The sequence below is a fragment of the Zingiber officinale genome, chromosome 2B (genome assembly GCF_018446385.1).
Source record: "Zingiber officinale cultivar Zhangliang chromosome 2B, Zo_v1.1, whole genome shotgun sequence".
In the NCBI taxonomy this organism is placed as follows: domain Eukaryota; kingdom Viridiplantae; phylum Streptophyta; class Magnoliopsida; order Zingiberales; family Zingiberaceae; genus Zingiber; species Zingiber officinale.
Window position 1 is genome coordinate 123,300,287 of NC_055989.1, and position 107,914 is coordinate 123,408,200.

Here is a 107,914-nt window from a genome sequence, read left to right on the forward strand (position 1 = left end):
TTTACATAATGATTTTTTTTTCCTGAAATTGTCCTTCATCCTGCATTATTTAGGAGTTAAGAGACCTAAGGAGCTAGGGCACCCAGGAAGTCGAGAGGTTGTGGAGTCGGGAGGCCTGAGGAGTCGGGAGGCCTGAGGAGTCGAGGGTGGTGGAGCCGAGAGGCTCGAGAAGCCAAGAGACCCAAGGGATAGGAGATTATGGAGCCAGGAGCCTTGAGAAGTTGTGCTGGTGAAGCCGGGAGGTCCGCGGAGCCGGGAGACCCAAGGTGTCAGGAGGCTATGGAGTCAGGAGGCCCAAGTAGCCGAGAGACCTAAGGGGCAGGGAGACCATGCGGCCGGGAGACCCGAGGGGTTGAGAGGCTGTGGAGTTGGGAGCCTGAGGAGTCGGGGTGGGTGGGGGGGGGGGGGGGAGGTGAAGCTGGGAGGCCTAGGGAGTCAGAAGGCTATATGGAGCCAAGAGGTCCAAGACTTTCCTGTTCGGAACCACTTCAATAGTCTTCACCAATCCTCTCTTATCTACATGGCGTCTACTGATCACTCCCCGGATCAACTATCATCTAGGCTCACAGAATAACATCATCTTTATTGTCATCCACCGATTGAAGACTAAGTGTAAGTACCCTGAGTGAGTTTTGATGTGATTAACTTAGTTAAGTTAGACTCTGTGGTTTGATGCCTTGTGTCTAAGTGTGCAAGGACTTAGGAACATAAGAAGTCGAGCGGAAGATGCAGCTAGCGAGAAGGATGATACGAGAAGCTAGTCAATGGACTCGATGCATCCAAGGGACGAGGTGCTGTGGAAGAGTACATTGGCAACTGAAAAAGACGCGCACGATGCTTTCGAGGGATGAGAAGCCAGGGAGGAAGATTATTCTAGACAGCCGGAGAATCACCCAAGCGACCAGACAAGAAAATGGTCAACTTTGAAGTTGACTGTATCTAGGTGCTTAGACTAGGTCGAGGCGCTCGGACCAGCTCTAGGTGCCCAAACTAGGTCCAGGTGCCCAGAGTAGTACTAGCCAACTATTTGAGTCGTTATTGCAAGGATCAGATTGGTGTCCACGTTGGCAAGACTCTAGGGGCCCGAACCAAGTCCAAGCGCCCGGGAACCAATAAATAGTCGACGTAGAGCCATTGCGGAGTGAATTAAGATGACCATGTCTAGGGACCTGGACCAAGTCCAGGCACCCGGGAGCTGCCACATCAGCCAATGACTACACTTGACCAGTGGGCTATAAATAGAACCCTAGTTCTTAAAGTTCAAATAACACACTTGTTTTAACGTCTGTAATATTTGGCTTAGTTGCTAGCGCTTTCAACTCTTGAAAGAGGTCACTCTGCCTTCATCAAAGGAATCATTTTAGTGAGCTTACATTAGCCTTGTATTAACAACCACCCAGATTATAACCAAGTAACTTTCTGCCTTTTACTTTACTTTATACAAGTTATTTTTATTATGAATTAATTGTGTGTCCTTACTAAGTTCAATAGCAAGAGAAAGTTCTAATTCCTTGTATAAGATATTCACCCCTCCCCCCTCTCAAGCCGGTTCACCTGGACTTTAATTGGTATCAGAGCTAGATAACTCTAAAAGGACTAACCACTTACTAAGCAATAAGACGATAGCCAGATCAAGTATTCACCATCCAAAGTTTGAGAGGGAGTTTACACTATGGAAGCAAAATATGGAGGTATACTTTAAAACTGATTTTGATATTTTACTAACTATGAAATATGATTTTGAAGTGTTTATAGATGAGAATGGAGAAGAAAATGAAGAGCATCTTTAGAACAAAAGGCAACAGACCGAGTTCATGGCAAACGGTAAGGCTGAATTCCATATTTTGAGTGTACTACTACCTCAAGATGTCAATCGAATTAGCGCTTACAATTCAATGAAAGAACTCTGGGAAAAATTCCTAGAGTTGTACGAAGGAATCTCGGAATCCAAGTTGGCAAAAAGAGATGTGCTTTGTAACAAGCTCAACAATCTTTGACTAGAAAATGAAGAGTCAGTCACTCAACTGCATTCAAAGCTTAAGGAGTTGATCATCGACTCACAATCTTGAAGAAACGACAACAAATCGGTATTCTCTAAGATATGCTCTAAACGCATTTCCAAGGACCTTGGACTGGATATCGATAGTAGATTCCTACTACATTTCCAAGGATCTCTAGGTAAATACCTTAGAAAGTTTATTTTCTACATTAAAACTTCATGAATCTTGATGTGTAGGACTGAGAAAGGAGCCAAGTCAGAATCTAGCGTTGAAAGCTAAGAAAAACGAATCAAAGTATGACACATCCCTTGACGAAGATGAAAGAGCATACATAGTAAGAAAATTTTTAAAGTTTTTTTAAGTCTAACAAGTTTAACAAGTCACAGATTAAGAAGCTTCTTCAAGGAAAAAGGAAAATAAAGTGCTACAATTGCGATGAAGAAGGACACGTAAAAAATAACTGCTCAAAACTAAAGAACAATGGAAAGGATAAAAACAAAGGGCCAAGATGATCGAAGTACAAGAACCTGAAAGCAACTTAGGATGAAACGTCATCATCTGAATCTGAGACAAAGTAATACGTCAGACTTATGCTAATGGCAAATCATCAAGATGAAGAAAATGACGAAACCTCATTTGAGATGAGCATCGAGAGTATCGATAAAGGGGGAGCTTTGAACAATGAATCAGACACGGTAAGTGATGTACAACTCTTACTTCCTGACCACTTGATGATGTAATTCAAATGTTATCTAGAAATCTATGTAAAAATAGGATAAAGTATATAAATGTAAAAAAAATAACTATGTATGTTTAAAAGAAGAATTTGAAAATTCGAAGGGTGAGAATGCAAAATTAAAATGTAAAATAAAACTATTAGAAAATTCTACATGCTCAAATCCCAACATTTTTTGTAATTCAAATTTTATAAATGATAAAGGACTAAATTGATATTTAAAAAATTATAGGGGTCAAATGATAAAAATAGCTAGAAAATATATTCCTAAAAACTACTAAATCCAATATGTAGGAACTTATTTTAGGTTTTTAAATTAGTATAATTAAAATTAAATTTTTATGCTTGTTTTAAATTGAATTTGCTTTAATTTTTAACATTATTTCAAAAATTAATTATTTGCATACTTCCTTTTCATGTTTTGTATTTTTTTTTTGAAAATTAAAGGTGTTATCTATAACATAAAATTTTTCAAAATTTTCTAACAGTTAAATTATGTTTAAAAAAATTTCTTTCAAAAAAAAATTTTAATGATTAAAAATGTTATAAAATTGATTTTTTAAAAAAATAATTTTTTCTGTGATAATGAAGTTTGTTTTCTATTAGATTAAATTTTTTCAATATTTTTTGAGGATTATATAATTTTTGATAAAAATTGTATTTTAAAATTAAATTTTTTTAGAGATTAATCTTTAAAAAAACTGATTTTTTTGAAAACTTACCATTGTATTAGAAATATGTAGAAAAATCATCCAAATTATTATCATTGAAAACTATTTTTAAATAAATTTAGCTTAAAAATAACTCTATCTATTTAAAAATATTTATTATGATTAAAATAAAAACTACTTGAAATTTTTATTATGTTTTCAAATGATTATCATTATCATTGAAAAAATTTTCAAGATTTTTTTACACTTTAAAATAATTTTAAATTATTTTTTAAAAAACTTTGGATTAATTAATTTAAAAATATTCATTTTGAAATTTGATTCGGTAAAATGACATTTAACTTATAATTCTATTTAAACCCCCATAGAAAAAATTTCAATATATATTTTTTTTTTCATATTTTCCCTAATATTTTTTTTATGTGATAGAGGAGGAGAAAATTAAGGATGGGAGATTATTGAATTGTACTTTTTTTTTTGTTTAAATGTCAATAAATGTTTTATTATTTTGGTTGAACCTTAATTTAATTTGGATTGATGTACATCGGAGAGATTGTAAGCGCCCCGAGTGAGTTTTGATTTGATCAACCTAGTTAAGTTAGACTCTGCGGTTTAATACCTTTTATCTAAGTATGCAGGGACTTAGAAACACAAGAAGTCAAGCGGAAAATGCAGTTAGCGAGAAGGATAACATGAAAAGCGAGTCGACGAGCTCGGTGCATCTAAAAGACGAGGTGCTGCGGAAGAGTACACCAGTGGACAAGAAGGATGCGCACGGTGCTTCCGAAGGATAAGAAGCCGGGGAGGAAGATTGTTCGAGGAGAAGGCCGGAGTTGGGTTCGGGTGAGCTCAACTCTGGACAGTTAGAGAATCGCCCAAGAGACCTAACGAGAAAATGGTCAACTTTAAAGTTGACTGTGTCTAGGCGCTTGAACCAAGTCCAAGCGCCCGAACCAGGTGTAAGCGCTCGGACTATGTCTAGGTGTTTGGAGCAGTACCGACCAACTATTCGAGTTGTTGTAGTGATGATCAGATTGGAGTCCATGTCAACAAGACTCCAGGAGTCCGGATCAGGTCCAAGTGCTCGGAGCAGGTCCAGGCGCCCGGTCTAGATCCAAGCGCCCGGTCCAGGTCTAGGTGCTCGGGAATCGATAAATAGTTGACAAAGATTCGTTGCAGAGTGGATTGAGGCGACAAAGTCTAGGTGCCCGAACCAAGTCCAGGCACCCCGAAGCTACCACGTCAGCCAATGATTACACTCGACAAGTGTGCTATAAATAGAGCTCCGGTTCTCAAAGTTCAAATAACACACTCATTTTAACGTCTGTAATCTTTGGTTTAGTTGCTAGTGCTTTCAACACTTGTAAGAAGCTACTCCACCTTCAACAAAGGAATTATTTTAGTAAGTTTACATTAGCCTTGGATTATCAACTATCCAAATTATAACTAAGTAACTTTCTATCTTTTACTTTACTTTATATAAGTTATTTTTATTTCGAATTAATTATGTGTCTTTACTAATTTCAATAGCAAGAGAAAATTTTAATTTCTTATATAAGTTATCATCATCCTTCTGACTCACCTAGACCTTCATGAAGTTAAGTTGATAATAAAATCAACTCATGATGATTCTCTTGTAAACGTTTAAAAACACATCAATTAACAAAATCCAAAACCTCCAATAATTTTATACATCTTTATAAAATATTTATTAAAAGACACAAATAATAAAATAATTCTTAATGGAAAGTGTTTAGGTCAACTCTCTCTAAAAATGCTAGAATCTAAGGAAGAATATATGCTATTTAATTTGTACGCGTGATCGCTTTCCTTGTTTGACTACATATATGCCATATACTTTTTATGCGGTACTCTCCGGACGACCCTCACAAACAATAAAATCATATTATTATTTTTTTCCTTTTATTTATTTATTTATTTTTCTAAGTTCCAATATATCAGTAAAATTTTGCCTGTTTAGAGGTTCGGTTACGTTATTAAGTATAAAAAAAGTTCAAATCGATTTTGTTTTTAAGTTCCACTATATATATATATATATAATATCAAATTTAATTTGATATATTTTATGCGTTATTATATGATGTTATTATGCATTTAAATAGACATATTTTCTTAATTTGATAATCCAATAATATTTTGGATTAGATGGCAAATTTACAGAACTATAAATCGATAAATTATTTTGGATAAAATATTCATCAATGAATTTAATATTTGACATTTTTTTTAATGTACCGAGTATTTAAATTAGGAGTCAAAAATAAATTTAATATAATGACTCAACCTGAGTCGATCTAAAAAAAATCAAGTTTGGATTAAGAATTTTCATATTTGGATTGGCTTCGGAATAAAGGGTTTCTGGTTGAAAACATTTTGATCGGATTTAGATTGGGTTCGAGTGCAATTCGAATTGATCCGAATTAAGATTTAGTATATTTTTATCATTAAATTAAATTTTATTTTAAAAATTAAAATATTTTTATGTATATTAATATCTTAGTATGATAATGATAGAGTATTGAGATAAAAATAAAGATTATTGAGAAAATAATAAAAAAAATATTTTGAATTGGATTTTTTGGGATATTTAGATTAGGTATGGATTGATCGGATTGGTCAAATTCAGACTTAAGGTTTCAAGTTAAATTTAGATATGAATCAAATTTGGATTGAGGTTAAAAAAAAATTCTATCTATGATCTAACTCGAATATAATCCAATTGAATTGATACCTCTAATTTAAACAAACTCCCTGAAAGACCGAACAAAGTTGGCTTATTAATGTTTCAACAAAGCTTTTATAAATAATTTAAATATTAAATAGTAATTTTTTTAAAAAAATATTCTGTATAAATAAATTATCTTCTAACAACTAAAGAAAATCCTTATAAGTTATAAGTATGAGAGCATATTTCTTTTCATATTTTTTATTTGATTTTCTTAGTAAATAAGATTAAGACAATATATCAAATTACGTATAATATATGTTAAAGTGAATTATATTGCATTCGACTAATCGTGTGAGGTTAATCCTATGATGTATTTTATGAGTGACTAGTTGCTAAATAAATATATGTCATAATAATTTTAAGTCATTTCTTACTTTATCTATAGAAAATTAGTAGTATACATCAGAAGGATTTAGTAAATTTGTCAAAATATTATAAAGTATTTAGCCATGAATGTTTAATACATTTCACGTGTTAATTTAATAGTTTTATAGGCTAAAATCAACTAAAATATTTTGGAATCAACCATTTTTATTTAAAATATAAAATAAGTATTTTAATCTTATTATTATTATTTATTACAATTAGATATACTATTCTTATTTATGGGCTCACTTAACATAGAGGTTTAGTTTTTATAACTTAATCTAATCTAACATGTGATTACTGTAAATAAATTTTGAGCATTCCAAAATTATAATATGATGAAGATGATAAATCAAAAAAAAGTTCGAATACTATTCGATCATAATTAAAAATGGACCATCTCCGATTTATTTATTTTTTATTTTTTTCTACCAAGAGATCTGGTCTCTTCTTATCCCGCATAAAAAGTGATGATAAATTTATAATATAGAATCATTTTTTCTATCAAAAGATTTGGTCTCTTCTTATCCTGCATAAAAAGTGATGATAAATTATCATCATAATGATAAAATAGAAAATGAATACGTCTTTGGGAAATATGAAAATTAGGTTCAGTTTTTAAGAATTCCATAATTTTTAATGTACTTTTGGTCCATTGTCAATAAATATACTATTTAGTTTAATAAAAACTCATTTATATAATAAAATTAATAAACTCGGACACCTCATTTATTTATTTTTATATATATAATACCTCAAATTTGAATGGTTCATATTTGAGTGGTTTTCAACACCCAACCATGGCGGTTCACTTTCTTCGCTTTCCTCCACCGCCGTTCGATGTCTCCCGTGCAATCATCACGTCCTCTCCTTTTCGCGCCATCATTGTTCTTTCCGCCTATCCCCAGTTGGGCCTCCAACTCCAACTCTGCGTGCCTGCCTATAAAGGCTCTCGCTCTCCAACGGTGCGACAAAGATCCGATTTTTTTTTTTTTTATTCGCGCGAGGAGGAGACGACGGCGGTGGGTGGGTCGAAAAGGAAGGAAAATGGCGCCGCTTTTTCTCTCCGAGGCCTGCCGCAACTCGATTCGCGAGGTGTGGAACAGGGTGTGGACGAGGCAGGCTCTCATGGGATTGTTGCTGGGGCAATTCGTCTCGCTTCTCATCACCTCCACCGGATTCTCCTCGTCCGAGCTCGCCAGACGAGGTTTGCTCTCTTTTCTTGCTTCTTTTAAGTTGGTGCTACGGCGATTAACGTTGAATAGATGAAAAAGGTGCGATTTTTATTTGGGTGAGGGGGTGGAGGGTGGTGTCTTACCCTGGTGGATAATCTGGTTTTTGAATGATTTTCTTGGAATGATTGTAGGAGTGAACGCTCCCACGTCGCAGTCGTTCTTGAATTATCTTCTCCTTGCTATAGTTTACGGTTCTATTGTCATCTACAAGAGGAGACCGCTCCAGGTGCTGTGATAGCTCCTTGCCCTTGCATTTTTTTTTTCTGGTTTATTTGATATGTCCAGAACACAGTTTAGTTTTCCTTTCAGATTGTTAGGGATTTGTCTTCTCTATATGGACTGAATTGAAGTTAGGTCAAAATTTGTCTGCCACTCTATTACTTAACCAGCGTTGAAAAGAAAAAAAAAATGGAATTTGCAGCAGTCCAAATCTCGACAGAGACGGAGCACATTGACTGGCTTTCTCAATACATAACTAACTTTTTCAGAATTATTCTCCTCTCAATTATATATGTGTATTATCCAATCATCTTAGAGCAATAAAGAATGACTTTATACTGTGTCTTTATAGCAAGAATATTTCCTCAGAACAGTTTTTTTTTTCTTCCTCAGAAAAAGTTGTTGCTAGTTAATACTTTACTATTTTTTGACACTTGCTGTAATTATGATAGATTGTTCGATTAATCTTTCTTCTATTTATAGATAAGGATTGATTCAAACTTGCTTTTCTTTTGCACAGATAAGTTGGTACTATTATCTGATGCTTGCTATTGTCGATGTGGAAGCCAATTTCATTGGTCAGTACTTCTTTGTGATATTTACACTATGCAACCATAGGATGTCTAAATAACGTGTCCTTTTGAAGATGATAGTGCTTGAACACAATTTATGAATTCATTAGTTATATTTCTATAACAATCAAGAATCGATATATGTGCTGCAATAAGGTGGAAAATTAGTTTCTACTTCTTGTAATATTATTGAATCAATGATAAATCATGCTTGCAAGCTCCCACCAACTAATACCCAAACTGAATTTAGTAGAATATCCATCAATGAATTTGATCATTGAGTTCTGCATCTCCGAGTTCCAGTATAGCCAAAGATGCATTAGGCTTATCATTATACTCGAAAATTTGAACTTGATGAGACAAACTAGTTAATGTTTACAAGTACTTATATGGTTTGATATATCATCAGAACAATGAAGTAGATGAACAGAGAATAAATAAATGAGTAGAAGAATTAAAATCAATGACCTGGATTCAAAGTTTTTAATTATATCCTTCTCAATGACCTTGGCATTTCTGGATTTCATTATCTCCATATTGTAATGATCTATATGTTTGCTCTTAATCATCAAGAATATGCTGCTATCATTTAACTAGCACACTTCTGTTATGCCAATGAAACACCTATTATTATCCAATCATATTCCTTTCTAACGGCAATATTAACAATTTTCTTTAGCTAGTAAGGAAATTGAGAGAATTTTACTGGATTATTGTGGTTGAACTTTTCTTTTTCTAATTTTACATGTGAGTCTAGGTTGTGTAGTTGCACATACCTCAATCTATATTGATACGGCGAATACGGTAGGACCCCTGAAATTGGGGTCAAAATCAAGAAGACCGGATGATGTCGCTATCAAAGTCAAGGAGAGTCAACACATGGGGCAGGCACGGTCGCACGGTTCCTCCGAGTAGTCCAGCTGACCGGGCATTTGGTTTGGTCGGATACCGAGTCCCCCAACCCAATGAAGTCCCAGGCCGGTTCGACCGGGCCCCATGCCCGAGCGGACCTCTAGTCGGCCGAACTCCTTGTCAAGTCAGAGCGGATACCAAGTTTTCAAGAGGCCAAGTCCTCGAGATGTTCAACGCTCTTTAGCCAACAAGACTCCCTGTCCAAGCGGACCTTAGGTCGACCAAAGTCCCTGTCCGAGTGGATGTCTAGCCTTTAAGAGGCCAAGTCTTCAAACGGGTCAGTGGTGTTTAGTGGACCAAACTCCTCGTCCGGGCGGATTAGGCTCGATCGGACATTATAAGAGACTCGACTAGCCTATCACCAAAAGCGTATTAATGACCCATCAGCCCAACAACCCAACATTTTTTTTGACGTTTTGTGTAACTGTTGTCAAATAATAAAGGAATATCCCTTGTGCACGCTATACGGAGGAAGCTTCTACCCTGCAATACACAGAAATGATGGGTTTATTTTAGGAAAGTTGTCAGAATATCAAAATAGTCAGTTCTTTTTTGGAAATGCAATGATATCCGTGCATAGAGGAAAATTAGCAATATAAGAGGTCTCCTCCTAAAGGCGTAGGTACTCACTCACACACACGCATCCATATTACTGTTCTGCTATTCATCTTCTTCTCCATTTCGCTCGACTATTGTTCTGACTTGAGCATATGAGTGCCTGCATCGGGACCCCTCCCTGGCCCGGTGACTAACACTTTTTTTTCTCGGTTCCTGTTTTGCTACGCAGGTTCGTCCACATCATCAAGGTCTTCGCCTCCTCGCGGAGCCACCTAACTGGCGCGTCATCTTCCCCGCTTTCAAATATGAACAAATTTGGCGTCGTCTGTGGAACTTCGCCTGAATCTAAAACTTGAAGATGGAAGAAGCTGGACAGTTCGCACTCGTTACTTTGTTGTAGAAGACCTGGAGTTACGCGTGGTTGTCCAAGCTCAAAAATTGGTGCAATAGCAACAGGCAGTCGTCGGGTTTCCCCTATCGAACGACCCAGTATTCTCGGGGACAGGACCTCACACTGAGCAGAGGGCTAGGGCGGAAGGACCAATGTTGTTTCCCCTAGCCCCTCATCTAACCAGTTATGACCAGGTTCTTGTACAGTCGACTGCCTTCCCTCCCGTGCCTCCATCACCGATCACATACCACTGAGCGCTGTTCCGCATGCCCTTCGAAGATTTGGGCTGAGCGGAGAGGCCCCAACGGTCATCCTCTGGAAATGCCCCTGCTCGAGACATTCATACGGGGAAAGCTCCGACGGCCAATAGCTCCCTTGAGCGGATTAGTATGTCGTTCTCTTTGGAAGTATTGGAGGATAAGCTGCCGAGCTACTTCTGACCCTTAGCAATCGGAGAATACGGAGGGAAGACTGACCCAGAAGACCACTTGCTTAAGTTCGAGAATTCAACCATTCTACACTAATACACGGATGGTGTTAAGTGTCGAGTGTTCCTGACCACACTCTCTGGTCTGGCACAGAGATGATTTAACCAATTGTCAATCAGTTCCATCTACTACGTCAGGGATTTCTGCAAGGCGTTTCTCCACCACTTCGCCAGTAGTAAGAGATATTAGATATTACCAGGCCCCGCTCAATCTGTTTGCCCTTCGGCAAAAGTCAAAGGAAATGTTGAAGGAATATATCCGGCGTTTTAATCAAGTTGCCTTAGTTGTCCCCTTTACAACTATAGAAATATCGGTGAGCGCTTTCTCGCATGGCCTATCTAATGGAGATTTATTCTGATCTAATTTTGATAATTTGTTGAGCCGATCGATCAGTTATGTTCGTGTGGAGAAAGCTCAATCCGCTAGAAAAGAATGCAATACACCAACTCCTGCCCTCACTCAGACAGAGCGCAAGGATCTCCCTCTTCTCTCGCAAGGTGCATGTTGGCATCTGAGCTGCCCACTTGAGCCAAGAAGGGGGGAGAGAGTAGTGTAGAAGGTGGAAGACGTCCCAGAAGTGACTATCGCGCCAGATCGGTCACTTCCTGAAAAGTATCGACGTTTTTGTGATTACCATCAATCCCATCATCATGCTACTAGTGAATGTCATCAGTATGGCAAGAAGCTCCGTCGAATGGCGGAGTCAGGAGAAGCGAATAAAGAATCATCCTCGCTCCTCCCTCAAGGATATGCTTCAAGAACATAGTGTTGGGACCTTGATCACCAGCTAGATTGGGTGAATAGCTTATCACCCACTTTGTTCGCTTCTAAGTATTCATTAGTGCACAGCGGAAATACAAAACTAATACAAATACAAAAGCCAAGAACAAGAAAGAAAACAAACAAACCCTAACACATTTCGTTTAACGTGATTCGGAGATTATGTTCCTACTCCACAATGTGTCTGTAAGGTGGACGATCCCTGTGATCCTTAGTGAACAACTCATTCTTGGTGGAGAAACCACGCCACAAACTCGATCACGCACACTTGGATCATGAGAGATTGGAGACTCTAATTAGGGGTTAACCATCTCTAATTTCGTCACCCAAGTCAGCTATCCCGAGCTCCATTATATAGAGCTTCAGGGAAAACATCCAAACTGCTTCCCTCTACCAATCGACTGGCCTATGTGGAAAGTCGACTGATGAAGACACCAGTCGATTGGTCCACATCGGTTGAGAGAACAAAAATATTCTGTTCTCTTCCAGTCAGCTAGTAAACTGGGATCAGTTGACTAATAAACATACTAATCGACTAGTCACCCTAGGCTAAGCAAACAAAAGCTCATACTTGCTGTTTCTCAACCACCATTTGACTGGGATATATACCAGTCGACTGGTAAATCCTAACACTAGGGTTTTTACCCCGAGTATAATTACTCAGCAATCGTCCTCGCCCCCACAACTTGACCTTGCCTTTTAGTCTCCTCTATCACCCTTATGTCCCTCATATACTTTCCCATCCTTCACGCTTTGCCTTCAAGAACTTGAACTTCCTTCGGCCTTGTCTTTGTTGTTGGATCTTCCATTGCCAAGAAGCTCCTCACCTCCGAGACTTCAACCTTGCCAAGAGTTCCTCACTCCGGGACTTCATCCTTGCCAATAGCTCCTCGCTTCTAGACTTCATCCTTGCCAAATCACACTTGGGCTTATGTTGTCAAGATTACACTTGGACTTACCTTTACCAAGATCACACTTGGACTTTTCCTTTGCTAAGATCACATTTGAACTTTTCTTGTTGTACCTTCCACCTGAACACTTAACAACGTATATCAAATACAACAAATAACCTAACTTAAACCTTTGCAAAAATATCAAAACCTAGGGTCACATTGATTGCTCCAACAATCTCCCCTTTTTGATGTTTGACAACCCGTTTAAGTTAGGGAGACATATAATGCAATAACATGCAAATAAATATGAATCTACTCATGCATATATCATGGAACCTAATCTTAGGCCCCCCTTCACCTAAGCTCCCCCTTGAGCTAGGATTTCTTGCAAAGGTATTTAGGTTTCCCACTTAAACCTAAACTGCTCCCCCTTTGCTATACATTAAAAAGAGCTCAAATAATATCCTAATTATTGGACTCTTTTACCTCTAATGATCACAATTATCATGTATTAATTCCTCATAAGATTATATACACGTATACCATTCTTTTGGCAATTTCCTATTGCTGAAAAACAGTTTTAGACTGTGTTAGTTTACTACCATAGTCCCCAGTCGACCACCCTCATCGAAACAAACTCACAGAGCTATTTTGTGTTCGATGAACAGTGTCACCAATCGACTGGTCATAGCAGTCGATTGGTACAAATTTCAACCCAAAACACATTTCTGAACCAATTTCAGAAATGCACCAAAAATTTCACATACCTCCAAAAATTCTCAAATTTTGTAGAGATGTATGTTTTACCCTTGTCTACTTGGAAAAAATATATTTAAAAATACATCTATCATGGATTGACACAAAACCCAAAACTATCTAAATGGTTCAACTAAACATTGACCTAAAGTCCTAGTTTTGGCTTCCTCTTGATATATCGGCCCATACTAAACCATAATGCATCCCTAATATTAGTTTATATGACATCTATATATCCAAAATTAATTTTCATACAATAAGAATCTCATTTCATATTTCTTATATGACAACTCATCTCAATTGTGCCAATTCCTTGGATTTGAGACTCAAGTCCGTCTCCAAACCCTTTGGCACATTTCATAACCCATCTAGAATCCCAAGCAATGTCCACTTGAGATCCATTGGTCATGGTTCCCAATTTGAATCTTTGAGCTCCCCTTAGAGTTCTTAACCTTAGCTACCTTCTTAGGTAACTCATCCACTATGATTAAACCACTATGATGCACTTCAGGTGACATTTGGCCTAACCATTTAACTTTCTTAACCTTAGACATCTTGCCTTTGGTTAACTTCCCTTTGTCCTTAACCTTGGATGATCTATCCTTGGTTAACTTCTCGTTGCCATAGTTATAGACAACCCTTGCATATTTCTTTTCATTGGCCTTGGAGGGACTAGATCGGTATCCCAAGTCTGATCTAACATTTTTGGGTCTTTGACTACCCAACACCCTATCCAATCCTTTAGATCCAATAATGCATCCATATAGGACTTTCTCCATTTCTTCAAGCCTTAACTTTATGGCTTGATTTTCCAATTCTAGGTTCCTAACCCTAGAATTAACATGTCCACATTGGACATTCCTAGACCTACCCTTCTTTCTAGGCATATGTCTCCTTTTCTTAGGATTAATGCCTAGATCCTTCATTACCTTCCTCTCCTTAGGCATGGTAGTTTGGTTTTTGTTAGGTCTAACCTTTAGGTTTGACGTTCTAGGGTTATCAACTATATTAACCCTATTCATATCATTATACCTAAATCCATAATTATGTATGGGTAAATAACTAACATTATTTTTAGCATGCATTGAGGAATTTAAATTTGAATTCAAATTTAAACAAGGGTTTACCTTACCCTTTACCTTTGGAGCTCCCCCTTGACATGAGCCTCCATTCTTCCTCCACTTCTTTAGTTGCTCCATCTTCTTGAGCTCTCCCTTCTTGGGGCATTTTGTGTGGTAGTGTCCTCGCTCACCACACGTAAAGCATCTAATATGTTTCTTCTCATTCGCTCCATTCCTACAACTCACATTAGTTTCTAAATCAACCTTATTGAGTTTAGGAATTACCTCCTTTACCTTTTTAAGCACGGGGCACCTACTCTTGTAGTGTCCCATCTCTCCACACTCAAAGCACTTGATGTGGGCTTTCATGCTCCTCTCGATAGAAGTGGTTGAGTGTTGAACTTCCAAGACCTCTTCTTCACTTGTCTTGAATTACTCGTCTTCTTCTTCCTTCAAAGATGTGGACGATTCCACTTCTTCCTCCTCTTTGGATGTTGAACATGTATCCACATCCGATTAGTCCTTCTCCTCGGGCTCTTTCACTTCTTGTGTTTGTGAGGTGTTCCCATGATAAGCAATTACCTTCTTCCAAAGGTCACTTGCATCCTTGTATTCACCTACACTAGACAACACATTAGAAGGCAATAAATTTAATAAAATTTTAGTTACCTCCTTGTTCGCCTACCATTGTTGCTTTTTTTCCTTGGTCTAATATTATGGACGGAGACGCTTTCCGTGCTTGTACGTTGGAGCTTCGAAAGGATCTTCCAATTCAATCCAATGGTTCCAATCCATTTGGAACCATGTCTCCAATCACAACCTCCAATATTTGAAATCTCCTTGCATGTATGGAAGAGGGATTCAGATATCGCATCTTAGTGCTCCCTCCGACTTCATTTCTTTCTCTAGCACTTGCTCCTTCTGGCGGTTAGTCCTTCAAGAGCGCTCCTTGCTTTGATACCATTTGTTAGGACCTTGATCACCGACTAGAGAGGGGTGAATAGTCGATCACCCATTTCGTTCGCTTCCTATGTATTCGTTAGTGCATAGCGGAAATACAAAACTAATATGAATGCAAAAGCCAAAAACAAGAAAGGAAACAAACAAACCCTAACACGTTTCGTTTAACGTTCGGAGATAATGCTCCTACTTCACGACGTGTTCCTAAGGTGGACGATCTCTTCGGTGGATCAATCCCTGGCAAACTCTGGTTAGTGAACGACTCCTCAGTAGAGAAACCTCGCCACAAACTCGATCACGCGTACTTGGATCACGAGAGCTTAGAGACTCTAATTAGTGGTTGACCACCTCTAATTTCGTCGCCCAAACCAGCTATCCCGAGCTCCATTATATAGAGCTTGGGGAAAAACATCCAAGCTGTTTTCCTGCTACCAGTCGACTGGTAAAGTCACTAGTCGACTGGCCTATATGGAAAATCGACGGTTACATTCTAACGGCTCGATACCAGTCAACTGATGAAGAGACTAGTCGACTGGTCCACTTCGATTGAGAGAATAGAAATATTATGTTCTCTCCCAGTCGACTAACCAGTCGACTGATGAACATACTAGTTGACTGGTCACCCTAGGCTGAGCAAATAGAAGCTCACACTTGTTGTTTCTCAACTACCAATTGATTGGGGCATATACCAGTCTACTGGTAAACCCTAACACTAGGGTTTTTACTCTGAGTACAATCACTCAACACTCGTCCTTGCCCGCACAACTTAACCTTGCCTTCTAGCCTCCTTCATTAGCCTTGTGTTCCTCAGATACTTTCTCATCCTTCACGTTTTGTCTTCAAGAGTTTCCTTCAGCCTTGTCCTTGTTGTCTGGTCTTTCATTGACAAGAGGCTCCTCACCTTCGGGATTTCAACCTTGCCAAGAGTTCCTCGCTCCGGGATTTTATCCTTGCCAAGAGCTCCTCGCTCTGGGATTTCATCCTTGTCAAGTCACACTTGGATTTACGTTGCCAAGATCACACTTGTACTTGTGTTGCCAAGATCACACTTGTACTTGTGTTGCCAAGATCACACTTGATTTACTTTTGCCAAGATCACACTTGAACTTTTCCTTTGCCAAGATCGCACTTGGACTTTTCATATTGTACCTGTCACCTGCACATTTAACAACGCATATCAAATACAATAAATAACCTAACTTAACCTTTGCTCAAACATCAAAACCTAGGGTCACACTGATTGCTTCAACACATAGTGGGAAGAGTCTCGCTGACGCTTCGATCGGCAAAAGTCAAAATGAGCATCCGATTGAAAATCCTAAAGGACCAAACTTTCAATCCGATCAACGACCCCCAAAGAATTTTAAATTGTGGCAATTTCATTCAGCAAATCCTTTTGGCATTTTCATTCAGAATAAATTTCAATCTCCACTCGGTAGCTCCGACAGGCAACTCAACTATACCAAGTGGCCCATTCGGGTTGTACACCATGCCTCCGCCCTACAAAGCATTCGAGTCATACACTGTGCCTCCACCCTCCAAGGCATTCGAGTCATACACCGTGCCTTAAAGCTTTAAAGAATTCAGGTCATATACCGTGCCTCCACCCTCCAAAGCATTCGAGTAATACACCATGCCTCAACCCTCCAAAGCATTAGGGTCATACTGTGCCTTAAAGCTCTAAGGTATTCGGGCCATACACCGTGCCTTCACCCTCCAAAGCATTTGAGTTATATACCGTGCCTCAACCCTCCAAGGCATTAGGGTCATACATTGTGCCTCCAACACCGTGCCTCCACCCTCCAAGGCATTCGAGTCATACACTATGCCTCCAACACCGTGCTTTCAAGCTCTAAGGCATTCCGGTCATACACCGTGCCTCCACCCTCTAAAGCATTCCAGTCATATACCATGCCTCCAACACCATGCCTTCAAGGTCTAAGGCATTCGGGTTATACACCGTGCCTCCAACACCGTACCTCCAAGCTCCAAGGCATTTGGGTTATAGACCATGCTTCTAACACCGTGCTTCCATCCTCCAAGGCATTCAGGTCATACACAGTGACTCTAATATCGGGCCTCCACTCTTCGAGGCATTCGAGTTCAACACCATGCCTCTAACGTCGTGCCTTCAATCTTAGAGGTTAAAATCCATACTCTCGTGCCGATTGACCGAGTTATAAGCGAATTTGCTCTTGTGTCCAAGTTATAGACTCTTGTATGGCTCGGTTGAGTTATAAGCAAATTTTCTCTTGCGCCTAAGTCTCAAACTCTTGTGCTGATCGGTCGAGTTATAAGCGAACCTACTCTTGCGCCCAAGTCCCAAACTCTCGTGTCGATCGGCCGAGTTATAAGCAAACTTACTCTCGCGCCCAAGTTCCAGATTCCCGTGTCGCTTGACTAAGTTATAAGTGAGCTTGCTCTCAGCCCAAGTTTTAGACTCTCGTGCCGCTCGGCTAAGTTATAAGCGACCTTGCTCTCGTGACCAAGTTCCAGACTCTCGTGCTGCTTGGCCGAGTTATAAGCGAGCTTGCTCTGACGTCCAAGTTCCAGACTCTCTTGCCGCTCGGCCGAATTATAAACGAGCTTGCACTCGTGCATGCTGATCGACCGAGTTATAAGCGAACTTACTCTCGTGCCCAAGTTCCAGACTCTCGTGCCGCTCGGCCGAGTTATAAGCGAGCTTACTCTCGCGCCCAAGTTTTAGACTCTCGTGCTGCTCGGTTGAATTATAAGTGAGCTTGCTCTCGCGCCTAAATTCCAGACTCTCGTGCCGCTCGATCGAGTTATAAGTGAGCTTGCTCTCGTGCCCAAGTTCTAAACTTTAGTATCGCTCGACCGAGTTATAAACGAGCTTGCTCTTGCTCTTGTGCCCAAGCTCCTGTCTCTCTTCTTGCTCATATAAATTATAAGCGAGCTTGCTCTCATGCCTAAGTCCTAAACTTTAGTGTCGATTGGCCGAGTTATAAGCGAGATTGCTCTCACGCCCAAGTTCTAGACTCTCGTATCGTTCGATTGAGTTATAAGCGAGCTTGCTTTCCCGCCCAAGTTCCAGACTCTCATGTCGCTCTGCCGAAGCTTGCTCTCGTGCCCAAGTTCCAATTTCTAGTGCCACTCAGTTGAGTTATAAGTGAGCTTGCTCTCGAGTCCATGTTCATGACTATCTTGTCGCTCGGACTAATTATAAGCGAGTTTGCTCTCGTGTCTAATCCCAAACTCTCGTGCCGATAAACCGAGTTATAAGCGAGTTTGCTCTTGTGCCCAAGTTCCAGACTCTTGTGCCAATCGACCGAGTTATAAGCGAGCTTGCTGTCACGCTCAAGTCCCCGACTCTCGCGCTGCTCAACCGAGTTATAAGCGAGCTTGCTCTCGCACCCAAGTTCCAGACTCTCGTGCCGCTTGGCCGAGTTATAAGCGAACTTGCTCTCGTGCCTAAGTCCCAGCCTCTTATGTCGATCGGCCGAGTTATAAGTGAGCATGCTCTCGCGCCCAAGTTCCAGACTTTAGTACTACTCGATCGAGTTATAAGCGAGCTTGCTCTCGCGCCCAAGTTCTTGACTCTCTTGCCGCTCGGACGAGTTATAAGCGAGTTTGTTGTCGCGCTTAAGTCTCAGACTCTCGTGTCGATCAACCGAGTTATAAGCGAGCTTGCTCTCGCGCCCAATTTCTAGACTCTTAGGTTGATCGGTCGAGTTATAAGCAATTTTCCCCGTGCATATCGTCCATTCGGTCGTACGGTCACTTGACTAATATTACCTAAACAGGTTGTCGCAAACTAGTGCCGAACGGAAGATAATCAAGTCAAGCATTGTGCTAATACACCAAGGCGAAAACCTTTCGATTGGTTGAGGTAATGCTTGCTCGAGTCAGCAGTCGTTTAAGCACTACTCACATGAATTGGTGTACACACATTAACATAACGTCTAGGAAAAATTTGAAGGCTGAGAAACACAAAAAGACATGAGTGTCTAGTTAGTCGAGTTTGCAACCTCCTTCGACTAGACTTGAAGGGGAGGCTTATGATACGGTCAATAAGGTAAGGCCCCCGAAATTGGGGTCGAAGTCAAGAAGACCGAATGATATGACTGTCAAAGTCAAAGGGGTCAGTATTGTTGCACGGTTTCGTCGAGTAGTCCAGTCGATCGGACATTTGGTCTGGTCGGATACCGAGCCCCCCCTAGCCGGATGAAATCCCGTGCCGATTCAATCGGGCCCCATATCCGAGCAGACCTCTAGTCGGCCGAACTCCTTGTTCGGTCCGAGCAGATACCGAGTTTTCAAGAGGCCAAGTCCTCGAGATGTTCAACGCTCTTTAGCCTATTGCAGACCTTAGGCCGACCGAACTCCCTGTCCGAGTGGATATCCAATTTTTAAGAGGTTGAGTCCTCAAACTAGTCAGTGCTCTTTAGCCGACCGGACTCCTCGTCCAGGCAAATTAGACTCGACCGGTTTATCATCAAAAGCGTATTAATGACCCATCAACCCAGCAACCTAATATTCCTTTTGACGTTTTGTGTAACCGTTGCCAAAGAATAAAGAAGTATCCCTTGTGCACACTATACGGAGGAAGCTTCTACCCTGCAATACACAGAAATGATGAGTTTATTTCGGAAAAGTTGTCAGAATGTCAGAATAGCCGGTTCTTTTTCAGAAATGCATTGATATCCATGCACAGAGGAAAATTAGCAATATATAAGGGGTTTCCTCCTACAGGTGCAGGTATGTGCGCACGCACACACATCCACATTATTGTTCTACTATTCATCTTCTTCTCCATTTCGCTCGGCTATTGTTCTGACTTGAGCGTCGGAGTGCTTGCGCCGGGACTTCTCCCTTGTCTGGTGACTAACACTTTCTTCTCCCAATTCTTGTTTTTGCTGCGCAGGTTCGTCCACATTATCAACGTCTTCAGAACCACCTAACTAGCGCACCATCTTCCCCACTTTCAAACAGGAACATATACCATTGGACCTCACTAATAAAAAACTATAATTGATGTATCTCATGCCATTTAGCTGAATTAAATTTCCAATTTCATCTAGTCTTATATTAGTGTTTGCTAGTTGTACTTATATATCTATGCAATTTACAATATTTTTTTCTTCTTAAAGTTTGGGTTACTACTGCTCCTTAACTGTTAAACTTGATTCATTGACTTCGTTTTTTTTTGTAGTTGTCTTGTCTTACCAGTACACGTCTTTGACAAGTGTCATGCTCCTGGATTGTTGGTCAATTCCATGTGTTATACTTTTCACTTGGCTGTTTCTGGGTACAAAGTATGGATTCAGGAAGTTTGCTGGTGTTGCTATTTGTGTTGCTGGCCTTGTTATGGTAGTATTTTCCGATGTTCACGCTAGTGACCGTGCACAGGGTCAGTTGATATTTATTGAAGTGGTACAATTCTGTTTTTTAATTTCTCTGTTACTACCAATGTCTTTGACAAATACTTTTATATTGTTATGGTGATTGTACTATAGTTCCAATAAATGCACCATCCAGGATTGTTTAAGTTTGGATTTGACTTAATTGACACACACTATAACCCATTTGAATAGGTACATGAAGCAATTTTGTTCCAAAATAAAATTACCGAAGTGGCCAAATCCAATCAATCCATCAAATTAATTTGATGAAGGCAGAAGAAAGATGAATGATATACCCATTCAGCATTATTGTTTTAAGTCAATTTTTAATTCATTTACTAGTTTTGCAACCAAACTTGTGCTATTAGAAAATAGTCTCAAGTTTAATAACAAGTTAATGAACTGAGGGGAATTTGTTTGATCCATTACATGTCTGTCGGCACTGATAATGCCAAAGAAATTATATTAGTAATCACATTCAATTGGAGCATGGGCACTTATAATGTCAATGAAATTAGATCAGTGTTCATTCATTCTATTTCCTTCGGAAATAACAAAAATAAGAGAATTTAATTTCTGATGCCTTTTCAAATCTTTATAGTTCACGCAATGTGAACATCTGATCAATCTTTATAGGCACCTTTTATCTTGGAGGATAATCCAGCAACTATGTGGAATTTGTGCAGCATTTTGATTAATTGACTTACCCTTTCTCCTTTTCCTATTTCATTGTTATAGGAGGACCAAATCCTGTGAAAGGTGATTTGTTAGTCTTTGCTGGCTCTACACTCTATGCAGTTAGCAACGTTAGTGAGGTGTGCTTCACTTCCTCATACCCGCCACTATATTTTTATCTAATAATTTTATAGTTTTTACTTTATTTTGTTTCTATTTGTACTCTCAAGGAAATAATGGCATATTAAATGATTGTTTTTCCCTCTTTCATAAAACATGTCTAGTGAAGTCAATAATCTGATAATTCAACTACTTTCTGTTTAATGTAAGTCTTTAGGTATTGATTTTCTAAGGCAGGGACTTCTTCTATCCTGTTGATATGTTGAGTAGTGTGTAAGAAGAAAAGACGTATAAAAGTATGATTAATTGGAAGAAAAAAAAATAGAGATCTTTGGTTCGTAGTCTCTAGTAGGATCTCATTGATACTAATGCACGAGCATCTGTGTTTGTGCAACCATGTGGTTTTGTGGAGAAAGATTGCAAGGAATCTCCTTGTTTTACCACTTTCTCTTTTTGTCAAGGATTTAAGACCATGGATTGGGCCTTTCCTGATAGCTTAAGCATTTAGGTATTTATTTATCCACTTGACTAAACATGATATTGGAGCTAAGATTATGAGCTCAAAACCTCTCATCTTCTATTTCCCTATGTATTTTATTATGCTTTGCTTCCGGTGAAGCTTGGTTTGAGAGGCATGGCATTTGAATTTGATACTTCGATTATTGTTCTTACATCTAAAAGGGCAATTTAGTGCACAAAGTTTCCACCAATGCGGGGTCCTAGGAAGTGTCGGACCACATTGTGTCTATTCTACGCAGTCTTACCTTGCATTTTGCAAGAAGTTATTTCGTGACTCAAACCCGTGACCTCAAGGTCACATGGCAGTAGCTTTACCATTGCTCCAAGGCTCTCATTCATTATTGTTCTTACATCTGAGACCAGAAAAATAAAATCATTTCTGATAGCTTAGTTTTTTGGTCATAGTAAATCTAATTGAACTTAATATGGTATTAGACCAGAATCGAAGTTGTGATAAAATCAGGGTCATATGTTCAAAATTCAAACGATGCAAGACAGTTTTGGTTATTACTTCAATCGGTTCAGTTTGTTTGTCCAAAACTCAAGGGCAATATGAACAATACAATACTGGGTCGAGCCATTTCCTGACATCTTAAACTTTTGGGATAGTTGTTTGCTTCTTTTTATTTTTTTATATTATTTGTAAGAACACTGGGAGATGCATTTACATTTTTCAGCCATTAATAACCTTGACATATGATCAGATTAGATAAAACTCCATATCGTTGTTTATTAAGTAATTGTAAATTGTTCTTCCCAGGAGCTGCACATCTCTTTATTGTTGTTCAGTAATCTGAGGAATCTCATGAATCATGACAGCATAACCTTGAGTGAGAAATACCGAGATCATCAAAGGACATAGCCTATTCACTGAAGAAGATTGTTTTTTCATTTTCCCTTCTAGTCTTTTCTGTCTATAGCATCTTTTATGTTTTCTTCCTGTTTTATAAACTCTGTCTAGCCTTGCATATCTTTCTCGCTTCAACACAAACTTTAACAAAAGTGATTCATTCTCAACTAAGGAAATTCTTTTCATCTTGTTTTTTGCAAATGATCAGGAATTCATCATCAAGAGGTCAACTAGAATCGAATTGATGGCAATGCTTGGAGCATTTGGAGCTGTTGTCAGTGCTATTCAAATGTATCCTTGTTCATTTTGCGATGGACATATATTGCAAACTTTAAATAGCAAGCTTCCTCCTTACTTTGATGAAGCCTGATAAAATAATAGATAACTATTTACCACAAGGAATGTTTAAATAGCAAAAGATAGTAAATGAATTTCTCAAGTAATGAAGTGCAAAAACATATTAGACCTTTGATTAAACCAATCTTGTTCTCTTATTGGTTTGGAACATCGATTGTTTGTTTAATTTTTTTCCTCAATTATTCATAGAGCCATTCTCGAGCGGAATGAGCTTCAAAATGTCAATTGGACGGCAGGAGCAGTAAGTCTATTCTTTATGTTTGTGCAACCATACATGCATGCACTTAAAGCTTAATACACAACAAGAACTGCAGTTGTGAGCTAAAACAAAAAGATTATGCAATGACCATCAAGATAGACATGTCATAGTCCCTAAATTAATTTTCTGAATATGTAATTTCAGGTACTACCATTTCTTGGGTTTGCATTGGCAATGTTCTTATTTTATTCTACTGTCCCTATAATTCTCAAGGTAGGCTCGATATGCTAATGGATTTATGATTTGTTACTTATTGTTGAATAGATAGTTCAAGATGCAAAACTAAAAAGGTGTCTGTTTATCGAGCTCGTATTTGGATATAAAAACATCTGTTTGTTTCATCATCATTCAGATATGCGGAGCCACAATGCTCAACCTTTCACTACTGACCTCAGACATGTGGGCTGTTCTAATCCGAATCTGTGCCTACCACCAGAAGGTTAGTCACTTTGCCGCGGCAAAAGATTGAATCGTAAAAGCTAAAGGCTAGAGATAAATCTCTTTTGGTTCCTTGCAGGTGGACTGGATGTACTTCATAGCTTTTGCAGGTGTCACGATTGGACTCATGGTTTATTCGTGGTATTTCTTAGTCGTCATTGAGTTCTTCATCGCTCTGTCGTAGAAGATTGAATGAGCAACCTTTCTTGTCTATTTGTCCAGGAGCAGGGAGGATAAGAGTTCTGAGGTTGCAAAGGACAATGAGGCTGCTGGGGACTGTAATGTGAATCTGAACAACTGTTGAGGCTCTGCCAATCCACAAGCTTAATCTATCACGAGTTTGCTACCATAGATATCGAAGCAAATCCGCGGTGAATTGCTTATTCGATTAAACGATGCGCGGTTGTTTGAATGATTTTTTGATGGAACATACAAAAGCACAGCATGATCAGAACGCAAATCGTGATCAGTTGACTGTTTGTCTATTTTAAGTACCATCTTGTTCTTGTTCTTCTTGGTTGTCAAGCATAAATAATTCATTTAACTGAAAGTAAAAAAAAAAAGGATAGATATTGATCTTATGAATCTGATCATATTTTAATTTCTCATGATAAAGTTTTGCAAAGCCAACAAAAAAAAAAAAATCAGTCATTCAAAGCTTTAAATAAAAAATAACATCGACTACGGGTTCTATAAGTGTCCAATTTTAAATAAATTTTAGATGCTACTAATTTTTATTTATAATAAATTTTATTTTTTTTATCTATAGTATTGCTCCGTTGCATCGACTTTAAACAAGTTAAAATGCATATTTTACGAGATTTATTCAATATCGTTACAAATTAATATCATATTAATTAATTATATTATTTATATAATTGTTCATTTTTTATTCTCCCATGAAAGACGATATCCTAAGATGTTACCTCTAAGAATCAATTGAGTAAAATTTAGTCTAGATTATTAAGAAAAATTAATTTGTCACTAAAAATCAGTATTTTGAAAATCAACTTCTTAGTATTCATAAGTTGTATTTGGAGGCCGACGTGCTGACCCATATAATTAATGTACGTATATTTTGATTGATAAGTTTGGGATTGAAATGCTGCCTCATCTTTTTACATGTAATATTATTATCGGATAAAATCTTCATGATTTATCTCTTTGAAGAGAAGTGCTATTAAAGTGACGATTTTATCTTTTTATCACTATTTTAGAGTTATCTAATAGATAAATAATAATTAAATTATCATTGCTCTATCAAATATTTGTTTTATTTTTTAATAATCTAAATATTCTATTCTTCAAACTATTAATTTTGAAGGTGATGATCAATGAAAATTCAGAATAAATTAAGAAGTACTAGTAAAGATTTATCTAACGGGTGAAAAATCTTTAAGTGTATCCTAAGTTATATTTTCGAGTTATCAGATATATAAATCAGAGAGAAATTAAAGATTATTTATCTATAATAATTAAATTAACATTGATTTATCAAGAAAATCATTATTCTTTTAGTAATCTAGATATTTAATTTTTCAAATCGATTAATTTTTCATCCACCCTCAGGATAAATTAAAAAACGCTCATAAATACCTATTTAAGTTAAGAAAAATCTCTATAGTACGTTATAAATGAAATTTAACCTTTAAATACGTGATTAAGAACCTAAACCGTGAGGTAAAATGACCCTTTGACCTTAATTTTTTATGTTAGAGTCATCCAGACAATTAATTTGGAAAGGTTGATAGAGGGGAGAACGTAGAATTTTAATAATATATTCAGATAATAACTAGTAACGTATTTCTTTAGATTTTTGATAAATAACTATTTTTTAAAAATAAACTATAGAAAAAATGATATTAAATATGCAAATATAAAGCTATATTTATAGCTTATTTACTTAGAAAGACAGATTAAGAAGAGAGTCGAGAAAAATTTCACCTCTTACAAACTTTGGACCAGGCCGGGTTCCCATTTTGGCCCGGTCCATTCATCGGCCCTTTCGCTGACCCACTACGACATTGGTATTAGACGAAGCGGCCGGCGAAGAACCGAAACCATCGACCGGCTTTTGAGCTGCTTCTCATCCCGAGCCTCGTGGGATTCAGTTTCAATCAGGAGGGTCTGCGATCGGCGAGGGGAAGAGCACGGCGATGGAGTCGGTTGAGGTGCTGGTGGCGCACATCCAGGGCTTGTCCAGGAGTCCCGACGAGGTCTCGCACCTCCACTCCCTGCTCAAGCAGTCCGAGGACGCTCTCCGCTCCCATGCATCTCGACTCGCCCCCTTCCTCTCCCAGCTCGACCCATCCATCCACACCCTAGGCTACCTTTTCCTTCTGTGAGTGAACGCTGACCCTTTTTTGTCCTTCGCTTTATTTCCTCCGCTGAAACCTACGCTCTTGTTCTTCCGTCTCTAGCTTCTTTTTTTGTATGTTTTTTATTGATTTATTTTTTGTTTTTAATGCGTATGTTTAATCACTTGGTGATCAGGCAGAAAGTGCTCTTTTGATCACGCGCTGACAACCATTGTTGAGAAATTTATCCTCCTCCCATCATATTTTTACATAAGACTGTACCAAAAAAAGAGAGTCTGAGTGGCTTCAGAAAGTCCCGGAGTTGTGAGAATATGCTAAAAAAATGAAAGAACTGTGAGATCAAAATAGAGGTAGTGTGTTATGTTTAGAATCAGTTGTGTTACTTAAGTTCGTGAATTTAGAAACTGCTGTCACATTGTGGCTTTAAATTGATTAGTGCAAAGAGGATTGAAATTATTCTAATCTTCAGACATTATAGTTATCCAGTTTGACAACTATTTATGCAGTTCTGCCTACTGCCAATCAAATAAATTATATATGCGTAGGACATAAAATTCTAGCAAATATGTACCAATCAACCATTATTTAGTTCAGTTCATGTACCTCCACATGCATCTGAAGGGTTCTTCCTGAATCAACTGAATAAGTTATAAATAGAGTCAGTATTTTTTCTTTTACTGGTCATCCATTCATTATGTACCATATGAGCTGGAAATGAAATCAATTTTCTTTCAACTGTAGCATTGGGGTTATCCTTTATATCTTTTTGCTGATAAGTGTTAGATGTCCTTTTCTGAAATCATTTTATTGTTGAACTGCACTTAAGAGTGCCAATTTGTATTGAGACAATTTCTTCCTGTATAAGTTTGCCTGTTGTTACTCTCTCTTTACTTGTAAACATGGTTCATGCCTGATTTTAATGTGCTTGTCTTGAAGGGAAGCATATTCATCTGGGTCAATCTCAGGGGAGGAGGCTTCCGGTTTTCTTTTGACTGTAGTGGAATTTATCAACTCATGCTCGGCAGAACAGATACAGCTTGCACCAGAAAAATGTATGATTTTTGACCTGTAAATAAGAACTAGTTTCTATGTTATAAATCTTATTTGTCTGAGGTAAGAATTGTATTTTCTCTGCAGTCATTTCTGTTTGTAAGAGTTTCAAGGATCAGGTTATGCAGCTTGGGGTTCCCATGCAAGGAATAGCTCCCTTGTGGATGGCTGTCCGTAAACTCCAAACTTCCACAGAGCAATTAACTACCTTACACTCGGATTATCTTCTTCTGTGTCTTCTAGCTAAGTGCTATAAAGCGGGACTAAGCATTCTGGATGATGACATCTTTGAGGTTGATCACCCGAGAGATCATTTCCTCTATTGCTACTACGGGTTAGTCATTCGATATGGTTTCATTGGCTGTCATTATTTTGTTGAGAATTATATAATAAATATTGAAAGTTATACCCTCTTTATCCATCTTATATAACACAAAATAAATCATGATTTTGTTGATCTACAATCAAATTATCTGAAATTTACATATTAAAGGGAATATGACTGGAGGTTCACTTTCTGAAGCTATAGAATCAACTTAGAATGTTAGAATTCAAGGAGCAATGGAAGGCAATTTATAGGATGCCCTTGTTGTCTTATGTGGTAGCCCTCCACTATCTACACATTCTTTATATTACTATTGTAGCTTCACCTTCAAAATGTCACGATGTCATGTGGTATTTTGCTCACACAATAAGATCTGAGCAGCTGTAAAGATAGAGGATGAAGATCAAAGAACAGGTAGGAAAATGTGATCGGTATTCAAGAAATATGCTTGTTTTGGGAAAGTAGGTTCAGGGAATTGTTTAAGTATATGGAGTTGCACTCAGCCCTTTTTTTAAAACTCAATCAAGGCGTTGAACCTGTCAACCTGATGATTGCAGTTTTCTTGGTTCAAGAAATTTAAAATTCAATTCAGTCAGGATGCTGCAATTATTTAAACTGGACCTGGTTGGCCTCTAGTTAGACATGACACCTAATAGTTATGGGATAGTCTACAAGATAAAACTATTGGCTACTGATAATGGGAATACATTCTTGTTCATTTGATAAAAATTCATAATTCTTTTAGGATCAATAGCTAGATTAGTCATCTCAATAAAATAGCAAATTTCTTTTGTGGATTCACATGTTATCCAAAACTTAATCCCTAATATTTCCCATCACCTGCATAATGGTGGAAAATTGCCAATTTTCTAAGATTGGATGAAAAAGGTTGTGGTTGCATTAGGGGTGGACAACCAACATTAAAATTGTCTAAACTTGTCATAATTATTGTGTCATTTGCCACTTTTTAGTAAGTTTAGATCATCACTTTTTAGTGCCTCAGGGGGCGTTCACCACTTGGATACCTCAATATGCACGAAGTAGGCTTGGAGGCCTCCTAAAATAGGCCCATCATATCAATTCTTGGATTTGATGTAAAAATAAGCAAGAGTTATCTTATTATTATAGGCCAAGATGGGTAAAGAAACTAACCCATAACTATAGGATAAGGTTAGCAGATGACATTATTAGGAGTAAAATAAATATATATGCTTACAATAAATACAAGTTTTAAACTTTGTTATATAGGAAAATTAAAATAAAAAATGTATCATACCAAATAAATACTATAAGAGTAAGGTTTTCAAAAAGTTAAGAAATTTGGTGATAGAACTATTGTGCTATGGTTCACTTTAGGTAATGAGATTCCAAGTGTTAATGCTTATGCCCCTCAAGTAGGATTGAATGATCAAATAAAAATGAAGTTTCAGAGAATAAAGATGAATTGTTCATGGTATATTTATAATTGATAACAAGGATTAAGGTATTAAGATGTGTTGCTTGACATAGGTGGAATTTACCATTTTGCTCGTTGACTAATATTGAAACGTTTTGGCATCAACATTGGAGTAGCAACTTGCAGCATAAATAGAGAAGGTGAAAAGACAAAGAGGAATATCTTGGAGAGAGATGGGGAGGGGGCGAGTTCCATGTGTTCAACGAGGGCCGGCTAGTCAAGAGAGATGGTAAATATAATTTCTAACCTTTTAAAAATACTATATTCAAATTAAATATCATTGAGTCTATCTTATACATAAATTCATGTCAAATCTTAATCTTAATCTTAATCACCATGTCTACGATGGGCTCTACCAAACCTAATTGACTTTCAGTTGAGCCTAGTTTACAATATTGGTTTGGTTTAGTTTAATTAGTTATTTATTTATTTATTTTAAATTAAAACTGGTCTAACTTTTGAGAGATAGTGTGAACAAGCGATAGAAAAATTAGGGTTGAATGGAATCGTGTTGAGCCTCTCTTCTCTTCCTTTGGTTCGAATGTCAAGGAACAATTATTTTTTGATATGGCGCTTTAATTACATAAAATTTATTTATTTAAGTTAAAAATAAATTATTTTTAATTCATTTATTGGAATATTATTGAAAATACATGATGGTTGCAATATGTGTGCAATGTCTATTTTTTTTTTAAAAAAAAAAACTCTATCCAATCTAATTTGAAGGGATTTTTTTAATTTAAATTTAATTTTATTGAAAAAATAAAAAATCCAGAATTTTTTAAAATTTTAATTAGACAAATCTTCAAGTTTTAATTTTTTTAAAAAGATTTTATACTTATAAAATTTAATAAATTTAATTACAAAATTGAAGATTTAATTTAGACCTAAAATAAAATATTTTTATGTCTCAAAATTTGAAAAATTTCGGATTTCTTTATTTTTTAAAAACTTTAGTAATTTCAGTCATGTATTTGAATTATTTCACTAAATCCAAGAGTTTTATTTAGGTCTATGAAATAAAATACAAAAAACGATGTTTAATGAGATTTGTCAGTTGTGCCAAATGTGCTCAGCACTAACTTAGGTGGAGGAGAAGCAAGCAAGATAGAGGAAGAGGAGAACGAAGAATAGGAATAGAGGAGAACTAGGCGAATGAGGCAGAGAAGAGGAGAATTGAGGTACATAAATGAAGGAAGAGGATAACGAGGTGGTGGAAGAGGAGTTAGTCATGTACTACAAAGAATCTTTGCCGCATTGAGAATACTTCATTGTACAACTTGTTTTGTCAGGGTACCAATCTCGGACCACATTACAAAAGTTGACTAACCTCATACTTCTAGCAGAATCATTGCTGACCTCATACCACATCACAAAAGCTTGATTGACCTCAGAGGAAGCTTCTAAGTGCATTGGATGTAATGTTCCTATGACTCTAGTCGTTCTGTGTGTTAATTTGCCTGCGGAACAAGATGTTTTGCCAGTTCCTATAACTGCATTCATTTAGTGAGATTCTAATCCATGGTGATGACTTTATAATGGTGGATTTATGAATTAGATATGGTGAGGTGGGAGCAAAATAAGGATCTCAGGGACAAACACACATATAGTGACTAGTGAGGGTCAAAAGCCAAGAAGTGACTATACCAAACATTCTTCTTGAGGCTAATTTGATCTCTTCACTTTAGTGGAAAGGAAAAAAGAAGATTTTTTACTTTCCTTAAAAAAAATCCTATTCTCTAGATCTCCATGGAATTATGTAAAAAAAAAAGGCTTGAATTGTACACTACATATGTCACTTTAAAATGAAAGGACTGGTCTCATAGTTCTTGGTGTGTGAAGTGGTGCTTCTTTTTCTAGGTTGTACCTAGACTGAAAGGAGTTGTCTTTGAGGTGGGGGTGGTGGGAGCAATATGAGGATTTGGGACAAGTGCATGAGATTTTTTCCACCAATAATTTTATTCTTGTTTAGTCAGAACTTAGGGCTGTGGTTGCTGCCACCGTAACCTTTTCCCTTCAACCTATAACTTTCCTCAATAGAACTAATCAAATCCTGTTAATTAACTTGAATGATGCTAACTAAAGTTTAGATTCCATCTGAAGTTTTTAGAAAGCCTATTGAGGCGTTATATGGCTGAACATGTCACCTATAGCATGTGGCCTAACCACTAGATAACACATGTTTTTTCCAGATTCATATACAGTCAGTATTTTTTTTTTAAAAAAATATTGATTATATTGAAATATTGTACAATTTAAAAAAATGTATAAATTTGCCTCTATGATATATCAAATTAATCAACCTAATCAATCATTGTAAAGAATATTTACAGCTATCTCTTTATAATTAAATTCATCGCCTTGAGTAATCCAATCTCTTTTAAGATATTTTGTATATAAGAATCTGAGCAATACAAATGTGACATACAACACAACATATAATAAATTAGGCTAATCAGCCATCACAGTTTAACAAAAAGAGTCACTATTCACATAACAAAATAATTATTTATTGAGCTAAGCAATGCATATGAATTCCTTCTTTTTTTTTGTTTATTTGGCAAAATTAGTTTAATCTAATCAATATGAACATTACTTGGAGTTTAGTAAGCTAGGATTTGTATAGCCTGTATGACTTTTTTGTGGGTTCTTGATGTGTAAGCTATGTGGCTGCCTTAGCGGCTTAGGAGGAGGCCTTTTAAAATAAATGATTCCACTGCATTGCTGCAGGCGGTTGCATATATATGCTGATTCTGTCTTCTCTTTTTTCTGGTTGGATTTTTTGACATGTTATACTCAAGTTATGATTATTGAAATTTATTGCAACAGGGGAATGATAAACATTGGATTAAAGCGTTTTGAGAAAGCATTAGCGTGTCTTCATAATGTGCGTAAATGGTATAAGCAATCTGATATCTAACTGATTAAATAATTTATGGAGCAATGGGCATATTTGTCAGGTTGTTACTGCACCGATGACTACTCTAAATGCAATATGTGTTGAAGCATACAAAAAGTATATTTTGGTTTCACTCATCCTGAATGGACAGGTATGCTCTGTATTTTCTTTTTTTAGCCCCTTACTATGTTTTCTTGAATTATAATGCGCATCTGGCCCAATGAACCTTTGTGAAGTATGTAAGATTGTGGTAGATTACAAAACAATTTTTAAATCCTTAGCAAACATCTAGCATTTTGCTTAAATCTTGAGCAATAGATTGATTACTGGAACAAAAAGTGCTTTATATAGGATTCAGAAGAATGACTCTTGAAACCTCTTGCATTATTTGTTGAATGCTTGCTAGTATAGGTTGTTCGTTTTTCTGTAGTCATACATCTTTCCTTAATACCATAAGAAATGACATAGTTAATTCTTATTTAGCTTCTATGCAAAGTTTTTAGTATGCTCATTTTAAATTGAGTTCAAAATTGGGCAGGTTCCATCATTCCCAAAGTATACTTCTTCAGCCGCTCACAGGAATCTGAAGAATTATACTCAGGTTTGCATCAACTTCATAAGCTATAATGAAACGAAACTACATTTCTTCTGTATTATTTCCTAAAGCTTGTATGTGCAGTAGCAACCATTTGCATCACTATTGTTGAGGACAGTATTGTTCTATATCGTTGTCCTTTTTCTACAGTAGTTATCTCATGAAAACTTAATTCATTTTCTGCATAATACAACCTTTAGTTAGTCTCTTTCAATTATAACTCCTTGTCACAAGTTGGAATCTTTGGCCACTTTTGCTTGTGTGGATCAAGATGCAAAGGAAAGAAAAAGGAGAGAAGAAAAGAGGGTTGCTGTGTATTTGTGGAGATGAAGTTTGATGGAGATGAAGAGGCAATAGAAGGCAAGGGGTGAATACATTTGCTAAGTAGTGGAAGCTCAAAGAAAGGAGGTCCTACTTGGCTGGCTACAATTGCAAGTGAGGCTCTGGTGCTTGTGGTAGCAAGGTGAATACGTGATCATTGAGTTTGTGGTGAATCTCAGGCTATGACAAGACTAAGCAATGACAGTCTCTCTTTCTCCTAGATAAGTGCTTTAAGAATTATGTTGGGATCAGTGGGAAGTCTAGATCGGTTGAGTTTTTCAGTTATCCTAATTTCATCAAATTTTAACCAAATTATGTCCAGTTTCTCAATTTGACCAAATTCAATTGATTCCATTAATTTCATAATAAAGTCAAACTATTTCTTTGAATCTCTAAGCTTTCCCTACATAGTTGATCATTGCAAGATGTTGATTTATCAGAATCAGATCAACCTTTGCCGATGCTAATTTAATTCAAGCGATCCATATCAGTATCAATGGATTTTCCAACCATGGAAGATCTTGGTTGTGTGAGTCAGAGTGGGTGTGTTTGCAACAAGCACCTGCGCCTCACTTGCAATTGCAGCCGGCTCATGTAGAATCTCCTTCTTTGAGTTCAACATCTTAGCAAAATGCATTTTCTCCTAGCCTTCTGTTGCAAATTCCTTTGAGTCTCTTTACTACATGATAAATCTTGCCTTTTTTTCAGATCCATGACCTACGTATGAACAAAAAAACCTCACACACACTCCACTTTAATTATTTATTGGTGGCATTCTCATTCATTTTTTTAAAAAAAGATACATGTAAATGGTGCATTCCATCCTTTTGAGTGTGCATACTTGAGTGGAGGAAGAGGAAAGAAAGGAAGAAAACTAGGGAGGAGGGAGGGGAAGGGAGAGGAGAGAACTTTTTCTTGTTTTGTCCTTGAAAATAGAGGAAAGAAGAGACAATGCCAAATTAGATCTTTAATTTTGTTGTTCTTAAGAGCTATGTGGTTAAAGTAGTCCTTTCTCATCTAGTTGGAACCAAAACTAAGAAAGGCAGGCAAAATTATTCTCTTCTTCCTCCTTCCTTTTTCTTGGTTCCAAAATAGGCAAGGGATTCTTACTCCTTTCCTCTGTTTTTTCTCTCTTGCTTGTGCTTCAACCCTCGCATATAGACGTGCCCTTGAAGTTTTATTGGGGACTCAATGCTAGAAGAGGCTATTGCCTTTGAAAGTGGAACGAAGAAAGATTTAGTGCATATTTTATTTAAAAATTACAATAGGAAAAAAAAGGAATATTGAAAGTACAATCACCTAATTGGTCCATTAAAACCTAAACCTTGTGGCAATTTCAATAACCGACTAGGTTCACATAATCCTTGTACAATCACCTCTTTAGAAAATTAGTTTTTTTTAACAAAAAAATTATCAATTACTTTTAGTTTTGGTATTTGATTAGTTTTTCTCTATAAAACCCTATATATATAATTCTACTACCGAGTATAACTAAATGCTTAATGAGCTTAGACTCATGAGAACTAACATGAACAATGGAGAGAAAGACATAAAGAATATGTTGCTAAGTGGATACAAGAACAAAAACCAAACCTTTAACCTACTATGTGGGGTCGATATTCTCCTATGTCATTGGACTCGATCCTCTATTATATCATCATTTATATTTAAATAAATTTTATCCTACTTCATCATTGCTAACCAAGTCTTCTTAGATTTCCCTTTTCCTCTATTAATGTGCGTATTTGTCATGGCCTCACGTTGCATAACTAGACATTTATTGAACCCCTAAGTACATGTTTATACAATCTTAAATGTGTCTTTCAGAATTTTTCTAGAAATAGGGCAACCTCAACTTGTTTTAATGTTGATAAGTATATTTTCTATATAGTTGGCAAAATGTGGATTAACTTAACAAGTAAGAAAGTCATAAAGAATATATCCATAAATGAGCAAAAGAAAAATGTTTCTTATATATTTGGAATAATTGTGTGGTACACAATTTATATCATAAAATACGTTACAATTCAAATGTAAAATGATAGTGCTATTGTATGCGAACTAGAAAGAAAAAGAATATTCAATTCAATAGGATTTCATATTAATCTTATTTTATATGATTTAAAACTAAAAAACTACTCAAAAGTTTAGTCTAATCAACTAAATATATATCTAACTCGTTAATAAATTAGATTAAACCTAATATATTGGAAATTAAGCTAGAAGAAGAAAAAATGATGAATCTTATATTATATGATAAGTATAAAGGTCGAACAAAGTGGAACCTCGAAGTAAACAATAGCAAAATAGAAAAAAAAAATCTTGTCATGCGGAGTTAGAAAGTCAAAGATAGCCAAGGTTATCAGGATTGAAATCCTGTCAAAGACAGAACGAGAAGAGGTCTCTAGGTCTTAAAATTTAATTAAAATATTTTAGGTACCCTTGTTCCCTAGCTTTATGAATGCTATTATTTGCCTTTTGCTTAGTTTGGCATAGTAAAGGATACATCTCCTACTGCAATATAGTATATGAGAGATGATGTAGATATTAGTTATAAGAACCTTAAAACCAAATCCTCTTATATGAGAACCCACTTAGGCTCATGAGAACTAACTTTAAAAATTAAGAAAGTCACAAAGAATATGCTTATAAATTGACAAAAGAAAAATATTTCCTATACATATATCATCAATCTGTTATAATATTATCCTAGCTTGCATCATTGTCCATAACACAATCTATCATCTTATGTCTAGAGGAAAATCATGCCTTTTTTTTTATGAATACCATGTTGATTAGGATATCGCATGTTAGACCCTATTAAAGTTGGTAAAGTTTGGGGTGTCAATTCGGATGGGTTGGGTGAGTTCGAGTTAGGTTGAAGCAAAGATTTTACAAAAAAAAAAAATCCCAATCCGATCTGAACCCGAAACACAACTTGAAAACCCTAAACCCGAATAACCCGATTAAAAAAGACTTCTTTTTTTTTTTTGCTATTTTTCCTATAATTCTTCACTTTTATCAAATGCTTCATGATTATCATACTAACTTTGATATTGATATATATGATTTTCAAAATAAAATTTAATTTAATCTAAAAAAAAACCACTAAACTCTAAATTCAGGTCAACCCGAATCCAACTCGAAACTAACACAACTCAAAAACCCTCCAACTCGAACTTAACCCAAAAACCTCCAACCCAAAACCGATATTTTTGGGTCGATTTGGCCAGGTTGGCGGATCGGGTTTATTTTTGACACCCCTAGATAAAGTTGATTAGTTAACTATTTATTGCTAAATCTGATATTATTTTTATTTTGCTCTCATACCATTTTAAGATGATTCCTAACCACTTATCCCAAAAGCTCGGGATATTAGAAAAGAGTCCAATTTATATATTTATATTATTAATGGATCCAAGGAACTTATTTTTAGTGACTAATCAAATCCAAGTCATTCTTTAATTGGATACATGACCAAGAAGATTATTCTATTTATCTATTATGACATCACCAACCACCAACACAAATATGTTTGTCTAAAACAATAATTACTGAGTCACTAATATTTTTGATAAAGTGTTCAAATAAAATTAGAATGAATTAGATAAGAAACTATTAAATTTTGGTCGAATATGAGTGTAGAGTTATAGAGGAATAATCTAAGATTGATACCAATTTTAAAATTTGCATAAGCATTAAAACACTATGGGCCCTTATTTAATTGATCAATGAACTTATATTAAAAAGTTATAGCGATGTTGCACTATTTTTCATTTGCTTCTATTGAGGAAGCTAAGAATGAAACTTTTGAACGATTATATAAAAAATTGGATACAAAAGGAGAGAGGGACATTTATAAAATAGTTCAAGAGAGAGACAGGAAGACAAGAGATTTTATCCAAATAAAATGTATTAAAGATGAATGTAACAGGGTACTAGTAAATAATGGTGAAATAAAAGAGCGATGGAAGAGGTATTTTTATCAACTTTTTAATGAAGGTTTAAGTGACCAACTTACCAAATGTAATTTAAGTAGGTCAAATGAGTATAGAAATTTAATTTTTTTCATTGAATTCAAACTTCAGAAGTAGAGCAGTTAATTTGGGTTAGGCCCGTTGGGTTGGTCAACCCCGCTAAATAATTTAAGCGGGTTGCGTTGGAATTTTATTAGCCCAAGCCTGTCGCAGGACGACCCGCCTAGGCCCTCGGCCCACGCCGGTTGGCTCACGACGGGCTTGGGTTAGCCTACGGATTGAGAAATAAGAACACTTAATGGACGATTCTAGGGATGACAATTTCACCCGAACCTGATGGAGGATCCGATATCCGACCTGAATGGAGAAGGGTATGAAAGGACTATCAATACCTGATACCTGACCCGAATACCCGATTAGATAATATATATATATATATATATATAGATAGATATTAAAGAAAGTTTTCTTTTTCCAAAATCAACTTACTATTTTTGTTGATATTAAGAGGAGGCTATATAGATCTTTAATCTATTTTTTTTAATTTTCATATATATATATATATATATATATATATATATATATATATATATATATATATATATTTTAATAGGTTGTTAATTTAATATATTTTTGTTGAATGATAATAGTTGGATGAAAGAAGAAAAATTATAAGATAGAAGATATCCGATTCTTTGAACGGTATGGGTATACCCATCGAGATCCTATACCCGATGGGTATGGGGACGGAGGATATTGAATCCGACCCGAACCCGACCCATTGTCATCCCTAGACGATTCCACCATCGATCCACTTTTGGTGAACATCTCTAGCAAGGATACATGGCAACTTGGCAAGTGAGTTTCAAGATCAACAAAGCAAAACAATAAGGAATAGATGGAAATGCTACAATCACTCAAGGCATTAAATCCGACCCGAACCCGACCCATTGCCATCCCTAGACGATTCCACCATCGATCCACTTTTGGTGAACATCTCTAGCAAGGATACATGGCAACTTGGCAAGTGAGTTTCAAGATCAACAAAGCAAAACAATAAGGAATAGATGGAAATGCTACAATCACTCAAGGCATTTGAATAAGTCTGTTAATCCTTCATGTGCGTCTTTATTTTCAAGGGCCAAAACAAAATCTAGAAAGCTTTCGAAGTCCATCTCATGAGTATTACCCCCTCCAGCTTTACTTCAGCGTACATGCTCATCAAAGACTTTGTACATAAGCAAACAAAGAAGAGACTTCAGGTTGTGCATGCTGTTATGATACATTTCCTATTGAATAGAATTTTTTTATCATGGCATTCTAGGTTCTTAAAAGCAGTGAGTGTTTTTAAAACATAAAAAATGATAGCGTCCTATGCTGCACAGAAGTTCCTATTGTATGGAATTATTAATCTAGCTAAAGAACAACATAGTGGTAGCATTAGGTGTCATGAAGGAAGTTCACATGAAAAATGGGCCGACTTGTGGGTTCTCTACTCGTTTTTATTTTTTAAAATTTTTAATGGGCCCGTGGGTTGGTCTGCCTAACCCGTCTTGGATTGGATTGGATGGGATTGGGTTGGTGATTTTTCAATCCGTCGAGATGACAGGTTGGCTCGCCTCGTCTCGCTAAATGGCTAGCCCACCATGAGCCGACCTGCCCCGCCACGGATTGACTCGTCTAACAGCTCTATTCAGAAGTAGAACCAGTTTTAAATGGGATGCACAATGGAAAGACTGTTAGACTGATATTCCGATAGAGGTATAAAAGTGCCTAAGGAAAGGTATTGAATGACTTACAAAATTATTTAATATGATATTGAAAACGAAAAAAATGTTTGATCAATAGAGTGTTAGTACTCTAGTTCCCTTATATAAGAATAAGAGAGACGTATAAAATTATATAGGGCTATTAAACTAATGAGCTATACTATGAAATATTGGGAAAAAAGTAATAGAAAAAAATTTAAAAAGACCACGGTACTGAAAATCAATTTAGGTTCATACTTGGAAGGTCGATAATAGAATCTATACATATTCTTAGACAACTAATTGAAAAATATCTAGAGCAAAAATAAGATCTACACTATTCACTTAGAAAAAGCCTATGATAGAGTCCTAACAGAAATTATATGGAAAATTCTAGAAAAGAGAGGTGTTAGCGTAATATATACTAAAGTAATTAAGGATATGTACGAGTATATAACGACCAGAGTAAGACTTCATGTCGAGTAAATGTAGCATTTCCAATAAAGATAGGGTTACATCAAGGATTAACTCTAAGTCCCTATCTTTTTATACTAATTATGGATAAACTCACTACACACATTCAAGACAGTACCGTGGTGCATGTTGTTTGCAGATGATATTGTTTTGGTAGATGAAACACATGAAAGAGTAAATGTTAAACTAGAATCTTGGCGGGAAATACTAGAAGGGAATGTTTTAGGCTTAGTAGAATAAAGACAAAATATATAAAATTTAAGTTTAGCAATATTAGACATAATGTGATAATTGTTACGATAGGAGATGATGAGTTGTTTGGAACCAAGATCTTTAAATATTTAGGATTATTTTTACAAAATGATGGAGGGATTGAGAGAGATATTTTACATAGAATACAAGCAGGATAGTTGTAATGGAGGAGAGCGTCGGGTGTCTTATGTGACCGTAAAGTGTCTCTAAAACTTAAAGGAAAGTTTTACAAAACCACAGTTAGACCTGCTATGTTATATGGAGTTGGATGTTGGACTATGACTCGAGCACATGAGCAAAAGATGAGAGTTGTAGAGATGAGGATATTAAGATGGATGTGTGGGCATACGAAGATGGACAAAATAAGAAATGAGAGCATTCGAGAGAAAGTCGAAGTTACATCTATTGAGGGAAAACTCCGAGAGGCATGTTTAAGATGGTACGAGCATGTACTTAGACGACCAATAAATGCTCCAATTATGTGGCATAAAACTATAACAAACACGCATATCAAACTAAGAAGAGGAAGACCAAAAAAGACTTGGTTAGTAATAATAAAATAAGATAAAATTTATTTAAAGTATAGATGATGATATAGTAGGAGATGGAGTTCAATGGTGTAAAAGGATCCATATATCCGACCCCACCTAGTGAATAAGGCTTGGTTGTTGTTGTTGTTGTAACATATTGCCACAAGGTGTGAATACAACCTTAACTACAACAAATTTTATCATAAGGAGAGAATGAATATTAAAGCACAGAATCCATCAAACCCAAAACATAAACCCAAGTTACAAAGAAGGATAGGATCCAAATATAACATCAACTTTACTACCACATAAGGGACAGGAGAGCAGGAGGAAGGGGGAGATGAACAGAGGAGGGGGGAGTGTGATCCACCCAATTTGTTTAAGGAAAGAGGACAAGCAAAAAGAATGGAAGAATCAAACTGACAATATTAAGTATCTTCCTCACTTTCCTTGCACTCATATATTAGTGTGCATTGATCAACACCCTCCCTTCCTTAATTCCTGTTTTAGCCCCTTCTCGACCTTGCTTGAAAGCATTTGTTGATCTGCCCTGCTTGCGCTTGTGCCTCATTGGCCTCGTTGAAGTCTGTGACTTACCTAAGAACCTTGTCAACATTGTTCTAAGTTCTTGTTGACCTCCACTACTGTGCCTTAGCCATCGTCAATCTCCCTCATTGTGGCACCTAAGCCTTTGTCGAACTCCCTTGTCAATACTTGCAGAATAATGAAAATTATGAAATTACTTGTCTTCCTTACTCACCTTTCCCGTACATGTCACTTGCAGGTCGCCAACTACCCTCCCTCCCATGCCCGTCGCTCAAGCTCACATCTACCTCGCACGAATCCTTGTCAACCTCATCCATATGCACTTGAGCCCTTATCAACCTTGCATGAGTGCTTGTCACTCTCCTATGCTCGCTCTGAAGCTCCCATCAACCTCGTCTCACACTCATCGACCTTGCTTGAGCCCTTCTCGACCTTGCTTGAAAGCATTTGTTGATCTGCCTTGCTTGCGCTTGTGCCTCATTGGCCTCGTTGAAGTCCGTGACTTTCCTAAGAACCTTGTCAACATTGTTCTAAGTTCTTGTTGACCTCCACTATTGTGCCTTAGCCATCGTCAATCTCCCTCATCGTGGCACATAAGCCTTTGTCGAACTCCCTTGTCAATACTTGTAGAATAATGAAAATTATGAAATTACTTGTCTTCCTTACTCACCTTTCCCGTACATGTCACTTGCAGGTTGCCAACTACCCTCCGTCCCATGCCCGTTGCTCAAGCTCACATCTACCTCGCACGAATCCTTGTCAACCTCATCCATATGCGCTTGAGCCCTTATCAACCTTGCATCAGCCCTTGTCAATCTCCTATGCTCGCTCCGAAGCTCCCATCAACCTTGTCTCACACTCATGCCATCACGGATCTCATGCAAGCTCACATATCCTGGAAATTGTTTTCCTAGAAGTATGAATGGCACTGTTATATTTTAGCAGGGTAAATAGAGGAGACAAACTTCAACTTAGTGATCTCCTCTTTTAGGAGACGAAACACAACCTTTTTATACAGCCAAACCTTAATAGAGTTCAAAATTTGACTTTTAATGTCTCGTAGTTTGTTTTCTTGTCTATTGATGTCCATTAGACAGATAGTTCTATTGAGCATATATTAGAGACATGTTGATATATTGATTATTATAAACTACATGTTAATGCAGTAGACTATACTATTGCATTCATAAAACCAAGTAATCACATAAAAACTCTGATGTTTGTTGTCTTCTTTATTAAGTCAGATTAACTGAAAATAAAAACTGGTTTTAATGCTTATTTATTAAACCTACCAATTACTTTTAAACAATAGTTTAATTTTCGACATGGAAAATATGCTATCTTATGGGGAGAAATTTTGAAACATATTTTACACTCCGTCTTTGCATGTTGACTTGTACTAAATGTAAGCCCATGTATTCCCATTATGCTGTTTATTAATACATGGACTTGCAATTGTTGATGCTGATAAAATGGCTCTTAGGAAGCTGTTTATTGCACTCTTGGATTTAATTTGTAAAAGTTTGGTCGAATCTCAGCAATTGTGAATTTATTTTGCAGCCTTACGTTGATCTTGCTAATTTCTATGCCAGTGGGAAATTTTCCGAATTAGAGGCCTGCATCCAAACGAACCAGGAGAAATTTCTATCTGTAAGTTATTTAAGTATTTCTGTTATGTTTGAAACTGATAATTTTATATTCCCGTCTAACTCAGGCTTGTTTATATATAGTTATGCACATATTTCAAACTTTATTTGTTTGTTCATTTTCTATTGGCATGAAATAAATTAATTCCATTTACACTAGTAATGGTTGATAACAAGGTAATAATTAAAAGTTATTTTACAATATGTTTAAACTAATATCTTATTTTTCAGGACAGCAATCTTGGTTTAGTAAAACAAGTATTATCTTCCCTGTACAAGCGCAACATCCAGAGACTGACACAAACTTACTTGACCTTGTCACTCCAAGATATAGCAAATGTTGCTCAATTGAACAACCCTAAAGAAGCTGAGATGCACGTACTCCAGATGGTAAGTTTGGGCATAGTTGTTCCTATCATAAGTTGATGTGTCAGTTACCAGTTAATAATGACAAAACTTTGCATAATGATGTCAGATCCAGGATGGAGAGATATTTGCTACTATTAACCAAAAGGATGGAATGGTGAGCTTTCATGAGGATCCTGAGCAATACAAAAGTTGCAGAATGACAGAGCACATTGATTTTTCAATCCAAAGGTATAGTTTCGTGAACTTCTATCATATTTGACTTGTTTCAATTTCGAAATTTAATTTAATAAAAACTCATTTATATAATAAAATTAATAAACTCGGACACCTCATATATATGAATGGTTCATATTTGAGTGGTTTTCAACACCCAACCATGGCGGTTCACTTTCTTCGCTTTCCTCCACCGCCGTTCGATGTCTCCCGTGCAATCATCACGTCCTCTCCTTTTCGCGCCATCATTGTTCTTTCCGCCTATCCTCAGTTGGGCCTCCAACTCCAACTCTGCGTGCCTGCCTATAAAAGCTCTCGCTCTCCAACGGTGCGACAAAGATCCGATTTTTTTTTTTTTTTAATTCGCGCGAGGAGGAGACGACGGCGGTGGGTGGGTCGAAAAGGAAGGAAAATGGCGCCGCTTTTTCTCTCCGAGGCCTGCCGCAACTCGATTCGCGAGGTGTGGAACAGGGTGTGGACGAGGCAGGCTCTCATGGGATTGTTGCTGGGGCAATTCGTCTCGCTTCTCATCACCTCCACCGGATTCTCCTCGTCCGAGCTCGCCAGACGAGGTTTGCTCTCTTTTCTTGCTTCTTTTAAGTTGGTGCTACGGCGATTAACGTTGAATAGATGAAAAAGGTGCGATTTTTATTTGGGTGAGGGGGTGGAGGGCGGTGTCTTACCCTGGTGGATAATCTGGTTTTTGAATTATTTTCTTGGAATGATTGTAGGAGTGAACGCTCCCACGTCGCAGTCGTTCTTGAATTATCTTCTCCTTGCTATAGTTTACGGTTCTATTGTCATCTACAAGAGGAGACCGCTCCAGGTGCTGTGATAGCTCCTTGCCCTTGCATTTTTTTTTTCTGGTTTATTTGATATGTCCAGAACACAGTTTAGTTTTCCTTTCAGATTGTTAGGGATTTGTCTTCTCTATATGGACTGAATTGAAGTTAGGTCAAAATTTGTCTGCCACTCTATTACTTAACCAGAGTTGAAAAGAAAAAAAAAAAGGAATTTGCAGCAGTCCAAATCTCGACAGAGACGGAGCACATTGACTGGCTTTCTCAATACATAACTAACTTTTTCAGAATTATTCTCCTCTCAATTATATATGTGTATTATCCAATCATCTTAGAGCAATAAAGAATGACTTTATACTGTGTCTTTATAGCAAGAATATTTCCTCAGAACAGTTTTTTTTTCTTCCTCAGAAAAAGTTGTTGCTAGTTAATACTTTACTATTTTTTGACACTTGCTGTAATTATGATAGATTGTTCGATTAATCTTTCTTCTATTTATAGATAAGGATTGATTCAAACTTGCTTTTCTTTTGCACAGATAAGTTGGTACTATTATCTGATGCTTGCTATTGTCGATGTGGAAGCCAATTTCATTGGTCAGTACTTCTTTGTGATATTTACACTATGCAACCATAGGATGTCTAATAACGTGTCCTTTTGAAGATGATAGTGCTTGAACACAATTTATGAATTCATTAGTTATATTTCTATAACAATCAAGAATCGATATATGTGCTGCAATAAGGTCGAAAATTAGTTTCTACTTCTTGTAATATTATTGAATCAATGATAAATCATGCTTGCAAGCTCCCACCAACTAATACCCAAACTGAATTTAGTAGAATATCCATCAATGAATTTGATCATTGAGTTCTGCATCTCCAAGTTCCAATATAGCCAAAGATGCATTAGGCTTATCATTATACTTGAAAATTTGAACTTGATGAGACAAAACATTTGGTACTAGTTAATGTTTACAAGTACTTATATGGTTTGATATATCATCAGAACAATGAAGTAGATGAACAGAGAATAAATAAATGAGTAGAAGAATTAAAATCAGTGACCTGGATTCAAAGTTTTTAATTATATCCTTCTCAATGACCTTGGCATCTCTGGATTTCATTATCTCCATATTGTAATGATCTATATTTTTGCTCTTAATCATCAAGAATATGCTGCTATCATTTAACTAGCACACTTCTGTTATGCCAAAGAAACACCTATTATTGTCCAATCATATTCCTTTCTAACGGCAATATTAACAATTTTCTTTAGCTAGTAAGGAAATTGAGAGAATTTTACTGGATTATTGTGGTTGAACTTTTCTTTTTCTAATTTTACATGTCAGTCCAGGTTGTGTAGTTGCACATACCTGAATCTATATTGATACGGTGAATACGGTAGGGCCCCTGAAATTGGGTTCAAAATCAAGAAGACCGGATGATGTCGCTATCAAAGTTAAGGAGAGTCAACACATGGGGCAGGTACGGTCACACGGTTCCGCCGAGTAGTCCAGCCGACCGGGCATTTGGTTTGGTCGGATACCGAGTCCCCCAACCCGATGAAGTCCCAGGCCGGTTCGACCGGGCCCCATGCCCGAGCGAACCTCTAGTCGGCCGAACTCCTTGTCCAGTCAGAGCGGATACCAAGTTTTCAAGAGGCCAAGTCCTCGAGATGTTCAACGCTCTTTAGCCAACAAGACTCCCTGTCCAAGCGGACCTTAGGTCGACCAAACTCCCTGTCCGAGTGGATGTCTAGCCTTTAAGAGGCCAAGTCTTCAAACGGGTCAGTGGTGTTTAGTGGACCAAACTCCTCGTCCGGGCGGATTAGGCTCGATCGGACATTATAAGAGACTCGACTAGCCTATCACCAAAAGCGTATTAATGACCCATCAGCCCAACAACCCAACATTTTTTTTGACGTTTTGTGTAACCGTTGTCAAATAATAAAGGAATATCCCTTGTGCATGCTATACGGCGAAAGCTTCTACCCTGCAATACACAAAAATGATGGGTTTATTTTAGGAAAGTTGTCAGAATATCAAAATAGTCGGTTCTTTTTTGGAAATGCATTGATATCCGTGCATAGAGGAAAATTAGCAATATAAGAGGTCTCCTCCTAAAGGCGTAGGTACTCGCTCACCCACACACATCCATATTACTGTTCTGCTATTCATCTTCTTCTCAATTTCGCTCGACTATTGTTCTAACTTGAGCATATGAGTGCCTGCATCGGGACCCCTCCCTGTCTCGGTGACCAACACTTTTTTTTCTCGGTTCCTGTTTTGCTATGCAGGTTCATCCACATCATCAAGGTCTTCGCCTCCTCGCAGAGCCACCTAACTAGCACGTCATCTTCCCCGCTTTCAAATATGAACAAATTTGGCGTCGTCTGTGGGAACTTTGCCTGAATCTAAAACTCGAAGATGGAAGAAGCTGGACAGTTCGCACTCGTTACTTTGTTGTAGAGGACCTGGAGTTACGCGTGGTTGTTCAAGCTAAAAAATTGGTGCAATAGCAACAGGCAGTCGTCGGGTTTCCCCTGTCGTACGACCTAGTATTCTCGGGGACAGGACCTCACACTGAGCAGAGGGCTAGGGCGGAAGGACCAATGTTGTTTCCCCTAGCCCCTCATCTAACCAGTTATGACCAGGTTCTTGTACAGTCGACTGCCTTCCCTCCCGTGCCTCCATCACCGATCACATACCACTGAGCGCTGTTCCGCATGCCCTTCGAAGATTTGGGCTGAGCGGAGAGGCCCCAACGGTCATCCTCTGGAAATGCCCCTGCTCGAGACATTCATACGGGGAAAGCTCCGACGGCCAATAGCTCCCTTGAGCGGATTAGTATGTCGTTCTCTTTGGAAGTATTGGAGGATAAGCTGCCGAGCTACTTCTGACCCTTAGCAATCGGAGAATACGGAGGGAACACCGACCCGGAAGACCACTTGCTTAAGTTTGAGAATTCAACCATTCTACACCAATACACGGATGGTGTTAAGTGTCGAGTGTTCCTGACCACACTCTCTGATCTGGCACAGAGATGGTTTAACCAGTTGTCAATCGGTTCCATCTACTGCGTCAGGGATTTCTGCAAGGCGTTTCTCCACTACTTCGCTAGTAGTCAGAGATATAAGATATTACCAGGCCCCACTCAATCTGTTTGCCCTTCGGCAAAGGTCAAAGGAAATGTTGAAGGAATATATCCGGCATTTTAATCAAGTTGCCTTAGTTGTCCCCTTTACAACTATAGAAATATCGGTGAGCGCTTTCTCGCATGGCCTATCTAATGGAGATTTATTCTGATCTAATTTTGATAATTTGTTGAGCCGATCGATCAGTTATGTTCGTGTGGAGAAAGCTCAATCCGCTAGAAAAGAATGCAATACACCAACTCCTGCCCTCACTCAGACAGAGCGCAAGGATCTCCCTCTTCTCTCGCAAGGTGCATGTTGGCATCTGAGCTGCCCACTTGAGCCAAGAAGGGGGGAGAGAGTAGTGTAGAAGGTGGAAGACGCCCCAGAAGTGACTATCGCGCCAGATCGGTCGCTTCTTGAAAAGTATCGACGTTTTTGTGATTACCATCAATCCCATCATCATGCTACTAGTGAATGTCATCAGTATGGCAAGAAGCTCCGTCGAATGGCGGAGTCAGGAGAAGCGAATAAAGAATCATCCTCGCTCCTCCCTCAAGGATATGCTTCAAGAACATAGTGTTGGGACCTTGATCACCAGCTAGATTGGGTGAATAGCTTATCACCCACTTTGTTCGCTTCCTAAGTATTCATTAGTGCACAGCGGAAATACAAAACTAATACAAATACAAAAGCCAAGAACAAGAAAGAAAACAAACAAACCCTAACACATTTCATTTAACGTGATTTGGAGATTATGTTCCTACTCCACAACGTGTCTGTAAGGTGGACGATCCCTGTGATCCTTAGTGAACGACTCATTCTTGGTGGAGAAACCACGCCACAAACTCGATCACGCGCACTTGGATCATGAGAGATTGGAGACTCTAATTAGGGGTTAACCATCTCTAATTTCGTCACCCAAGTCAGCTATCCCGAGCTCCATTATATAGAGCTTCAGGGAAAACATCCAAGCTGCTTTCCTCTACCAATCGACTGGCCTATGTGGAAAGTCGACTGATGAAGACACCAGTCGATTGGTCCACATCGGTTGAGAGAACAAAAATATTCTGTTCTCTTCCAGTCAGCTAGTAAACTGGGATCAGTTGACTAATAAACATACTAATCGACTAGTCACCCTAGGCTAAGCAAACAAAAGCTCATACTTGCTGTTTCTCAACCACCATTTGACTGGGATATATACCAGTCGACTGGTAAATCCTAACACTAGGGTTTTTACCCCGAGTATAATTACTCAGCAATCGTCCTCGCCCCCACAACTTGACCTTGCCTTTTAGTCTCCTCTATCACCCTTATGTCCCTCATATACTTTCCCATCCTTCACGCTTTGCCTTCAAGAACTTGAACTTCCTTCGGCCTTGTCTTTGTTGTTGGATCTTCCATTGCCAAGAAGCTCCTCACCTCCGAGACTTCAACCTTGCCAAGAGTTCCTCACTCCGGGACTTCATCCTTGCCAATAGCTCCTCGCTTCTAGACTTCATCCTTGCCAAATCACACTTGGGCTTATGTTGTCAAGATTACACTTGGACTTACCTTTACCAAGATCACACTTGGACTTTTCCTTTGCTAAGATCACATTTGAACTTTTCTTGTTGTACCTTCCACCTGAACACTTAACAACGTATATCAAATACAACAAATAACCTAACTTAAACCTTTGCAAAAATATCAAAACCTAGGGTCACATTGATTGCTCCAACAATCTCCCCTTTTTGATGTTTGACAACCCGTTTAAGTTAGGGAGACATATAATGCAATAACATGCAAATAAATATGAATCTACTCATGCATATATCATGGAACCTAATCTTAGGCCCCCCTTCACCTAAGCTCCCCCTTGAGCTAGGATTTCTTGCAAAGGTATTTAGGTTTCCCACTTAAACCTAAACTGCTCCCCCTTTGCTATACATTAAAAAGAGCTCAAATAATATCCTAATTATTGGACTCTTTTACCTCTAATGATCACAATTATCATGTATTAATTCCTCATAAGATTATATACACGTATACCATTCTTTTGGCAATTTCCTATTGCTGAAAAACAGTTTTAGACTGTGTTAGTTTACTACCATAGTCCCCAGTCGACCACCCTCATCGAAACAAACTCACAGAGCTATTTTGTGTTCGATGAACAGTGTCACCAATCGACTGGTCATAGCAGTCGATTGGTACAAATTTCAACCCAAAACACATTTCTGAACCAATTTCAGAAATGCACCAAAAATTTCACATACCTCCAAAAATTCTCAAATTTTGTAGAGATGTATGTTTTACCCTTGTCTACTTGGAAAAAATATATTTAAAAATACATCTATCATGGATTGACACAAAACCCAAAACTATCTAAATGGTTCAACTAAACATTGACCTAAAGTCCTAGTTTTGGCTTCCTCTTGATATATCGGCCCATACTAAACCATAATGCATCCCTAATATTAGTTTATATGACATCTATATATCCAAAATTAATTTTCATACAATAAGAATCTCATTTCATATTTCTTATATGACAACTCATCTCAATTGTGCCAATTCCTTGGATTTGAGACTCAAGTCCGTCTCCAAACCCTTTGGCACATTTCATAACCCATCTAGAATCCCAAGCAATGTCCACTTGAGATCCATTGGTCATGGTTCCCAATTTGAATCTTTGAGCTCCCCTTAGAGTTCTTAACCTTAGCTACCTTCTTAGGTAACTCATCCACTATGATTAAACCACTATGATGCACTTCAGGTGACATTTGGCCTAACCATTTAACTTTCTTAACCTTAGACATCTTGCCTTTGGTTAACTTCCCTTTGTCCTTAACCTTGGATGATCTATCCTTCGGTTAACTTCTACGTTACCCGTAGTTATAGACAACCCTTGCATATTTCTTTTCATTGGCCTTGGAGGGACTAGATCGGTATCCCAAGTCTGATCTAACATTTTTGGGTCTTTGACTACCCAACACCCTATCCAATCCTTTAGATCCAATAATGCATCCATATAGGACTTTCTCCATTTCTTCAAGCCTTAACTTTATGGCTTGATTTTCCAATTCTAGGTTCCTAACCCTAGAATTAACATGTCCACGTTGGACATTCTAGACCTACCCTTCTTTCTAGGCATATGTCTCCCTTTTCTTAGGATTAATGCCTAGATCCTTCATTACCTTCCTCTCCTTAGGCATGGTAGTTTGGTTTTTGTTAGGTCTAACCTTTAGGTTTGACGTTCTAGGGTTATCAACTATATTAACCCTATTCATATCATTATACCTAAATCCATAATTATGTATGGGTAAATAACTAACATTATTTTTAGCATGCATTGAGGAATTTAAATTTGAATTCAAATTTAAACAAGGGTTTACCTTACCCTTTACCTTTGGAGCTCCCCCTTGACATGAGCCTCCATTCTTCCTCCACTTCTTTAGTTGCTCCATCTTCTTGAGCTCTCCTTCTTGGGGCATTTTGTGTGGTAAAGTGTCTCGCTCACCCTGCGTCAAAAGCATCTAATATTTCTTCTCGTTCGCTCCATTCCTACAACTCACATTAGTTTCTAAATCAACCTTATTGAGTTTAGGAATTACCTCCTTTACCTTTTTAAGCACGGGGCACCTACTCTTGTAGTGTCCCATCTCTCCACACTCAAAGCACTTGATGTGGGCTTTCATGCTCCTCTCGATAGAAGTGGTTGAGTGTTGAACTTCCAAGACCTCTTCTTCACTTGTCTTGAATTACTCGTCTTCTTCTTCCTTCAAAGATGTGGACGATTCCACTTCTTCCTCCTCTTTGGATGTTGAACATGTATCCACATCCGATTAGTCCTTCTCCTCGGGCTCTTTCACTTCTTGTGTTTGTGAGGTGTTCCCATGATAAGCAATTACCTTCTTCCAAAGGTCACTTGCATCCTTGTATTCACCTACACTAGACAACACATTAGAAGGCAATAAATTTAATAAAATTTTAGTTACCTCCTTGTTCGCCTACCATTGTTGCTTTTTTTCCTTGGTCTAATATTATGGACGGAGACGCTTTCCGTGCTTGTACGTTGGAGCTTCGAAAGGATCTTCCAATTCAATCCAATGGTTCCAATCCATTTGGAACCATGTCTCCAATCACAACCTCCAATATTTGAAATCTCCTTGCATGTATGGAAGAGGGATTCAGATATCGCATCTTAGTGCTCCCTCCGACTTCATTTCTTTCTCTAGCACTTGCTCCTTCTGGCGGTTAGTCCTTCAAGAGCGCTCCTTGCTTTGATACCATTTGTTAGGACCTTGATCACCGACTAGAGAGGGGTGAATAGTCGATCACCCATTTCGTTCGCTTCCTATGTATTCGTTAGTGCATAGCGGAAATACAAAACTAATATGAATGCAAAAGCCAAAAACAAGAAAGGAAACAAACAAACCCTAACACGTTTCGTTTAACGTTCGGAGATAATGCTCCTACTTCACGACGTGTTCCTAAGGTGGACGATCTCTTCGGTGGATCAATCCCTGGCAAACTCTGGTTAGTGAACGACTCCTCAGTAGAGAAACCTCGCCACAAACTCGATCACGCGTACTTGGATCACGAGAGCTTAGAGACTCTAATTAGTGGTTGACCACCTCTAATTTCGTCGCCCAAACCAGCTATCCCGAGCTCCATTATATAGAGCTTGGGGAAAAACATCCAAGCTGTTTTCCTGCTACCAGTCGACTGGTAAAGTCACTAGTCGACTGGCCTATATGGAAAATCGACCGTTACATTTTAACGGCTCGATACCAGTCAACTGATGAAGAGACTAGTCGACTGGTCCAGTTCGATTAAGAGAATAGAAATATTATGTTCTCTCCCAGTCGACTAACCAGTCGATTGATGAATATACTAGTTATTTGGTCACCCTAGGCTGAGCAAATAGAAGCTCACACTTGTTGTTTCTCAACTACCAATTGATTGGGGCATATACCAGTCTACTGGTAAACCCTAACACTAGGGTTTTTACTCTGAGTACAATCACTCAACACTCGTCCTTGCCCGCACAACTTAACCTTGCCTTCTAGCCTCCTTCATTAGCCTTGTGTTCCTCAGATACTTTCTCATCCTTCACGTTTTGTCTTCAAGAGTTTCCTTCAGCCTTGTCCTTGTTGTCTGGTCTTTCATTGACAAGAGGCTCCTCACCTTCGGGATTTCAACCTTGCCAAGAGTTCCTCGCTCCGGGATTTTATCCTTGCCAAGAGCTCCTCGCTCTGGGATTTCATCCTTGTCAAGTCACACTTGGATTTACGTTGCCAAGATCACACTTGTACTTGTGTTGCCAAGATCACACTTGTACTTGTGTTGCCAAGATCACACTTGATTTACTTTTGCCAAGATCACACTTGAACTTTTCCTTTGCCAAGATCGCACTTGGACTTTTCATATTGTACCTGTCACCTGCACATTTAACAACGCATATCAAATACAATAAATAACCTAACTTAACCTTTGCTCAAACATCAAAACCTAGGGTCACACTGATTGCTTCAACACATAGTGGGAAGAGTCTCGCTGACGCTTCGATCGGCAAAAGTCAAAATGAGCATCCGATTGAAAATCCTAAAGGACCAAACTTTCAATCCGATCAACGACCCCCAAAGAATTTTAAATTGTGGCAATTTCATTCAGCAAATCCTTTTGGCATTTTCATTCAGAATAAATTTCAATCTCCACTCGGTAGCTCCGACAGGCAACTCAACTATACCAAGTGGCCCATTCGGGTTGTACACCATGCCTCCGCCCTACAAAGCATTCGAGTCATACACTGTGCCTCCACCCTCCAAGGCATTCGAGTCATACACCGTGCCTTAAAGCTTTAAAGAATTCAGGTCATATACCGTGCCTCCACCCTCCAAAGCATTCGAGTAATACACCATGCCTCAACCCTCCAAAGCATTAGGGTCATACTGTGCCTTAAAGCTCTAAGGTATTCGGGCCATACACCGTGCCTTCACCCTCCAAAGCATTTGAGTTATATACCGTGCCTCAACCCTCCAAGGCATTAGGGTCATACATTGTGCCTCCAACACCGTGCCTCCACCCTCCAAGGCATTCGAGTCATACACTATGCCTCCAACACCGTGCTTTCAAGCTCTAAGGCATTCCGGTCATACACCGTGCCTCCACCCTCTAAAGCATTCCAGTCATATACCATGCCTCCAACACCATGCCTTCAAGGTCTAAGGCATTCGGGTTATACACCGTGCCTCCAACACCGTACCTCCAAGCTCCAAGGCATTTGGGTTATAGACCATGCTTCTAACACCGTGCTTCCATCCTCCAAGGCATTCAGGTCATACACAGTGACTCTAATATCGGGCCTCCACTCTTCGAGGCATTCGAGTTCAACACCATGCCTCTAACGTCGTGCCTTCAATCTTAGAGGTTAAAATCCATACTCTCGTGCCGATTGACCGAGTTATAAGCGAATTTGCTCTTGTGTCCAAGTTATAGACTCTTGTATGGCTCGGTTGAGTTATAAGCAAATTTTCTCTTGCGCCTAAGTCTCAAACTCTTGTGCTGATCGGTCGAGTTATAAGCGAACCTACTCTTGCGCCCAAGTCCCAAACTCTCGTGTCGATCGGCCGAGTTATAAGCAAACTTACTCTCGCGCCCAAGTTCCAGATTCCCGTGTCGCTTGACTAAGTTATAAGTGAGCTTGCTCTCAGCCCAAGTTTTAGACTCTCGTGCCGCTCGGCTAAGTTATAAGCGACCTTGCTCTCGTGACCAAGTTCCAGACTCTCGTGCTGCTTGGCCGAGTTATAAGCGAGCTTGCTCTGACGTCCAAGTTCCAGACTCTCTTGCCGCTCGGCCGAATTATAAACGAGCTTGCACTCGTGCATGCTGATCGACCGAGTTATAAGCGAACTTACTCTCGTGCCCAAGTTCCAGACTCTCGTGCCGCTCGGCCGAGTTATAAGCGAGCTTACTCTCGCGCCCAAGTTTTAGACTCTCGTGCTGCTCGGTTGAATTATAAGTGAGCTTGCTCTCGCGCCTAAATTCCAGACTCTCGTGCCGCTCGATCGAGTTATAAGTGAGCTTGCTCTCGTGCCCAAGTTCTAAACTTTAGTATCGCTCGACCGAGTTATAAACGAGCTTGCTCTTGCTCTTGTGCCCAAGCTCCTGTCTCTCTTCTTGCTCATATAAATTATAAGCGAGCTTGCTCTCATGCCTAAGTCCTAAACTTTAGTGTCGATTGGCCGAGTTATAAGCGAGATTGCTCTCACGCCCAAGTTCTAGACTCTCGTATCGTTCGATTGAGTTATAAGCGAGCTTGCTTTCCCGCCCAAGTTCCAGACTCTCATGTCGCTCTGCCGAAGCTTGCTCTCGTGCCCAAGTTCCAATTTCTAGTGCCACTCAGTTGAGTTATAAGTGAGCTTGCTCTCGAGTCCATGTTCATGACTATCTTGTCGCTCGGACTAATTATAAGCGAGTTTGCTCTCGTGTCTAATCCCAAACTCTCGTGCCGATAAACCGAGTTATAAGCGAGTTTGCTCTTGTGCCCAAGTTCCAGACTCTTGTGCCAATCGACCGAGTTATAAGCGAGCTTGCTGTCACGCTCAAGTCCCCGACTCTCGCGCTGCTCAACCGAGTTATAAGCGAGCTTGCTCTCGCACCCAAGTTCCAGACTCTCGTGCCGCTTGGCCGAGTTATAAGCGAACTTGCTCTCGTGCCTAAGTCCCAGCCTCTTATGTCGATCGGCCGAGTTATAAGTGAGCATGCTCTCGCGCCCAAGTTCCAGACTTTAGTACTACTCGATCGAGTTATAAGCGAGCTTGCTCTCGCGCCCAAGTTCTTGACTCTCTTGCCGCTCGGACGAGTTATAAGCGAGTTTGTTGTCGCGCTTAAGTCTCAGACTCTCGTGTCGATCAACCGAGTTATAAGCGAGCTTGCTCTCGCGCCCAATTTCTAGACTCTTAGGTTGATCGGTCGAGTTATAAGCAATTTTCCCCGTGCATATCGTCCATTCGGTCGTACGGTCACTTGACTAATATTACCTAAACAGGTTGTCGCAAACTAGTGCCGAACGGAAGATAATCAAATCAGCGTTGTGCTAATACACCCAGGCGAAAACCTTTCGATTGGTTGAGGTAATCTTCTCGAGTCGTGATCGTTTAAAGCACTACCACATGAATTGGTGTACACACGTTAACATAACGTCTAGGAAAAATTTGAAGGCTGAGAAACACAAAAAGACATGAGTGTCTAGTTAGTCGAGTTTGCAACCTCCTTCGACTAGACTTGAAGGGGAGGCTTATGATACGGTCAATAAGGTAAGGCCCCCGAAATTGGGGTCGAAGTCAAGAAGACCGAATGATATGACTGTCAAAGTCAAAGGGGTCAGTATTGTTGCACGGTTTCGTCGAGTAGTCCAGTCGATCGGACATTTGGTCTGGTCGGATACCGAGCCCCCCCTAGCCGGATGAAATCCCGTGCCGATTCAATCGGGCCCCATATCCGAGCAGACCTCTAGTCGGCCGAACTCCTTGTTCGGTCCGAGCAGATACCGAGTTTTCAAGAGGCCAAGTCCTCGAGATGTTCAACGCTCTTTAGCCTATTGCAGACCTTAGGCCGACCGAACTCCCTGTCCGAGTGGATATCCAATTTTTAAGAGGTTGAGTCCTCAAACTAGTCAGTGCTCTTTAGCCGACCGGACTCCTCGTCCAGGCAAATTAGACTCGACCGGTTTATCATCAAAAGCGTATTAATGACCCATCAACCCAGCAACCTAATATTCCTTTTGACGTTTTGTGTAACCGTTGCCAAAGAATAAAGAAGTATCCCTTGTGCACACTATACGGAGGAAGCTTCTACCCTGCAATACACAGAAATGATGAGTTTATTTCGGAAAAGTTGTCAGAATGTCAGAATAGCCGGTTCTTTTTCAGAAATGCATTGATATCCATGCACAGAGGAAAATTAGCAATATATAAGGGGTTTCCTCCTACAGGTGCAGGTATGTGCGCACGCACACACATCCACATTATTGTTCTACTATTCATCTTCTTCTCCATTTCGCTCGGCTATTGTTCTGACTTGAGCGTCGGAGTGCTTGCGCCGGGACTTCTCCCTTGTCTGGTGACTAACACTTTCTTCTCCCAATTCTTGTTTTTGCTGCGCAGGTTCGTCCACATTATCAACGTCTTCAGAACCACCTAACTAGCGCACCATCTTCCCCACTTTCAAACAGGAACATATACCATTGGACCTCACTAATAAAAAACTATAATTGATGTATCTCATGCCATTTAGCTGAATTAAATTTCCAATTTCATCTAGTCTTATATTAGTGTTTGCTAGTTGTACTTATATATCTATGCAATTTACAATATTTTTTTCTTCTTAAAGTTTGGGTTACTACTGCTCCTTAACTGTTAAACTTGATTCATTGACTTCGTTTTTTTTTGTAGTTGTCTTGTCTTACCAGTACACGTCTTTGACAAGTGTCATGCTCCTGGATTGTTGGTCAATTCCATGTGTTATACTTTTCACTTGGCTGTTTCTGGGTACAAAGTATGGATTCAGGAAGTTTGCTGGTGTTGCTATTTGTGTTGCTGGCCTTGTTATGGTAGTATTTTCCGATGTTCACGCTAGTGACCGTGCACAGGGTCAGTTGATATTTATTGAAGTGGTACAATTCTGTTTTTTAATTTCTCTGTTACTACCAATGTCTTTGACAAATACTTTTATATTGTTATGGTGATTGTACTATAGTTCCAATAAATGCACCATCCAGGATTGTTTAAGTTTGGATTTGACTTAATTGACACACACTATAACCCATTTGAATAGGTACATGAAGCAATTTTGTTCCAAAATAAAATTACCGAAGTGGCCAAATCCAATCAATCCATCAAATTAATTTGATGAAGGCAGAAGAAAGATGAATGATATACCCATTCAGCATTATTGTTTTAAGTCAATTTTTAATTCATTTACTAGTTTTGCAACCAAACTTGTGCTATTAGAAAATAGTCTCAAGTTTAATAACAAGTTAATGAACTGAGGGGAATTTGTTTGATCCATTACATGTCTGTCGGCACTGATAATGCCAAAGAAATTATATTAGTAATCACATTCAATTGGAGCATGGGCACTTATAATGTCAATGAAATTAGATCAGTGTTCATTCATTCTATTTCCTTCGGAAATAACAAAAATAAGAGAATTTAATTTCTGATGCCTTTTCAAATCTTTATAGTTCACGCAATGTGAACATCTGATCAATCTTTATAGGCACCTTTTATCTTGGAGGATAATCCAGCAACTATGTGGAATTTGTGCAGCATTTTGATTAATTGACTTACCCTTTCTCCTTTTCCTATTTCATTGTTATAGGAGGACCAAATCCTGTGAAAGGTGATTTGTTAGTCTTTGCTGGCTCTACACTCTATGCAGTTAGCAACGTTAGTGAGGTGTGCTTCACTTCCTCATACCCGCCACTATATTTTTATCTAATAATTTTATAGTTTTTACTTTATTTTGTTTCTATTTGTACTCTCAAGGAAATAATGGCATATTAAATGATTGTTTTTCCCTCTTTCATAAAACATGTCTAGTGAAGTCAATAATCTGATAATTCAACTACTTTCTGTTTAATGTAAGTCTTTAGGTATTGATTTTCTAAGGCAGGGACTTCTTCTATCCTGTTGATATGTTGAGTAGTGTGTAAGAAGAAAAGACGTATAAAAGTATGATTAATTGGAAGAAAAAAAAATAGAGATCTTTGGTTCGTAGTCTCTAGTAGGATCTCATTGATACTAATGCACGAGCATCTGTGTTTGTGCAACCATGTGGTTTTGTGGAGAAAGATTGCAAGGAATCTCCTTGTTTTACCACTTTCTCTTTTTGTCAAGGATTTAAGACCATGGATTGGGCCTTTCCTGATAGCTTAAGCATTTAGGTATTTATTTATCCACTTGACTAAACATGATATTGGAGCTAAGATTATGAGCTCAAAACCTCTCATCTTCTATTTCCCTATGTATTTTATTATGCTTTGCTTCCGGTGAAGCTTGGTTTGAGAGGCATGGCATTTGAATTTGATACTTCGATTATTGTTCTTACATCTAAAAGGGCAATTTAGTGCACAAAGTTTCCACCAATGCGGGGTCCTAGGAAGTGTCGGACCACATTGTGTCTATTCTACGCAGTCTTACCTTGCATTTTGCAAGAAGTTATTTCGTGACTCAAACCCGTGACCTCAAGGTCACATGGCAGTAGCTTTACCATTGCTCCAAGGCTCTCATTCATTATTGTTCTTACATCTGAGACCAGAAAAATAAAATCATTTCTGATAGCTTAGTTTTTTGGTCATAGTAAATCTAATTGAACTTAATATGGTATTAGACCAGAATCGAAGTTGTGATAAAATCAGGGTCATATGTTCAAAATTCAAACGATGCAAGACAGTTTTGGTTATTACTTCAATCGGTTCAGTTTGTTTGTCCAAAACTCAAGGGCAATATGAACAATACAATACTGGGTCGAGCCATTTCCTGACATGTTAAAGTTTTGGGATAGTTGTTTGCTTCTTTTTCATTTTTTATATTATTTGTAAGAGCACTGGGAGATGCATTTACATTTTTCAGCCATTAATAACCTTGACATATGATCAGATTAGATAAAACTCCATATCGTTGTTTATTAAGTAATTGTAAATTGTTCTTCCCAGGAGCTGCACATCTCTTTATTGTTGTTCAGTAATCTGAGGAATCTCATGAATCATGACAGCATAACCTTGAGTGAGAAATACCGAGATCATCAAAGGACATAGCCTATTCACTGAAGAAGATTGTTTTTTCATTTTCCCTTCTAGTCTTTTCTGTCTATAGCATCTTTTATGTTTTCTTCCTGTTTTATAAACTCTGTCTAGCCTTGCATATCTTTCTCGCTTCAACACAAACTTTAACAAAAGTGATTCATTCTCAACTAAGGAAATTCTTTTCATCTTGTTTTTTGCAAATGATCAGGAATTCATCATCAAGAGGTCAACTAGAATCGAATTGATGGCAATGCTTGGAGCATTTGGAGCTGTTGTCAGTGCTATTCAAATGTATCCTTGTTCATTTTGCGATGGACATATATTGCAAACTTTAAATAGCAAGCTTCCTCCTTACTTTGATGAAGCCTGATAAAATAATAGATAACTATTTACCACAAGGAATGTTTAAATAGCAAAAGATAGTAAATGAATTTCTCAAGTAATGAAGTGCAAAAACATATTAGACCTTTGATTAAACCAATCTTGTTCTCTTATTGGTTTGGAACATCGATTGTTTGTTTAATTTTTTTCCTCAATTATTCATAGAGCCATTCTCGAGCGGAATGAGCTTCAAAATGTCAATTGGACGGCAGGAGCAGTAAGTCTATTCTTTATGTTTGTGCAACCATACATGCATGCACTTAAAGCTTAATACACAACAAGAACTGCAGTTGTGAGCTAAAACAAAAAGATTATGCAATGACCATCAAGATAGACATGTCATAGTCCCTAAATTAATTTTCTGAATATGTAATTTCAGGTACTACCATTTCTTGGGTTTGCATTGGCAATGTTCTTATTTTATTCTACTGTCCCTATAATTCTCAAGGTAGGCTCGATATGCTAATGGATTTATGATTTGTTACTTATTGTTGAATAGATAGTTCAAGATGCAAAACTAAAAAGGTGTCTGTTTATCGAGCTCGTATTTGGATATAAAAACATCTGTTTGTTTCATCATCATTCAGATATGCGGAGCCACAATGCTCAACCTTTCACTACTGACCTCAGACATGTGGGCTGTTCTAATCCGAATCTGTGCCTACCACCAGAAGGTTAGTCACTTTGCCGCGGCAAAAGATTGAATCGTAAAAGCTAAAGGCTAGAGATAAATCTCTTTTGGTTCCTTGCAGGTGGACTGGATGTACTTCATAGCTTTTGCAGGTGTCACGATTGGACTCATGGTTTATTCGTGGTATTTCTTAGTCGTCATTGAGTTCTTCATCGCTCTGTCGTAGAAGATTGAATGAGCAACCTTTCTTGTCTATTTGTCCAGGAGCAGGGAGGATAAGAGTTCTGAGGTTGCAAAGGACAATGAGGCTGCTGGGGACTGTAATGTGAATCTGAACAACTGTTGAGGCTCTGCCAATCCACAAGCTTAATCTATCACGAGTTTGCTACCATAGATATCGAAGCAAATCCGCGGTGAATTGCTTATTCGATTAAACGATGCGCGGTTGTTTGAATGATTTTTTGATGGAACATACAAAAGCACAGCATGATCAGAACGCAAATCGTGATCAGTTGACTGTTTGTCTATTTTAAGTACCATCTTGTTCTTGTTCTTCTTGGTTGTCAAGCATAAATAATTCATTTAACTGAAAGTAAAAAAAAAAAGGATAGATATTGATCTTATGAATCTGATCATATTTTAATTTCTCATGATAAAGTTTTGCAAAGCCAACAAAAAAAAAAAAATCAGTCATTCAAAGCTTTAAATAAAAAATAACATCGACTACGGGTTCTATAAGTGTCCAATTTTAAATAAATTTTAGATGCTACTAATTTTTATTTATAATAAATTTTATTTTTTTTATCTATAGTATTGCTCCGTTGCATCGACTTTAAACAAGTTAAAATGCATATTTTACGAGATTTATTCAATATCGTTACAAATTAATATCATATTAATTAATTATATTATTTATATAATTGTTCATTTTTTATTCTCCCATGAAAGACGATATCCTAAGATGTTACCTCTAAGAATCAATTGAGTAAAATTTAGTCTAGATTATTAAGAAAAATTAATTTGTCACTAAAAATCAGTATTTTGAAAATCAACTTCTTAGTATTCATAAGTTGTATTTGGAGGCCGACGTGCTGACCCATATAATTAATGTACGTATATTTTGATTGATAAGTTTGGGATTGAAATGCTGCCTCATCTTTTTACATGTAATATTATTATCGGATAAAATCTTCATGATTTATCTCTTTGAAGAGAAGTGCTATTAAAGTGACGATTTTATCTTTTTATCACTATTTTAGAGTTATCTAATAGATAAATAATAATTAAATTATCATTGCTCTATCAAATATTTGTTTTATTTTTTAATAATCTAAATATTCTATTCTTCAAACTATTAATTTTGAAGGTGATGATCAATGAAAATTCAGAATAAATTAAGAAGTACTAGTAAAGATTTATCTAACGGGTGAAAAATCTTTAAGTGTATCCTAAGTTATATTTTCGAGTTATCAGATATATAAATCAGAGAGAAATTAAAGATTATTTATCTATAATAATTAAATTAACATTGATTTATCAAGAAAATCATTATTCTTTTAGTAATCTAGATATTTAATTTTTCAAATCGATTAATTTTTCATCCACCCTCAGGATAAATTAAAAAACGCTCATAAATACCTATTTAAGTTAAGAAAAATCTCTATAGTACGTTATAAATGAAATTTAACCTTTAAATACGTGATTAAGAACCTAAACCGTGAGGTAAAATGACCCTTTGACCTTAATTTTTTATGTTAGAGTCATCCAGACAATTAATTTGGAAAGGTTGATAGAGGGGAGAACGTAGAATTTTAATAATATATTCAGATAATAACTAGTAACGTATTTCTTTAGATTTTTGATAAATAACTATTTTTTAAAAATAAACTATAGAAAAAATGATATTAAATATGCAAATATAAAGCTATATTTATAGCTTATTTACTTAGAAAGACAGATTAAGAAGAGAGTCGAGAAAAATTTCACCTCTTACAAACTTTGGACCAGGCCGGGTTCCCATTTTGGCCCGGTCCATTCATCGGCCCTTTCGCTGACCCACTACGACATTGGTATTAGACGAAGCGGCCGGCGAAGAACCGAAACCATCGACCGGCTTTTGAGCTGCTTCTCATCCCGAGCCTCGTGGGATTCAGTTTCAATCAGGAGGGTCTGCGATCGGCGAGGGGAAGAGCACGGCGATGGAGTCGGTTGAGGTGCTGGTGGCGCACATCCAGGGCTTGTCCAGGAGTCCCGACGAGGTCTCGCACCTCCACTCCCTGCTCAAGCAGTCCGAGGACGCTCTCCGCTCCCATGCATCTCGACTCGCCCCCTTCCTCTCCCAGCTCGACCCATCCATCCACACCCTAGGCTACCTTTTCCTTCTGTGAGTGAACGCTGACCCTTTTTTGTCCTTCGCTTTATTTCCTCCGCTGAAACCTACGCTCTTGTTCTTCCGTCTCTAGCTTCTTTTTTTGTATGTTTTTTATTGATTTATTTTTTGTTTTTAATGCGTATGTTTAATCACTTGGTGATCAGGCAGAAAGTGCTCTTTTGATCACGCGCTGACAACCATTGTTGAGAAATTTATCCTCCTCCCATCATATTTTTACATAAGACTGTACCAAAAAAAGAGAGTCTGAGTGGCTTCAGAAAGTCCCGGAGTTGTGAGAATATGCTAAAAAAATGAAAGAACTGTGAGATCAAAATAGAGGTAGTGTGTTATGTTTAGAATCAGTTGTGTTACTTAAGTTCGTGAATTTAGAAACTGCTGTCACATTGTGGCTTTAAATTGATTAGTGCAAAGAGGATTGAAATTATTCTAATCTTCAGACATTATAGTTATCCAGTTTGACAACTATTTATGCAGTTCTGCCTACTGCCAATCAAATAAATTATATATGCGTAGGACATAAAATTCTAGCAAATATGTACCAATCAACCATTATTTAGTTCAGTTCATGTACCTCCACATGCATCTGAAGGGTTCTTCCTGAATCAACTGAATAAGTTATAAATAGAGTCAGTATTTTTTCTTTTACTGGTCATCCATTCATTATGTACCATATGAGCTGGAAATGAAATCAATTTTCTTTCAACTGTAGCATTGGGGTTATCCTTTATATCTTTTTGCTGATAAGTGTTAGATGTCCTTTTCTGAAATCATTTTATTGTTGAACTGCACTTAAGAGTGCCAATTTGTATTGAGACAATTTCTTCCTGTATAAGTTTGCCTGTTGTTACTCTCTCTTTACTTGTAAACATGGTTCATGCCTGATTTTAATGTGCTTGTCTTGAAGGGAAGCATATTCATCTGGGTCAATCTCAGGGGAGGAGGCTTCCGGTTTTCTTTTGACTGTAGTGGAATTTATCAACTCATGCTCGGCAGAACAGATACAGCTTGCACCAGAAAAATGTATGATTTTTGACCTGTAAATAAGAACTAGTTTCTATGTTATAAATCTTATTTGTCTGAGGTAAGAATTGTATTTTCTCTGCAGTCATTTCTGTTTGTAAGAGTTTCAAGGATCAGGTTATGCAGCTTGGGGTTCCCATGCAAGGAATAGCTCCCTTGTGGATGGCTGTCCGTAAACTCCAAACTTCCACAGAGCAATTAACTACCTTACACTCGGATTATCTTCTTCTGTGTCTTCTAGCTAAGTGCTATAAAGCGGGACTAAGCATTCTGGATGATGACATCTTTGAGGTTGATCACCCGAGAGATCATTTCCTCTATTGCTACTACGGGTTAGTCATTCGATATGGTTTCATTGGCTGTCATTATTTTGTTGAGAATTATATAATAAATATTGAAAGTTATACCCTCTTTATCCATCTTATATAACACAAAATAAATCATGATTTTGTTGATCTACAATCAAATTATCTGAAATTTACATATTAAAGGGAATATGACTGGAGGTTCACTTTCTGAAGCTATAGAATCAACTTAGAATGTTAGAATTCAAGGAGCAATGGAAGGCAATTTATAGGATGCCCTTGTTGTCTTATGTGGTAGCCCTCCACTATCTACACATTCTTTATATTACTATTGTAGCTTCACCTTCAAAATGTCACGATGTCATGTGGTATTTTGCTCACACAATAAGATCTGAGCAGCTGTAAAGATAGAGGATGAAGATCAAAGAACAGGTAGGAAAATGTGATCGGTATTCAAGAAATATGCTTGTTTTGGGAAAGTAGGTTCAGGGAATTGTTTAAGTATATGGAGTTGCACTCAGCCCTTTTTTTAAAACTCAATCAAGGCGTTGAACCTGTCAACCTGATGATTGCAGTTTTCTTGGTTCAAGAAATTTAAAATTCAATTCAGTCAGGATGCTGCAATTATTTAAACTGGACCTGGTTGGCCTCTAGTTAGACATGACACCTAATAGTTATGGGATAGTCTACAAGATAAAACTATTGGCTACTGATAATGGGAATACATTCTTGTTCATTTGATAAAAATTCATAATTCTTTTAGGATCAATAGCTAGATTAGTCATCTCAATAAAATAGCAAATTTCTTTTGTGGATTCACATGTTATCCAAAACTTAATCCCTAATATTTCCCATCACCTGCATAATGGTGGAAAATTGCCAATTTTCTAAGATTGGATGAAAAAGGTTGTGGTTGCATTAGGGGTGGACAACCAACATTAAAATTGTCTAAACTTGTCATAATTATTGTGTCATTTGCCACTTTTTAGTAAGTTTAGATCATCACTTTTTAGTGCCTCAGGGGGCGTTCACCACTTGGATACCTCAATATGCACGAAGTAGGCTTGGAGGCCTCCTAAAATAGGCCCATCATATCAATTCTTGGATTTGATGTAAAAATAAGCAAGAGTTATCTTATTATTATAGGCCAAGATGGGTAAAGAAACTAACCCATAACTATAGGATAAGGTTAGCAGATGACATTATTAGGAGTAAAATAAATATATATGCTTACAATAAATACAAGTTTTAAACTTTGTTATATAGGAAAATTAAAATAAAAAATGTATCATACCAAATAAATACTATAAGAGTAAGGTTTTCAAAAAGTTAAGAAATTTGGTGATAGAACTATTGTGCTATGGTTCACTTTAGGTAATGAGATTCCAAGTGTTAATGCTTATGCCCCTCAAGTAGGATTGAATGATCAAATAAAAATGAAGTTTCAGAGAATAAAGATGAATTGTTCATGGTATATTTATAATTGATAACAAGGATTAAGGTATTAAGATGTGTTGCTTGACATAGGTGGAATTTACCATTTTGCTCGTTGACTAATATTGAAACGTTTTGGCATCAACATTGGAGTAGCAACTTGCAGCATAAATAGAGAAGGTGAAAAGACAAAGAGGAATATCTTGGAGAGAGATGGGGAGGGGGCGAGTTCCATGTGTTCAACGAGGGCCGGCTAGTCAAGAGAGATGGTAAATATAATTTCTAACCTTTTAAAAATACTATATTCAAATTAAATATCATTGAGTCTATCTTATACATAAATTCATGTCAAATCTTAATCTTAATCTTAATCACCATGTCTACGATGGGCTCTACCAAACCTAATTGACTTTCAGTTGAGCCTAGTTTACAATATTGGTTTGGTTTAGTTTAATTAGTTATTTATTTATTTATTTTAAATTAAAACTGGTCTAACTTTTGAGAGATAGTGTGAACAAGCGATAGAAAAATTAGGGTTGAATGGAATCGTGTTGAGCCTCTCTTCTCTTCCTTTGGTTCGAATGTCAAGGAACAATTATTTTTTGATATGGCGCTTTAATTACATAAAATTTATTTATTTAAGTTAAAAATAAATTATTTTTAATTCATTTATTGGAATATTATTGAAAATACATGATGGTTGCAATATGTGTGCAATGTCTATTTTTTTTTTAAAAAAAAAAACTCTATCCAATCTAATTTGAAGGGATTTTTTTAATTTAAATTTAATTTTATTGAAAAAATAAAAAATCCAGAATTTTTTAAAATTTTAATTAGACAAATCTTCAAGTTTTAATTTTTTTAAAAAGATTTTATACTTATAAAATTTAATAAATTTAATTACAAAATTGAAGATTTAATTTAGACCTAAAATAAAATATTTTTATGTCTCAAAATTTGAAAAATTTCGGATTTCTTTATTTTTTAAAAACTTTAGTAATTTCAGTCATGTATTTGAATTATTTCACTAAATCCAAGAGTTTTATTTAGGTCTATGAAATAAAATACAAAAAACGATGTTTAATGAGATTTGTCAGTTGTGCCAAATGTGCTCAGCACTAACTTAGGTGGAGGAGAAGCAAGCAAGATAGAGGAAGAGGAGAACGAAGAATAGGAATAGAGGAGAACTAGGCGAATGAGGCAGAGAAGAGGAGAATTGAGGTACATAAATGAAGGAAGAGGATAACGAGGTGGTGGAAGAGGAGTTAGTCATGTACTACAAAGAATCTTTGCCGCATTGAGAATACTTCATTGTACAACTTGTTTTGTCAGGGTACCAATCTCGGACCACATTACAAAAGTTGACTAACCTCATACTTCTAGCAGAATCATTGCTGACCTCATACCACATCACAAAAGCTTGATTGACCTCAGAGGAAGCTTCTAAGTGCATTGGATGTAATGTTCCTATGACTCTAGTCGTTCTGTGTGTTAATTTGCCTGTGGAACAAGATGTTTTGCCAGTTCCTATAACTGCATTCATTTAGTGAGATTCTAATCCATGGTGATGACTTTATAATGGTGGATTTATGAATTAGATATGGTGAGGTGGGAGCAAAATAAGGATCTCAGGGACAAACACACATATAGTGACTAGTGAGGGTCAAAAGCCAAGAAGTGACTATACCAAACATTCTTCTTGAGGCTAATTTGATCTCTTCACTTTAGTGGAAAGGAAAAAAAGAAGAGTTTTTACTTTCCTTAAAAAAAATCCTATTCTCTAGATCTCCATGGAATTATGTAAAAAAAAAAGGCTTGAATTGTACACTACATATGTCACTTTAAAATGAAAGGACTGGTCTCATAGTTCTTGGTGTGTGAAGTGGTGCTTCTTTTTCTAGGTTGTACCTAGACTGAAAGGAGTTGTCTTTGAGGTGGGGGTGGTGGGAGCAATATGAGGATTTGGGACAAGTGCATGAGATTTTTTCCACCAATAATTTTATTCTTGTTTAGTCAGAACTTAGGGCTGTGGTTGCTGCCACCGTAACCTTTTCCCTTCAACCTATAACTTTCCTCAATAGAACTAATCAAATCCTGTTAATTAACTTGAATGATGCTAACTAAAGTTTAGATTCCATCTGAAGTTTTTAGAAAGCCTATTGAGGCGTTATATGGCTGAACATGTCACCTATAGCATGTGGCCTAACCACTAGATAACACATGTTTTTTCCAGATTCATATACAGTCAGTATTTTTTTTTTAAAAAAATATTGATTATATTGAAATATTGTACAATTTAAAAAAATGTATAAATTTGCCTCTATGATATATCAAATTAATCAACCTAATCAATCATTGTAAAGAATATTTACAGCTATCTCTTTATAATTAAATTCATCGCCTTGAGTAATCCAATCTCTTTTAAGATATTTTGTATATAAGAATCTGAGCAATACAAATGTGACATACAACACAACATATAATAAATTAGGCTAATCAGCCATCACAGTTTAACAAAAAGAGTCACTATTCACATAACAAAATAATTATTTATTGAGCTAAGCAATGCATATGAATTCCTTCTTTTTTTTTGTTTATTTGGCAAAATTAGTTTAATCTAATCAATATGAACATTACTTGGAGTTTAGTAAGCTAGGATTTGTATAGCCTGTATGACTTTTTTGTGGGTTCTTGATGTGTAAGCTATGTGGCTGCCTTAGCGGCTTAGGAGGAGGCCTTTTAAAATAAATGATTCCACTGCATTGCTGCAGGCGGTTGCATATATATGCTGATTCTGTCTTCTCTTTTTTCTGGTTGGATTTTTTGACATGTTATACTCAAGTTATGATTATTGAAATTTATTGCAACAGGGGAATGATAAACATTGGATTAAAGCGTTTTGAGAAAGCATTAGCGTGTCTTCATAATGTGCGTAAATGGTATAAGCAATCTGATATCTAACTGATTAAATAATTTATGGAGCAATGGGCATATTTGTCAGGTTGTTACTGCACCGATGACTACTCTAAATGCAATATGTGTTGAAGCATACAAAAAGTATATTTTGGTTTCACTCATCCTGAATGGACAGGTATGCTCTGTATTTTCTTTTTTTAGCCCCTTACTATGTTTTCTTGAATTATAATGCGCATCTGGCCCAATGAACCTTTGTGAAGTATGTAAGATTGTGGTAGATTACAAAACAATTTTTAAATCCTTAGCAAACATCTAGCATTTTGCTTAAATCTTGAGCAATAGATTGATTACTGGAACAAAAAGTGCTTTATATAGGATTCAGAAGAATGACTCTTGAAACCTCTTGCATTATTTGTTGAATGCTTGCTAGTATAGGTTGTTCGTTTTTCTGTAGTCATACATCTTTCCTTAATACCATAAGAAATGACATAGTTAATTCTTATTTAGCTTCTATGCAAAGTTTTTAGTATGCTCATTTTAAATTGAGTTCAAAATTGGGCAGGTTCCATCATTCCCAAAGTATACTTCTTCAGCCGCTCACAGGAATCTGAAGAATTATACTCAGGTTTGCATCAACTTCATAAGCTATAATGAAACGAAACTACATTTCTTCTGTATTATTTCCTAAAGCTTGTATGTGCAGTAGCAACCATTTGCATCACTATTGTTGAGGACAGTATTGTTCTATATCGTTGTCCTTTTTCTACAGTAGTTATCTCATGAAAACTTAATTCATTTTCTGCATAATACAACCTTTAGTTAGTCTCTTTCAATTATAACTCCTTGTCACAAGTTGGAATCTTTGGCCACTTTTGCTTGTGTGGATCAAGATGCAAAGGAAAGAAAAAGGAGAGAAGAAAAGAGGGTTGCTGTGTATTTGTGGAGATGAAGTTTGATGGAGATGAAGAGGCAATAGAAGGCAAGGGGTGAATACATTTGCTAAGTAGTGGAAGCTCAAAGAAAGGAGGTCCTACTTGGCTGGCTACAATTGCAAGTGAGGCTCTGGTGCTTGTGGTAGCAAGGTGAATACGTGATCATTGAGTTTGTGGTGAATCTCAGGCTATGACAAGACTAAGCAATGACAGTCTCTCTTTCTCCTAGATAAGTGCTTTAAGAATTATGTTGGGATCAGTGGGAAGTCTAGATCGGTTGAGTTTTTCAGTTATCCTAATTTCATCAAATTTTAACCAAATTATGTCCAGTTTCTCAATTTGACCAAATTCAATTGATTCCATTAATTTCATAATAAAGTCAAACTATTTCTTTGAATCTCTAAGCTTTCCCTACATAGTTGATCATTGCAAGATGTTGATTTATCAGAATCAGATCAACCTTTGCCGATGCTAATTTAATTCAAGCGATCCATATCAGTATCAATGGATTTTCCAACCATGGAAGATCTTGGTTGTGTGAGTCAGAGTGGGTGTGTTTGCAACAAGCACCTGCGCCTCACTTGCAATTGCAGCCGGCTCATGTAGAATCTCCTTCTTTGAGTTCAACATCTTAGCAAAATGCATTTTCTCCTAGCCTTCTGTTGCAAATTCCTTTGAGTCTCTTTACTGCATGATAAATCTTGCCTTTTTTTCAGATCCATGACCTACGTATGAAAAAAAAAAACCTCGCACACACTCCACTTTAATTATTTATTGGTGGCATTCTCATTCATTTTTTTAAAAAAAGATACATGTAAATGGTGCATTCCATCCTTTTGAGTGTGCATACTTGAGTGGAGGAAGAGGAAAGAAAGGAAGAAAACTAGGGAGGAGGGAGGGGAAGGGAGAGGAGAGAACTTTTTCTTGTTTTGTCCTTGAAAATAGAGGAAAGAAGAGACAATGCCAAATTAGATCTTTAATTTTGTTGTTCTTAAGAGCTATGTGGTTAAAGTAGTCCTTTCTCATCTAGTTGGAACCAAAACTAAGAAAGGCAGGCAAAATTATTCTCTTCTTCCTCCTTCCTTTTTCTTGGTTCCAAAATAGGCAAGGGATTCTTACTCCTTTCCTCTGTTTTTTCTCTCTTGCTTGTGCTTCAACCCTCGCATATAGACGTGCCCTTGAAGTTTTATTGGGGACTCAATGCTAGAAGAGGCTATTGCCTTTGAAAGTGGAACGAAGAAAGATTTAGTGCATATTTTATTTAAAAATTACAATAGGAAAAAAAAGGAATATTGAAAGTACAATCACCTAATTGGTCCATTAAAACCTAAACCTTGTGGCAATTTCAATAACCGACTAGGTTCACATAATCCTTGTACAATCACCTCTTTAGAAAATTAGTTTTTTTTAACAAAAAAATTATCAATTACTTTTAGTTTTGGTATTTGATTAGTTTTTCTCTATAAAACCCTATATATATAATTCTACTACCGAGTATAACTAAATGCTTAATGAGCTTAGACTCATGAGAACTAACATGAACAATGGAGAGAAAGACATAAAGAATATGTTGCTAAGTGGATACAAGAACAAAAACCAAACCTTTAACCTACTATGTGGGGTCGATATTCTCCTATGTCATTGGACTCGATCCTCTATTATATCATCATTTATATTTAAATAAATTTTATCCTACTTCATCATTGCTAACCAAGTCTTCTTAGATTTCCCTTTTCCTCTATTAATGTGCGTATTTGTCATGGCCTCACGTTGCATAACTAGACATTTATTGAACCCCTAAGTACATGTTTATACAATCTTAAATGTGTCTTTCAGAATTTTTCTAGAAATAGGTGCAACCTCAACTTGTTTTAATGTTGATAAGTATATTTTCTATATAGTTGGCAAAATGTGGATTAACTTAACAAGTAAGAAAGTCATAAAGAATATATCCATAAATGAGCAAAAGAAAAATGTTTCTTATATATTTGGAATAATTGTGTGGTACACAATTTATATCATAAAATACGTTACAATTCAAATGTAAAATGATAGTGCTATTGTATGCGAACTAGAAAGAAAAAGAATATTCAATTCAATAGGATTTCATATTAATCTTATTTTATATGATTTAAAACTAAAAAACTACTCAAAAGTTTAGTCTAATCAACTAAATATATATCTAACTCGTTAATAAATTAGATTAAACCTAATATATTGGAAATTAAGCTAGAAGAAGAAAAAATGATGAATCTTATATTATATGATAAGTATAAAGGTCGAACAAAGTGGAACCTCGAAGTAAACAATAGCAAAATAGAAAAAAAAAATCTTGTCATGCGGAGTTAGAAAGTCAAAGATAGCCAAGGTTATCAGGATTGAAATCCTGTCAAAGACAGAACGAGAAGAGGTCTCTAGGTCTTAAAATTTAATTAAAATATTTTAGGTACCCTTGTTCCCTAGCTTTATGAATGCTATTATTTGCCTTTTGCTTAGTTTGGCATAGTAAAGGATACATCTCCTACTGCAATATAGTATATGAGAGATGATGTAGATATTAGTTATAAGAACCTTAAAACCAAATCCTCTTATATGAGAACCCACTTAGGCTCATGAGAACTAACTTTAAAAATTAAGAAAGTCACAAAGAATATGCTTATAAATTGACAAAAGAAAAATATTTCCTATACATATATCATCAATCTGTTATAATATTATCCTAGCTTGCATCATTGTCCATAACACAATCTATCATCTTATGTCTAGAGGAAAATCATGCCTTTTTTTTTATGAATACCATGTTGATTAGGATATCGCATGTTAGACCCTATTAAAGTTGGTAAAGTTTGGGGTGTCAATTCGGATGGGTTGGGTGAGTTCGAGTTAGGTTGAAGCAAAGATTTTACAAAAAAAAAAAATCCCAATCCGATCTGAACCCGAAACACAACTTGAAAACCCTAAACCCGAATAACCCGATTAAAAAAGACTTCTTTTTTTTTTTTGCTATTTTTCCTATAATTCTTCACTTTTATCAAATGCTTCATGATTATCATACTAACTTTGATATTGATATATATGATTTTCAAAATAAAATTTAATTTAATCTAAAAAAAAACCACTAAACTCTAAATTCAGGTCAACCCGAATCCAACTCGAAACTAACACAACTCAAAAACCCTCCAACTCGAACTTAACCCAAAAACCTCCAACCCAAAACCGATATTTTTGGGTCGATTTGGCCAGGTTGGCGGATCGGGTTTATTTTTGACACCCCTAGATAAAGTTGATTAGTTAACTATTTATTGCTAAATCTGATATTATTTTTATTTTGCTCTCATACCATTTTAAGATGATTCCTAACCACTTATCCCAAAAGCTCGGGATATTAGAAAAGAGTCCAATTTATATATTTATATTATTAATGGATCCAAGGAACTTATTTTTAGTGACTAATCAAATCCAAGTCATTCTTTAATTGGATACATGACCAAGAAGATTATTCTATTTATCTATTATGACATCACCAACCACCAACACAAATATGTTTGTCTAAAACAATAATTACTGAGTCACTAATATTTTTGATAAAGTGTTCAAATAAAATTAGAATGAATTAGATAAGAAACTATTAAATTTTGGTCGAATATGAGTGTAGAGTTATAGAGGAATAATCTAAGATTGATACCAATTTTAAAATTTGCATAAGCATTAAAACACTATGGGCCCTTATTTAATTGATCAATGAACTTATATTAAAAAGTTATAGCGATGTTGCACTATTTTTCATTTGCTTCTATTGAGGAAGCTAAGAATGAAACTTTTGAACGATTATATAAAAAATTGGATACAAAAGGAGAGAGGGACATTTATAAAATAGTTCAAGAGAGAGACAGGAAGACAAGAGATTTTATCCAAATAAAATGTATTAAAGATGAATGTAACAGGGTACTAGTAAATAATGGTGAAATAAAAGAGCGATGGAAGAGGTATTTTTATCAACTTTTTAATGAAGGTTTAAGTGACCAACTTACCAAATGTAATTTAAGTAGGTCAAATGAGTATAGAAATTTAATTTTTTTCATTGAATTCAAACTTCAGAAGTAGAGCAGTTAATTTGGGTTAGGCCCGTTGGGTTGGTCAACCCCGCTAAATAATTTAAGCGGGTTGCGTTGGAATTTTATTAGCCCAAGCCTGTCGCAGGACGACCCGCCTAGGCCCTCGGCCCACGCCGGTTGGCTCACGACGGGCTTGGGTTAGCCTACGGATTGAGAAATAAGAACACTTAATGGACGATTCTAGGGATGACAATTTCACCCGAACCTGATGGAGGATCCGATATCCGACCTGAATGGAGAAGGGTATGAAAGGACTATCAATACCTGATACCTGACCCGAATACCCGATTAGATAATATATATATATATATATATATAGATAGATATTAAAGAAAGTTTTCTTTTTCCAAAATCAACTTACTATTTTTGTTGATATTAAGAGGAGGCTATATAGATCTTTAATCTATTTTTTTTAATTTTCTATATATATATATATATATATATATATATATATATATATATATATATATATATATATATTTTAATAGGTTGTTAATTTTAATATATTTTTGTTGAATGATAATAGTTGGATAGAAAGAAAAAAAATTATAAGTATAGAAGATATCCGATTCTTTAATGGGTATGGGTATACCCATCGAAGATCCTATACCCGATGGGTATGGGGACGGAGGATATTGAATCCGACCCGAACCCGACCCATTGTCATCCCTAGACGATTCCACCATCGATCCACTTTTGGTGAACATCTCTAGCAAGGATACATGGCAACTTGGCAAGTGAGTTTCAAGATCAACAAAGCAAAACAATAAGGAATAGATGGAAATGCTACAATCACTCAAGGCATTAAATCCGACCCGAACCCGACCCATTGCCATCCCTAGACGATTCCACCATCGATCCACTTTTGGTGAACATCTCTAGCAAGGATACATGGCAACTTGGCAAGTGAGTTTCAAGATCAACAAAGCAAAACAATAAGGAATAGATGGAAATGCTACAATCACTCAAGGCATTTGAATAAGTCTGTTAATCCTTCATGTGCGTCTTTATTTTCAAGGGCCAAAACAAAATCTAGAAAGCTTTCGAAGTCCATCTCATGAGTATTACCCCCTCCAGCTTTACTTCAGCGTACATGCTCATCAAAGACTTTGTACATAAGCAAACAAAGAAGAGACTTCAGGTTGTGCATGCTGTTATGATACATTTCCTATTGAATAGAATTTTTTTATCATGGCATTCTAGGTTCTTAAAAGCAGTGAGTGTTTTTAAAACATAAAAAATGATAGCGTCCTATGCTGCACAGAAGTTCCTATTGTATGGAATTATTAATCTAGCTAAAGAACAACATAGTGGTAGCATTAGGTGTCATGAAGGAAGTTCACATGAAAAATGGGCCGACTTGTGGGTTCTCTACTCGTTTTTATTTTTTAAAATTTTTAATGGGCCCGTGGGTTGGTCTGCCTAACCCGTCTTGGATTGGATTGGATGGGATTGGGTTGGTGATTTTTCAATCCGTCGAGATGACAGGTTGGCTCGCCTCGTCTCGCTAAATGGCTAGCCCACCATGAGCCGACCTGCCCCGCCACGGATTGACTCGTCTAACAGCTCTATTCAGAAGTAGAACCAGTTTTAAATGGGATGCACAATGGAAAGACTGTTAGACTGATATTCCGATAGAGGTATAAAAGTGCCTAAGGAAAGGTATTGAATGACTTACAAAATTATTTAATATGATATTGAAAACGAAAAAAATGTTTGATCAATAGAGTGTTAGTACTCTAGTTCCCTTATATAAGAATAAGAGAGACGTATAAAATTATATAGGGCTATTAAACTAATGAGCTATACTATGAAATATTGGGGAAAAAGTAATAGAAAAAAATTTAAAAAGACCACGGTACTGAAAATCAATTTAGGTTCATACTTGGAAGGTCGATAATAGAATCTATACATATTCTTAGACAACTAATTGAAAAATATCTAGAGCAAAAATAAGATCTACACTATTCACTTAGAAAAAGCCTATGATAGAGTCCTAACAGAAATTATATGGAAAATTCTAGAAAAGAGAGGTGTTAGCGTAATATATACTAAAGTAATTAAGGATATGTACGAGTATATAACGACCAGAGTAAGACTTCATGTCGAGTAAATGTAGCATTTCCAATAAAGATAGGGTTACATCAAGGATTAACTCTAAGTCCCTATCTTTTTATACTAATTATGGATAAACTCACTACACACATTCAAGACAGTACCGTGGTGCATGTTGTTTGCAGATGATATTGTTTTGGTAGATGAAACACATGAAAGAGTAAATGTTAAACTAGAATCTTGGCGGGAAATACTAGAAGGGAATGTTTTAGGCTTAGTAGAATAAAGACAAAATATATAAAATTTAAGTTTAGCAATATTAGACATAATGTGATAATTGTTACGATAGGAGATGATGAGTTGTTTGGAACCAAGATCTTTAAATATTTAGGATTATTTTTACAAAATGATGGAGGGATTGAGAGAGATATTTTACATAGAATACAAGCAGGATAGTTGTAATGGAGGAGAGCGTCGGGTGTCTTATGTGACCGTAAAGTGTCTCTAAAACTTAAAGGAAAGTTTTACAAAACCACAGTTAGACCTGCTATGTTATATGGAGTTGGATGTTGGACTATGACTCGAGCACATGAGCAAAAGATGAGAGTTGTAGAGATGAGGATATTAAGATGGATGTGTGGGCATACGAAGATGGACAAAATAAGAAATGAGAGCATTCGAGAGAAAGTCGAAGTTACATCTATTGAGGGAAAACTCCGAGAGGCATGTTTAAGATGGTACGAGCATGTACTTAGACGACCAATAAATGCTCCAATTATGTGGCATAAAACTATAACAAACACGCATATCAAACGAAGAAGAGGAAGACCAAAAAAGACTTGGTTAGTAATAATAAAATAAGATAAAATTTATTTAAAGTATAGATGATGATATAGTAGGAGATGGAGTTCAATGGTGTAAAAGGATCCATATATCCGACCCCACCTAGTGAATAAGGCTTGGTTGTTGTTGTTGTTGTAACATATTGCCACAAGGTGTGAATACAACCTTAACTACAACAAATTTTATCATAAGGAGAGAATGAATATTAAAGCACAGAATCCATCAAACCCAAAACATAAACCCAAGTTACAAAGAAGGATAGGATCCAAATATAACATCAACTTTACTACCACATAAGGGACAGGAGAGCAGGAGGAAGGGGGAGATGAACAGAGGAGGGGGGAGTGTGATCCACCCAATTTGTTTAAGGAAAGAGGACAAGCAAAAAGAATGGAAGAATCAAACTGACAATATTAAGTATCTTCCTCACTTTCCTTGCACTCATATATTAGTGTGCATTGATCAACACCCTCCCTTCCTTAATTCCTGTTTTAGCCCCTTCTCGACCTTGCTTGAAAGCATTTGTTGATCTGCCCTGCTTGCGCTTGTGCCTCATTGGCCTCGTTGAAGTCTGTGACTTACCTAAGAACCTTGTCAACATTGTTCTAAGTTCTTGTTGACCTCCACTACTGTGCCTTAGCCATCGTCAATCTCCCTCATTGTGGCACCTAAGCCTTTGTCGAACTCCCTTGTCAATACTTGCAGAATAATGAAAATTATGAAATTACTTGTCTTCCTTACTCACCTTTCCCGTACATGTCACTTGCAGGTCGCCAACTACCCTCCCTCCCATGCCCGTCGCTCAAGCTCACATCTACCTCGCACGAATCCTTGTCAACCTCATCCATATGCACTTGAGCCCTTATCAACCTTGCATGAGTGCTTGTCACTCTCCTATGCTCGCTCTGAAGCTCCCATCAACCTCGTCTCACACTCATCGACCTTGCTTGAGCCCTTCTCGACCTTGCTTGAAAGCATTTGTTGATCTGCCTTGCTTGCGCTTGTGCCTCATTGGCCTCGTTGAAGTCCGTGACTTTCCTAAGAACCTTGTCAACATTGTTCTAAGTTCTTGTTGACCTCCACTATTGTGCCTTAGCCATCGTCAATCTCCCTCATCGTGGCACATAAGCCTTTGTCGAACTCCCTTGTCAATACTTGTAGAATAATGAAAATTATGAAATTACTTGTCTTCCTTACTCACCTTTCCCGTACATGTCACTTGCAGGTTGCCAACTACCCTCCGTCCCATGCCCGTTGCTCAAGCTCACATCTACCTCGCACGAATCCTTGTCAACCTCATCCATATGCGCTTGAGCCCTTATCAACCTTGCATCAGCCCTTGTCAATCTCCTATGCTCGCTCCGAAGCTCCCATCAACCTTGTCTCACACTCATGCCATCACGGATCTCATGCAAGCTCACATATCCTGGAAATTGTTTTCCTAGAAGTATGAATGGCACTGTTATATTTTAGCAGGGTAAATAGAGGAGACAAACTTCAACTTAGTGATCTCCTCTTTTAGGAGACGAAACACAACCTTTTTATACAGCCCAAACCTTAATAGAGTTCAAAATTTGACTTTTAATGTCTCGTAGTTTGTTTTCTTGTCTATTGATGTCCATTAGACAGATAGTTCTATTGAGCATATATTAGAGACATGTTGATATATTGATTATTATAAACTACATGTTAATGCAGTAGACTATACTATTGCATTCATAAAACCAAGTAATCACATAAAAACTCTGATGTTTGTTGTCTTCTTTATTAAGTCAGATTAACTGAAAATAAAAACTGGTTTTAATGCTTATTTATTAAACCTACCAATTACTTTTAAACAATAGTTTAATTTTCGACATGGAAAATATGCTATCTTATGGGGAGAAATTTTGAAACATATTTTACACTCCGTCTTTGCATGTTGACTTGTACTAAATGTAAGCCCATGTATTCCCATTATGCTGTTTATTAATACATGGACTTGCAATTGTTGATGCTGATAAAATGGCTCTTAGGAAGCTGTTTATTGCACTCTTGGATTTAATTTGTAAAAGTTTGGTCGAATCTCAGCAATTGTGAATTTATTTTGCAGCCTTACGTTGATCTTGCTAATTTCTATGCCAGTGGGAAATTTTCCGAATTAGAGGCCTGCATCCAAACGAACCAGGAGAAATTTCTATCTGTAAGTTATTTAAGTATTTCTGTTATGTTTGAAACTGATAATTTTATATTCCCGTCTAACTCAGGCTTGTTTATATATAGTTATGCACATATTTCAAACTTTATTTGTTTGTTCATTTTCTATTGGCATGAAATAAATTAATTCCATTTACACTAGTAATGGTTGATAACAAGGTAATAATTAAAAGTTATTTTACAATATGTTTAAACTAATATCTTATTTTTCAGGACAGCAATCTTGGTTTAGTAAAACAAGTATTATCTTCCCTGTACAAGCGCAACATCCAGAGACTGACACAAACTTACTTGACCTTGTCACTCCAAGATATAGCAAATGTTGCTCAATTGAACAACCCTAAAGAAGCTGAGATGCACGTACTCCAGATGGTAAGTTTGGGCATAGTTGTTCCTATCATAAGTTGATGTGTCAGTTACCAGTTAATAATGACAAAACTTTGCATAATGATGTCAGATCCAGGATGGAGAGATATTTGCTACTATTAACCAAAAGGATGGAATGGTGAGCTTTCATGAGGATCCTGAGCAATACAAAAGTTGCAGAATGACAGAGCACATTGATTTTTCAATCCAAAGGTATAGTTTCGTGAACTTCCACTTCATATTTGACTTGTTTCAATTTCGAAATTTCATGACCACTATATTGACCAGTGCCTTTTATAACATGCTTCAGAACCTTTGACTCCGCTTCTGTTATTGATTTCCACTCTTCTGTTTAATAGTTGTGAAAAGCACGCGCTTGGCTGCGCCTAGGCACAAGGCGTAGCCAAGCATGCCATTTGCACCTGGGCAATGATCTAGGCTACTTGAATGAAGCGATCTTAAGTGCACGCCTTTTGAAAAGTTAAAGCGCGATTTCCCTTGCCTTATTGAAGTTAAAAAAAAAATAAAAATTAAAGCCCAACCCATACCTTTAATTACCCTTTAAATTAATTAGATTGTATTAACTTGCATGCATGCAACATATTTTTTTGCGTGACTCTTCCTCTCTTCTAGAAAATGAACATCAACCTCTCTTAGTTCCTTGCAAACTTATTTCATTGATTTTCTCTCTGCGTGACTCTTTCTCTCCCTTAAAAAATCAGCATCAACCTCCTCTCCCCTCTCACTTATTTCACTGATTTTCTCAATGAAAATCAGCACCACTGTGGCTGCTGAAATCAATTTTCAAAAATCAGCACCACTCTGATGGTGTTTTTCAAAAATTGTATTTTGAAAATCAGTAGCACATAGAAATCGGTGAAATAGTTTGTGAATTTGAATACTAGTGATTTTATATTTATATTATTGTTTAATAGTTTATGAAATATTTGAATTTTGTTAGTGAAATATTTTGGCAGAAATTCTCTATATATGTTTGAATTGTAAAAATTTATATCCGGAGCGTCTTACTTTAGTAAAGCGTGGGCTTTACCTTACGCCTAACGCCTCAGGCCCCACAACATCTATGCACTTTTGGTCGCCTTACGCCTTAAATAACTATTGGTCGCCTTACGCCTTAAATAACTATGTTGTGTTGCTATTGTACCTTTAACTTTTTTACTGGGATTTCAGTTTTTGTCTTCTATGCCTTGCTCTCTCTGAAAGCAGCTGAACAAAAACCTATTAAGGTTGACGAAAGTCAGCAGAAACAGGGTAATGAGAATTGAAATAATCTGAAACCGAAGTGAGTGATAAAAATATAAAATATAGTAATTCTAAGGCATGCCTATTCTTATGCCTGGATTTCAAATAAAATTAGGAGTTTTAACAGAATAAGTAAACATTTTCTGTAAGTCTATAAATACATGTAATTATCTTTATGAAATTCATTGCAAAATGATATTTTGTTTCCATATTATATCCGAGCCACTTTTCTAGATTAGGGGGGCGTTTGGTATGAACATGGGAATGAGAATCGGAATGGGAATCATTGTATTGTGGAATGGGAATGGGTATGAGCATGGATATCACTCTTAAAAGCAATGTTTGGTTAGTTGCATACTTTTTATCGGAATAAATCAATATTTCCTTTTTTACCCTTAAAGGAAAATAAGAGAAAAAAATTAGATGTGAGAGAAAGATGAATGTGAGAGAAAAATATGATAAAAGAGAATGATGAGAGAGAAAGTATGATGAGAGAGAAAATGTAATGAGAAAAAATGAAGAGAGAGAAAGTGTGATGAGAGAAAATGAGAAAAGAGAATGTGATAGAAGAGAGCATGATGAGAGAAGATGAGAGATAAAATATGATGTGAGAGAAATTATGATGGGAGAGGATGAAGAGATAGAAAATGTAATAAGAAAAAAATGAGAGGAGAGAGAGTGTGTGATGAGAGAGATTGAGGAGAGAGAAAGTGTGATGAGAAAAAAAAAAGAACAGTAAATGTGATGGGAGAGATGATGAGAGAGAAAGTATGATGAGAGAGAAAATGTGTTGAGGAAAAAAAGGAGGGAGTGTGACAAGAGAGATTGAGGAGAGAGAAAGTGTGATGAAAGCGAAAGTGTGATGAAAAAAAAAAGAGAAAAGAGAGTGTGATGGGAGAGATTGAGGAGAGAGAAAGTATGATGAAAAAAAGAAGAGAGTGTGATGGGAGAGATTGAGGAGAGAGAAAGTATGATGAAAAAAAGAAGAGAGTGTGATGGAAGAGATTGAGGAGAGAGAAAGTATGATGAGAGAGAAAGTGTAATGAGAAAAAAGAGGAAAGAGAGTGTGATAGGAGAGAGAAAGTGTGTGATAAAATGATGAGAGAGAAAATATGATGAGAGAGAACAAGGAGAGAGAAGTGATATGAATAAAAAATAAATAAATTTTGATATTTGATATTAAGGGAGAAAATTTTAGTTTTAGGTCAAGGGTATTTTTGGAATAAGAGAATATTTTGATTGATGAAAATAGGGTAATGACTCATTGAAGGGGAGGTACATGGGAATGAGTTATTACCCAATTTCAAGGATTCATTCCCTTATTCCTATTCCTATTCCTATAATCCAAACATTAACAATGGCAATCAATGATTCTCATTCCCATTCCCCACTCCTATTCCCCTAAACCAAACGGCCCCTAGGTTTTCTAAAAGTGGTATTCCTCTCTAGGGAGTTCCATATTAGTTACATTTTCTCTGTTTTTCTTTTCTCATATCCAGTCATGTATATGCATTGCATGGAGTAGAGCACTGCTATGACTAACACGTGCTTGCAGAAGTCATTTCCCGTGCCATACCAACCACACGTTGCTGATGTGTTACCAGTCACACATGCATGACAATATTGACAGATATTGCTATTTTTAATTTCTTGTTCTACTTTAATTGCTCCAATGTAGGAGGAATTTTCATGTACTTCTCACTCAAGTAGGGAAATTGATCTATATCGTTGTCTGAAGTGCCTTTAGTAGTTGATCTTTCATCAAGCAGAGAAACAATCAACATTGATCAGCTAAAGTGCTTCCATTGCCGCTATCTTGGTGTCTTTTTGATAAAACTTTCAAATACTATATTTCCGTTGAGATCTTTTTCCTTGTTTGTGTAACAAGCTAAACATAGGTATTATTTATGCTCTAACTTGAGGAAGAAGAAGTGTTAGATAATAATTAAATTATAATATAGTCTAAGGTAAAATTAGTTATCTTGATTCATGTTTAAAGATTTTATGGAGTCTATAAATACATGGAATTGCCCTTTATGAAAGACATTGCAATGCAATATTTTATTTCCACACACTTTCTATAATTAGGTCCTGGATCATGAGTTGATGGTTTTACATCATTAGTTTGCTTTGAATCCATAGGGAAGCGACCTAATGGATATGAGCATGATTAATGATAGAAAATATTGAGGACCTAGCAAAGAATTGTTGGTTTTGATGGAATTTGAGAAGCTAGTAGTTACCACTGGCTTTCATGGTTTAGTTAAGGGCATTAGTTTGGACAGGTGGATAGTGCACATCACATTATGCATATAGCGGAAAAGTATCTAAAATCTAGCAAAATGGCAAATGAGATACTTCTCTCCTGCCTTACAACATATCAGTCCAACCTATTCTTTGTTTGTCAATGCTCTCTCATGTAGCCATGACAATCAGTTTGTATTACTTGTGTATCCATTGAATGTGTCCATTACTACTGGTGATTACAGAGCCTCTGATGACTCAATGAGTGAATATGTTATGTAAAAATGCATTGGTAGGAGAGCATTCTGCTTTAGAGTGAAACACCCAAAATACATTGGTAGGGAGCATTCTGTTTTAGAGCAAAGCACCCACACAAGTAGGTGTGGACGAAGTAGATTCATCAGAAAACCTTTAAAGCTAGGGTAAAAAAAGAGAGGAGAATTTCTATTGTCTACTTTTCTTTTTATTAGGTTGATGCGACCTCATCCAAGTATATTCATGTTGACATTTGCATCTCATTCTGACATATATTGCACAAACTGATGTGAAAGTTTAGGATTGAGTCATGTAATGTGACCTTGTATATTCTGTTATTTTTAGGATATTTCCTTAAATAAAGTCAATAAAATACTATTCAAGTTAAACACGTCTTTTTTATCCTCGCAGTCAACCTAACTGCAAATTTGAGATTCTGGGAAAAGTTAAGATTTTGCTATAATTTTCATATTTAGGTACATCCAAGTTATCAATCAAATTGAATTAATTTGAACCAATTGGCGAACCATTTTGGATCACATCTGTAACAGTGGCATTCAAGTTTGTTTGGATCAAAGAATACTATACTGTTGGATTTAGATATACATCAATTCCTTCAGCAGGATTTAGAATTTGAGGACTAAAACAATAAAAGGTTCCCTATGTTTCATCATTTACCTATTACCGAAGCAATTTCATTCAATAAAAAATATGAATCAATCGAAGTGCAATGTCAAAATTGGCTCTTAGATGACATAATATATCAGTTTGTATTAAATTTGATTAATTAATTATATTATGGACTAATAAGAAAATTTTAGAAAAGAAAATGGTGTGCACATAGAGTTATTGATCAAATATAAACTTCTAGAAGCAGGGTGTTATATTTAATTTACCTTTTTAAAACTTATTGTGTTATTGCCGGAGGTTGGATTGTCGAGCCTAATGAAGTTGATTGGGTAGTTCTCTCAATCTGTACAGCTTGTTACACATTATGACTCAATAAAGCATGAAAACATCTTAGATTATTTTTCCCTAAATAGTTTTGTTTCTTTGAATGCCTTGTCTGGTGCTTCCTTTGTTTTAACCACACTATTGGTGTTGAGTTTAAACTTAAACCATCCTAATATGCACAGTTTTTTAAAATGCTTAGTTGTGAATTGGCTCCTCCCACACGAGGTGGTGTTCATTTAGTATGATCTTTGAGGTTGTGTTTCCTACACTGGAAGGACCATCAGAGGGAAATGTGCATGGGGAAGGGCTTGCCCAAGTGCCGTTTATTGCCGTTTCCTTATTTCCACGGTGGAGACAATACTTGGCATGATTTTGACAGGAAATTCTGGTCAGCAATTTTTTTTCCCTGCTGCCTTACTGCTGCTATTCCCTTCTCCACAGTGAACTGACAATTGGGATTCCTGGGCCATAATGTTGAAATATTATATTTATGGCTAGAATTTTTGACTTCCTTAGCAATTTATTTGACATGCAACTTCTCCCTAGAAGACTTATTTGCAACATAGTAATTGATAACTTTGTTTCGAAAGAGTGACAATTTAGTATTAAGATTATTGGTAAAGAAGTAATTTAGTATCATCATTTTTTTTCTTTCATTTTTGACAGAGTAAACATAGAACATCTTTAAATGAAAACTTCTTAACTTGTGTTGTTTGTGAATCAAATTTCCCCTTCATGTTGTAAACCATTTTTTTTTTTTTTTCATTTTGTGTATCACGTCCCTGGTATTATACTACAATTGTTCATATATGCACAAACTAAACTACATTACCATTTATTGTTTCTCTTACATTTGCATTCTTGCTTACTTTCTTCTGTAATTCAGTAAATGACCATTTTGTATCTCCTTGTCTCTGACGTGGTTTCGGTGCCTCCTCTTTATCATCTTGTTCCCCACTAGCACCATTTTCCACAGTTTCTGTGGTACCTTTTCGCTATCATTGTCACCAGACATCCTGATTCATTTTCTTGAATTGAAGGTTAATGGCATTGTCAAAGAAGTTGAGCTCCTTGGATGACAATCTTTCATGTGATCCCCAATACTTGTCAAAGGTGAGTTAAATGAATATGTTCCCTCTCATCACTAATCCATTAAAGCTAATCAAAACTTCATGATAATGCAGGTTGGGAAAGAAAGGCAGAAATTTGATTTCGATGAGTTCGATTCTGTTTCTCACAAATTTATGTGAACCTCAGCTGCGGGATCAATGGCAGGGAAGTTTCTGTTGCCAATGCTTTATCTTGTCCAATAGGAATCATCTTGTCTAGTCTTCTCATCCAAAGGAGTTTCCAAACAGTGTCGGATGACTTTGTTTTTGAACCATTTTATGTGCATCATCATCATAATTGTTCTTTCGCGTAATCTGAGGACGCCAAATTTGACAGCTGTGATGTGCTTGTTTTACAGTTTGCCCGCTCTTTTACAGATTTGTGAAGTTATCGTTTTGAGAGGACGAGTTACTTTTATAGTTTTCTTTGGACTGATTTTATCGATGATTTCTCGATAGTTTAGTTTCAACAAATACAGTGATCATTTGAGAATTATTTGTTATGAACCGGTAAAAATATTATTGCAAACAGTTGTTCATTGCCACAGTTTTTGTAGTCTTTGAAGAGGATCTAATGCTGTTACAGGGGAATTTATGAACATCAGACATTCTTTCCAGTAGAACTATTATCACAAGTAACAATAACCACAATTAAATGCCTCCCGGTTATGATGTAGCGGTACAGGCCATCCAACGGTTAACTAGACATCCAAATTCTCAGCCGCAATGCATTGTATAATTTTTTTTCTCATAGGGATGATAAGTTTAAAAATGTTAACCGTTTGTATAGGTCATCATGAGTATTTTTTAATTTATTTTAATGGTGGATATTTTTTTTTATAAAATTTTATCAGTTACTTTCATGATTAGCCCGATATTTAGATTATTAAAAAAAAACGTCCATTAAAGAATGAGTATAAAATAATCATAGATTCCGAGGAATGTTTCTGAAAGGGTAGGATAATCAACATGCATATAATTTTACTAAAAATGTCTTGATGAGGCATTTTCAGAGTGTAAAATAGTTGTGCTTGATTTAAGAAAAATTTAGTAAAATAAATGTTTTTGAAAAAAATAAATAAATTAGGTGCTATTGAAACTAAATCGGTAAATTAGAGAAAAATTTCTAATCATAATGTTAATTTTACATATAATTCTTATATCTAAAAAATTTTATTTCCATTCCTTACATGTAAAATTTATTTCCTTCAATTTCTTCATACAAATATCATTAACTAATTATCCCTCAAATTTTTTTATGTACAAAAAAAATCTAAAAATGAGTATAATTTCTCTTAAATTCAGCACTTTAAACTATTGTCCCTCAGATTTTTTTATATACAAAAAAAAATCTAAAAATGAGTACAATTCCTCTTAAATTCAGCACTTTAAACTAAAATAAAATATATTTTCTATCAAAATTGTCCCTAATATTTTTTAGGTACAAAAGTTTAAAAATGTGTATAAGTCTTGTTAAATTCAGTACTTTAAACTAGAATCGAGTATATTTTCTATTAAATTGAGCACGATTTTCTAATTGTTCCTCAGAATTTTTAGGTATAAAAAATCGAAAAATGAGTATAATTACTCCTAAATTCAACACTTTAAACTAGAATTGAGTATATTTTCTATCAAAATTTTCCTCATATTTTTAAAGTACAAAAAGTCTAAAAATAGGTATAATTCTCGTTAAATTCAGCACTTTAAACTAGAATCGAGTATATTTTTTATCAAATTGAGCACGGTTTTTTTCTTACTTAATATAATTTCTCCTAAATTCAGCATCATTTAAAGAAAATTTAGTATATTTTTCATCCAATTGAGCACTATTTAAGGAAAATCTAGTATATTTTTCATCCAATTAAGGTGGAAAAAGAGTCGTGCTCAAATTTGATAGAAAATATATTAGATTTAGTTTAACGTGTTAAATTTAATAAGAATTATATTTATTTTTGGATTTTTATACCTTAAAATATTAGGGGTAATTAGTTAAATTAATGTCTATTATATTTAATTGAGGAATGAAAATAAAGATTTTTATCAATGGGGGCTACATACAAAATTTTATTTCTGATTAAAGACTGGATGTAAATTTTCCCAAACTAAATTACTAACATGTCATTCTTAAAACTCTCAAAAAAAAAACTTGCAGCAATTATTGAAGTCAATAAAAAATTGTAAATAAATATTTTTAATTTGTAATGTAACATAAAATCACATATAACAAAACTTAGGATAACATGATGGCAAAAAGGCGAATATTTTCGCCCCTAGCGCCCCCGCCAATTCGTTTCAGGGTCAACACAAAGGAGGTAAATCACGGACGACTAAATCATACATATAAAAAAGATAATGAACCTAATTGTTTTTCAGATTTTTGTTGCAAGTATCTACAATGTTATTACTAGGATGGTTTCAACCATTCGAGAAGAGAGAAATATTAGGTCTCCCAAGCATTGTGCTAACTAGGGGCTGATTCAAGTTTATTTGACATCCTATGTGGAAAAAAAAAATTAGACCTTTGACATTGTTCTAAAAAAAAGCTCTCACCTTTTCTTATTCGAATCAACAAACATTTAGAATTTGGACCGACAAGGATGAGTTTAAAAAAAAAATTAAAAAAAAATTTAAAATTTAATTTTATAAGATGAAAAATTGTTAATTAATTTTTCATATTCAAATTTTGATAACATAATTTAAAAAGTATAAATTTTACTGTACTAAATAGTGTATTATTATTTGATATAATAATACACTTCAAGGAGATAATAAGTGTACAATTCACTTAACCGAAAATAAATATATTAAGAATTATTTAAAAATAAAAAGATAGAAATATGTCTAATTAATGAAATGAAACACACAGAGAACATCTTTTACAAAAATGGATAAAATTGAGGAAATAATAATAATGAAATGGGATAACAATAAAAAAAATCATGCTCTCATCCTCAACTCATCATCATTTGCGAAGCACACACGAAAAAAACATATATACAAAATGACAAAACTTAATACAATCCCTAAAAAATGAATATTGTAGCGAGACTAGACTAGATCTTATCATTTATCAAGAACTAAATGAGAGTCTTTTAAGCCTAGAGAAAAAAAAATCATATTTTTTATCTCCTAAATTAGAATAGTTAGAAATGATAGAATGGAAACAAAGGGAAAAAATCAAAAAATTGTTGGACAAATAATCTACCGGAGATTCAAGGGAATTAGCTAAATTTAAATACACAATTAAATTCAACTTATTTTTTAAAATGACCCGAGCTAATAATCTCAAGCTGCCAGTAGGGACAGATTTCTACCAAGTGCTGAGTGCAGATTAGTCGAGCAGACAATGGCCGAGCGAGTAGGCCGGTCGAGTAGGCAGTATAGCCGACTAGGCTGTGTAGTAGATCAGGCAAAGCCGACAGATTGGTAGATCAATTGAGCGGGCAGCGCGGTCGAACAGAGAGTCCGACTGGGCAGAGCAATCGATCGGTTAAAGTAGAGCAGCCGACTGGGTGGTTCATGTTGGAATGTATACTAAAAGCCTAGCTTTTGTAAACATTTATTTTGAAATAAAAAATCACATTGGTCAAAAATATCTACATTTATGTTAAGTGTAGTTGTTCAATTAATTTATATCGTAGATAACATGGTGTATGGTGTCACACACAGAAGATCATGTTATAAGTTCTTTATAAATTATAAACAGTTTCTCACGACTAAGATGGAAAGGAACAAACCGTCGGTAAAGTCATGGTGTGATTAGGGATTAGTTTATCTTGACTAATAAATTACACTAGTACACTATAAGTGTATTGAGTAGGACCATTTTAGGTAAGTTCTTTTTATACTGACTTGATAAAAGAACTAGACCTTAGTTATTATGGAAGTGTGTGCTCTTAATCTTAATATAATAACAAACACATATATTTAGTATTTATTTCTTTGACTTATCAATGGGTGAGATTTAGCTCGATAAATCAATAAGCCAGATAAGTTGGGAAATAATATTACTTATAGTGTGTGTTGTTAATTATAGAAGGAAACTGTGTCCTAGTAATCTAGGTTAAAAATGACCCCAAGTGGAGCTCATAAGGATTGTCATGTTATACCCTGCAGGTGGACTTAGTCCGATATGATGATGAAGTTGAGTGGTACTACTCTTGGACTAAGATATTAATTAAGTGAGTTGTCAGTAACTCATTTAATTAGTGAACATTCGACATCTTAAACACAGGAAGACTAACACACTCATAATAAGAAGGAGCCCAAAATGTAATTTGGGATTGGTGCGGTAGTTCAATAATAATTCTTTAGTGGTATGAATTATTATTGATGAAATTAAGTTGTGTGTTCGGGGCGAACACGGGAAGCTTAATTTCATCGGGAGACCAAAACCAATTCCTCCTCTCGGTCCCTATCGTAGCCTCTTGTATATAGAGATTTATACCCACCACATACCCACTTCTTACCCAACCCAAGGGGGCCGGCCAAGACCCAAGGATTGAGCCAAGATTAGTGGTCGGCCCTAGCTTGGAGTCCAAGCTAGGTGTGGCCGGCCACATATGATATAAAAGGGATTTTATTTAAATTTTTTCTTATGTGGATAACATGATTTTTTAAAAGAGAGTTTAAAATTTAAATCTTTCCTTTTATAGCTTTCTACAAAAGATTAAGAAAAGATTTAAAATTTTTCCTTATTGGTAGATTGAAAGGTGAATTTTAATTTTAAGAAAACTTTCCCTTTTTAACCATGTTCATGATTTAAAAATTAAATATTTCTTTTATAAGTTTCTATAAAAGATTAAGAAAGATTTGATATCTTTCCTTATTTGTAGATTGAAAGGAGATTTTAATTTTTAGAGATAACTTTCCTTTTTGGAAATCATCCACATGTTTAAAAGAAAGATTTTAATTTATAAAATTTTTCTTTTATAACTCACCATGAAGGGAAATATTATTAGAGAAATTTTATTTTTAAAATTTTCGGAAACAAATAAGGGAGTTTTAATTTTGTTTAAAACTTACCTAGTTTGGAAGCTCTTAAGGTGGCCGGCCACTTTAAAAAGAGAAAATAAAATTGATTTTTATCAATTAATTTTTTATTTTTCATGGCAAAGAAAATAAGAAAGTTTTATTAAACTTTCCTTATTTACCAAGGCCAAGGATTATAAAGGAGGGGGTAGAGGTGCCTTCATGGGTGCTAACTTTATTCTTTTTCTTCCTCTCTTTTCCTCCTTGGTGTGGCCGGCCCTAGAGGTTCTCCCTCTCCTCTTCTCTTTTTCTTTAGTGGCCGGTTTCATCTTTCTTTTGGAGTTGGTGATGGTGGCCAGTTCTAGCTAGGAGAAGAAGGAGAGAAAGGAGGATTTGTTTCTTGCATCCCTTGGAGCTTGGTGGTGGTGGTCGGACCTCTATTTCTCTTGGAGAATTGATGGTGGCCGAATCTAGCTTGGAGAAGAAGGAGCTTGGTGGTTCTCGTCTCGGAAGATCGTTGCCCACACAACGTCCGAGATTAAAAGAGGAATACGGTAGAAGATCAAGAGGTTATTTGCTTACAAAAAAAGGTATAACTAGTAATTATTTTCCGCATCATACTAGTTTTCTTTGTATAGTTATTTTTGGAAATACCAAACACAAGAGACATATGATTCTAGAGTTTTCGGATTTGTTTCAAATTTGTGTTTCTTTTTTTTTATTTTTCGAATTTGTGATTCGATTGTTCTTTTTGGTTAAACCCAGAGTTATATAAGAAAATTAAATATTAGCTTTCCTTAAAAGGCTTTGTCTAGGCGGTGGTGGATGCTCCCATACCCAAGAAGGCCATGTACCTCGCCATGCAGTTCTGGAAGCCAATTTTGGAAATTAATATTTAATTAAATTTATAATATAGGTTGATTTGGATCAATAGTGTTAAGTTCCGCTTGCGATCCAAGTCTAAACCATTAAGAACAGATAAGTTAAATTTAGAATCAATAATGTTAAGTTCCGTTTGCAATTCCTAATTTAACTTCTAAATAACACAATAGGTTATTTAGGAAAAGGTTCGACACTTGTACAAAATTTTTGTACAGTGTAACCAATATGATCTTCCTAGGACTAACCAACAGTTCAATCGAGCGGGCTGAGAAGCTGAGCAGTCTGAGAGGCTGAGCGAATGTGCGGCCGAGTTATCGGGCAAGTGAGCGACTGAGCAAGCGAATCGGAGAGCAAGCGAACGAATGAGCGAGTGAGCGACCGAGCGAGTATTAGGTCGGTCAGGTAGAAAACTGAGTGGTCGGGCGAGCGTACAGCCGGACGAGCAAAGCAGGCAAGTGGTTGGTTGGACAGAGCAATAGAGCAATTGAATGAGTGAACAACTAGATGGGTTTGCAGCCAAGCGGAGGAAGAGGCTGAGCGAATAAGCGGCCGGGCTAGCAGAGAAGTCGAGTGGGCGACCAAGTGAGTGAGCGGTCGGCCGGGCAGAGAGGTCGAGCGGACAAATAGACCAAGGCCTGCGATGGTCGTAATTTCTTTAAAATAGATTCGCCCCACCTCCGGTTGTGCTTTGATGTTTACTTGGGTCATATGTTTCCCAAGATACAACGGTTAACAATGATTCCAACCAAGCACTGGTGGTCATAGCGAACTGAGTGGTACCCGACTGCTATCATGGGCACTCCGTCGAGCAAGAGTTGCATGACAGAGGAGGAGGGGAATGGAGGTGGAGAGTTACTGTTGCTTTTCTGTGTGTCTTTCTTAAGACCATGGTCTCCCTTTATATAAGAGCACCATCCCTTACCAGCATTGAATGACGAGTAATTGCCATTCAATATCTAGGGATTAATAATAGTCGGCGACCATCAATGACCTACCATTACTATCCAGGAGGTTACAAAAACAATTATTAATGCTTCTATTACCTTGAGCAGTAAAAAGAATCCACATGGCAAAATGTTGGTTGTTCCACTTGGCAAATTTTACCCCGACTGGTCCGGCATTCGGCACACACAGGTCTTACTCACACACAAGTAGGCATGGTTCAGTGCAATCCAGGCCCTGGATTTGCACCCCTCCTACGCACCCACGTGTGAGAGAGATGTTGGTTGCTACTCGGAATACCGTCCTAGTTCCCCTGTACAAAAATTTGTACAAGCATAGAACTATCCTAGCTACCCATGTGCTCTACTAAAGTTAAATTTGGATTACAAACGATGCTTAACATTATTAATCCAAATTTTTTCTTTAGAAGTTAAACTTGGATTGGGAACGAAACTTAACATTCTTACTCCAAGTTCAACCGATGTGATCTTCCTAAGTTAAACCATATTACAGAAGTTATCAAATATCTATTTCTAAGATTGGCTTCTAGGTTAAACATGGCGAGGCACTAGACCTTCTTAGGTATGAGATCATCCACCACTTCCTAGACAAAGGCTCACAGAGAAATTGGATATTTAACTTCTTACAGTAAACTAGGTTTAACTATAGAGACCTCAATAGAAACACATTATCGAAACATGAAATCGAAAAATAAAATCGATAACAAAAATGATAACTTAAAACCGATAACCTCTTGTGTTTGGTTTTATAAGATCTATATAAAAGGATGAACTAGTCATGATGCGGAAACTAATAACTAGTTATACCTTTCGTAGCTTATAGACCTCTTGATCTTCTATTGTATTCCTCTTCTTCTCTTGAACGTCGTGTGGGCGACAATCTTCCAAGAGGTAGTCCACCCAAGCTTCTTCCAAAGCTTCCAAGATCCGGCCACCAACTATCCTCCAAGGGATGCTAGACAAGAGAGCTTCCTTCTCTTCTTCTTCTCCTTCAAGCAACCGGCCACCAAGAGATCACCACCAATTGATGTCGCCGGCCTCCAAGAGAGAAAACAAAAGGAGAGAAGAGAAAGAGCAAGGGTCGGCCACCAAGGAAGAATAGAGAGGAATAGAAGATGTGTTCATGAGTGAGGCACCCTCTCCTTCTCTTTTATATTCCTTGGTCTTGGCAAAAAAGGAAAGTTTTGTAACAAAAAATAAAACTTCCTTTCTTATCATAGCATGGCTGGCCACAAGCTTGTTCTCCAAGCAAGGAAAAATTTTAAACAAAAATTAAAATCTCTCTTTTAAAATCCCTTTTGTGGATAGTTATAAAAGGAATGTTTTATAAATCAAAATCTCTCTTTTAAATCCTTTTATGGATATCTATAAAAGAAAAGATTTAAAATAAAACATGGTTTACAAAAAGGAAAGTTTTATAACAAAAATTAAAATCTTTCTTTCACATTATATATAACTACAAATAAGGAAAGATTTCAAATCTCTCTTTTATTCCTTTGTAGAAAGCTATAAAAGGAAAGATTTTAAAATTTAAAACACTTTTTTAAAACCAACATAAAAGGAAAGTTTTTAACAAAATAAAAACTCCCTTTTATTTCCTTTTATGACCAATCTAAAAAAGGAAAGTTTTATATTAAAATTATCCTTTTAAATCATTTTTATGGATCTCTATAAAAGGAAAGATTTTACAAAAAAGTAAAACTTCCTTCTTCTTGTGTGTGGTCGACCCCTTGCTTGGGTACCAAGCAAGGCTTGGCTGGCCCTAGCTTGGGCTCCAAGCTTAGCTTGGCCGACCCCTTGCTTGGTCTCCAAGCAAGGCTTGGCCGACCCTAGCTTGAGCCTTAAGAAGCTAGGCTTTGAGTGGATATAAGACTTTATATAAGAGGCTACAATAGGGACCTAGAGGAGGAATTGGTTTTGGTCTCCCGATAAGCTTGAGCTTCCTGTGTTCGCCCCGAACACCCAACTCAAGTTCATCAATAATATCTCATTCCACTAAAGAGTTATTATTGCACTACCGCACCAATCCCATATTACAATATAGGCTCTTTCTTATTATAAGTGTGTTAGTCTCCCTGTGTTTAAGATATTGAATGCACACTAATTAAATGAGTTACTGACAACTTACTTAATTAATGTCTAACTCCAAGAGTAGTACCACTCAACCTTATCATCATGTCGAACTAAATCCACCTGCAGGGTTTACATGACAATCCTTATGAGCTCCTCAAGGGGACATCATCAACCTAGATTACTAGGACACAGTTTCATTCTATAATCAACAATACACCATATAAATAATATTATTTCCCAACTTATCGGGCATATTGATTTAACGAGCTAAATCATACCCTTTGATAAATTAAAGAAATAAATATTAAATATACGTGCTTGTTATTATATCATGATTAAGAGTACACACTTCCATAATAACAGATGTTTTGTTCTTTTATATAGTCTGTATAAAAAAAACTACCTCAAATGGTCCAATTCAATACACTCATAGTGTACTAGTGTAATTTATTAGTCAAGATAAACTAATACCTAATTACACTACAACCACTCCAATGGTTTATCCCATTCCATCTTGGTTGTGAGCAACTGTTTATAATTTATAAGGAACTGATAACATGAACTTCTGTATGTCTCCTCACACCATGTTATCTACAATATAAATTAAACGGACAACTACGCTTAGCATAAATGTAGACATTTGACCAATGTGATTCTTATAAATGTTTATACAAAAGCTAGGCTTTTAGTATACATCTTAACAAGAGAGAGCCTCTCCCCAAGCATTTGTTCATATCATCAATGCATGAAATCAATATAAATCAACTAATATACCTTGAAACTCCCAATATGGGACTCAAGTCTCATTCATAATGGAGAGCTTCTTTCCTCTTCCACCACTTTTGTGAAGATTTGTTTGCTTACTGGTTGATAGTAGACACGATGTCCTTGAACTATTCTACTGTCTGCGTAAGCATTGACATATCTCACCCAAGACTCTCCCTGATACAACTCAATTCTCATGAGTGTGTTCGTTCTTGGCCATGAACACGCCTGATTCTATGAGCAATTTTAAGAATTGTCTTTAATTCTCTTTGAAGTGGGCCCACTTTTTCTCACATAGGTGATCTATTAAGAGTATTCCTCATTACTATACTTGGATCATTAAAAGTCGTATGCTCAACCTCCATCCTTCACTGATCCATTGGGTCATTCTCCCATAGTGAGCAACTTTGTCGGTACAATTAGGTTATCCCTTTGAACCTAGTTCTTGGGATCTCCAGTCTGCATAGGTTGGGTTTCCTTTGCACCAACATTTCTCATCAACATCAAGCTCATCCCTCGCGATGAGCTTGCAACTAACTCTCTGTTTAACCCCTTGGTTAACGGATCTGCTAGGTTATCCTTTGACTTCACATAATCAACATCGATAACTCCCGTTGAGAGTAATCATTTAATGATATTATGTCTATGACGTATATGCCTAGACTTACCATTATACAGATAGCTCTGTGCTCAACCGATTACTGATTGATTATCGTAATGTATGTAAATTGTCGGTATAAGTTTCGACCATCTCAGAATATCTTATAAGAATTATCGTAGTCATTCAGCCTCTTCACCATATTTGTCAAGAGCCACAAACTCAGATTCCATCATGGATATGGTTATTATCGTTTACTTAGAAGATTTCCAGGAAATGACTGTACTTTCCAGAGTGAATACATATCTACTCGTAGACTTAGAGTTTTTATCCAACTCGCATTGTTGTATCCTTCAATCATAGCAGGATATCTCGAATAGTGCAGTCTATATTCATGAGTATACCTTAGTACTCTTGTTATCCCTTTTCAGTGCTCAACACCATGATTACTCGTGTATCTACTCAGTTTACTTACTATATAGGCCAAGTCTGGTCGTGTACAACTCATCAGGTACATCAGATTTCTAATCACTCGAGAATAATCTATCTGAGAGATACTTTCACATTAATTTTTCGATAGATGTTGACTCTTATCTATCGACGTTCGTTCCAACACAGTATCACCCTTGGTGAATTCTCAAGAATCTTGTCTACATAATAAGACTAACTAAGAACAAGTCCTTATGTTATTTTAAGAATTTTGATCCCTAAAATTATATCAGATAGACCCATATCTTTCATGTCAAATCTTGAGTTCAATATGTCATTAGTGGATTTGATTATCTTATCATTGTTGGACCCCGTGGTTGTTTTGATGTGATCAACCAAGTTAGGTTAGGTCATGTTTGTTATTTGATCCCTGTGTCTAAGTGTGCAGGAGCTTAGGAGCACAGGAAGTCAAGCTGAAGACGCAGCTAGCGAGAAGGACAGCACGGGAAGGGAGCCGACGGGCTCGATGCGTCCGAAGGACGAAAGAGCTGCGGAAGAGTACACCGGTGGACGAGAAGAACGTGCATGACGTTCGAGGGATGAGAAGCCTGCTCGAGGAGAAGGGTAGAAATTGGATTCGGGTGAGCCCTATTTCGGTCGGCCAAAATCACCCAAGCAATCGGAACTGCGGAAGCCTTCGTGAAGATGAAGAAAAGCTGAAGAAGCCATTGGAGGCACCCTCAACAGTGTTGAGGGCGCCCTCAACATTGAAGGCGCCTTCAACACGCCCTCAACATATTGAAGGCCCTTCAACAGTGTTGAAGGCACCCTCAACATTGAAGGCACCCTCAATATTGTTGAGGGCACCCTCAATTGGGTCAACTCGACCGTTTGTGCATGCATAAAGTTTTATTCGTTCACCTCGGCTGGAGGCGCCCTCAAGGCTCGAGATAAGTTTTTCAGGAGCTAGGAAATTAATCATCAACTCTATAATCAATTCCTAGCAACTTGTGAGCTTTCTTAGTGTGTAAAAAGGCTTCTTCGCCTACAGTAAAGGAGACTTTCTTAGTGCGCTTTCCAACTGTCTTGGATTAACAACATTCTTGGTTGTAACCAAGTCAACTCACTGAGTCTTCCTGCTTTTATTTATTTTATTTTATTTTTTATTATTGTTGCTATTATTTTTGAGTTGAAAGTTTTGAGGAGGGTATTTTTATTTTATAGGCAATTCACCCTTCACCTCTTGTCGGCCCCGCTGCACCAACAAGTGGTATCAGAGCCAGACCGCCTCAGAAGGACTGACCGCCGACTGAAGCAACAAAGATCAAGACGATGGCCGGTGCAAGTATTCATCCCCCAAAATTCAACGGAGACTTCACTACGTGGAGACGACAAATGGAGGTATTTTTTAAAACGGATTTCGATATTCTTATAACTATGAAATATGATTTTACAACTCCAAAACACAAAGAAGAATACCAATAAACGAAGAAAGAGCAAGCCGATTTCGTGGTCAATGGAAAGACAGAGTCCCATATGCTCAGCGTGCTGCCGCCCCAGGAGGTAAGTCAGATAGGAAACTACGACTCTGCCAAAGACCTCTGGGAAAAATTCCTGGAGCTCCACGAAGGTACCTCAAAAGCGAAATTAGTAAGGCGCGACATCCTCCGGACCCAACTGACAAATCTTCGGATGAACAACGGCGAAAAGGTAGCGCAACTCCAAGTGAGAATTAAGGAGCTGATAATTCAACTGAACAATCTCGGAGAATCAGTAACGAACTGAGATTCTTTCCGGTATGCGCTCAACGCCTTCCCAAGAACTCCAGAGTGGTCGTCCTTAGTAGATGCTTACTACATCTCTAAGGACTTTGAGGTAAGTACTTTAGAAAATTTATTTTCTACTTTTGAACTTCACGAGTCTTGAATTACAAAGCCGAAATAAATAGAGAAATCATATCTCAATGTTGCCCTACAAGCCAAGATGGGCAATCCCGACTCCGAAGCGTCAATCGATGAAACTGAAGCGACGTTATTGGTAAGAAAATTAAATAAGTTTATTAATACTAATAAATTTAGATCGCAGTCGAGAAAGCATCAACGCAACAGAAGGACAGCCCGATGCTATAATTGCAATGAGAAAGGGCACATCAAGACTGTCCAAAACTAAAGAAAAGGGACAAGGAGAAGTCTCAAAGGCCGATGTCCTCGAAGTGCAAGAGTCTGAAGGCTGCATGGGATGAATCGTCATCCTCGGAATCAGAAGTCGAAGCATTCTCAGGAGTAGCACTGATGGCTAACCATCAAATCTTTGAAGAAACCAGCTCGGAGATTAGCAAAGATGAAGGGGTAGGATCATCAGAAGAAGAAAACTGTGATGAAGGGGGAGCATTAGAAATAGAGGTAAGTAAGGTACGTTCTCTAACTCCCAAGCAGTCCTTTCAGTTTATTAAAGTGCTTACAAAAGATTTAGTTAAATTAGAAAAGGAAAATGATATGTTAAAATTAAACTTAGCAAAAGCATGTCCTCTTGAGATGTACGATAATCTAAATTCAGAAAATGAAAAATTAAAAAATTAAAAAATGATGCATGCTTAAATAAATTTCCAAAATCAAAACTTAGGATTTCTGGAAAGTTGAATTGACATATTAGAAAATATCAAGAACAACTTAGAAAAATTCCTAAAAGTTATGTACCCCCTAAGTTTTTGATTAATCTGGTAAGAATGAACCTATACTGGATTCCAAAAACCTTTCTAGATTAAATTTTTCTAAGTTAACGTTTTCAGCAAGAAAAATTAAACAGTTAATTTCTTTTGAGGCTTTTTTTAAGAAAGTGGTTGTTGCTCCAATAATCAAGAAGGCCTAGTGCCTCGCCACTGTCTGGAAGCCAAAATATTGAAATAAAATGTTTAATGAACTTACTGATAAAGCATGAAAATAAAAATTAGAAAATGCTTTAAACAATTTTTTTTTGGAAATTTCTCAAAAAAAAAAATCCAAAAATTGCCTAAGTTAGAATCTTTCTTTTTCTTAGAAAATTTTCCTGGTTAAATTTTTTTTTTGAATTTTCCAAAATATTTGTGTTTGCCAAAAACTTAAGAAATTTTTTTAAATTGATTTATTTTAAAACTTGAATAACTGTTACTTAGAAAATTTTTACTTGAAAATTATTACCCCATTTTTTTTTATGTGGTCAAAGGGGGAGAGATAGGTACAAGTTTAGGGGGAGTTTTAGGGGAGTTAATATTTTTTAAATTTTTTTTACTTAATGTTGCAAATTCTTTTATTGCAACCTTTTTGCTTAAAATGTTAGTTTAGTAATTTCTTTAAATTACTTGTCTATTTTTTCCCTAACATGAAATTGAGTTGATGCACATCAAAAAGGAGAATATTGTTGGATCCCGTGGTTGTTTTGATATGATCAACCAAGTTAGGTTAGGTCATGTTTGTTATTTGATCCCTGTGTCTAAGTGTGCAGGAGCTTAGGAGAGCAGGAAGTCAAGCGGAAAACGCAGCTAGCGAGAAGGACGGCACGGGAAGGGAGCCGACGGGCTCGGTGCGTCCGAAGGCGAAAGAGCTACGGAAGAGTACACCGATGGATGAGAAGAACGTGCACGACGCTCGAGGGATGAGAAGCTAGGACAGAAGCCTGCTCGAGGAGAAGGCCGAAAATTAGGTTCGGGTGAGCCATATTTTGGTTGGCCGAAATCACCCAAGCAATCGGAACTGCGGAAGCCTTTGTGAAGATGAAGAAAAGCTGAAAAAGTCATTGGAGGCGCCCTCAATACTGGGCGCCCTCAACATTGAAGGCGCCTTCAACAGTGTTTAAGGCGCCCTCAACATTGAAGGCACCCTCAATATTGTTGAGGGCACCCTCAACTGGGTCAACTCGACTGTTTACGTGCGGATAAAGTTTTATCCGCTCACCTCGGCTGGAAGTGCCCTCAACCTCGTTGGAGGCGCCCTCAAGGCTCGAGATAAGTTTTTCAGGAGCTATATAACAGCCCCTGGAGCTAGGAAATTAATCATCAACTCTGTATTTAATTCCTAGCAACTTGTGAGCTTTCGTAGTGTGTAAAAAGACTTCTCCGTCTACAGTAAAGGAAACTTTCTCAGTGCGCTTTCCAACTGCCTTCAATTAACAACCTTCTTGGTTATAACCAAGTCAACTCGCTGAGTCTTCATGCTTTTATTTATTTTATTTTTTTATTATTATTGTTGCTATTATTTTTGAGTTGAAAGTTTTGAGGAAGGTATTTTTATTTTACAGGCAATTCACCCCTCACCTATTGCCGGCCTCGCTGCACCAACAATCATTACTCCCAATGATAAGTATGTCATCTACATATAGACACAAGATGACGTAGTCATTCTATGTGACTTTCATGTAGACATATTTGTTGGACCGCTGGGGCCGGCTAGAAGGGGGGTTGAATAGCCTGTAAAAATAAAGACACAACCATTCTCAAACTTCTTAAACTAACACTTGCATAATCATTAAATAGACAGAAAGTAAAAGAAGAGGCACACAGGAATTTACTCGGTTACAATCGGGGAGGTTGTTAATCTAAGAAAGATGTTGCACTAGTATCTCCTTCAGGTGGAGAAGCCTCTTACAATGATGAACCGCAAAAAGAAAGAAGCTACCTAAACTGAAGCATACAAGTGTTGGACAATGAATTGCTTGGAATGAATGAAAAGCTTCTGGACCAAAATTATATTTATAGCCTTGGTCGAGGCGCTTGGAAGGGTTCCGAGCGCCCTGGGAGGGATAAAATTTTATCCCCAATGCAACGGATCGCGCTTGACACGATCCGATCAAAAGTCAACTTCTAGGCGCCCAGAATGGATCCGGGCGCTCTGACCGCAAAGTCAACCCTGTTGACTTTTTTGACCGGGCCCTCTACTCCGGTTCAGCTCACCTCGGTCCGGGTTCTCTGCTTCGGCTCCGCTCGCTTGGATGATCTCAGCCATCCGGAATAGGGCTCACCCGAATCCAACTTCCGGCCTTCTCGAGCAGGCTTTTGCTCCGACTTCTCGTCTCTCGGAATCGCCGCATGCTTCCTTCTCATCCGCTAGCGTACTCATCCACAATTTTCATCCCTCGGTTGTACCCCGTGCCGACCTTCTCGCTAGTTGCGTCTCTTGCTTCCCGAGCAGTCTTCCACTCCGGCTTCTCGTCCCTCGGAATCACCGCACGCTTCCTTCTCGTCCGCCGGTGTACTCTTCCGCAGCGCCTCATCCCTCAGACGCACAGCGTACCGTCCTTCTCGCTAGCTGCGTCTTCCGCTCGACTACCTGTGCTCCTAAGCTCCTGCACACTTAGACACAAGGTTAAAAACATACAGGACCAAACTTAACTTGTTGATCACACCAAAACAACCTTGGGGTTCCAACAATCTCCCCCTTTTTGATGTGAGCAACCCAAGTTTAGCTAGGGTGAATAGACATAAAAAATAACTAACTAATTTTGAAATAAAGTGCAAAAAAATAGAAAAAATTGGTCTACCTCCCCCTAGACTTATACTTTTCCTTCTCCCCCTTTGATCACATAAACAATTGGGGTTCTAGGAAAAACTCTAAGGGTAAAACTTTTGAAAACTTTGAATATTTTTGCAATAATTTTCACATAAAGAGTCTCTAAAAAAAATTTCTAAGTAAACTTTAAGTAAGAAAATTTTTCTAAGAAAACTCTAAGTAAGAAAATTTTCTAAGTGAGACTGAAAAAATTCTGACTTAGGCAACTTTGTAAAAAAATGTTAAAAAGACTTTTTAAAGTATTATTAAATTTCAACTTTAATGTTTTATTAAAAAGTTAATTAAACATTTTATTTCAATATTTTGGCTTTCAGGTCGTGGCGAGGCACTAGGCCTTCTTGGTTATTGGAGCAACAACCACTTCCTTAGACAAAGTCTCATAAAGAAACTCACTGTTTAATTTTCTCGCTGAGAGCGCTAAATCTAATTAAAATTTAGATTAAGCAAGATTTAGGAACACAATATAGGTTCCAGCCAACTAGATTAACTAAGAATTTCTTAGGGACATATCTTTTTGAAATGTTCCTAATTTGTCCCTTATGATACCTAAAATACCAATTTACATTGTTAAATTTTCTAACATTGGTATTAAATGAGCATGCATGATTTTTCAAGTTATTTACTTATACTTTTAAATTACCATTTTCTACTTTTAATTTTTCATTTTTTAATTTAGTTCTGTCAAATTCTTCTATTGGGCAAGATTTAGCTAATATTGTTTTTAAATTCTTAATTTCTTTTCTAATTTACAGCAATTCTTAGTTAACAATTTAATAAACTTAAATAGTTTGTCGGGAGGAAGAGGTCGTACCTGACTTACCTTATTGATCTCGTTGTCCGTTTCTCCCCCTGAACTGCTGCTATCTTCCGATGTGGCTCCCCCTTTATCGATGCTCATTTCGGAAGAGCTTGACTCACAATCGTCGTCTTGATGACTTGCCATTAGTGCAAGTCTGGAGAAGGCTTCGACTTCCGATTCGGACGACGTATCGTCCCACGTCGCTTTTAATGCCTTGCATTTTTGAACAGGCTTCTTACCTTTATCTTTGTCCTTATTCCTCAGCTTGGGACAGTTGTTCTTGACGTGTCCTTCTTCGTTGCAGTGGTAGCAGCGGATCGCTCTTTTCTTTCTACCCTGTGGATGGTTAGTTTTTCTAGAATTACATAAGTTCTTAAATCGCCTTACCATCATTACCATTTCCTCGTCGTCGAGAGAGGACTTTGACTCAGGTTCGTCTCTCGATACTTTGAGGGCGATGTTGTGCTTGGGATCCTTCGTACCTGCACATCTTGATTCATGCGCTTCAAATGTGGAAAAGAATTCTTCTAATGTAATTTTTTCTAAATCTTTCGAAATGTAAAAGGCATCTACTAGTGATGCCCATTTTGTATTTCTAGGAAATGAGTTGAGGGTGTACCTTAGCGAATCTCGGTTACTTACCTTTTTTCCGAGATTCGAGAGTCCGGTGATGATTTCCTTAATTCTTGAGTGCAGATGCGCAACTATCTCGTCTTCCCCAAGTCGCAGGCTGGTGAGTTGGTTGCGGAGTAAATCTCATTTCGCGAGCTTAGCTTCGGACGTTCCTTCGTGCAGCTCAAGGAACTTCTCCCAAAGTTCCTTCGTGGAGTCGTAGTTGCCGATCCGGTTGACTTCTTGTGGTGGGAGAACGCTCAGCAGATGGTACTCTCTGCTTTGTCGTTTGCGACGTAGTCGGCTTGCTCCTTTTTCTACCACTGATATTTTTCTTTGCCTTCTGGTGCTACAAAACCAAATTCCATTATAAGAAGTAATTCAAAATCGGTTTTGAAAAATACCTGCATTCGCTTTTTCCAAGTAGCGAATTCCCCTTCGAATTTTGGCAGGTAGATGCTTGGTCCGACCATTATTTTGTTGCTTCGTTCGGCGGTTAGTCCTCTTGAACCGTCTTAGCTCTGATACCACTTAGACACAAGGTTAAAAATACACAGGACCTAACTTAACTTGATCACACCAAAATAACCTTGGGGTTCCAACAATATTTATCACACTCATTAATTTTGAATCCACATTCCTTCATGACATTATCAAATTTCTCATGTCACTGCTTTGGTGCTTGTTTCAAGCCATATAATAACTTTACCAATCTACAAACCTTATTTTTATGACCTGACATAAAAAACCCCTTAGGTTGCTCAATGTAGATTTTTTTCTTCTAAATCCCTATCTAGAAAGGCTATCTTTACATCCATTTAATGTGATTTCATAAAGCGGTTATAGCAAACAATACTCTAATAGAAGTTATTCTCGACACAAAAGAATACATATTACAGTAATCAAGGATTTCTTGTTGTCGGTATCCTTTGGTTACTAATCTGACCTTATACTTATCAATTATGTCATTTGACTTCACTTTCTTCTTGAAAATCCACTTGTAATCCAGTGGTTATTTCTAGGAGGAAGATCCACAAGTTTCCAAGTGTGATTTTGCAAGATATATTTTATCTCAGGTTTAATTACCTCTCTCCAATGATGTCCATCAGAAGAACTTACTGGTTCTAAGTAACTTCGGGGCTCACTTTCCAATGTGAAAGTGATAAAATCTGATCTATAGGATTTTTCTACCCGAGCTCTTTTGCTCTGTCTAAGGTCAACCTCGATTGGTTCATTATCATCTTCTTCGCCTTGCGTTTCATATGCTCATTTTAAGGAGTTAGCATCCTCTCGGGTATTATACAGAAACACATACTCGAAGAACGAGGTATATCTTGATTTTATTATCAAGTTCTTGTGTATATTCGGTATTTGTGACTCATATAAAAAAAATCGGTACGCACTGCTGTTATGTGCATATCCAATAAATATACAATCAACAGTCTTTGGTCTTATCTTAATCCTTTTCAGATCAGGCACTAACACTTTGACAAGACACCCCCACATTCGTAAATATTTATCCGACGATTGTCGTCCATTTCACAACTCATAAGGGCTCTTAGAAGAGCATTCATCATCTCCTTTATAGTTCGATTCTTACACTTGGCAACTCCATTTTGCTGAGGAGTATAAGGAATTGTTATTTCATGTTTGATCCCATGTTCAGCACACAACTCAGTGAACGATGATATATATTCACCGCCTCGGTCACTTCAAACCACCTTAATTTTTTTATTAAGTTGGTTTTCAACCTCATTTTTATAGAGAGCAAATTTCTCTATAGCTTCATCCTTACTTTTGAGAAGATACACATAACAGTATTTTGTGTTATCATCTACAAAAGTGATGAAATATTTATTACAACCACGTGCTGGCATACCTTTTAGGTCACACACGTTAATGTGAATTAGGTCAAGTGGTTCTTTACTTCTTTCAATATGTTAAAAGGATGACCTTGTTATTTTCGCTTCAACACAAATCTCACACTTGTGTTTTGGGTCAAGGTGGAATATAAGTATACTTTGCATGTTTATTAATATACGCAACATATTATTGTTAACATGTCCTAGTCGGTAGGATTGAAAAGCGCTAGAGAGGGGGAGGGGTGAATAGCGCTCGTGGCTAATTCGTTTGTTAAGAAATAATCAAGTAAACACGCAGCGGAATAAACAGAAATCAATTACAAACACCAAGGATTTACTTGGTTCGGAGCCTGTGGCGACTCCTACTCCAAGGCTCGCACGTAAGAGTGCTTTCAATGGACAATCACTATAGCTTCCGAAAGTTATAACTTGAAGTATAGTTTTAATGTAATAATTGAAAGTATACCGACGACTTTTTAGATCTGGATGGTCGTGCTTTTGGTCGTCAGAGTTGCGTCGCTTGGAAGCCAGAGTCACATCGCTCGATCATCGGAGTCGCGTCACCCGGTTGCTGGAATTGCGTTACTGAGTAGCAAGTTCGCCTTGTAGAGCAGTGCACAGTAGAAAGATCACAATTGGAAGTGTGTAATTGTCTCTGCTCAAACCAGGCTTAAATAGTCCATTGAGGGTGCCTCCAACCTCCATAGGAGGTGCCTTCAGCCTGAGTCCACAATGTTGATAAGCTTCCATGGCATCCGCTGCTTATCCACCCGAAGGCGCCTCCAAGCTCCATGGAGGGTGCACTCCATCCAACGTTCAAGGTGCCTCCCATCTCCTTGGAAAGCGCCTTCGCTCCTTACTACGAGGCTTTCATCCAAGGCACCCGAGGCGCCTCCAAGCTCCATAGAGGGGGCATCGGGTACTGTTCATCCAAGGCACCCGAGGCGCCTCCAAGCTCCATAGAGGGGGCATCGGGTACTGTTCATCCAAGGCTTCCCTTGGGCAACTTCATTCCTGCAATGCATATTAATCCATAAAAAAAATATACCCTGCAAAACCAAGTTAGCACAATAAAATATAAATAATATAAGTATTTGACAGTCATCAGATTGTCCAGTTCTGACTTCGGATTTCCCTCCGGAAACCCTAGGTCGAACTGATGCCTATTGTTCCCTCACTCGGGAACGCGTCCTCACCTACTCCACTCAGGAGAGTTTGCCTGTTGCCAGACCGGTCCTCCAGACCGACTAGACTTTTGCTCAGCGCCCGAGGCTCTCGATCTTCATGTTGGGTGTCCGCTCCACGACCCGTCCAAACTTCCACCCGGTTCGCGACATCAGGATTTCAACTTAGAGTCCCCGACTCTAGGATTTTGCCCGAAGCGCTCGACCCGCTAAGACTTTCTGCCTAGGGTTACCACCCCCTAGGGTTGTCCACCTGCCTAACTTAAGCTAGGACTTTTCCTCACCTAGGGTTACCGCCTCCTAGTACCTAGGGTTACCACCCCCTAGGGGTTTCCACTTGCCTAACCGTAGCTAGAACTTTTGCCTAAGAACACTTAGGACTTTCCTACAAGCTCATTCAAACTTATTAGATCACAAGACAACTTAACTTTGGATCCTTTAACATAATCAAAACTCAGGTTCGATCGTCGGATGCTTCCCGCACCAACATAGTCCATGTTAGAGTGTATATTGAAAGCCTAAGCTTTTGTAGACATTTATTTTGAATAAAGAATCACATTTGGTCAAATTGTCTACATTTGTTTGTAGTTATTCAATTAATTTATATTGTAGATAACATAGTATGTGGTGTCACATACAGAAGATAATGTTATAAGTACCTTATAAATTATAAACAGTAGCTCACGACCAAGATAGAAAGGAACAAACCATTGGAAGGTCGTAGTGTAATTAGGTATTAGTTTATCTTAACTATATAATTACACTAGTACACTTAGAGTGTATTGAGTAGGACCATGAGAGGTCGTTTCTTTTATACTGACTTTATAAAGGAACAAAGACCTCAGTTATTATGGAAGTGTGTGCTCTTAATCTTAATATAATAACAAGCACATATATTTGATATTTATTTCTTTAATTTATCAATGTGTGAGATTTAGTTTGATAAATCAATAAGCTCGATAAGTTGGGAAATGATATCACTTATAGTGTGTGTTGTTGATTATAGAAGGAAACTGTGTCCTAGTGATCTAGGTTGATAATGTCCCCAAGAGGAGCTTATAAGGATTGTCATGTTAAACTCTGTAGGTGGACTTAGTCCAACATGACGATAAGGTTGAGTGGTACTACTCTTGGACTAAGATATTAATTAAATGAGTTGTCAATAACTCACTTAATTAGTGGACATTCGACATCTTAAACACAGGGAGACTAACACACTCATAATAAGAAAGAGCCCAAAAATATAATTTGGGATTGGTGCGGTAGTTCAATAATAGTTCTCTAGTGGAATGAATTATTATTGATAAAATTAAGTTGTGTGTTCGGGGCGAACACGGGATGCTTAATTTTATCGGGAGACCAAAACCAATTCCTCCTCTCGGTCCCTATCATAGCCTCTTATTTATAGAGTACTATACCCACCTATACCCACCTTCATACCCATATTATAGGGGCCGACCAAGCTAGCTTGGGAACCAAGCTAGGGTCGGCCAAGCCTTGGTCCATGGGTGGCCGACCCTAGCTTGAACCCAAGTCTAGGTGGGCGGCCATTAAAAATTCAAAAGGAATTTTAATTTTAATTTTTTTTCTTATGTGGAATACATGATTTAAAAGAGTGTTTAAAAATTAAAATATTTCCTTTTATAAGATTCTACAAAAGATTAAGAGAAGAGTTAAATCTCTTTCCTTATTTGTAGATTAAAAGGTTGATTTTAATTTTGGTATAAACTTTACTTATTTATCATCCACATGTTGAAAAGTTAAATTTTAAAATTATAGAAAGTTCCTTTTATAGCATCAATCATGAAGGGATTATTAAAAAAAAAATTTATTTTAAAATTTCTCCGGAAGCAAATTAGGAAGTTTTAATTTTTCTAGCGAAAAATTTCCTTGATAGCTTACATGAGGTGGTCGGCCATATAAACTAAGAAAAGGAATTTAATTTTAATTTATTAAATTTTCCTTTTCAATGGCAATAGAGTTAAGGAAGTTTTTATTAAATTTTCCTTATTTGCCAAGGCTAAAGGATTATAAAAGAGGGGGTTTGGGTGCCTTTGTGGTAACAACCTCTATTCTATTTCTCCCTCTTTTCTTCCTTGGTGTGGCCGGCCTCTCCCTTCTCTCTTCTCTCCATCTTTGTGGCCGAACCTCTCATCCTTCTTGGAGATCAAGTGGTGGCTGGATTTTAGCTTGGAGAAGAAGGAAAGAAAACTTGCATCCCTTGGAGCTTGGTTGGTGGAAAAAGATCTTCATCCTTTAGAAGCTTTGTGCTTGGCCGAAACTTGAAGGAAGGAAAAGAAGGTGCTAGGTGGTCCTCGTCTCGGAAGATCGTTGCCCACACAACGTCCGAGATTAGAAGAGGAATACGGTAGAAGATCAAGAGGTCATTATCTACTAAGAAAGGTATAACTAATATTGTTTTCCGCATCATGTTAGTTTTATCTCCATGTAAAAATACCAAATACAAGAGGCATGCGATTCTAGTTTTTCGAATTAGTTTTCGAAATTGTGTCCTTTTGTTTTTTCTTTTCCCTGTGATTTGATTGTTCTTAGAGGTTAACCTAGGGTTACTATAGGAAGGTTAAATATTTAATTTCCTTAAAAGGCTTTGTCTAGTCGGTGGTGGTTGCTCCCATATCCAAGAAGGTCATGTGCCTCGCCATGCAGTACTGGAAGCCGATTTTGGAAATAGATATTTAATTGTCTTCGTAACCTAGGTGATTTGGATCAAACGTGTTAAGTTCCGCAGGAGATCCAAGTCTAAACCTAAAAGAACAAATAAATTAAACTTAGGATCAAACGTGTTAAGTTCCGCAGGCGATCCAAGTTTAATTTAAAAGAACACATGGTAGCTAGGAAAAGGTTCAGACCTTTGTACAAAATTTTTGTACAGTGGAATCGTTAGGTTTTTCGAGTAGCAACCAACAGTCCACCATACCACAAACATGAAGACTCAAACATATAAGTGGAAGAGCTTTCGTTTTTATTTATCTTAGGCATAATGGTCATTACATTGAGTTTGAATAGCCTATCATATACATAGCTCTTCCCGACAAATATTCCATTCTTAGACAATGCAACTTTGTCTGATCCAAAAATAATGCAAAAGTCATGCTTGCTTAACAGTAATCCAGCCACTAGATTCTTCTGAATCTCTAGAAGATACAACACATTATTCAAAGTAAGGTCCTTACTCGAGGTCATCTTCAGCACCACTTTTCCTTGGCCCATGATGTCCGAGGTTACTGAGTTTCCCATGAACAATTTATCTCCATTGACTTCTTCAAAGTTGTGGAGCAGCTTCTTGTTGCAGCAAACATGTTTAGTGACTGCAGTATCGATCCACCATTGCTGCAGGTTTGAACCCACCAAATTTGACTTAGAGAGCATAACATAGAGATCATCCATTTTTGGTCCCTCGTTCAGGTTGTCCTCCTGCTTCTTCTTCAGCTT

General features: G+C 37.0%; 4 protein-coding genes across 6 annotated transcripts; all 4 read left to right on the plus strand.

Annotated features, from left to right (window-relative positions):
* The first annotated feature begins 7,500 nt into the window (after nucleotides 1-7,500).
* LOC122046983 (solute carrier family 35 member F1-like) lies at nucleotides 7,501-24,509 on the plus strand. Its single transcript, XM_042607975.1, has 11 exons — nucleotides 7,501-7,729; nucleotides 7,889-7,983; nucleotides 8,497-8,554; nucleotides 20,521-20,718; nucleotides 21,449-21,525; nucleotides 23,083-23,165; nucleotides 23,421-23,472; nucleotides 23,635-23,703; nucleotides 23,843-23,929; nucleotides 24,008-24,069; nucleotides 24,151-24,509. The coding sequence occupies exons 1-11, from the start codon at nucleotides 7,570-7,572 to the stop codon at nucleotides 24,230-24,232; spliced, it is 1,023 nt and encodes a 340-aa protein (XP_042463909.1). The 5' UTR covers nucleotides 7,501-7,569; the 3' UTR covers nucleotides 24,233-24,509.
* A 1,477-nt stretch (nucleotides 24,510-25,986) lies between these two features.
* Nucleotides 25,987-42,693, plus strand: LOC122048629 (COP9 signalosome complex subunit 3-like). The gene is made up of 10 exons (XM_042610174.1): nucleotides 25,987-26,269; nucleotides 27,183-27,298; nucleotides 27,384-27,630; nucleotides 31,907-31,964; nucleotides 32,038-32,127; nucleotides 32,515-32,577; nucleotides 41,114-41,335; nucleotides 41,980-42,069; nucleotides 42,297-42,455; nucleotides 42,541-42,693. Exons 1-10 carry the CDS (start codon nucleotides 26,085-26,087, stop codon nucleotides 42,691-42,693), a joined length of 1,383 nt encoding a protein of 460 aa, XP_042466108.1. The 5' UTR covers nucleotides 25,987-26,084.
* A 274-nt stretch (nucleotides 42,694-42,967) lies between these two features.
* On the plus strand, nucleotides 42,968-60,008 carry LOC122046984 (solute carrier family 35 member F1-like). Its single transcript, XM_042607977.1, has 11 exons — nucleotides 42,968-43,219; nucleotides 43,379-43,473; nucleotides 43,986-44,043; nucleotides 56,020-56,217; nucleotides 56,948-57,024; nucleotides 58,582-58,664; nucleotides 58,920-58,971; nucleotides 59,134-59,202; nucleotides 59,342-59,428; nucleotides 59,507-59,568; nucleotides 59,650-60,008. The coding sequence occupies exons 1-11, from the start codon at nucleotides 43,060-43,062 to the stop codon at nucleotides 59,729-59,731; spliced, it is 1,023 nt and encodes a 340-aa protein (XP_042463911.1). The 5' UTR covers nucleotides 42,968-43,059; the 3' UTR covers nucleotides 59,732-60,008.
* A 1,477-nt stretch (nucleotides 60,009-61,485) lies between these two features.
* LOC122046985 (COP9 signalosome complex subunit 3-like) lies at nucleotides 61,486-84,161 on the plus strand. Of its 3 annotated transcripts, none has more exons than XM_042607978.1 (12): nucleotides 61,486-61,768; nucleotides 62,682-62,797; nucleotides 62,883-63,129; nucleotides 67,407-67,464; nucleotides 67,538-67,627; nucleotides 68,015-68,077; nucleotides 76,623-76,844; nucleotides 77,490-77,579; nucleotides 77,807-77,965; nucleotides 78,051-78,172; nucleotides 83,716-83,788; nucleotides 83,860-84,161. In XM_042607978.1, exons 1-12 carry the CDS (start codon nucleotides 61,584-61,586, stop codon nucleotides 83,923-83,925), a joined length of 1,491 nt encoding a protein of 496 aa, XP_042463912.1. In that variant the 5' UTR covers nucleotides 61,486-61,583; the 3' UTR covers nucleotides 83,926-84,161. The 3 variants fall into 3 exon arrangements, with proteins under 3 accessions (XP_042463912.1, XP_042463913.1, XP_042463914.1); XM_042607979.1 differs by having other exon boundaries at nucleotides 76,623-76,808; XM_042607980.1 differs by lacking the exon at nucleotides 76,623-76,844.
* Nucleotides 84,162-107,914: the final 23,753 nt, after the last annotated feature.

What these genes read in the sequence shown, in the direction of transcription:
- LOC122046984 (XM_042607977.1), top strand. Translation starts at nt 43,060, where the DNA reads ATGGCGCCGCTTTTTCTCTCCGAGGCCTGCCGCAACTCGATTCGCGAG. An exon ending in CTGTCCCTATAATTCTCAAG is followed by an intron (nt 59,203 to 59,341) that starts GTAGGCTCGATA and finishes ATCATCATTCAG; the next exon opens with ATATGCGGAGCCACAATGCT. An exon ending in TCTGTGCCTACCACCAGAAG is followed by an intron (nt 59,429 to 59,506) that starts GTTAGTCACTTT and finishes GGTTCCTTGCAG; the next exon opens with GTGGACTGGATGTACTTCAT.
- LOC122046985 (XM_042607978.1), top strand. Translation starts at nt 61,584, where the DNA reads ATGGAGTCGGTTGAGGTGCTGGTGGCGCACATCCAGGGCTTGTCCAGG. An exon ending in TTCCTCTATTGCTACTACGG is followed by an intron (nt 63,130 to 67,406) that starts GTTAGTCATTCG and finishes TTATTGCAACAG; the next exon opens with GGGAATGATAAACATTGGAT. An exon ending in ATCCCCAATACTTGTCAAAG is followed by an intron (nt 83,789 to 83,859) that starts GTGAGTTAAATG and finishes ATGATAATGCAG; the next exon opens with GTTGGGAAAGAAAGGCAGAA.
- LOC122046983 (XM_042607975.1), top strand. Translation starts at nt 7,570, where the DNA reads ATGGCGCCGCTTTTTCTCTCCGAGGCCTGCCGCAACTCGATTCGCGAG. An exon ending in TCTGTGCCTACCACCAGAAG is followed by an intron (nt 23,930 to 24,007) that starts GTTAGTCACTTT and finishes GGTTCCTTGCAG; the next exon opens with GTGGACTGGATGTACTTCAT. An exon ending in GGACTCATGGTTTATTCGTG is followed by an intron (nt 24,070 to 24,150) that starts GTATTTCTTAGT and finishes CTATTTGTCCAG; the next exon opens with GAGCAGGGAGGATAAGAGTT.
- LOC122048629 (XM_042610174.1), top strand. Translation starts at nt 26,085, where the DNA reads ATGGAGTCGGTTGAGGTGCTGGTGGCGCACATCCAGGGCTTGTCCAGG. An exon ending in CACTCATCCTGAATGGACAG is followed by an intron (nt 32,128 to 32,514) that starts GTATGCTCTGTA and finishes AAAATTGGGCAG; the next exon opens with GTTCCATCATTCCCAAAGTA. An exon ending in ATCTGAAGAATTATACTCAG is followed by an intron (nt 32,578 to 41,113) that starts GTTTGCATCAAC and finishes TGTCACTTGCAG; the next exon opens with GTTGCCAACTACCCTCCGTC.